The 144,179-nt window shown below is 41.5% G+C and overlaps 2 protein-coding genes and 1 pseudogene across 2 annotated transcripts; all 3 read right to left on the bottom strand.

Moving 5' to 3' along the window:
- Positions 1 to 12,003: 12,003 nt before the first annotated feature.
- Positions 12,004 to 80,036, bottom strand: SLC30A9 (solute carrier family 30 member 9). The gene is made up of 18 exons (XM_065404873.1): positions 79,940 to 80,036; positions 75,439 to 75,597; positions 70,428 to 70,490; positions 67,402 to 67,501; positions 61,993 to 62,085; positions 61,477 to 61,559; positions 59,436 to 59,494; positions 58,412 to 58,479; positions 46,390 to 46,492; positions 41,300 to 41,355; positions 38,738 to 38,873; positions 38,208 to 38,247; positions 34,727 to 34,798; positions 33,973 to 34,080; positions 31,030 to 31,195; positions 18,413 to 18,542; positions 14,325 to 14,438; positions 12,004 to 12,048 (listed from the first exon to the last, which is right to left on the bottom strand). The coding sequence occupies exons 1-18, from the start codon at positions 80,034 to 80,036 to the stop codon at positions 12,004 to 12,006; spliced, it is 1,692 nt and encodes a 563-aa protein (XP_065260945.1).
- Positions 63,504 to 65,847, bottom strand: LOC135879179 (myotubularin-related protein 6-like; annotated as a pseudogene).
- A 13,911-nt stretch (positions 80,037 to 93,947) lies between the features above and the next one.
- Positions 93,948 to 106,832, bottom strand: TMEM33 (transmembrane protein 33). Its single transcript, XM_065404767.1, has 8 exons — positions 106,751 to 106,832; positions 106,524 to 106,602; positions 104,512 to 104,606; positions 103,812 to 103,999; positions 101,166 to 101,233; positions 99,918 to 100,051; positions 95,163 to 95,246; positions 93,948 to 94,170 (listed from the first exon to the last, which is right to left on the bottom strand). Exons 2-8 carry the CDS (start codon positions 106,578 to 106,580, stop codon positions 94,041 to 94,043), a joined length of 756 nt encoding a protein of 251 aa, XP_065260839.1. The 5' UTR covers positions 106,581 to 106,602; positions 106,751 to 106,832; the 3' UTR covers positions 93,948 to 94,040.
- Between the last annotated feature and the right edge of the window lie 37,347 nt (positions 106,833 to 144,179).

The following is a 144,179-nucleotide window of genomic DNA, read 5'->3' on the forward strand; positions in this document are numbered from 1 at the left end:
ATTAAACTGGCTAAAAGTGAAAGGACAGCTATAGCTGAAGCCTTCAAAACCTAAGGCCCAAAGAGCTAAGGGCCCTGTGTGGTTATGTGTTTTCGAGAGTTCTCAGCAGTGAATGTAGTTGTATTAAAACATTAGGGATTTGAAAAAAGCAATCTGGGATAGACTGTTTCTAATGAGAAGGGCAGGAGAGAGGTGTTAGGGGCACACAGCATGGAAGAGTTTCTCTCAAAGTGGGGTGGAGTTATTTATTTTTTAAAAACAACCCATCAAAGCCCATTCAACTTGGACACACCATTTTGGTGGGCAAATAAGGGCCCCAAACTTGCAAACTCGTATTCACATCATCCCAGGTCTGTAGGATCACATTCTAAATAATTTTTTTTCATCATCATTATGAGAAAAGAGGACAAATCAAATGGTGCTTACACAAGTGAGTTTTCATGATGATTTTGCAAGGCTGGTTTAAAAGAAGTGCAAGTAATTCTAAAAGGATTTAACTCCATTATTAACACCCAACGTGGTCTAGGTGCTTTGTAAACATAAGGAAGATACAATCCCTGCCCAGAAAAGTATGTATATATACTTACCACGCACACAACACACAGACACTTACTTGTGTTTGGGTTTCACACACAGTAGAATTAGTGTGTTTAAATCCCCAGGACTGCTTGGAAAATCTCACTTCTAAATCCATATTTGCATACCTAATTAAGTGCTCTGATTTAAGTCAATGGGAGTGGCCAGGCACTGAGCATTTCTGAAAAATGGCCTTTTTTTTATGTGCCCAAATATGGATTTTGCCTAACAAGCTCCCATTTTTAAAAATCTTGGCTAGTGTATTCTCTTCCCTGCTGCCCCCAAACCCAATAACTTAAGGACTTAAGGAAGATCCTGGGAAGCAGAAGCCGGTAAGCATCAACTCGGCACCTGGGAAAGTGGTAGCGAGTCTAATTAAAAATAGATTACTACAACTCTTGTGACTTGATAGGGGTCAAACAGGCATGGTTTCTGTGAAGCAAAAATCATGCCTCTCTAATGTGTTTTTCAAAAAGTTAATTAAAAGCAGATAAAAGGGAGCATTTGCCTGGATTTTCAAAAAGCTTTTGCTAAGGTCCCTCATAAAATATTAAGGAAAATAGATGCAACTACTTACCCTGGAATAAAATTGTTAAGGAATAGGAAACAATCAGCAGCTCCTGGAGAAAGGTTAAGTCAGGGGTCTTAAGGACTAATCCAGGGAGCAGCACTGTTTAATTAAATGATTTAGGAGTGGTCACCAAGTGGAAATTCAGAGATGGCAGTTAAAACTATAGAACCTCTGAACTCATAGAATCATGTGAGGAAAAATTGTCTGGAATAGGATCTATGGATAGTTCAACAGAGGAGATCGATATTCAGAGAACAACTGAACAACAATGCTCATATTTTGCAAATAAATTATCTGACTTCCCCCCCCCCCCTCATTTTCTCTGCTTACAGAGCTGGAAAAATGTTCACAAATACACCCTGTACACACTATGAAAGTTTGCAGATCAAATATTTGCCAATAGTTTCTCACTTCTCGCCTGACTCTGTGAAGATATCTGTCCAGATTATTGAAGCAAGACAAATGTAAATAACTTACATCATGCTGCAAATGTCCAGAGTACTGTAGAGTGGTGGATCCCTGCCTCAAACAGCTTTCATTCTAATGACACATGAAAATCAGATGAAAGACTGAATGTACAGAGTGTGATGAAGTCCTTATTAAGCTTGCCCAATGCCTTGAAGCTGTATGGAAATATAGGTGCTTAGTATTTACTAAAAACGTATGTTAAGCGCTATATGTTGGTGTATCAGAAAGGAATAGAACATATCACCAAAATTATGACATATGCATTGATGATAGGTTCTTATTCAGACTACTGTGGCCAGTGGAACTCACCAAATCGTAAAGGTGTAGCAGAATGAAAAATCCAGAGAAAAAATTAAAATAAGACTAAAAATATGGGGATAATTTAGCCTTGAAAGAGAAAAATTGGTATTTAAGGGGAAGGATAGAATAAAAACTGATCAATCCTTCCTGATGGCTAGTTTATATCCATTTGTTCTTGTGTCCACATTGGTACTGAGCTTAAATAATTCCTCTCCCTCCCTGGTATTTATCCCTCTGATATATTTAGAGAGAGCAATGATATCTCCCCTCAGCCTTCTTTTGGTTAGGCTAAACAAGTCAAGCTCTTGGAGTCTCCTTTCATAAGACAGGTTTTCCATTCCTCGGATCATCCTAGTAGCCCTTCTCTGTACCTGTTCCAGTTTGAATTCATCCTTCTTAAACATGGGAGACCAGAACTGCACACAATATTCCAGATGAGATCTCACCAGTGCCTTGTATAACGGTACTAACACCTCCTTATCTCTACTGGAAATACCTCGCCTGATGCATCCCAAGTCTGCATTAGCTTTTTTCACAGCCATATCACGTTGGCGGCTCATAGCCATCCTGTGATCAACCAATACTCCGAGGTCCTTCTCCTCCTCTGTTACTTCCAAGTGATGTGTCCCCAGTTTATAACAAAAATTCTTGTTATTAATCCCTAAATGCATGACCTTGCACTTTTCACTATTAAATTTCATCCTATTACTATTACTCCAGTTTACAAGGTCATCCAGATCTTCCTGTAAGATATCCCAGGCCCTCTCTGTATTGGCAATACATCCCAGCTTTGTGTCATCTGCAAACTTTATTAGCACATTCCCACTTTTTGTGCTAAGGTCAGTAATAAAAAGATTAAATAAGATTGGTCCCAAAACCGATCCCTGAGGAACTCCACTAGTAACTCCTTCTAGCCTGACAGCTCACCTTTCAGTATGACCCATTGTAGTCTCCCCTTTAACCAGTTCCTTATCCACCTTTCAATTTTCATATTGATCCCCATCTTTTCCACCAGCAGGCACCTTTCGCACTGGATGGTCCCCCCAGCCTGGCTTTCTGTGAGTGGGAAATGCAGGCCACAGTCTCTGCAAATCCACACCAGGATCTGGGTAGAGGCATCCAGGTTGTCTGTCTGAATAGAAGCGCAGGTGGAGGAGACAGGAGCAGTGTTGGCACTGGTGATGCGGTCCTTCCTAACCATAGCGACTATATTACAACTCCCTCCCACAAACTCCCTCTCAAACTCCGTTTGCTAGCTCCCCTTGGTTGCTTAGCCCCTGGCTTTTAAGGCCTTCCCTCCTAGGTCAGCCCTACCCCCTCGTTAATCACACAGAGGAAGGGTGATCACAAGGCTGATCAAAGATGATCAAGGATGATCTAGGGAACAAAGGCTCAAGCAGTCCCCAGACACACAATCTCAACTGACCCAGTAACTGAAATAACCTGAAAGAGAAAGAAAAACACAAACAGCCAAACTCGCTCACCCCAAGGTTAGTACTCGCACCTTGTTCGTTCAGCGAGGGGGGGGGGTGGATCTCCTTCTCCCCCTCTCAAAATCCCCTGTTCGCTAGCAGATAATGGGGTTAAACACCTCCTTGATCCTTCTCAGCTTCTAGCTGGACTGTTTATCAGTTTGCTTCTTGACTTTTCTCCAACTCTCAATGGGTTTGTGCAAGTCAGTTGGGTCTCAATATTACGCCTGCTCATGCTGACCTTTTCCCCAGTATGGTAAGTATTGAAATGAAACATTAGGGTGGTAACTCTCTCCATGCTCCCAATGCACTCTAGGCCCCCTTCCTTGGCCTCCTAGCCCTGGCTCTTCTGAAGGTCCCACTCTCCCTCCATGGCACTTCAACAATTGTTTTTCCAGTAGCTTGATGCCCCTCCAGTCAGTCTCTTCATACAAGGTATCAGAAAGGGATTAAACAAAAACCCCTCTTCTTGCTCATCCTGTTACCTAGAGGGGAGAAAGCTATTAAATTCTGGGCTGCCCAAGACCCCCCCCCTTTGTTCTTCAAAGGCAGGATTAAAGAAAAAAAACATTTTAAGGAAAATCAATCAATCTCATGACTGCCAACGTAACAGATTGGAAGAAGATATTTGTCTGATGAACAGGGTTTATTAATCCTTACTCAACTAGCTGATTTCCAGGCGGATGATACCTAGCTTTTTCCTACGGGCTTGGGACAGCTGTGCTGGGGAATTAGTTTCCAGCCACTTGTCAAATAAGGATTATTGTATGGAGACAATTGAGCTCAGCCTCTGGGAACCCCCATTCACTTGCTTATATACCCAAATGCAACCTTTCTCCCCTACTAGATATTTTTGACCTAACCCTCAAATCCGGAACCAGGATATAGAGATGATTCACACTGGGAGTTCATGTCAAGGAGGGAACCAACATGGATTTGGCCCATGCAGGGAGTCTGAATGCTCTGCTTTGCGGGAGACACCTCATGGTGTTAGGGGAGGGAGAGGGCCAGGATTGAGGGAGTGGTCAGAATTGAAGAATTTACTTTCTATGAGCAAAAAGCTGCCAAATTATTGTGAGACTGAGGTCACGGACCACTTTTTAAAACTATTTTTCAAATGACAACATATTAAATATAGATAGTGTGGGTGTTCCTAAAGATTCCAGTTATTTTTAGAAGAGGTTGTGTCCAACCATTCAGACATTCTGAATCCCCAAATTACTGTAATATGCAAAATGCTACTCTGTACTCAGAACGGCCAGCAAATCTGTCCAAACCTGCTTGGTATCTGCCTGAAGCTAATGTTCTCATCTGTTTTATCTTAGAAAAGTAAATGAAAATTGCTCTGTTCAAACTAAAGCAGAACATACCATCTTTGTCATCTGTGATTTATTTAACATTTTTACTGAAGAAAATTACAGTTTCCAGAGATTTTTACAAGATACAATATGAACCAATGTTAAGCGTACAAAATAAAATACATACGCAGAGATAAATATTAATATGCCTATGCCTCTCAGTCCGCATGATTCCCAGACTTAAAGTAACTGAAATATAGCAAAATAAAAAGCATCACAAGAAAGCTTCAGAATAGCGGGGACATACATTTGTTTGAAAGATTGATGTGGTTACATGGAGAAACATAAGATACCGATTTTGAGGTTCTCAATAGCAAAATCTCTTCCAGACACATAGGTGAAGAGGTCCAAAGTGATGGCTTTCAGATTTGTTGCAGTGTTGGCAATGATTAAACAGAAATGTATTTTCATATTCAATATAGCACATTTCCACTTCAATAAACCAAATTTTTGCATAATCGCCTTTCAAACTATAGTTACATTTATTTTCTACCACACTAGGAAACATGTTTTCTTCTGCTCTAAGATTTGAAACAGTTGCTTTTATCCTAAAATAAATCTCTCTTTAATAAATCCACTTTAAATTTGGATTAGAAAATCAACTTTGTCTTAGGTCAGATGAGAGTATGGAACTATGTCTCACTATTTTAATCAAGTAGACTCTTTCCCTAACTCTACTGCCTCATAACAATTTTGTTAACAAATACTAGAAATACAGAATTTTGTCCATACGCTTTATCAGTACAAAACTTTAAATAGGGAATAAGAGCCTCTACTTGAATGGATCTTGGTGGGTTTGAGCAGTGTTAGAGAAAGAAACTGCCCTCAAAAGTGCACAGAGTGTAGCCTGGAAAACTGCCGCTGTACTTGCTACAAACAAGATTTTCCCCCCTCAACTAGGTTTTTCCTCTTCATGTTATTAAAGTAATTGTCAAATCTTTGAACGTGACACTTAGCCCTGGTCTACACTAGGGGGGAGGATCGATCTAAGTTACACAACTTCAGCTACGTGAATAACGTAGCTGAAGTCGACGTACTTAGATCGACTTACCGTGATGTCTTCACCGCGGTGAGTCGACTGCTGCCGCTCCCCCATCAACTCTGCTTGCGCCTCTCGTGGTGCTGGAGTACAGGAGTTGATGGGAGAGGGCTGGGGGTGTGTGTGTCGATTTATCGCATCTAGACTAGACACGATAAATCGATCCCCACTGGATCGATCACTGCCCGCCGATCTGGCGGGTAGTGTAGACATACCCTTAGTACAATTAATGGCTTAAAGGGATTTGCAAAAAGTTATGTACCTGGGCACTTCACTTTGTCCACAGAAGTTTAGACAACCTGAAAAGTTAAGGATTGGAATTTCTTCCAGTCATTCTATTAAATATTGGTGTGTTCACAATATAATGCAGTGATCTTTGGAACGCTATGTATTTCTTGCTAATGGGAGATAACTGCTTTTAATCTGTCCACAAGATGGTGCTTCAGTTTTGTTACTGTAAGGTGTCCTTTTTTTAAAACTTCCTTCAGTTCATTCCAAATTCCTTTTATTGGACTGGGTTACATGATTTAGGTGGCCAAATCACATAATACCAGTGTTTTATTCAGTGTTTATGCTCATAGTTAAGTGTGCTCTGAATCCATCTTGTTGAAAAATAAATCCTCAAGTTTCCTCAGTGCAGTGCCAACACTAATATCCCTTCCTACAGCTCACTGTCCTCTAGGTCTTAAACAGCTTGCCAACAGCTTTGAGAGAGGGATATTTACACACTAGGAGATTATTCCATTATACTTAGCAGTAGGACCCAGAATTTTCCTTCCCTCGCTGCTAAATAATTAAACCTGTATGAGACACCACCTTAGACAATTTGTCTTATACTACTCTACCTCAAACTTTTGAAATAATAATCTGTGCCACCTTCATTTGGTCACCTCAGTCAAGAAACAAATGGTCAGTCCCTTAGATTGGTCACCTAAGACACTTTTCACCATATAAACCTTTCCAGTGAGACTGAAAAAAGTATGTTTCACCCAATCATTATTTTAAAGAAATAAAAATGTTTCAGAACAGTCTCTCTTTCGCTTGGCATCCAGATATTAACTATATTGCATTCTGTATCCTTGTCAGATAATTTCTTATTGTCTATTTTTTCCAAACTATAATATTTACCTTATTTCTTCTCATTTTCTATTAGATCAATTTGATGTTCATTTTTTCCACTTCCCAAGTTCCACACATCCTATTTTTTCTTTGTTTCAATATTTTTTCACATTACTGCTTATCTTGATAAGTCTTCCATTCCTTTTCTTCAAACACAGTCTGTTTTACTGTAGTTTCTACAGTCCATATAACTATTCAACACAGGAGCACACTTTTCCTCAACAGCATGTTTTTTGAAAACACGATTATTCTGCTTGCAAGTCAGTCCTCGTCTCTTTCTTCTAACCCATAGTGAACTCATATTCTTTTTCCATCTATTTTAGTATGTGACACAGCCTAAACTATTAAATATCTATTTGCCTCACTAAACAGTGGGAAAATAATCTATTTAAAAAATGATGGTGCATTCCTCCCTTTCTGGAAAATCTTTCAGTATGCCTCAACATGCCCAATTACATAAATTCTTTATCATTCCAATTCACCTGTTGGTTTCTCAATACCCAGAAAGTACAAACATAGAAAACACAAAAACACAGTACATAGCAATAAAGGTACAGAATGATGTTTTCATTTTAAACTCACCTCAGCAATATAAACTTTGGGGCAATTATAGGCCATTTTTAGCTTTACCACAGGTATCAGTATTCTCCAATATTGATCATTCTATTCTGCTAGGCTTGACTGCCATAAGAATAAGTTATCACAAGAAAGATTTTTCTGTCAAACCCAAAGTCATCCCAATAAATTTCCGTGGATCCGTTTGTTGTAAAGTTGCCTCAATCCAAATTATGAATGAACAGGATAATTTAAATGAGATTTCAAATAAATGACAAACTTTCTGCCATATGCAAAGATATCATCATCCTCTATTTTGGGGACTTATGTGGATTTGATGCACCCATCACAGTACGTCTTGCCACACTTCAAAAAGGTTAGATTTATCATATTCTCTCTCAAAAACCAGAACCAAACTTGCAAGTAGGATAAAATGCCAGGAGATTCCAGACCTTCAGTTAGCAGAAAGCTAATCTAAATCACATTCCAAATGTGAATGTAGTCCACATACTTTTCTAACATATGAGAGTATTAAAGAGGTGGACAACCACTGAGAACGTCGAGGTCCTGTGACCTTAACCCTTGCGACAGAAAAAGCTGAAGAGCTTATGCTGAGCCCAGGTGGAACAGTATCAGACAACTGAGGCTTACATCATTTAGGGCTTAACAGATAGTGACCAGCATCTTGAATTAAATTCCATTGTGAACTGGGAGTCAATCTGAAGTTCAGCGCACAAGTACAATATACTCCTGCCAGTCTGCACTACTCAACTGTCAAGCGCAGCACACATACTGCACCACCTGAAGTTTCTGGATAGCCTTCAAGATTAGCCCCAAGTAGAGCTTTATTGGACTAGTCCCTAACCTTGAGATTATAACTATAGATAACCATAGTGAAGGTCCCATCTGAAGGGGAAAGGATACAATCTCATGTCCAGCATCAGAAGACAAAGTATTCTGGAAGTCTACATAGAAGTCCAAGAAAAAAAGAGGAATCTAATGAGACCTCAAAACTGTGAGCCCTCAGTGGTTAGACTCTTTCCTCAAAATATATCTTTTCTGTCAATCAGCATTACCTTAATGTTATCCAGATTGAATTATGAAATATCATGCAACTAATGAGAATGTATTTCCCACAAAATAAATGGGTAGAGTTCTCTGAATCCTGTTTTGCAAAATAAAGGCTGTAAGGGCAACAGAATCTCTAAAAATAAATATATTCCATGGCTTTAAGATACAATAGAGGAAAATTTATTGAAAAAAATCCTAGAATAAACATTTTAATTTTAGCTGAGTCCTTGCTCCATTGATTTTACCACTCTTTCAAATCAGAGATAATATTAAGGGACGTTAAGGTGTCACATCTATGGTTCATGAAGAAAACACCCAATTCCTCAGTACTTTGCAAGTTTACTTTAATCCAAAATATCCTACCACGGAAACTATCTCAAAAAGCTTCCGTCCAGAATACTGTAACGAGGCTAAACCAAATCCTGGACCCAGTTCAACCCGTTCTTTAGACCATGAAAATACTGTAGCTTAAATTTGAGTAACAGTTTTCACTAAAAAATATTAACAGCAATCTGCACATATATTTTAAATTGCTGCCACTTTAAAGTGTGATTCCCTTCTCAAAGTGACTAAAAATGGGGTACCAAGTTTATTAGGCCAATTTCTGTTATCAGTCGTGCTCAATGTAGAAGACGTTTTAACTGAATGCAAGCCATGAAAACCCATGCTGGGCTCTCAGAACCAAACTGGGGTCTTTCCTCATGCATTGCCACCAACGAAAGTGGCTTTGCAAATAAAATTAGGTTCTTAATGAGGCCTGTGCAAACCTACAGCCTCCAAAGGGATTGCAAAGATGTAACCAATTGGAACTTAGTCAATCTTGTTGAAGACAGAAGCAACAGAATCCAGCTCACTTTTTCATAGTACTGCAAAGACAATAAAAAGCAATACAATCTTATTTTTGTCACTGAAGTAGGCAGATATGAATCAGAATACATGCAGGGAGCAGCTATCATTGAAAAAGTACCATTTTTTACACAAACATTTTTCATAGTAGTATGCACCTTAAGATGATGTGCTTAAGTTTCTCTATAAACTAGATAAGGGAACATTTCAGTACATTTCTAATATTTACTAATCTTTGGGGATGTTTCAGGAACACAATATACAAACTCCCCGTATAGATTACTGACTCCCATTCATGATGGTCCAGCATACATGTCGCTTGTGATATCACATACACCACTGAAGAGTAACGGCCACAGGCAATGTTCAGATTCTTGCCCCTCCCTTCCAGGTTTTTACAATTTTTGTTTTTCTTCAGTAACAGTACTTTATAGTGCTTTATGGGAGAGAGTGGGGGAGAGAGAGAAGAGAAGATAAATAGCATTTGCATTAATCAGAGTCCAATTCCAGTGCTCTTCCAGGATGATCATATCCCAGCATGCACTCTGCTGATGACACTGAGAAGCAGACTCACGGAAAGGACTCAAAAGTAAACCATTTAGAATGTGCCAAAGTGTCCCTCATTAGTTATTTGGGAAACTACCCACAAAGGTGTAACATTTTACAAATATGTGCAATTAACTTTAAAAATATCACTTTTTATTAAACACATTTCTAATTATCAGTCTTAAGTGTATACTACAAATCTAATTAGTACTACAGTGGGAGACAGCCAGATAAAAATCAAGTCTTCCCTTAGATTAAGCACTAATAGGTTATAAACAAATGACTGATGAGAAGAGAAAGAATAGGAATTATAGGCAAGGGTACTAACAGACCCTTCATTCCCAACTATGTAACAAAGTCACCCATTACATACATTACAGTACATAAAGCCTCATCTCTAAAAACTAAACTTTGGAATGTCATTTTATTTAAAATGCACAGCATGCAGTGTTTTGCAATTGTCAAAAGGCATGCTATTTTAAATTCTCATAATTCACTGGCAAATGACATTTTACATTTAAAAAAAATACTATTACAAAGCATTTAATCAAATCCTGACATTTTGGTCTCCACTATTATTATTTGCTGCAATGCATATGATTTAATCTTAACAAATTGATTTTGATGACTTGTGTTCCCTATCAACATTTCTGCCCTCAGTATGTCAGTCACTAGACTACTCAGCAACAGAATCATCAGGATGCTCTTATTGCCACCTCTCTCCCATGAGCAATTTTCATGTTATTGAAACGTTTTAAAGTGCATAAAGGATTTTTCCTGGAGAAAGATTTATCGGTAATTATTCCATTAATATTTCAATTACTAGATTTGCATTATTTGTACTCACTTAGCCTTTATTAAAAGATTATTTCTTACAGAGTCTGCTATGACTTGGATACCTATTGCAGAAAGCCTTATTCTAGAAACCCATTTTGTAAAACACTAGAATTGCGCATTTCAAACACGTAAATTCTATGCACTCACTTTTGGGATTACTGACAGCCATGACACATTTCAGCACAATTGTTTTACTTCCCCCACACAAAAAGGTTTTTCTGAAAAACACCCAAAAAGCTATCTACAATTCAGATTCATACAAGTAGTGCCTGTGTAAATAAATTAGTATCATCTTCACATCTGTTTAATTATAAATATTTCTAGAATATGTTAAAACTTCTACACACCTCTTGCTTTTGCTAGCAAAGATCATTCGCAGAATATTGCCTCTTAAAAATATAAAAAGCCAAATGAAAAATAACAGAAAACTACTAAGTAAATCGTTCCCCATGTTATATCCTCCAACATTAGCAAGTCAAGGAAACAAAAAGGCATATGGGTGGGAAAAAATCTGAAGAGAAAAAACCTAAACACAAGGCATAGGCCAAGATAATCTATAAAAAAAAAGTTTGTTGAGGTTTCTACATCCTGCGCAGTAACTCAACGTACTCTAGGCCAAGCCCAAAGCCAACTGCATTCAAAAGACTGATCTGTTGCAACACTGGCAGAAGCAAGTTTCCAAATCATGACACTCGAGAAAAGGGCTGTTCTTTTTGGAGGGACTGATCTCAGAGAAAAAAAAGAGACCATATAGCTGGAATATAACAACTGGTTCAAGTTTGGCAGGTAGAACAAATGAAACAAAGCCTGTTCTAGCATTAAACATCTGTATCTTGCAAATACCTCCAATGACTTCTAGAAGGAAGTAGTTAAATGAGTGCAAACTGATGTGCAAGTTGACAAAAAATTGAAATGGGGAAACTATCTTCTGTGTATTTTCAGGCATTAACATTTGCCTTATAGAAACTAAAAGATTTAAGTTCCAATTCCCAAATAAATTCACCTCCAACAGTCTCATGTAGAAATTATGCTAAGTAGCTTTTGTTGAACTGATCTTCTATACAAAGTTGTTGACTCTGAATCTAAAGCTGTTCTGGAAACTGATTCAGTAACAACAGTTCAGGAAGCCTACAGCATGAAGTAAATGAGGTATGGTATTGAAGTGACTGCAGTTTCAATAGCTGTTCCATCTCTGTGCAAACTTGTTTCCAAAAGAGAGTACTCCAAGGATTTTTTCTGTCAAATCTACAATATTTCCAAATCTACATGTCGAACATCAGGATTGCGTTGCTGAAACAAAAAAACAAAATTTTATTAATAAGCATAGACAATCAAATGTACCACACTGATGCTGATGACAAGATCTGCCACAATGTTGGCAACAGGATAACAAATCCCTCATCGTGGTAACATAGCAATTGTTTTAAAATGAAGACTAACTAATACATTTAACCCATGCTTTAGGCAGGTCTAAAGAATTTGTCCACCAAGGAACATTTATCAGCGTGTACTAGAATGGTGGCAACTTCATAGCTAAATTAGTTCTAATGCTTTCAAAAGTATGAAGCAGCTCATGATTTAAAAAAGGTAATTGGTTAAAGGTAAAAATGTCCAAATAAAAAAAAATAAAAAAAGTTACATTCTACATAGAAGAGGCACTTTCCTGAATGCCAGAAATGCATGAAAAGAACTGATCTATGCTATTAAAATGACTTGTAAGACCTAATATACTGACCAAGTTTCTATTAAGGAAATATACAACTTCAGACACTGAAAATATTATGTGGTTTGCATAACAGGTGATGTTTGCTTCAAGTGACTTGCTTCACCAACATTTCTACAGGTGACTTTAAATTAGGTAAAGCTTTTTCAATAGCAACACAATTATTGAAATCCCTATATACACTGAAAATAGGATTAATGTTTTGAAATTTATTATTCTTAATTGAGCCTGCTGTTCAAAAATCTCTGAGGGCTGGCAAGCAAATCCAACTATAGTCAAAACACTGATTTTGATTTTCAATAGCACCACTCTGGGAAGATAAAACTAAAATTACTTAGAATGTTTCTCAAAAATCCTACACACACTAGAACATGCTCTTGAACAGCACCTTCTGATGAAGGGAAAAGGCAGTCACAAAGGCACAACATTTATCTGGCACACTATGGTTATGATCATGACTCTGTGCTCCCCTTGGAAAATACCATGGAATTTACTTATGTCTGTGGATATATTTGTCTGCCCAAATGCCTCACATCTTCAGACAAAGGAAATGCTTAACTACTCCAAAAGCAGGAAAATAAATTCTTCAGCAGAAAGGAAAAATATTTTTAAAAAATCATACCTTACGAAATGGATATGTTCTGTATTAGAAGTTCCCTTTGGGGCTTTTCATAAATTTGTAATATAAACAGCTTCCCCATTTATTTCATGCAGACAAATATGATTTATTTGTACATATTATTCCTTCTGCTGCTCAGTCACCAAGGGCATAAAACAGATACCCTGTCCACCTTTTCATCCTAGGAGGAACAGACAACTCTGTTCTTCCAAGCACCAGCATTTTCCCAGATTGTGAGATGTAACAGAATATAAAGCAAGAAAACCAGACTCCAAAAACAGAACCGAATGTTGAACATCTGCTGCTTCCCAGACCTCTCCAATCCACTTATACTTTCAGGAATTCCCAGCATCTGCTAAAACTAGGTGCTCACACATCAGCACATAAACTATCAATACAAAACCAGAGTCACAACACAACTGTCTGACTAGATCTTTGTCCAGCCCAATAACACCATTCTAGAATTTGAAATCAGAAAGGCAAAGGCCCTTATGATGAATCTATCCATTTATAAAGTTATGGTTTGGTATAATGGACAGACCACAAACTAAATGAAAATAAAAGCATGCCACACCTACCCACCATAACTTCTCAGGTAAGGTTTTAGTAGCCACAATGTAACAAGGATAACACGCCTTTGCTGTTACAATTGAAAGAGATCTTTAAATCCTAAACTGAAAAAAGGATGGTTGCTTGTTTGTGTGTCTATTAAAGTTGTGTCACATGGTAGAGCAGTAGTCGCAATGAGAGATATTGTTTTGCAAAGAGCAAAACAAAAAATAAGAGGTAAAGTAAGTGGAGCCCTCTTCATATGCAATTACATCACTTTTGACACAACATTAAGTGGATGGTTAAAAACCATTTAAAAGTTGCTTCTCATTACAGCTGATGTAGAGTTCAAGGGCCTATAAATGACTTGACATTTTGAGACAACTGTGCCATTTTTCAGAGAACACAAAAGGGTAATATTCCATGGGAATTGTAATCAATAAGTAGTAATGATCTTAGAAAGGCAAGTGACTTGGACAGAGACAAAACAAACCACCATACAAGCCATACATGTCAAGCAGACCCAGGGCAAGACAAATACTTGTTTTCAAGGTCAGATTTGTTCAGTGAAACTTAACTGAAGTTTGTCCCTGCTTTTCTTAAAGGTACAAAGCTAAATATCAGCAAAATAGGAGCATTCAGATTGATTAATTATTTTTACCAACTGAATATTACCTTTAGCTCCTTTTCAAGCCGGTCTACTTCAGCTCCCAGTGTGTCAATGATATTTTCTCCATGTTTAAGCATGAAGGCTTCTAATTCCTCAAGAGTTTTCACCTGCTGAATTTCCTGGCAAGAAAAGAAATTTGAGAGGTTGGAGGGGAAGGTAAAAAAACAAAACAAAAAGAAAAACAAACAACTGTCAATTTTTAAACATTTTCATGTTTCCTAATGGGCAACCATTTGCCAAGGAACTGGAAAAGGCTGGGCTTCTTTATCATTCCTGACTTTTCAGGGCAGTGAGGACGAAGGACATGAAGAATGTAAAATATAGATGAGGATGAAGATGGGCTGGCAATAAACCTGCAATATGTACATACACATTTTCACTTTTTCCTTTATTCACAAACTAGGTTTAAAGAACTGCACTTTGTCTTTCCAAAAAGTCATCTCTTCAAAAAGTTGGTAAACGTCTCTGTTTTCTCCTAACAAGACAGTGCAGCTTCTCTCTTTTTGTTCTCTCCACTCATTCTCTCTCAAAAACATAAGGCCAGAACGGACCACCTTTTGCATAACACAGGCTACAGAACTTACCCATCTTCCCTGTTTGAATTACAGCATGTCTTTTAGAAAAACATCCATTCTTGATTTAAAAATGGACACTGATGGAGAATCCACCACAACCCTTGGTAAATTGTTCAAATGGTTGTTTACTTTCACTGTTAAAAATTTACACCTTATTTCCAGTCTGAATTTGTCTACCTTCAACTTCCAGCCACTGGATCTTGCGATACTCTTGTCGGCTAGACTGAAGAGCTCATTCTCCACGTAGGTATTTATAAACTGTGATCGAGACTTAGCCATTTCTCTGTTAAGCTAAAATAGACAGACTACTCTAGGAGCTCAAACACAGAAGCCAGGTTCTCTAATCCTTTCATCATTCTTGTGACTCTTCTCTGAACCCTCTTCAATTTATCAACATCCCTTCTTGATTTATGCACACCAAAACTTGCCACACATTCCAGTAGTAGTCACACCAGTGCCAAATATAGCAGTAATATAACCTCCTTACTCTTATTGTACATTCCCGTTTATACATCCAAGGATTGCATTAGCCCAGGGGTGGGCAAACTTTTTTGGCCCGAGGGTCACATCTCGGTATGGAAATTGTATGGCGGGCCATGAATGCTCGCAAAATTGGGGTTGGGGTGTGGGAGGGGGTTCGGGCACTGGCTGGGGGTTCAGGCTCTGGGGTGGGGCCAAAAATGAGGCATTCAGGGTGCAGGAGGGGGCTTCGGCATGGGGTTGGGGTGGGGTGAGGGCTCTGGCTGGAGGTAAGGGCTCTGGGGTAGGGCTGGGGATGAGGGATTTGGGGTGCAGGAGGATGCTCCAGGCTGGGACCAAGGGGTTTGCAAGGCAAGAGGGGGATCAGGGCTGGGGCAGGGGGTTGGGGCACGGGGGAGCAAGGGCTCTGGGGTGGAGCCAGAAATGAGGAGTTCAGGGTGTGGGAGGGGGCTCCAGGCTGGGGCAGGACATGGGGGGGGGGGGGGGAGAGTGTGAAGGCTCCGGCTGGGGTGCAGGCTCTGGGATGGGGCTGGGGATGAGAAGTTTGGGGTGCAGGAGGGTGCTCCAGGCTGGGACCAAGGGGTGCAGGCTCCGGGCAGCTCCCAGAAGGAGCGGCATGTCCCCCCTCCAGCTCCCACGCGGAAGCGCGGGCAGGCAGCTTGTCATGCTGCCCCATGCGCAGGCGCCGCCCCTGTAGCTATTGGCCACAGTTCCTGGCCAATGGGAGCTGCAGGGGTGGCGCTTGGGGTGGGGGCGGCACATGGAGCCCCCTGGCTGCCCTTAAACGTAGGAACCGGAGGGGGGACATGCCGCTACTTAAGGGAGCTGCAGGGAGCCGCAGCGCGCATGCGCGGAGCAGCCGCCAACCCCGCTCCCCAGCTGGAACTCAAGGGCCGGATTAAATCGGCTGGCGGGCTGGATGTGGCCCGTGGGCCATAGTTTGCCCACCGTTGCATTAGCCCTTTTGGCCACAGCATTCCACTGGGAGCTCACATTCAGCTGATTATGCACCATGACTCCAAGTCTTTTTCAATCACTGTTTCCCAGACTAGTGTCTCCCATCCTGTAAGTATGACCTACATTGTTCCTAAGTTCACATTTGGGTGTATTAAAATACATATTTATTTGCTTGCACACAGCTTATCAAGCAATCCAGATAATTCTGTATCAGTGACCCATCCTCTTTGTTATTTACCAACCCCCCAACCTAAGTGTCATCAGTGATGATTTTATTTTCTGCCATGTCATTGATAAAAATGTTAAAGAGCACAGGGCCAAGAACCAATCCCTGAAGAAGTCCACTAGAAACATACCCACTTGAAGATAGTTCCCCATTTACAATTACATTGAGACCTATCAGACAGTTTTTAATACTTTTAATATGTACCATGTTAATTTTTTATAGTTCAAGTTTTTTAATCAAAATGCCAAGTCAACTCCCAACAGAAGTCTAAATAAATTATATCATCACTTTTACCTTTATCAACCAAACTTGTAATCTTACTCAAAGAAGTAACAAGTTAGTTTGACTGGATCTGTTTTCCATAAACCCATGTTGATTGACAATGATATTAGCCTCCTTTCATTCTTGATTAATTAAGTCCCATATCAGCTGTTCCATTATTTTGTTTGGGATCAATGTCAGATTGACAGGCCTATAATTAGCCTGGTTGTCCCATTTACCCCTTTTAAATATTGGCACATTTCTTCTAGAACTTCCACGGTGTTCCAAGACGTATTGAAAATTCATATTAATGGTCCCAGCAAGCGCCTCGGCCAGCACTTTTAAAACTCTTGGATGCAAGTTATCCGGACCTGCTGATTTAAAAATGTGTAACTTTAGTGGTAGCTGTATAATGTATCGCATCGCAGGTAGCAAAGTAAATGTAGTAATACCTAAAGATTCACTGTGCAGCCCGCAGGAAATACTCATCCTTGGCCCCCAGAAAGAGCCAAGTAAAACAGCTGTGAACTGAGGCTAGGAGAAGCCAACAGTGTACCAAACAGAAGGAAAGAGGTTAAGGAAAACAGGATGCAACGCTTTCTATAGAAGTACTAGGCAGACCTCTTCTATAGAGGGAGGAATTTTTCACCAAATAATAAAACCCAAGCTAACATATGCATAAGAACTATAGATGGTATCCCAGTACTAACATGAGTTTTTCTTGGCTATCTCATATCCAAGGACAGAGCTGGCTAGATGCTTCTTAACTTGTAATATCACAGCCATAGGCGATAAGGCTGCAGTATATTTAAGACACAAATATTGCATCACTAATATAGACCTAGCACAGTATAAGATCAACAGTACTCCTTGGATACAAAGCAAGACGACTATTTAAGTCAAGTTAAACGTTTCCTGCAATATCAATAAAAACATATGTTAGTCTCTAAAAATCAAGTGGAAGGAGAGAAATAATGTGCTCTACGATCATAAACCAGACTTGAAAGCATGCCACCTCTGGTTCTGATCTGAACCTGCTTCGTTTGCGAGACCTACAATTATCAGTTTTTGGATAAGAGATTTCCAGAGAAAATCCCAGTGTGTTGCAGAAGTGGTGTTGGCATTGTCACAGGGTGAGCTTGGCCTCGCTCCATCTCCCTGGTCTTCCTCTGAATCAGGGTAGTTCTTAGAAAAAGCATTTCAGAGTAAGGAGCTGGGAATCATACAGGAAAATCTAGACAGAACAACAACTTGTGAATGTTGGGCAATATCCTGGTTATTTAAAATTAGCCTTGTAATTTGACCTGGATAAGATTTTTTATTTTTTTTTACACTTCTTGTACTACGAAGGTTTTGTAGTGTTGCTATACACTACTGCTATTTCAGCCCAGAGGTGGAGGCTGATGGTATGATCTCTGTGTATACTTTGTATCAGTGTGTTAAATATGTAAGGCCATCTGGGATCCTTCAGGATGAGGAGCTATATAAATGCAAAACAATATACCCTATCTACTTGCAAATTTTTCTTTTAATATGCTTGATAATAGGAAAGAAAAAAATGCTGGAAGTAACAATATTGCTTTATTAAACATACTTGTAGCAGCTGTTCAATGTCTTGCTTTTCCAGGTAAGAACGAGTCACAACCCGTCCATCAAAGTCTACTTCTGCCTTGAATCTCACTTTGCTCAATCCCATGTCTGTGGCTTTAACATCATGAATTGCTCTGAAATAGATAATTTTTAGCAATGTGGAAAAATGTAAAGCAAAACAATTAGCTGATCTGAATTCTGGTATTCACTATAAATTGTCACAGTTCAAAGATTTTTTAATTATATAGGGGCACTGTTCCCTTTTGTCCCGCATTAGAGCCTCTGAATATTTTCAAATCAAACTCTCATTACTACATATTCCTATGTTTAGTACTGGTTTAAATACAGTTTAAATCTATCAAGTTTTACAAATATGACCGCTGAGCCTGCAACAGTGCATCAAGTCATTTGTGAGAGGGATAAAATGGCTGAGAACTGATTACAGGAGCATTAGAAACTGACCTGGTGGCTAGTTTATTTTTTCCCTTTGTGGTTAACAGATAACTGTAGAGACCAGAAAATTTCTTATCTGTAATTACCATTCTCTGATAAGTTAATAGATAACCACTCCTAGAGCTATGTTCAAAGTGAAAGCTCCAAGTTATCTACTACAGCAAGGGAGTTGTGTTTTTTACTTCTGGAGGGTTTCTGCACCACTGCATGCATGCAGAAACATGTCCCCCCATAGAGTCTCTTTGCTTTCCCGCAGAAAAATGGTTTTTGTGGGGAAGCAAAGAAAAGCTGCACCAGTGCTCATTCACTCCTCCCTGGAGGGGGGGAACAGGAGGTCTGGGGATGCCCGGCTGGATGGGGAGGACGACGACAATGGAGTTCCCCCTCCCCTGCATGGAGCAGCCGGGGCTGGGTCAGATCAACCCCCAGAAACGTCGGAGGGGTGGGGGTAGATGCATAGGGGTTGGGCGGACAGGGAGAGCAGCTCCCATACAGTGATCCTTCCCCCCACTTCCTGGCCCCATCACTCCTCACCTATGGGGGCAGTGGGTCACTGTACATGGAGCTGCTCACCCTGTCCGCCCAACCCCCATGCATCTGGACACGCATCCCCGCACTCAGAACCTCCCCACCCCAACCCCACCACATTGGAAGCCCCTTGCATCCAGAACCCCTCCATCAAGCCCCCCCCAACCCCTCCCAAGCTTTACCCCCTGCATTGGGAGCCCCCACACCACTGAGCCCCAACCAACTGCACACTGCCCCTCACCTCACCCCCCCACTGAGCCCTAATCACTTTCATTTGGACTCCCCTGCAGATCCAATTCCCCCCTGCACCCAGAATACCCCCAATGAGCCCCCCTATGGATCCAGATTCCTCCCCACCCCCAACCCCACTGAGCTGCCCACACCCAGATTGCGCCACACAGAACCCTGGTACTCTTGAGGGAATTCTGCACCAAAAATTAAAAATTCTGTGCCAAAAAATTAAAAATTCTGCAAATTTTATTTGTCAAAATAACACCGTAACACAACATTATAATTACACCATTTTCAATTATTTTGGTAATTTATTTCAAAATACTTGTCAGCAAATAATTGAAAATGGTGTGATTATATTGTGTTATTTTGACAAATAAAATATGCAGAATTTTAAAATATTGTGTGTAGAATTTTTAATTTTTTGACGCAGTATTCCTTCAGGAGTAGTGTTTGCTCATGTCCTGGAACTTAAGTGATCCTAGTGGCTCAATCACCAGTTCCTTTAGAGCAAGTTAGAAACTCATACATGCACGTATTTTAAAAATATGACAAACTGGTTGGGGGAAGAAAAAATGGTTACTCACCTTCTCATAACTGTTGTTCTTCGAGATGTGTTATTCACGTCCATTCCAATCAGGTGTCTGCACGTGCACAATGGCTGGAAGATTTTTCCCTTAGCAGCATCCGTCGGGTCGGCCTGGGTGCTCCCTGGAGTCACGCCTTTATGGCACCTAACATATAGCCCTGTCGACCCGCCACCCCTTCAGTTCCTTCTTAACAGCTACTCCGACAGAGGGGTAGGAGGATGGATATTGGAATGGAGATGAACAACACACCTCGAAGAACAACAGTTACGAGAAGGTGAGGAACCGTTTTTTCTTTGAGTGCTTGTTCATGTCAATTCTAATCAGGTGACTCCCAAGCAAAATTAGGAGGTGGGGTCGGAGTTGTCCACTGACTGGAGTACTGCTCTACCAAAGCCGCATCATCTCTGGCCTGCCTAGTAATTGCATAGTGTGTGGCGAAAGTGTGTACTGATGACCACGTCGCCGCCCTGCAGATTTCCTGGGTGGGGACTTGAGCCAGGAAAGCTGTTGATGAAGCTTGCGCCCTTGTAGAGTGCGCCGTTATCGGGGGCGCTGTAATTCCTGCTAGATTGTAGCACTCGGTAATGCAGGCCACAATCCATGATGAAATGCACTGTGTCAAAACAGGCTGGCCCTTCATCCTATCCGCTACTGCGACAAAGAGCTGTACCGACTTCCTGAATGGTTTTGTCCTCTCGATGTAACAGGCCAGCGCTCCGCGGACATCAAGAGTGTGTAGCCGCTGCTCCCTGCTACTCACATGAGGCTTGGGGTAGAAAACCGGGAGGAAAATGTCCTGGTTGATGTGGAACTGCGATACCACCTTCGGGAGGAAGGCCGGATAGGGCCTAAGCTGAACCTTGTCCTTAAAAAGCCATGATGTAGGGCGACTTGGACATTAGAGCCCTAAGCTCAGACACCCTCCAGGCTGAAGTTATCACCACCAGGAACGCAACATTGTAGGAAAGGTAGAGCAGGGAGCATGTTGCTAGAAGCACAAAGGGGTGCCCCATGAGCCTAGAGAGGACCAAGTTAAGGTCCCAAACAGGAACCAGTTGGCGGATGTGCGGGTACAACCTGTCGAGGCCCTTCAGGAAGCGACCAACCAGGGAGTTAGCGAAAACCGATCGGCCCTGTACCCCCGGATGGAAAGCCGAGATGGCAGCCAGATGTACTCTTATAGAAGACAAAGAGAGACCTTCCTGCTTTAGGTGGAAAAGGTAATCCAAGATCTGGGGCACTGAGGCCAGCACCGGGGGAAAGTCGCGCTGAGCTGACCAGATTGAAAAATCTCTTCCACTTGGCCAGGTACGTGGCCCTAGTGGAGGGTTTCCTACTGCCCAAGACAATCTGTCTGATTTGTTCTGAACGGGAGAGCTCGAACAGATTCAGTCATGGAGCCTCCATGCTGTGAGATGCAGCGACTGGAGGTTCGGGTGCTGGAGTCGTGATCCTGTGTGAGAAGGTCCGGGAAGAGCGGCAAGGTAATCAGGGCTCCCACGGACATGTCTAGGACAGACGTGTACCAATGCTGGCCGGGCCAGGCTGGTGCTATGAGAATGACCCGAGCCCGGTCTCTGCGGATCTTGAGCAGGACCTTGTGGACGAGCGATATGGGTGGGAAGGTGTACAGAAGCGGTCCCCCCCAGTGGAGGAGGAATGCGTCCGCTGTGGAGCCCGGACTGTGATTCTGGAAGGAGCAGAACTGCTGACACTTCCTGTTATGTCGCATGGCGAAGAGGTCGACCGGGGACAACCCCACGTCTGGAAGAGCGTAGCTGTGACGTCTGGGCGAAGGGACCACTCGTGCCTGTGAAAAGTCCTGCTGAGGCGGTCCGCCAGCTCGTTCTGGAACCCTGGAAGGTACGATGCCTGCAGATCGACTAAGTGCTCTATACAAAAGTCCCATAACCTGAGGGCTTCCTGGCACAGGGGAGAGGAGCGTGCACCCCCCTGTTGGTTGATATAGAACATCGCGGTCATATTGTCCATCATGACCGATATGCGTCGACCTGCTAGATATGGGCAGAATGACTGACATGCTAGGCGCACCGCCCTGAGCTCCCTGACATTAATATGAAGACGGCGATCTGTCTGTGACCAGAGGCCCTGAGTCCTGTGGTCCCCCAGATAAGCTCCCCACCCCAAATCTGAAGCATCCGTCACTAGCGTTGTGGGGCAGCAAAGGGGACTCCTGAGCACACCTGCTGAGCATCCGTCCACCACAGGAGCGAGTTAAGGATAGGGCGAGGCAGGGTCACGATCCTGTCCACGCTGTCCCTGGCAGGTCTGTACACTGATGCAAGCCACAACTGAAGCGGTCGAAGCCTGAGTCTGGCGTGCCGAAGCATGCACATACAGTCTGCCATGTGGCCAAGAAGAATGAGACAATTTCTCGCAGTGGTGGTGGGGAACTTCCTGAGTCCCTGGATCATGGCGTCAAGGGCCTGGAATCTCGCCCGCGGGAGGAATGCTCTGGCTTGGGTTGAGTCCAGAACCACCCCTATGAACTCTATCCTCTGATGGGGGACAGAGTCGATTTCGCCTCGTTCAGTAGCAGGCCCAGATTCTCGAAGGTGTCTCTGATGAATGCCACCTGAGCTTCCACTTGAGCCCTGGATCGGCCTTTGACCAGCCAATCGTCGAGGTATGGGAACACCTGTACCTGGTGTCTCCGCAGAAAGGTGGCGACGGACTGCCATGCACTTGGTGAAGACTCGAGAAGACTTGGGAACCTTCTCTCTCCCGTTGGTTAATCGCATCGATGACCAGCGAGTCCGGAGGCAGATGGGAGTAGAGATGCTCAAAGCCTCTGGAGGGGACAAAATACCGCCGCTCATTATGTTTGGCAGTGGGTGGCAGGGATGCCGGTGTCTGCCATAAGGTCTTCATGGTGTCCACCACCGTCTTTATGAGGAGTAACACTACCCGTGCAGGCCCCAAGGGTGCTAGGATGTCCACCATGGGATCCGTGTCCTCTATGACCTCCTCGGCTTTGATGCCCAGATCTTGGGCAGCCCTGCGTAGCAACTGCTGTAGGACTCTGTTATGCTCTAATGCAGGAGCTACGGTCATCCCTGCCAACGCTTCGTCCGGCGACGAGGAGGAGGAAGAATGTGCCGGTAGTGAAGCTCCCTGTCTGCCCCGGACGGGTCACGTGACTCCAGGGGCAGCGTTGGAGGTGGTGCCGCCAATGACAGTGCCGGGACCATAGGCGTTGTACCCAATGTCGGCGTCAGCATCAGTCTCTCTGGAGGTAGCTGCATCGACACGCTCACAGGAGCCGCCGGGCTCAGGGGGCCCGGTGCCGACATCAGCACCGGGGCCATAGGTGCCTGCATCGAGGTCGACATCGACAACGGTGCAGGCATGGGAGACGGGTGTGTCGACGTCATTAAGGCCGGTGCCGAAGTCAGAGCAGAGCATGGTGCTGGAGGCAAAGGTATCGGGACCGTAGGCACCGGGGGCGGATGCACAGCGGAAGGCGGCACAAAAGTGGCGGAGGCCACTGAAGACATCGCTAAGCGTGGACCCTGGGTTCCTCCCTGGCCCTGGTGATAAGACCAGGGAGACCAGAAGGGCCACTGAGGTGGGTTCTGCCACTGCGGAGACCACGCCTGCAGCTCCCTTCTGTCTCTGCCCGACCTCGCTCTACGGCTTCTGCTCCTACTCGAGCGATAGGAGTCCGTGGTCTTCAGACACTGAAGACCATGGAGGAGCCGATCCTCAGTGCCTCGAATGTCAAGAACTCGGGGAGCGGGAAGGCTCTCTGTCGGAGCATGTAGGTGGCGAAAGGGAGCGCCTCGACATCATAGCCGGCTTTCCCTTAGAATGCACCGGAGGACGGGGCTCCATCAGTGCTGAGGGTTCCTCCCTGGCAGGCGAGAACGGTGCCGTCAGGTGGAGGAGATCTCTAGCAGCTTCCAGTGTGGATGGGAGCTGAAGCTGCTGCATAGGCACCAGTGATCAAGGTGGGGGCGGACTCGACTGCCTCACCTGGACAGGAGTCAACATGGCCCCGGAAGGAGATGCCGAGGAGTGGCCCGCCTAGGGTCGCACTTCTTGATACTTAGCCGGAGGAGAATGGTCATCCGGCTTTTTCTTCTTTTGCGGCATCGGCGAGTGGGAGTGGTGCCTACTATCAGATGGGCCCCATGAAGAGCCATGGCGGTGCCAAGCGTCCCTGGAGGAGTCCTCCCTCGGCGCCGAAGTCGCCAGGGCACTCTGTGTCGAGGATGCCGCCGTAGGGGTCGGGTCTCTCGAGCCCGGGTCAGAGTGGGGGCGTAAGGCTGCCTCCAGGAGGATCACCTTCAGCTGCTGTTCCCTTTCTTTAAGTGTTCTCGGGCGGAACTCGCGGCAGATCTTACAACGATCTTTCTGATGGGTCTCCCCCAGGCACCGAAGACACGACGAGTGCGGGTCACTCTTCGGCATGTGCTTGGCGCAAGCCACGCAGTTCTTAAAGCCTGGGGACCGCGATATGCCACAGCGCTGCGTCCGGAGTGGGGGGAAACCCCCAACTACTAACTAGACTAACTATTAACTGGAGTACTACTAACAACTAACTAACTATATACATGGAATAGAGAAGAAAACTTGCTGAGCAAGAGCCAAGGGAAGTTCCAGCCACCGTCACTGGCGGTAAGAAGGAATTGAAGGGGTGGCGGGTTGGCAGGGCTCTATATTAGGCGCCTGCCATGAAGGCACGACTCCAGGGGGCGCCCACGCCAACCCGACGGATGCTGTTAAGGGAAAAATCTTTCAGCCATTGTGCACATGCGCGCACACACACCTGATTGGAATCAACATGAACAAGCACTTGAAGAAGAAGTAGTGATCTATGACAACTTAGGTCTTCAATGAACAGCAATTGCAGATAAGTCACCTCCTCTCCTTGACTGCTACCACTTGAAACATCTTCACTTTTGGAGAATAAAGGACAGATTCTCCCCTGTGCCAAGTTATATTTGATGCAGGAATAAGTGTCCCCCATCCATCAGGGACCTGCTTACTCGTAGATTTTCAAGCTCTCCCCCACCCCCAACATGCCTACTCTAATTTACCACAGGGGACTATGATCCCGGTAAGGCCATACACCAGATGAAAGTTGCTATTAGTTGAGCTCTGTCCTGTGCCCACATCAAGCAGACAGGCTACACAGCAAGGGTAGGAGGGAAATTTGTGAAGGAGAAGGCGCTACCGACTTTATGGCAGTTGAGAGGTCCCAGCTGGAGAAGTGCAACCATACTGCATTACCTTTGCTTCAGAAATGGAGCCAAGAATCTAAAGTTCCAGGGACACGAGGATCCAAATATTTAAAGATTTTATTATGTGGTATGCATTACTCCAGTGAAAGAAGTTGGTAGCTGAGCTCCGTATGCTCTACTCAAGGCATGCTCAAAACTAATTTTAGGAAGTTCCCATCTGAGCCTTTGTTAGGATCATAATACCAAGCTTGGTCTGCTTTCTTGATAGGAGCATTGACCCAAGCATACTGTGCACATTACAACTTGTCACAAGCTTATAACTCCATGGAAAAGTGTCCAAAACAACGTCTCTGTCTTTGTTTATACAGTGATGGAATTTTAGAATGGCACAGCCCATTTGGATGAACATGAGGTTTGGAACACGTGCACTTGTACTGACATATTAACAATGATCATAATGTACTTAGAGTCATGTAACTTCTGCGATAGACCTTACAACTCAGGCAGAAATCAGTGCTTTGCCTAATGACACAGCCCGCCCAGGAGCCCCAAAACATAAGAGAGAATGAGAGCCAGAACTGCAGTTCACATAGGTTGATTTTTGTTTGGTTTGTTATGTTTTTTGTTTTTAAAAATTATTTAAAATGTTTCGTCAGTTAAAAAAAAAAATATTTCAATAAGGTCAAATTGTCCCAAAGGAAATATTTAACTTAGATTTTCCTGACTGAAAATCGAAAATTTTGGCAAATTTAAACATTTTCCCAGGGAAAAAAAGAAGTTTTTTTACAATTAAAGTTATGTCAGAAAACAATTCACAGAAAGTTCCCAACAAGCTCTAAATATTTTACACTAATTATTTAGATCTCTCGCAAATTGGCCTTGAAACTACCAAAATCCCACTGGCAAAAGTTGTCAACAACTTTATAAGCAGTTATAAAAACAAGTCTCCCCTCACACCTGAATGCTGCCCCACTAGAAATAACTTTATTTAACAGGAAAGCTAATTTTAGAAGTGGCATACCTATGAGAAAACTGTGAAGGATGTGGGAGTTGATCTGTATTAATTTATTAATACTGAATGCGACTGGCATAGTTTACTGTACAGCTATATTAGAATGTTCATTGTGTGCTTCTGGGGGGGCTAGTTTAATAGCAAGCTTAACAGGAAAGCAACACAATGATTCCAGATAAAACACATCATGGTAAATAGATCAGGATTTACAAAACAATATCTGCACTATTAACTATGAAACTACTAATTCCAAGATCTTACCAAAGTTGCAGCTGTTTTGCTAAAGCTGAGTACTAATAGATCAAAAGGACACAAGCTGGAGCAGACAGGAGGATGTTGAATACCAGGGAATAAAGGTGATACAAACTCAAACTGGACATTTCATGAACAAATTGAATTGAAGAGAAATAATTTTTCAGCTGCGTATATACCAGTGCTGGGAGTCTGGGTAACAAGGAAGAAGAATTGGAAAGTTTCACTGATGAGAAGGAATTCGATAAAACTAGCTTTACTGAAACCTGGTGGGGCAATTCATTAACAGGAATGCTAAAATCACTGGTTATAACTTGTTCAGACGAGACAGAGTAGATAAAAGAGGCGTTTTGGGATGAGTACTCTACATTAGAGACACCATCACTGTATTATAGTTACCGATAACCCAAAAGTGCAGAATTTTGAATGCATATGGATCAACGTGCTAATTAAAGTCTGTGTCCCAGAATCAAAGTAGAGAACAGGATGAGTTATTCCTTAAACACTTGTTTAAGGTGTGGAAAGAAAAACTCTGTTATGGGAAATTTATTTGGAAGACGTATACTGGACAACTCATGCCTGTAGTACCAACATTAGAGTTTCTAAAAATGCCAGATAATTTTCTAACACAAAAGGTATTGTGCCCATGAGATAACTTTTTTGGACCTCACTGTGATGGATAAAAATTCATCACTGGACTGGAAGCTGGTGGTTGCCTAGAGACTGGTGAACATGACCTGATTACATTAAATATGGACAGAGAACAGTCCCAGCCAGAAATATATATATACTTAGTGTTTCAAAAGCGCTAATTTCCCAAAGATGAAGAAGATTATAAGCAAAACTGATGAGAACTTTTTAAAGAAGAGTTTATTATATGGCCAAAAAGCCATGATTCCACAATCAGGAAAGAGTCCACCTTTCGCTCAAGTCCATCTGGTTCAGTGGCAAAGTGAAGGACGCAATTAGAAATAAAAAACTCAATATATAACAAATGGCAAAGGGGGGAAAGAGACAGCAATCAATAGAAATCAGAAGTTATGAAGTGCAGAAAATTGATAAGGGAACCTGAAAACATCGGGGACAAACCCATGGTCGGCAGGGCTAAGGACAATGAGATTTTGAAGTATTAGGAACGTATTGATGGAGACGATAAAACTGTTGATGATACAGAAAAGGCAGAATTCAATAAATATTTTTGTTTTATATTTAGAAGAAAGCAAGTTATTGTACTCAAATCATGAGGATGTGAAAGTGCTTTCCAGGCAATTAGTAACAGAGAATTATGTTAGATAAAATCCATTAGTATAAACATTTATAAGTCAGCAGGCCCAAATGACTTGCATTCAAATTTCTCAAAAGAGTTGGCTGAAGAGATCTCTGGCCCGCTGATGTTAATTTATAATAAGACTTGGAATACCGGGCAAATTCCAGAAGACTAGAAAAGTACTAATGTTGTGTCAATATTCAAAAAGACAAATGGGGTAACACAACTATATGCTGATTTGTCTGACATTAATCCCAGGAAATATAATAAAAAAGATGATACAGGATTCTACTGATAAAGAATTAAAGGCTAAGAATATAATTAACACCAGTCAACGTGGTTTTATGAAAAATGAATCTTGTAAAAAAATACCTGATTTCATTCTCTGAGGAGATTAACAGTTTGGGTGATAAAGGTAACTGCACAGATGTACAATGCTTAGACTTTTATGAAGTGTTTGACTTAGTACCACATGACATTCTGATTAAATAAATAAGTGGTAAATAATGTTGAGGACAGGGCATTCATACAGAGTGATCTGGATTGCTTGGTCACCTGAGCCCATTCAAACAAAACACATTTTAATACAGCCCGCTGCAAAGCTATAAATCTAGGAACAAGTAACACAGACCATACCTACAGAATGGGGGTCTGTACCATGGAAAGCAGTGACTTTGAACATGACTTAGGGGTCATAGTGGACAAGCAACTCAACATGAGCTCTCAGTGTGATGCTGCGGCAAAAAGGGCTAATGCAATATTTGGATGTATAAACAGGGAGTAGCAAGTACCAGTAGGGAGGTGATTTTACCTCTGCCTATGACATTGGTGAGACTGATACTGGAATACTGCAGACAGTTGTGGTGTCAACATTTTAAAAAGGATGATGAGGGCCTCGAGTAGGTAGAGGATGCACAAAAACAATTTGAGGGCTGGAGAAAATACCTTACAGTGAGAGACTTAAAGAGCTCAACCAAGATGAAGATGGAGAGTTGGTAGCTTGATTACAGTGTATAAGCACCTTTACGGGGAGGAAAATACTGAGTACTAAAGGGCTCTTTAAACTAAAGCAAAAAAAACAATGGCTGGAAGCTGAAACCAGACAAATTCATATTAGAAATTAGGCACCTTTAAACAAACAAACAAAAACCAAAAAAACAGTGAGGGTAATTAACTACTGTACTAAGAGAAGGGGTAGATTCTCCATCTCTTGAAGTCTTCAAATTGAGACTGAATGCCTTTCTGGGAGATACATGTTAGTCAAATACATTATTTGGCTCACTGCAGGAGCCACTGGGTGAAAGTTAGTAGCCTGTGATAAATAAATAAAATAATAAATTAATGGAGATATCCTATCTCCTAGAACTGGACGGGACCTTGAAAGGTCCCCCATTGAGTCCAGCCCCCTGCCTTCACTAGCAGGACCAAGTACTGATTTTGCCCCAGATCCCTAAGTGGCCCCCTCAAGGATTGAACTCACAACCCTGGGTTTAGCAGGCCAATGCTCAAACCACTGAGCTATCCCTCCCCCCATATACAGGTAGTCAGACTAGATGATCTAATGGTCCCTTCTGGCATAGAACTCTGAGTAATTACAAGGGGGGAAAGGAGGAGGAGGAGGAAAAGAGAGAGAGAGAGAGAGAGGTGAGGCAGTTGCCAGTGAGCTGTTTGCAGAAGAATAAGCTAACAGAGACACAGACTGGCCCTGTGAAGGGTGCCTGAAGCAGTCGAGCCCTCCTAAGCTTCCGGGGGATAGTAAGTCTTGGGGAAGAAAGATATAGGTGTGGACCGTTTATTGTGTTAAAATCCTTTTTCTCCTATGCTTTGCGGTGTTCTTACGGATAAGATTAAACAATACTTTGTTTTAAGAAACCTCTCTTTTCATCATATTAACCACTAGCTACAGCTCCCAAAGGTAAGACTTAGAGGTGCTGAGCCCTGTGAGACCTGCTGAGAAATCACAATTGGCTCACAGAGACCCAGTCTAAGAGTGGGGGAAATTGCAGGATTCCATCTCAGGACAGGTAAAGCCAAGAGGTTTAATATTTAATGTGGGGAGGGTACACTCAGAGACCAGAAAGGGGTCAAAGTGCTGCTAGCTCTCTAACTGCCACACAACTGATTTTTAACTGTACTGTTAAAACATCCTCCACCACTCATATTAATGTGTGGTTAACAAATGTTTTACAGAGTTAGTACCTGACGTTTGAATTTTCAGACAGGACCTTAGACAGGGGGAGATGTGTTGTAAGTAGGGTTCCCAGATCTCTCTGACAGAGGTTTTCAACCTGTGGTCTGCACACTCCTGGGGGTCCACAGACTATGATTAAGATTTCCAATGGGGTCTTTTTAGGGAAATTTTTTAGGGGTCCACAAATGAAAAAAGGTTGAAAACCACTGCTCTGTGGTTACAGCAACCTTCACAGGGCATATTATTCAAATTTGTTGTTTGCAACCCAAATGATACAGCACTGTACGACAGGAATACTTGAAATTGAAACTGACTCATCTATTTTTGTTGACCAAAACTGACAGTAATACATAAAGATGAACACCATAAATATTCCAGCTACTGATACACAGAGAAAAAATAGCCATGGGTAAAGGATATTGAAAGCAAGGGTCAGCTTCTATTTTATTAAAAATTAAAGGGATTAAAGTACCAGAATTTTAAGATAGATACTGAAAGAGCAAGGAAATATGACTTTACAGTACGTGACTAATTTTATTTGTGTCCCTTTCCCTCAAAATTCTTGTGCCAACTGCTGTAGTTAATAGTATAGTGCACCACAAAACACATTTGAAGGTTTTATTTCAGCTAAGCTTGAATTCTCCTGTTTGTCAATTCAGTCAATAAAATTTTTAGCACAGGAAACCAAACCAAGTTTCTGTCAAAACCCTGATCCTGCCATATTCAGGCTGAAAAATCAATGCAAGAGAGGTATCTCTGCTCCTTTGTTTCCAATTACTTAATTTGGCTTAAAATGCCCTTGAACTATTTTCCCTCGGACAAATACTAGTTTCCTGCTTTTTTGATCTGCTTGATAAGAAACTTTTATATCATGAAGATCCTCATCTTACCTAACGACAGGGTCACTCTCCAGTAACTCAGTAAGTCGCTGTAATTGCTCAGGATTAATGGATCGTCCCAGCAATGCTTCTGTGTTGGTGTAGATGAGAAAAGCTGATACAGCTCCCAACAAAGTTCCCACACCTAGAGATCCCAGGCTGTCATAGTAAGGGTTGCCTACACACAGACAAAAGTTGAAATTAATTTAACAGAATACTTCTAAAAGTGTAAAAACAAAACCTTTGTAATACTGAAAAGCAGACAATACGTTATCTCTACACAGGAATTACTGTTTCTTTAGAGTATGTATTGGGAACCCTGTCTTTATTTCTGGTTAAGAAAATAAAACTGAATAAAGAAAATAGAAGATTTAAAGTAAAATGTTTCCTTTCCCAGGTCCTGGAAGCCCCATGCCCCACCCCTCCCTCCCTTATGACTTATGAATTTGTAGACTATTTTGTTAGGCGCTCAGATTCCCGGGCATGGGCATCATGCAAGTAAAAATACCATCAGCATAACCAAAATCTTGACACACTTTCTGTGCTATGTGACGAGTAAAGCCTTCAAAAGAACAAATATCAAGTTAGCAGTAAGATCCATCAGTTTGATGGAGAAGAGGGAGAAAAACATTACTCAATCTTTTTATAAAAACAGGAATCTCTCTTATTTGCCTTAAAACATGCAAGTAATACTATAAAACAGGACAGTAGCAGAAATCCATCCTGGAATGCATTACAGTACTTACATAATGGGCACGTTATACATTTATTTATATTCATTTTTCTGTCTGCAACATTATATTTAGGATACGATGTAAAAATATGCAAAGTATCACAAAACATTTTATAGAGGAGTCAAAGATGAAGTAAAGCAAATAAAGCTGTGAGGCAAGTAATTAGTGAAGACCTATAAAGAAAGGTGCCATGTTTATCCAGTTCTTACTAGGTCAATTCCAAAAAACCAACACCCTTTAACGGGCAAATAACCCTCATCTCACAGTTATCAAGTCTCTCTGATTCTTGCATGGTGGGGAAGCAAGAGCTACAATGCAGAGAATGCACACACTCCTTAACACAGCTTCGTTCTGCAGCCCTTATGTGGGGCCACAAAATCTGTTAAACAGATCATTCTGTTTTCCTCACCTACTTTGGCAGATGGGGAGTATTTGGGCTACCATATATCTTTGGGGCTAAAGTCATAACTTCAAAGCTACATCCTGGGGGACGGGAATAGGATTTCCTCCCTAAACCTTCCCTTCATGCAGAGTAAAACAGTGCACAGCCCAGTAACAAGGTTGTGCGCGGCTTCCCAGGATATGAGTTTATGTAACCAGACTAGAGAGAAAGTGATTTACATATTTGACTATGATAGATTCTCTTTTCATAAAAAGATTCAACTACAACTTGGGTTAACTTGAATCCAGTTCAAAGGAAATGACCCGTCATACAAACTTTAAAGTCTGCAAGTGGTCCACTGGCTTCAATGCAACTACTGGAGTGAGTAAGAGAGTGAATGACTCAAGCCCTCATGTCTTCAGAATAGGAAGGCCAATCCATATGATCCCTTCAATAGCATTATTAGAATTGTTTCAAGCTATAATCTCAACAATAACAGGGGTTTGAAAAAAGGCATTCAAATATCTCCTAATTTCAAGTATCTTCAACTCAATATACTTGAAATCAGATTAGAGAGTAATATACAACTGTGGAAGCTCACCACAGTAAAAGCTTCCTCCAAAAGATCTGCAAAGGGGCAGAGAGATTTTCATTAAAATATACTGCTAGAAAATCACTCATATTCATCAGTTTTGACAGATTTTAATGCAAGCTTTTTTAAAGCAATATGAAATGTAATTGAATGTCAAAGAGACAAACAGCATTATTGCAGGATGTATGCATGCAGAGTGGTGCCACCAAGATTATAAACTGAAGCTTACATAGTGCTATCATTAAGGCTACAATTAAGTCACGGGGGTGGCAGAAGTCACGGAATCCGTGACTTCTGCAACTTCCGTGACACTGGAGGCCCCCCACAGCTGACCAGCCGCCCTGTAGTGTGAAAAACTGCTGACTGAATGTGCTACTTAGGGTGTACTGAGCATGCTCACATGAACTAAAAATGCTCAGTAACATCTACTGAAGCCAGCAGTGGGGGACCCCTGTAGCAGCCTAGCCTCTGCAGGCGATCCCCACAACTGACCGGCCGACGGCAGGGACCCCTGTGTGCCCCAGCTGCCACTGCTGGTAAGGCCCCCCACCCTGCAGCTGCTCTGCCACCGCAAGCAGCCGGTCCCCTCCCCCCCCGCCACAGGCAGAAGGATCCCAGAGCTGCTCAGCGGCCGCGAGCAGCTGCCCTCCCCACAGCTCCCAGGCGCCTCTGGCCATGGCAGAGGGACCCTGGAACTGCTCAGCGGCTGCTGGAAGGGGTCCCCCCCAACTCTCCTCCCCCCCCCCCCCCCCGCTCCAGCTCCACAGGCAATGGGGACCCTGCAGCTCCCAGCTGCTGCTGGTGGGGGAGGGACAGGGTGCTGGACCCTCCTCCTTCCCCATTTTGTCAGGAATGTATTTAGTAAAAGTCATAGTCACAGGCAAGAAACCAAAAAAACACAGAAGCTGTGACCTGTCCCTGACTTTTACTAAAAATATCCATGACAAAAATCGAAGCCTTAGTTATCAAACACCAGTCAGATATCATACAATAGTGTAGTTTATAAATAACTAATCAATGGATTAAAAAATTTAAAATGGTTGACGTCAAAAGTGAAATTTTTCTTTTCTTATCAACTGACTTTGTAGAATTGGGAGATGAGGAGAGTCCCATAATCCAAAGGAAAAAGATTCATACATTTAAAGCAATTAACAAAAGGGAGTCAAAAGGTATAGTCATACCATGCATACAAAACACAAGGATATTCTCTCAAATCAAGTCAGCCTCATTTTAAGATGGAGTTTTACCTGTTAAAGAAGTCAGACCCATGCAAGTAGCAGCTAATGTCACACCCAAAACTGCTGCAGCATCCTCCAACAACACCACATTTGTACTGGGATCACGACTCAGCCTGACTGAATATTTAATAAAAATTACACTAATGTTGAAATCTTAGCTTTGTTACATCATTCACAGAGTTTTGTAAACAGTTCTAATTCTAATAATGTAAAAGATGATAAATGTATACATACATAAAAACCTATACTTTATAACTAAACTCTTCTGTAAGTGTTCATAAATACATATAACACAGTAAAAACAACAAGGAGTCCTTGTGGCACCTTAGAGACTAACAAATTTATTTGGGCATAAGCTTTCGTGGGCTAGAACCCACTTCATCAGATGCATGGAGTGAAAAATACAGGAGCAGGTATAAATACATGAAAGGATGGGGATGCAGACTAACACGGCTACCACTCTGAAGCATGTAACACAGTGTACACCAATTACAGAAACTTGTCCAGAAGATGTGTAAAACTAATGGGAAATTTATTCTGCGAAATGCAACAACTTTAGTACTCAAGTGTCTAAGTATTATTAAATAAGGCAATAGGTTTTCACCCAATTTGTAAAATATACTTGTTACTAGCATTCATAATCATAAGACTCATGTAAAACAAGAGAAACAGCTAATTATACTGTTCTTATTTGTATGCAAATTCAGGTAATAAATCCTCTTTTAAATAACGACACATACCATATTGATATAAAGAAACATACCATATTGATAAAATGACAGACCCTTTGCCCGGGAACTCCTTCGAATTTCATTTATAGCAACAAGAAGGGTAGCTGAAATAAAAGTAATATTGTTGCTGGAAATGGTTAAAGGCAAAGTGACCAACTTTCTACTATAGGAAGGGGGGGAGAAACTCTTGCTCATATCATAGCAAACTAATTACAGTGCTCCTACCAGCCATACCAGCAACAAATTTCTTTAGTAGATCAGACCCATAAAGTACAGGGATAAACAAGTTTTACACATACAGAGTACAATAACTTCTTCCTACAAATACAAAGAAAATTGTAATATTCTGAATTTCAAATGTGAGAAAGTATAAATATTTCAAGAATTCTAATCTTGTATCTACACAGCACATAATACCCCAAAACAATAGTTCTATTAAACAAAACATCAATATACTATTACATGTGATGGCCAAAAAACTTTCCTGGTGACAATCAGTATTGTGAGCAGTGGCAATTCATAAAGAGAAGCCCTACCCATGCACTCTTCTCTACATACAAGCCAACCCACTGATGAATACTACTGTGACATAATGGCAAAAGGCTTGCTACACACTCTTTCAGATTATGTGCCAGACATTCTTATATGTATTGTTCACATCCTATAAGATGAATATAGATCTAGAATACACACACACACACACACACACACACACCACGATTCATAGATTCTAGGACTAGAAGGGACCTCGAGAGGTCATCGAGTCCAGTCCCCTGCCCTCATGGCAAGACCAAATACTGTCTAGACCATCCCTGATAGATATTTATCTAACCTACTCTTAAATATCTCCAGAGATGGAGATTCCACAACCTCCCTAGGCAATTTATTCCAGTGTTTAACCACCCTGACAGTTAGGAACTTTTTCCTAATGTCGAACCTAAACCTCCCTTGCTGCAGTTTATGCCCATTGCTTCTTGTTCTATCCTTAGAGGCTAAGATGAACAAGTTTACTCCCTCCTCCTTATGACACCCTTTTAGATACCTGAAAACTGCTATCATGTCCCCTCTCAGTCTTCTCTCTTCCAAACTAAACAAACCCAATTCTTTCAGCCTTCCTTCATAGGTCATGTTCTCTAGACCTTTAATCATTCTTGTTGCTCTTCTCTGGACCCTCTCCAATTTCTCCACATCTTTCTTGAAATGCGGTGCCCAGAACTGGACACAATACTCCAGTTGAGGCCTAACCAGCGCAGAGTAGACCGGAAAAGACTCGTGCCTATGACTTCTCGTGTCTCGCTCACAACACACCTGTTAATGCATCCCAGTATCATGTTTGCTTTTTTTGCAACACTGTTGACTCATATTTACCTTGTGGTCCACTATAACCCCTAGATCCCTTTCTGCCGTACTCCTTCCTAGACAGTCTCTTCCCATTCTGTATGTGTGAAACTGATTGTTCCTTCCTAAGTGGAGCACTTTGCATTTGTCTTTATTAAACTTCATCCTGTTTACCTCAGACCATTTCTCCAATTTGTCCAGATCATTTTGAATTATGACCCTATCCTCCAAAGCAGTTGCAATCCCTCCCAGTTTGGTATCATCTGCAAACTTAATAAGTGTACTTTCTATGCCAATATCTAAGTCGTTGATGAAGATATTGAACAGAGCCGGTACCAAAACAGACCCCTGCGGAACCCCACTTGTTATACCTTTCCATCAGGATTGGGAACCATTAATAACTACCCTCTGAGTACGGTTATCCAGCCAGTTATGCACCCACCTTACAGTAGCCCCATGTAAGTTGTATTTGCCTAGTTTATTGATAAGAATATCATGCAAGACCGTATCAAATGCGTTACTAAAGTCGAGGTATACCACATCCACCGCTTCTCCCTCATCCACAAGACTCCTTATCCTATCAAAGAAAGCTATCAGATTGGTTTGACATGATTTGTTCTTTACAAATCCATGCTGGCTATTCCCTATCACTTTACCACCTTCCAAGTGTTTGCAGATGATTTCTTTAATTACTTGCTCCATTATCTTCCCTGGCACAGAAGTTAAACTAACTGGTCTGTAGTTGCCTGGGTTGTTTTTATTTCCCTTTTTATAGATGGGCACTATATTTGCCCTTTTCCAGTCTTCTGGAATCTCTGTCTCCCATGATTTTCCAAAGATAATAGCTCAAATACCTCATTAGCTCCTTGAGTATTCTAGGATGCATTTCATCAGGCCCTGGTGACTTGCAGGCATCTAACTTTTCTAAACGTGATTTTTAACTTGTTCTTTTTTTATTTTAGCTTCTAAACCTACCCCCTTCCCATTAGTATTCACTATGTTAGGCATTCCTTCAGACTTCTCGGTGAAGACCGAAACAAAGAAGTCATTAAGCATCTCTGCCATTTCCAAGTTTCCTGTTACTGTTTCTTCCTCCTCACTGAGCAGTGGGCCTACCCTGTCCTTGGTCTTCCTCTTGCTTCTAATGTATTGATAAAAAGTCTTCTTGTTTCCCTTTATTCCTGTAGCTAGTTTGAGCTCATTTTGTGCCTTTGCCTTTCTAATCTTGCCCCTGCATTCCTGTGTTGTTTGCCTATATTCATCCTTTGTAATTTGTCCTAGTTTCCATTTTTTATATGGCTCCTTTTTATTTTTTAGATCATGCAAGATCTCGTGGTTAAGCCAAGGTGATCTTTTGCCACATTTTCTATCTTTCCTACCCAGCAGAATAGCTTGCTTTTGGGCCCTTAATAATGTCCCTTTGAAAAATTGCCAACTCTCCTCAGTTGTTTTTCCCCTCAGCCTTGATTCCCATGGGACCTTACCTATCAGCTCTCTGAGCTTACTAAAATCCGCCTTCCTGAAATCCATTGTCTCTATTTTGCTGTACTCCCTTCTACCCTCCCTTAGAATTGTGAACTCTATGATTTCATGATCACTTTCACCCAAGCTGCCTTCCACTTTCAAATTCTCAACGAGTTCCTCCCTATTTGTTAAAATCAAACCTAGAACAGCTTCCCCCCAGTAGCTTTTTCAACCTTCTGAAATAAAAAGCTATCTGCAATGCAGTCCAAGAACTTATTGGATAGTCTGTGCCCCGCTGTGTTATTTTCCCAACATATATCTGGATAGTTGAAGTCCCCCATCACCACCAAATCTTGGGCTTTGGATGATTTTGTTAGTTGTTTAAAAAAAGCCTCATCCACCTCTTCCACTTGGTTAGGTGGCCTGTAGTAGACTCCTAGCATGACATCACCCTTGTTTTTTTTACCCCTTTTAGTCTAATATTAGTTTCCTTCCTTTGCCTGAAGCAGAAGATTAAATAGAACACACAAGTAAATTAAAAGCAATGAAAAAGTTTTCCTGGATATCAAACATCAATGCAATTGTGAATAACAGAGCTCAAAATTTTGCAGTTCTGTAAGCAAAAGCTTAATAAACTATCACCACAGATTGCTGAGCCTGCATTATCAGCTTAAGAATAAAGCAACACAAATATTTCATGATACTGCATACCTCCTTCAGACACCAGTGATCCTGCTAAGATACAATAAGCCTGTAAGTATAAAAAAAACCACTAGTATTTTATTCTGAATGTATACAGTTTCACATTTATATAGAACCTTTCATCCCAAAATCTCCATAAGAACTTTACATACAAGAATCACTTTACCTACAACTGTAATGCAGCCATCTCTAGGTGGCAGACAGAAGACTGAACCACCAACCAAATTATAATGCACTACCCAGTATAAGGAGAGAGAGGGAAAATTTTGGCTAAGGACACCAGGACAACCCCATATTCTTAAAAAACAGACTAAAGTATCAGTGTCAATGCAAAGCAGAGAGGAAATTGGTTTAAATAACCTCACGCAGATACACTGAGTTCCACCCTACATACTATCTCAGACGGCTTGGTTAACCCTACTAGGATTCAAACTTTTTGTTTCAGGGTGTCTAGGTATTTCAGACACTGAGGTTTCATTACATTAAACCATTCCCACCACCCATAGTTTAAAAACCCAATAGAAAAAGATTGGACTTACCCAAAGAAGAGATTCCATGGGCTGAGGATGAAGTAAACCTATGATTCCATGATACCAGGAAAGTCCTGCACCCATCATGAAAATGCCGACCCCACTAATTAGGGAGGCAATATAGCGCATATTTGTGAAGCCATACCTGTGTAAAAACAAGAAGTGGTTTAGGAAAAAATGCCCGCTTTAAAAATATATTCAGATGCTTGATGATAAATTATAAACTAGAGCTCCTGATAGCGAATTAAAACATAGTTGCTAAAATCAAATCTAATCCAAGAAAATACTGATGGAAAAGGACATCCAGTTTCTTAAAAATATATATAAAACAATGTAGATGTATTTAATTTAGATTTTTTCTAATCCCTTCTCCACACAGGCTATTTAGATTTAGTTGTATTACTTTAATATTATGTACCATGGCTATATTAATGAAATGAATTTTTTTTTATTCATTCAGGTATTTAATGAATGGGCTAATATATACACTGCCTTGCAATGCTGCTTCTAATTGAAATCTTCATGTGCAGTCAGTCTACAAATTTCATTTCCTTTAAATTAATAGCATAAAAATTAATAGTTCAGCTGACTGCAAATCCCCAATGTTTGCAGGTTTAAATATTTTTGGTAAAATTAAAATGGCATCTTAATAATACATCATTGTGTTAAATGCCACTCCTGATTAGCAGCATTGCAAAAGAGATGATGCTGCAGGTGAAGGGCATAATTTGAGGGAAAGGGGAAGACTGAGAAGGGAAGGAGACCCTGATAAAAAAAAGATCCTATTCTGAGAAGGCTGAATCTGGTAAACAAACATAAATCAGAAGCCTTAGGGCATGGCTACACTTGCAGATGTAGAGCGCTTTGAGTTAAAACAGCCTTCGTAAAGTGCAGTAGGGAAAGCGCTGCAATCTGTCCACACTGACAGCTGCAAGCGCACTGGCGTGGCCACATTAGCAGCTCTTGCAACGGCCACAGAGAGCAGTGCATTGTGATAGCTATCCCAGCATGCAAGTGGCTGCAACGCGCTTTTCAAATGGTGCTGTGGGGTGGAGTGTGACAGGGAGTGTGCTGTGTGTATGTGGGGGGAGAGAGTGGGTTTTTGGGGGGCTGAGAGCATGTCAGCATGCTGTCTTGTAAATTCAGACAGCAGCAGACCCCTCCCCCCCCCCCCCCCGCCTCTCTCTCTCTCACATACCATTCCACAGTAATGGCTGCTGTCAGAAACGGAGCTTTCAAAGGGCATATCCACATTCCTGCAGCGATTCCAAAACAATGACAAGAGCGGCCACTTGACTTACGGGGATTATGGGACGTTTCCAGAGGCTGATTAGAGTGCAGTAATGCAACACCTCATTCACACTGATGCCCAGGTGTTTCAGCCAAGGCGCACCAAGCTTTAATCTTCTCGCTGAGGTGGAGTACCAGGAGCGCTCTAGCCCTGGAGTCAGAGCGCTCTACGTGCCTTGCCAGTGTGGATGGGTAGTGAGCTAGGGCGCCCAAGGCTGCTTTAATGCGCTCTAACTCGCAAGTGTAGCCATGCCCTTAGTTGAAGCTACCTCAGATTCTTAATAGAAGAAAAGCTTGCCTGACTTTGTGAACCCAAATAAGACAGAACATTTTAACTACTATCCAGGAGGGTAACTAGATGGCCCTCAGAGGTGAAAAAACCTGAAATTTAGGTTGGAACCACAGTATATCAGAAAGACTACTTTAAAATTTACGAAGCAGTAAGAACATAACCTTAAATCCCTTATTAGTATAAAAATTAAAACTAGTGTGTTTATAGCAAGAACTTCTTGTTACCATCTCAACAAAGGGTTTCCTTCCTAAAAATAGTGTCTTTTGGGAAGAGGGAAAGGCAGTCTCACTACTATTGCCCAAATCCTGCCATCCATGCAGGAAAAAATCAGAAGTACACCTCTACCCTGATATAACGCGACCCAATATAACATGAATTCGGATATAATGTGGTAAAGCAGTGCTCCGGGGAGGCGGGGCTGCGCACTCCGGCAGTCAAAGCAAGTTCAATATAACACGGTTTCACCTATAACGCGGTAAGATTTTTTGGCTCCCGAGGACAGCGTTATATTGGGGTAGAGGTGTATGAACAGCATACTGTACAGCTATCTAGTGGAAAAGGTGGTAGGGCCCATAAAAATGTATCTTCCTAATAGCAATGAAAATGAAATACAAGTTTCGTAGCTTACAATGTCAAAACAACATGCCAGCTCATTACCATTTACAACTCTTGAAATTTGGTAGGAACCCACATTTTTCTTATTATTTCTACTGTAAAACTGGAAGTTACTCATTTCAGTTTAGAAAAAATGAAAACATTGGATATACACACAAGTACCACCATTTTACTTAAAATAATTCAAGTTGTCTGGATTAATATGGTGGAACAAAAAAGAAAAACTATGGTTCATCTCCTATTCAGAAACAACAGATCCTTTAAATAAAAACAGGGTTGCACACAAGAAATAAAAGATTTTAAGCCCATATATAATTATTGAAACGCAATTTATTTATTCCACAAGATAAATTCAATAAAGACAATGGCCTTACGGATGACTAGGGTCTGGTGTCCTTGCAGACTGACTGATGCCCAATGCTAGCAAAGCCTGCATAATGCAAAGGAAAAACACATCTGTAGGAAGTTTTAAAAACATTAAGACTAGTTCTAACTTGAAAGAATATGATTAAATAAAATTAGATCCAACTTGCTGTTTTCTTACATGTAGCATTAGAAACAAAAACACATTAGCTCAAATTATAGTAACTTCACACGAAACATCCACTCCCAGACAGGACAATGTCATCCAAAACTAACTCACCTAAATCTGGTTAGTTCTAGCTGCAAGAAGTTTAAAAGCAACAATTTAAACAGAAGTTAAGAACATGTTTAATATAATAGTATAAATATTTTTGTAGCATTCTCCACTTGGGTGTAATCAGGAAACAAAGGCTGTTTAATTTAAAAAAGAAAAATCTGTCCAAACAGAAGTTTATGCATAAACTATAGCAATTAGTATACTCATCTCCATTAGGTTTAAGGCAAACTAAAATTAAAATAGCTTACATTTACATTTCAACTTCCTAAGTATACATTTAGTTGCAACAAGTCACCAAATTGGAAAAAATAAAAATATACTGTGTGTGCCTACATCTTGAAAAAACTGACTGTCTGAGTTGATACGTTTCTGATCGTTAGTTTAGAATGGCTTCAATCTGATGGTGCAGTCTTTTATAAATCCAGGACCTGCTACTGCAAAGATTTAGGCATGTGCTTAACCTTAAGCACATGAGTAATCTTAGGCCTTGTCTACATTATGGGGATAAATCGACCTAAGTTACGAAACTCCAGCTACGTGAATAGCTTAGGTCGACTTACTGCCTGGAGGCATGGGCAACACACAGAGCCCTCTGCCCCCCCACCCAGGGGCCGCAGGGAAGTGGTGCCAGCCGCTTCTGCAGAGCGGCGCGGGGCCCCACGGCGGGCAATCCCGCAGCCCGGATCCAAAGCCCTGAGGGGCCGGATCCGGCCCGCAGGCCATAGTTTGCCCACCCCTGCACTAGCCACTCTCCCATCCAGATCCAGTAATAGAATCCAAGACACCAGATTCCCAACACTCCTCTGCTATCTAGCAACTAGCTAGGTAAGAAAGGCAAATTTGTCATACACCCATCTGGTGAATGATCCACATTGCGGATAACAGCCTTCTACTGCTATCAGTTACTCTTTTAGCAAGAGTGGTAGAGGTCTATGCAGTGGATCTGAGCATCCTGAATTCATAAATCCTGCTGATAATCCATGAAGGAGGTCAGTATTGTTCCACATGATACAATTCCTTTATTTCTGCTTGCTTTTAAAAAAACCTAGCAAATTACATTTGAAATATTACATTGAAAAGCATTAATGTTGCAAAGTCAGACAATTAAAAGATAGAAAATGCCAGAATTATGGTTACCCAGGTATCCTTGATTTGGCTCCCCTTAATATGTATGCATTATGATACAGCCTTCAATTACATTATCACATCCTTTGTTCTACTAATATTCATTGTACAAGATGGACAATGAGTGAGGCAAAAGGGTGCCTCTTGTGTTTAAGGCATTAAACTCAGCCACTAGAGAACCGGATTCTATTCCTGGCTCTTCCTATGTGATGCCGGACAAGACTTTTATAACACATACAAAGTGGCCAAATTAAGGTTGTATCTGCATCCTTAATTCTAGTATTTCCTAACTTTTGAGTGCTTAACGTTTCATCCTTAACATTCTTTTAACTTTTTTTAAAATGTAATTTTACTTTATTATTTAGACAACTAGGGGGAAGATGAACTTGAGACTTTCAGCAATAGATAGGCTGAAGAGCACAAGTTTGAGGTAGGCTGGGCATGTGATAAAAATGGGAGAATGACCAGCAAAGAAAGCATGGGAAGACAACGATAGCAACAAAGGACATGGAAGACTGACGATACTTCTCTGTTAAGAGAAGTATGAAGAGAAAAGAACTTGAACTCCAAGACCTACAAGCCCATGCCAGAAGGAGTGGCAAAGAACTGTGGGCACCTCTAACCCCATGTAAATGGGAAAAGGAGTCAAGAAGTGAAATGTGATGTGACTTAGACCAAAGGAAAAAAAAAAAAACAGGCTACGGTATGAGGAGGAAACTTCTTTGCCTTTCCCCATTAGTCAGGATCAGCAATGCTGACCTATAGAGCATTCTCTATAGGTTCTACCAAATTCATGGCTGTGAAAAATGTGCCACAGACTGTGAAATCTGATCTCCCCTGTGAAATCTGGCGCCCAGCCAGGGGCTTCTACTCTGTGCAGGGCTCCAGCTGCTAGTCCGGACTGGGGATCGGAAGGGATGAGACTTCCTCTCCCCCTGCAGGGGCTGCTCCCTGGGTGGGTCAGACCCACCTCCAGGAACCTTCCCTGGTTGCAGGAAGCTCCACAGCTCCAGCTGTCACCCCACCCACACGCGCAGCAGCTGCAGCTCCAGCTGTCAGTCCCACACTGGGGCAACAGCTTGCCAGGAAAGCCGGATATATGGTATAATCCACCCCCTCAATACCCTGCGACCCTCACTTCCATGCTGCTGCTGACATGGCGCTAACTTTAGAGCTGGGACCCAGCCAGTAGCCTTCCTCGCTGGCTGTCCAGCTCTGAAGACAGCACCCCTGCCAGCAGCAGGGGAGAATTAAGGGTGGCAATCCCAGACTCCCCTACAATAGCTTTGCGACCCCCTAACCCTGACCACCTTTTGGGTCAGGACCATCATGGCTACAACACCACGAAATTTCAGATTTAAACATCTGAAAACATGAAACTGACTAATTTTAAAACCCCAGCCTTGAAACTGACCAAAATGGACCATGAATTTGGTATGGCCCTAAGCCTGTGTGATTAGCAAAACACTTTTACAAACTAGCTGGCCAGGCCTGACTACTTCAGTTTGAAATCGGAGTTTTCCTTTTCCTAGGTCAGTGGCTCTCAACCTTTCCAGACTACTGTTATGTACCTCTTTCAGGAGTCTGATTTGTCTTGCATACCCCCAATGTACACCTAAGTTAAAAACTACTTGCTTACAAAATCAGACATAAAAATACAAAAAAAAGTGTCACAGCACACTATTATGGTAAAAATGAGAAAGAAAGCAATTTTTAAAGTATCATTCTAAAATAAATCAATTGGAATATAAATATTGTACTTATATTTCAGTGTATATAGAGCAGTATAAACAAGTCATCGTCTGTATGAAATTTTAGTTTGTATTGACTTTGCTCATGCTTTTTATGAAGCCTGTTGTAAAACTAGGCAAATATCTACATGAGTTGATGTGCCCCCTGAAGACCTCTGCCTACCCCCAGGAGTGGTTGAGAACCACTGTCCTAGGTGGACTGTCTGTCACAGCTGATGAGCCTCACCTGAGCGGATAGAGGAACAGAGAAGAGAAGCAACTTGCCCATGGCCACCCAGCAGGTCAGTGGCAGAGCCAGGAATAGAACCCAGGTCTCCTGAGTCCTACCCTGTATCTTCTCCACTGAACCACACCACCTCTCCGGATACATGGTCAATGGTATGGGAAATTATTAATTTAGAAAGGAAGAGTAATACTTCTACATATCTGAAATATAAACAAAACCTGAAACACCAGCAGAAGTATTAGTCCAAACTTCACTAATCAGAAACAAGATAGCTACAGAATCTCCAGTTTCTCTCCATTTCCAAGGTTTTAGGCTAGAGTGTCAGTATGAATTTGTTAATTAATAATTCTGCTATTAGTTCACAAATTGTGTACCAAATTATGTACATCAAAACAGGATAATATTAAGAGACAAGTTGGCTACAGCAATATAAGGAGAGACCCTTAGGCTACATCTACACTACGGGGGGGGTCCATTTAAGATACGCAAATTCGACGTATCAGATCCGACTTACCCTGTTGTGAGGACGGCGGCAAAATCGACTGCCGCGGCTCCCAGTCGACGGCGCTTACTCCCACCTCCGCTGGTGGAGTAAGCGCGTCGATTCGGGGATCGATTGTCGCGTCCTGACGAGACGCGATAATTCGATCCCCAAGAGATTGATTTCTACCCGCCGATTCAGGCGGGTACTGTAGACCTAGCCTGAGGTTCTGAATAAAAGTGCGAAGTAAAGTAATGATAATGTTGTACTCAGAACTCACATTGTTCCTGGAAGGATCACCAACCCAGGGCTATATGCCCCCATCATTCTCTGACAAGGTTATGCCTAAATCACCATGCAGTTTGACAGAAACTATTTAGTTATCCTTTCTTCTTTAAATGAATTCACTTTTATATTGCATCCAAAACATATATTCACTTATTACAAAAATCGCATGCCCATACTATAAACAAATGTACCTTTATCATGGATTAGTCATAACAGCATGTTACGGTCTCTAATATGAATGCCTTGCTTTGCAAGGCAGGAATTATTTAGTAATAAGTTAACTGACACTTGAAGGCATGTTCTCCCAGATGTGACAACAGTCTAGGTAAGTAAATTCTTAAACTGATCAGCCTTGGCACTGTTAAAATGGCTGCTGAACTTGTTGAAATCCAAAGCTATTCTTACTGAAGTGTTACCTGCTATTTTACTTTCAAATGAAAAGCATGCAAAACCACAGAAATTAATACAAAAACATCCACTAAAATGTTAAAAGAGGCAAAACCACTGCAATATGCAACAGCTTAGAGCCAGTCTGTGGCTATGCTAATTCTAAAAATGGAAATGACAAATTAACATCATTAATGTAAACTAAAAGCCAGAGAGAACTTGAAGGCTCCATTTTTGGTCTCCAGTCTCTCTCTCTCTCTCTCTCTCTCCAACTTTGTAGCGTTATTTTACAAAACATGCTCCAAGAAAGCTTCTCAGAGCAGTATTCTGACATTCCAACTTGCCTCACAAAACTAAACACAATGTGCTACTTTGCTTCTACTTGTCATGTGCCCTGTAGTTTTTCACCCTAATCAACCATCACCAGGAGACAGCCACTTGATTTCTAAATTGAGAGCAATCTTCCTATCTGCTACCAACACAACTGTTTCAAGGGTCTGCATTCCTCCTTGGAAGCTAACTACAATCACTTTAACTTAAACAGGGGCAACAGAAGCACTACTCACCTGGTTGCAAGTGTCTGCTAAAGAATGTATAGCTTCTGAAAACATGCTTGCAGAACCCGTGTAAACCCAAGCGAGTAGTTTAAAGAAAAAATTCAACCCATTTCTAAGATTGGGGAGAGAAGAAAGCTGAATTAGCAATATTATATGAAAATTAACATTCAGTATTTTAAATCATCACAGTGAAATCACAGATATTTTGTACAACCCTATGTTGCCATCAGCAAATAAGGAAACTAAATTTCACCAAAAGTCAATTTATCAGTGATTAGTACATACAGTGAATGTGTACACGTCTTCTGCAATATTTACTAGATTAAAAACATTTTCAATTAAGTGGCGTATATAGGGATGTCATAACTATAAAGGGAAGGGTAACAGCTCTCCTGTGTACAGTACTAAAATCCCTCCTGGCCAGAGACTCCAAAATCCTTTTACCTGTAAAGGGTTAAGAAGCTCGGGTAACCTGGCTGACACCTGACCCAAAGGACCAATAAGGGGACAAGATACTTTCAAATCTTGGGGGGGGGGGGGGGAAGGCTTTTGTGTGTGCTCTGTTTTAAGGGGTTGTTCGCTCTTGGGACTGAGAGGGACCAGCCATCAATCCAGGTTCTCCCCATCTTTCTAAACAAGTCTCTCATATTTCAAACTTGTAAGTAAAAAAGCCAGGCAAGGCGTCTTAGTTTTACTTTGTTTTCTCAACTTGTAAATGTACCTTTTACCAGAGTGTTTATCTTTGTTTGCTGTACTTTGAACCTAAGACAGAGGGGGGTCCTCTGAGCTCTTTAAGTTTGATTACCCTGTAAAGTTATTTTCCATACTGATTTTACAGAGATGATTTTTACCTTTTTCTTTAATTAAAAGCCTTCTTTTTAAGAACCTGATTGATTTCTCCTTGTTTTAAGATCCAAGGGGGTTTGGATCTGTATTCACCAGAAGTTGGTGAAAGGAAGGAGGGGGGAAGGGTCAATTTCTCCTTGTTTTAAGATCCAAGGGGGTTTGGATCTGTATTCACCAGGAGTTGGTGAAAGGAAGGAGGGGGGAAGGGTCAATTTCTCCTTGTTTTAAGATCCAAGGAGTTTGGATCTGTATTCACCAGGGAATTGGTGAGAGGTTTCTAAAAGCTTCCCAGGGTAGGGAATGGTGGCAGCGGACCAGAACTAAGCTGGTAGTTAAGCTTAGAAGTCCTCATGCAGGCCCCCACACTTGTACCCTAAAGTTCAAAGTGGGGATACAGCCTTGACAAGGGATATGCAGTTAGGATTTTTGGAAAACATGATTTTTTTTAAAGTAATTGCATATCATAAGCTATACTTTTGAAAGTTGCAATCTTTTTGCCCTCACCTTCAAGCCACTGCACAACTACTTCCCAATTTGTAAACATGTCAGACCTTTTAGTCCAGTGGTTTTCAAACTTTTTTTCTGGCAACCCAGCTGAAGAAAACTGTTGATGCCCGTGACCCAACTGAGCTGGGGATGAGGGGTTTGGGAGGGGCTCAGGGCTGGGGCAGAGGGTTGGGGTGCAGGAGTGAGGGCTGCGGGGTGGGACCAGGGATGAGGGGTTTGGGGTGCAGGGGGGCTCGGGGTTTGGGGGGAGCTCAGGGCTGGGACAGGGGATTGGGGCCCGGGCTTACCTCGGGCGGCTCCCAGTCAACGGCGCAGCGGGGGTGATAAGGCAGGCTTCCTGCCTGTCCTGGCACCGCAGACCATGCTGCACCCCGGAAGCAGCCAGCAGCAGGTCCAGCTCCTAGGCGGAGGCATGCAAGCAGCTCCACTCAGCTCTTGCCCACAGGCACCACCACCACCACCCCCAGCTCCCACTGGCCGGCAGCCGGTGCTCGGGGCAGGATCAGCACACAGAGCCCCGTGGCCCCCCTGCCTAGGAGCCAGACCTGCTGCTGGCCGCTTCCAGGGCGCAGCATGGTGTCAAAACAGGTAGGAACTAGCCTGCCTTAGCCGGACAGCAGCACCAACGGGACTTTTAACGGCCAGGTCGGCAGTGCTGACCAGAGCTGCCACGACCCGGTGCCTTATATTCCACGACCCAGTACTGGGTCGCAACCCGCAGTTTGAAAACCACTGTTTTAATCCATCCTTGCCACCCTTGGCACAATGGCACACGCCTCAGCAATCTCTCTTTCTTTCTCCCACTTAGATTTTTGTGCCTTCTTGTATAAAGCCCCCCTTCAATCGCAGTGTGCCAGCTGTAACCTCCCAGTCTCGTTTCACTTAAGTTCCTTCCAAGATACAAAGGAGTGGTTGGAGGAGAAAGAATCATTACATTAGGAAGAAAAAATTAAATGAACTCCTCCCCTTTGAGTGTCCCAGTGTGCTATGTCTTTCTAAACATGCTTTCTAGATTACAAGCTCTCTAGGGCAAGCACCATGTTGATATTTGTGTCTTCTATGGACCAGAGTGCAGCTCTTAATAATAAATAGTAGTATAATCATTGGCAAGTGTATTTCTAAAATATAAGTTTCTTTCTAAAACATATTATTTAATTCACCCACTAGCTATTGGAGACACTGGGGCCTGGTCTACACTACGAGTTTAGGTCGACTTTAGCCGCGTTAAATCGAATTAAGCCTGGACACGTTCACACGACGAAGCCCTTTCTTTCGACTTAAAGGGCCCTTTAAACCGGTTTCTGTACTCCACCTCCGACGAGGGGATTAGCGATAAAATCGGCCTTAGGGGGTCGGAATTGGGGTAGTGTGGATGGAATTCGACGTTATTGGCCTCCGGGAGCTATCCCACAGTGCTTCATTGTGACTGCTCTGGACAGCACTCTCAACTCAGATGCACTGGCCAGTAGACAGGAAAAGCCCCGCGAACGTTTGAATTTCATTTCCTGTTTGCTGAGCGTGGAGAGCACAGGTGACCACGCAGAGCTCATCAGCACAGGTAACCGTGATGGAGTCCCAGGATCGCAAAAGAGCTCCAGCATGGACAGAACGGGAGGTACGGGATCTGCTCGCCATATGGGGAGATGAATCAGTGCTGGCCGAACTCCGAAGCAGTAAACGAAATGGCAAAATATTAGAAAAGGTCTCCAAGGCCATGAAGGAAAGAGGCCATAACAGGGACGCACAGCAGTGCCGCGTGAAAATTAAGGAGCTAAGGCAAGCCTACCACAAAGCCAGAGAAGCAAACGGAAGGTCCAGGGCTGAGCCGCAAACATGCCGCTTCTACGCGGAGCTGCATGCCATTCTAGGGGGTGCAGCCACCACTACCCCAACCGTGTGCTATGAGTCCCTCACTGGAGAAACACACAGGGAAGAGGGTTCGGAAGAGGAGGATGGAGGAGATAGCTCACAGCCGCAAGGAAGCGGAGAAACCTGTTTCCCCAACAGCCAGGATATGTTTGTCACCCTGGACCTGGAACCAGTAACCCCCGAACTCACCGAAGACCCTGAGGGCACACAGGGGACCTCTGGTGAGTGTACCTTTGTAAATATTACACATGGTTTAAAAGCAAGCGTGTTTAATGATTAATTTGCCCTGGCAATCGCGGCCAGTACAGCTACTGGAAAAGTCTGTTAACGTGTATGGGGATGGAGCGGAAATCCTCCAGGGACATCTCCAGAAAGCTCTCCTTCATGTACTCCCAAAGCCTTTGCAAAAGGTTTCTGGGGAGGGCTGCCTTATCCCGTCCGCCATGGTAGGACACTTTACCACGCCAGGCCAGTAGCACGTAGTCTGGAATCATTGCATAACAAAGCATGGCAGCGTATGGTCCCGGTGTTTGCTGGCATGCAGACAACATCCATTCCTAATCGCTCTTTGTTATCCTCAGGAGAGTGATATCATTCACGTTCACCTGGTTGAAATGGGGCAATTTTATTAAGGGGACATTCAGAGGTGCCCATTCCTGCTCTGCTGAACAGAAATATTCCCCGCTGTTAGCCACGCGGTGGGGGGAGGGGTGAAGTGATCATCCCAGAGAATTGGGTGTGGGGGAGGGGAATTAGTTGGGTTTGTGCTGCATGTTAACCCTGAAACCGCAGCCCCTCCTTTTACATTGCAAACCCATTTTAAATGGCCAACCCAACGGGTGCTTGGTATGGGAAATGAGAGCACTACTGTTTGAAACCATTCCCACATGTTAAGAAGGTTAAAAAAGCCAAAAGACTGTGTCCTACCATGGCTGCCTGCAAGCTGAAATCTGTGGCTGGCACTGCGTGAGTGATCTCTCACACCAAACCGGCAGGCCCTCAATATAAGAGGAAAAATGCGACCTTGTAACGAAAGCACATGTGCTGTGTAATGTGAACAGCAAAATTTAACGTGAAAGAGTGTACCTATTGTTCTCTAAAATGTGTCTTTTTTAACCACCTCTCCCTTCTCCTCCACCAGCTGCAAATGTTTCTCCTTCACAGAGGCTAGTGAAGATTAGAAGGAGAAAGCGAAGGACACGTGATGACATGTTTACAGAACTACAGATGTCCTCCCACGCTGACAGAGCACAGCAGAATGCGTGGAGGCAGTCAATGACTGATTATAGAAAAGCCCAATATGAACGAGAGTAGAGGTGGCGTGCTGAATCGCGGGATGAACAGAGCAAGTTGCGGGCTGAAGATGATAGGTTGCGTCAGCTTGCAGACAGAAGGCAAGAGTCGATGCTCCGGCTGCTGGAGCATCAAACTGATATGCTCCAGCGTATGGTTGAGCTGCAGGAAAGGCAGCAGGAGCAGAGACCGCCGCTACAGCCCCTGTGTAACCAACAGCCCTCCTCCCCAAGTTCCATAGCCTCCTCACCCAGACGCCCAAGAACACGGTGGGGGGGCCTCCGGCCACCCAGTCACTCCACCCCAGATGATTTCCCGAGCAATAAGTGTTAAAGTTTTAAAGTTTTAAACTGCAGTGTGTCCTTTTCCTTCCCTCCTCCCCCACCCATCCCGGGCTACCTTTGCAATTATCCCCCTAGTTGTGTGATGAATTAATAAAGAATGCATGAATGTGAAGTAACAATGACTTTATTGCCTCTGCAAGTGGTGCTCAAAGGGGGGAGGGTAGGGGAGGGTGGGGTGGTTGGTTTACAGGGAAGTAGAGTTAACCGGGTGGGGGGGGAGGGGCGGAGGGTTCTTCAAGGAGAAACAAACAGAAGTTTCACACCGTAGCCTGGCCAGTCACAAAACTAGTTTTCAAAGCTTCTCTGGTGCGCACCGCGCCATGCTGTGCTCCTCTAACCGCCCTGGTGTCTGGCTGCGCGTAATCAGCGGCCAGGCGATTTGCCTCAACCTCCCACCCCGCCATAAATGTCTCCCCCTTACTCTCACAGATATTGTGGAGCGCACAGCAAGCAGCAATAACAATGGGGATATTCTTTTCGCTAAGGTCTGAGCGAGTCAGTAAGCTGCGCCAGCGCGCTTTTAAACGCCCAAATGCACATTCCACCACCATTCGGCACTTGCTCAGCCTGTAGTTGAACAGGTCCTGACTACTGTCCAGGCTGCCTGTGTACGGCTTCATGAGCCATGGCATTAAGGGGTAGGCTGGGTCCCCAAGGACCATGATAGGCATTTCAACATCCCCAACGGTTATTTTCTGGTCCGGGAAGAAAGTCCCTTCCTCCAGCTTTCGAAACAGAGCAGAGTGCCTGAAGACGCGAGCATCATGTACCCTTCCCGGCCAGCCCACGTTGATGTTGGTGAAACGTCCCTTGTGATCCACCAGGGCTTGCAGCAGCATTGAAAAGTACCCCTTGCGGTTTATGTACTCAGTGGCGTGGTGCTCCGGTGCCAAGATAGGGATACGGGTTCCGTCTATGGCCCCACCACAGTTTGGGAATCCCATTGCAGCAAAGCCATCCACTATGGCCTGCACGTTTCCCAGAGTCACTACCCTTGATATCACCAGGTCTCTCATTGCCCTGGCAACTTGGATCACAGCAGCCCCCACAGTAGATTTGCCCTCTCCAAATTGATTCCCGACTGACCGGTAGCTGTCTGGCGTTGCAAGCTTCCACAGGGCTATCGCCACTCGCTTCTCAACTGTGAGGGCTGCTCTCATCCTGGTATTCTGGCGCTTCAGGGCAGGGGAAAGCAAGTCACAAAGTTCCATGAAAGTGCCCTTACGCATGCGAAAGTTTCGCAGCCACTGGGAATCGTCCCACACCTGCAGCACGATGCGGTCCCACCAGTCTGTGCTTGTTTCCCGGGCCCAGAATCGGCGTTCCACGGCATCAACCTGCCCCAGGAACACCAGGATTTCCAAATTGCTGGGGCCTGTGCCTTGTGAGAGGTCTATGTCCATGTCCATTTCCTCATCACTCTCGCGGCCGCGCTGCAATCGCCTCCTCGGCTGGTCCTGGTTTTGCTTTGGCATGTCCTGGCTCTGCATATACTCCAGGACAATGCGCGTGGTGTTCATAGTGCTCATAATTGCCGCAGTGATCTGAGCGGGCTCCATGATCCCAGTGCTAGCTATGGCGTCTGGTCTGAAAAAAGGCGCGAAACTAGTATCTGACGGACCAGGGGAAGGAGGAAGGGAGGGAGGGGCGAGTGACGACATGGCGTACAGGTACAGGGAATTAAAATCAACAAAGGTGGCTGTGCATCAGGGAGAAACACAAACAACTGTCACACAGAATGGCCCCCCCCAAAGATTGAACTCAAAAGCCTGGGTTTAGCAGGCCGTTGATTTCACGGAGGGAGGGGGGAAGCAAATGAATACAGAACAAATCTATTTTTTACATCTTAAGACGACAGTGCAGCATGACTGATAGCCCTCGGCATCTTCTGGGTGCTTGGCAGCAAATACTGGGCGCTTGGCAGTTATGATGATGATGGCCTTCAGGCCTATTGCACGATCTGCTGCTCAGGGAAGACTCTGCTAATGTGCAATGATCCAACAGGGCGCTTGGCAGAAAATGACATACTACGACTGATAGCCATCATCGTCATTGTGAAGGCAGCAGAATATGACTGGGGGGATGGGGGACTGGGGGACATACGGAGTTCCAGCCACTGCTGTACGACGAGGACGGTTACCAGTCGTAATAAACCATCTACTGCCAAAAGGCAAAGGCTGGTGCAATGCAGCCCTACGGCTGCCAGCCCCACAGCTGCCAGCACCCAGATCGCCGATGAAGGCTACCAGTCATGCTGCACCGTCTACCGCCAAAAGGCAGTTAGCTGCTGCAGCTGTGTAGCAATGCAGTCCCACGTCTGCCGGCACCCAGATGACATATGGTGACGGTGAGCTGAGCTGAGCTGAGCGGGCTCCATGCTTGCCGTGGTATGTTGTCTGCACAGGTAACCCAGGTAAAAAGGCGCGAATCTATTGTCTGCCGTTGCTCTGACGGAGGGGGATGGGCCTGACGACATGTACCCAGAACCCCCCGCGACACTGTTTTGCATCATTCGGGCATTGGGATCTCAACCCAGAATTCCAATGGGCGGCGGAGACTGCGGGAACTGTGGGATAGCTACCCATAGTGCAATGCTCCGGAAGTCGACGCTAGCCTCGGTACTGTGGACACGGTCCGCCGACTAGAGCACTTAGAGCATTTTATGTGGGGACACACACAATCGGCTGTATACAACCGATTTCTATAAAACCGGCTTCTATTAATTCGACCTAATTTCGTAGTGTAGACATACCCTGTGTGAAATTCTATGCTGTGTATTATACAGTCAATCAGACTAGAGGGTCATAACAGTCCCTTCTAGTGTTACAACTTCTTAAATCACTGGTAATGAAAAATGTTCAAAATTGGAACTCTCAAAAGGACACTGCCATGTGGGCTTTTTAATCCTTTATAAACAAAAGTTAATGGAATGCTATAGTTGTGCTTTTTTAACAAACAAAAACCAAGACATTGAATATTATATTTCCTTCTACATCCATAAATCTGCCTCTTGGACATATACAGAATTGTGCATATTACTGAATATAATGATAATTTTAAGGCCTTATCTAAGGAATTCCTAAGGTGCCTATAATCTTGTTATTTAAATGATAAATAAATTTTCTTCTATAGTGCTTTTCATTCAAGGATTTCAATATGTTTTACAAACATTAATTTAGTCTCAACAGCCCATAGATTAAGGAAGTATTATTCCACATTTTACAGATGGGAAAACAGATTAATAAATAACCCAGAGTCACAGAGGAAACGTGTAGCCACAGTGAAAATAATTAAGTTCTCCTGGCTCCCAGTCCTTTGTTTAATTACAAGGCTGTTCTTCCTATCCATAGTGCAACAAAGTTTTAGCACTAATGAGCAATGCAAACAAATTGCTGTAGGAATCATGACCACATTTTCCTGACTTCTTGTAGCAATGTAATTTTTTGCACTTAAAGAAAAAAGGAGCCAATCGGTTTATCTGAAGATGTAATAAAGCTGTGGGATTCCTGCCTTCTAAGAATACACAGGAGAGTCCCACCAGGATTAATGACATTTTACTGCACTCCTCCAAATTCCAGGTTTGGGTTGTCTGTGGGAACACAATACACTTGAGGACTATGCAAAAATCTGCATCCAAATTTGAGATGTCAGAACCCAACAGAATGGCTAAACCTTTTCCTCAAATGTAAAATGCTTTGAGATCCACTTGTCAAAAGACCTACGTAAGATCTAGGTATTATTATTGTGCCGTCTGGGTTAGAAACAGTAAACATGGAGTAGGGAGATTCAGAGAGCTACTCATTAAAGAACTGCATGACAAAGCACAAGTAGACTAAGGAGCCATTGTAACCCCAAGAGCATCCTTATGCCAGAAGGAAAGGAGCTCCTTGGTATCTAACAGTGAGTTTCAGCTGACCTGACCAATTCAGTGTACCCCAACTCATCATTGTTATAATCTGTATTTCAAAGATGCCATTAGGGATGTAAAATGTTAACCGGTAAGCATGAGTCTTACTGGTTAACCCACCTTAACCATTAACAGCTGCGCCGGCCGGCGAGAGCAGCCCTGGACGCTTAATCGGTTAATCATTTAAACAAAATATTTTTAATAATTTAAACAGTTAACTTTTAAACGGTATTTACATCCCTAGATGTCATGTAATATGTCACTGGAAAACTAATAACTCATTTATCATACATACATCACGCAAGAATATTTAAACCATGCATGTCAGAGGGATCTGATCAACGGGTTTTTTCCAGACAAAGGAATGTGGTTCCAGCTGCCTGAATGTGTCTCCCATGTAAACTGAGAAAGATGTGACCAAAGAAAAAGAAAAGAACATTTGCATGCCAGGCAAACAAAGCCATCGGGAGGGCAAGTGGGGGAAAAGTAATCATTTATAGAGCCCTGCACACATACAAAATTTGTAACCGCATCCAATCCGCAAACATGGTCTGCAGATAGCTGCAGATTTGCAGGGCTGTAATCATTTAACAATCTCAAGGGGGTGGGGGGAGGAGGAAGACTGCACCCCCAGGAAATCTTCCTACCTTTTGAAACAGGGTCAATGAACTTTGAGAGAGAGACTTTTAAAGGTTTACTGGACTGTAAAGACAGCAGCAGAGAACCCTTAAGTTATCCTTCACCCGAGGAGTTAAGAAAAAACAGCATCTTGGGCTCTGTGGGGATCCTGACTAAGAGCCAGTCAGCCATTGCTGGAAAAGGAAGACTGGTGAGGAAACTACCTTAAACAAAGACTGTAGCTTATTAAGTTATGTCTTCGCCAGTAGAAAGTGATTTAATTTTTGCTTGTTTGTAACCTTTTCTATCTTTATCTCTTATACTTGAACTCATTTAAAACATCTCTTGTGATAGAATAAATTTGTTTTACTTTTCTAAATCTAAACCAGTGGTTCTCAATCAGGGGTCTGCGGCCCCCTGGGGGTCCACGAGCCCTTTCAAGGCTGAAGCCCCGCTCCCCGGTGCCCCCCCATGGGGCTGAAGCCCTGATCCCCGGTGCCCCCCACGGGGCTGAAGCCAGGAGGCGCAGGGCTGAAGCCCCGATCTCAAGCCCTGGTGCTCCCTGAGGGGCAGAAGCCCTGAGCCCATGGGCAGAGTTGGGGACATGGAGGGCATTGCCCCCCCCAAAACTGCAGCACAAGAGCAAGGCAGCTCCACACCTCCTTCTCATCTTCTCTCCCTGCCCAGGTCAGAGGCGGGAAGCGGGAGCCAGGCAGTGCAGGGCAGCTGCTGCTCTGGCTGGTGCCATGGAGCAGTGTTCCCTCCTCTCCTACTGGTGCCCCAGATTGAAGCTGCTCCTCAGCTCCCAGCTCTCATAGTGCCCTGAAAGAGCACCACATAAGAGATAAGAGCCTGTTACTCAATTATCTTCTCAGAGATTCTCTGCAGGGCTGGAGAAGGAAGGATGCATGTAGCCCTATCAACTGCCCCCGCCTGGCAGGTATCCATCCCTTCCACCCTACTGCAGACCCCTAATCTGCAGAGGGGTCCTTTTGAGGTCATGAGTGCAGGGAAGAAACAGTGCCATGATCATGGCTGTGCTCAATTCCAAGGAGGAAGGGCAAAATTTGTACATGAATCTCTGGTACAGGAAAGAAAAAGGAAGGGAGCAGAATATAGGCCACTCTTTCCCCCCGTACACACATACAGTCATGGTTATTGTACATTTATTTAACAGAGCAAACTCGAGACTCAGTAGTTAATAATAGAATCTCTTGAATGATAGAAAGGGCAATTTTCAGTGAAGTTACTTTCCTGATCCTTTTTTTCCTGAACAAAACGCAGAAGGAACTGTAAACAAATTCAGGGATATTTCCCATCAAATTGCAGCTTTTTCTTTTGGAGTTATAAATTACTATTTTCTTAATAGTTCCTGCTATTTTGCTCATTTATTACCTTCCATTGGATCTCAGGAAATAGCCACACTTTTTAGAAAAATTAAGTGAATCTGTTTAAAAGATTCACTGTGCTCCTCTAAAAAGTTTTATTCAGTCTTCACTTCCTTTTTTTGTGGGTAAACTCAGTGGAAAACTAGTGATAGTTTTCAAATCATGTTTATTTAAAGGTAGGGTTTTTGTTTGTTTCACTTAACTCAAACTCCTGACAAACACTTGAGGAAGAAATCATCTTTGTGAAAAATTCAACACTCCTCCCCTTCTACTGATGGGGTCCTTAAGAAATCTCTCCAGCAAAAGCAGAAAAGTCAAACTTTTGACATTTTTAAAGTTTACAAAAAACAAAAAACAAAAACTTATTTGAAAATACATGAAGCTCTCTTTATACATCATACAAGAGCAGGAAAGGGCACGAGCTATAAAAAGTGTTTGCCTATGCCATTCACCTTCAAGAATTTTGGTTGCTGTTTTAACCATTAATTGTCTAGCTGACCAGCTTCGAAAGACTAGCCTTTCTTTGATCAAAGAGGGAACAAGTCTTTCTGATCTCTAAATATAGAGGAATGTACTCCTAAAAGGAGCCTAACCTATGTTTGTCAAGACATGCAAATAAATCTATTAATTTCAACTAAGATCTGAGTCTACAGACTAAACTAGAGAGAGAGAGAGAAGAATTTTGCTAATTCTTACTGTCGACAGGGTGATCCATTACAGATTATGTACAGTGGAAAGTAATGTTTTTTAAAAACAAAGGATACTGCACTTACTTTGATAAGAGGGTTTTTTTTACATTTATAATACTCCACAGAATACTAAAGCTGTACTGTAGCATCTCCTAAAGGTATTTAAATCTTAATGAAACCTAACTGCTGTAGTTTGTTTTATTATATTACAGAGAAAGGGGAGTGAAACTAATGTTTTAGCTGCTTTTCAGGTTTGCTTTATTAGGTTATAAGTACCTTCAATGAGAGCTGCTGGATTCTCAGCACTTTGGAAAGTCATGCCTATTATTTAACTAAATGCCTAAATATGGACTTGGAACCTAATTTTAGGCACCCATTTTAAAAAATTTTGCCCATAATTTCTTTTAAATAAAGATTGTTTTCTGGGTCACATTGCTGCAGCAAATTTCATAGCTGCAGAATTGCGGAGAACACTAGGATCCGTAACTCAAAAATACAGACTATTTCCATTTCTAGGATATATAATTTTTTACTCTTGCATTTACAAAACATTTACTTTTCCAAACTTACATGCAAATAGCAACCATCACCACCTTTCCTGGTCCTTTGAGTAACATACCGGCTGTGCTGGAGCGTGGCTACATATAGAAATGAGAGAATGCTAAAATAAATTGCTAAACTGAACAATGAAGTAGTAATATAGCTAAATCCTGGGTTTATGAAGGGACTATCAGTAGTCTACTGTAGTGGTGTAGTCTACACCACATACACCACCTACAATATCATGTAGTACTAGAATTCCTGTTAACAATTGAGGTATAGCTCTGCATAATCCAGTAATTTATCATGGACAGCTCACTAGAGTTACAGTTTGGTCTCATGCATAACTAAGATACCTAGTTTTCGTGCAGAAATTCTCAAACTGTGGTCTGTGGAGCTCTTGATTATTCACATGATACTGACAATTCCCTTTTCAGCTCAATAGACAGTGCAGGAATAGCTGTAAAGGAGGTTAAGCAAGCACTGCAGCCTCCACCAGGGGCCACTGCAACCATAAACAGAGTGAGGAGAGGAACCAGAGTCCAACAGAAAGAAGTGTCAGGTATCACCCAGCAGGACTGGAGTTAGGAGCTCTCTCAACTAGGTTGCTTAGGGAGAGGGAAGCAAGAAAGCCAAAACAGGCTGAGAAGATTTGTTCAAACAGATGGAGGGAAAATGAAATGGAAAAAAAACAATCAATATGATTTTATGTAATTAACTTTGTGTATTGTACACATTCAGCAAGTTGCCACAGGTTTGGGGTGGAATCACAATGGGATTGTGATTAGAAATCTGGGAGAGGAGGAGATCCACAAACCAGCTCTTGCAAATGGGCCATACTATGATCATATCAGAATCCATTTAAATAGTATTTTAAAAATTTAAGATTCTATTACAATCAGAATGATATAAAACAGATACATTACAGGGCATTTATAACTTTCAACAAAATCTTGTAAGGCTGCCTATACATTTTTTCCCACATTCTTTTTCTCAGAAATATGCTGTAAGCAATCACACACACCTTACCAAAGGAATTTAAATGATCTCTTACCTTAGTATCCCCAAGAAAATCTTTGTACTCCTTTAACAGCTTTTGGTTTCTAAATAGATCTGCAATAAGACAACTCTAGTTACATGCTGCACTTAGCAGTTGAAAATAATTTCAGGATTTCAAGAATTTTTTTTCTTAGCAAACTTACCTGAGTTGTGTAACTGCATACAAATGCATTTATATTAAACAAACAGATCTAGTCAAATTTAGATTTCTTAAAGGATCTGTTTCTTAACAGAACCCAGGCATAACATTGTAAATACTTAGCATTGGAATTGAAACTGAAAAGTATCATCTTTACCAAAAAGCTGACAGGTGTCTAAGTTGACTCATAACATCTTGAAAAATAATTTAAGTTTAGGGGTGAGATTCTGTATGTCATCTCTAAGAGGTGCCATACACAATCTACAGGCCAGGGAGAAGGGAACTATGGTGGCTCTAAACCAGCTTTTCAGCCTCCCAACTCTGGGATATTCCATAGCCCCTGGCATAACACAGAGAGCCCTGGGGAGGAGAGTCTAAATAACAGTCTGTCCCAGTGCTGCCCACAATCTCCACAGCTCTTTGTGCTATGACCCTGCCCCGACACACCTCTCCTGACTACTGACATCTCATTTGCCAGAGCTTGCAAGAGGGTCCTTGGAAGGTAGCCTTACAGCTGTCTTCCACAGTTGCTGTGCTGAAGGATTCATCCCCTAGCCAGATCTAGGCTTCTAGAGACCCTTTATGCAGCTCTGGCCCTTTTACCTGGAGTAAAGGGGTCAGAGCCTATGTGAGGATCTCACCCCAGATTCTTTCCTCAGCACCCTCAACTTCAGAACCCTTTTTCCTACACTGCTGCTCTGTCACAAATATTATTATTTGTATTACCATAGCACCTAGGAGCCCTAGTCAGGGATCAGAACCCCATTCCACTAGGCACACAAAAGGAGCAAAAAGAGGTTCCTGACCCAAAGAGTTTACGATCCAAGTACAAGACAAGAGAGAAGAAACTGGTGCAGAGGGGAATACAAGGAAATAATAAGACAATATTGGTCAGCCTGATAGGCAATTCCCACTTCAAAAGGACAGTGCTCTAATACAGTAAATGTACACCTGTATAACAGCACGGTACCACTGCTATTTTATTCAATTTTGCTTTCACATTAAGATCTGGAAACTTTTGCTAGTTGTTAATCTTTCAGGCTCCAACTTTGCAATATTTGGCTCAAATCCTTAAAAACAGTTTCAATTCTTACAATCTTTACAAATAGTTGCAGACATGTACCCCTCCCTTCCATTGGGACTACACATGTATTAAGTTACAAAGGTGCTATATGTTTGCAGGATCAGGCCCTGTTTTACTTTCAGTTTTTTCAATGGTAAACTTATTTCTATGAACTACAACAGACCTCTAATTTTAAAATTGCGTAACTGGAACAATCACCTCAACTAATATTGCTTCTGCAAGAATTTTAATTGGCCAGTGCTTCCAACAAGAGAAAAATGGAATCTATTGCAAATATTGAATTGATTGAGTTTTGTTGTAACATTATGAATAAAATCTACAATTTTGTTTTAAAGGAAAGAGTGGATCATCAGAATACATCCTTTTAAAAGCATTAGACTAAAATTACAAAAGATAAGGTATCATGAATCAGTAGTTCAAATAGCATAAAACAAATAAAAGGCAAGGCTTGAACTGGTTTTGATATCTTTGTAAATTCTCACAAAGAAAAAAGCTTTGCTCAAAATCCATTCAGGTTGTTTAACAATATCTACAAATTAATCCATAAAAGCAAGGATACATTCAGTTAAGATTAACTCATTTAAACACATCACATATACCCCCTATGTGTACATTAACAATACACACATTTCTCATGGCCACACTATACCACAAAACCTTAACAAAAACATATGTATATGTTGGACACCCATACAAGGGTGAAGTGAATGATGTGTTATTCTCCCACGGGGAAGTATGAAGTTGAAGTTAACAGTGATTGATAAGGCATTTTGTAGACATTTGAAAAAAAAAAAAAAAAACCTCTACACTTACTTTCTCTGTATTCTATCTCTGCTTCAATACGCCGTTTTCTCTCTCTAGCAAGAGCCTCCGGGCTTCCCCAAACTTCTAGAGATCTGCACAAAATACAAATAATTTGGAAATCCTTTTGATTTCCACCCACTATATGTTACAAAACAAAATGCTTTGAATTTCAAGTTTTTGACTACATAACCCAAGCCTTCATTAATACCAGAGTAGCATAATGTCTTATCAATATTTCTTCTGGAAGAAATCCATCCAGATTAATCTCACATGATAAGATAGTGTAGGGGGAGAGTTAGATTTCAATTTGGATATATACAATGTGACCCTTCAATTTTGTATACTGTACCGAGTTACTACGACAATGGGCACATATAAATGCATTTAGACAGAGAAGGAAAATATTACTGCCCCTTCCATTATAAAGTTAACCTTTTAAAATTATATCTTATACCGTTCTCTCATATAACCAAAGTTAAATTACTTAAATTGCCAACTAATTTCCTTTTAAACGAATTAGCTTACTTTGCCTCTACATCTGATCTCAAAAATACAGTGAAAGCCTCAGTATCATCATGGGGACTTCGTCGTCTGATTTTCCTCAGCTGTTCTAGATCACTGTTGAAGGATGGAAACAGTTTAAAGCAACAAAAAACATGTTCATACTATACATAAAGGAGTCAATATAAAGATCAAATGTACTGATCCTTAAAAGGATTATATCATTATGTTTAAAAATCTACCCTAAATTTTTTCTTAACTTGGCAAGTTTAAAGAAATTGACAGGAAGCTGAGGGTTTTTACTTAAACACAGTCCAGTGGCAATACAAGCAGTATAAAGTGTTCTTTAAATTGCTCTTGAGGCTCATATGGCATTTGCCTGGGCTCAAACACCAAACTGTGGGCCCATATTAACACATGGGAATGTTATACCTTAGCAACTGAAAGGAGGAAATTCTTTGGATGATAAATTAACCCATACTCCCTCTTATTCCTCTCTGGTGGCTACCTACATGAAAATTAGAGGTCATGTGGCACTTTAAGAAAGCCTAAAGGATTATGCCCAATACCCAGGCTATTTCCCCCCCTTTCAGTAACACAGGTCTAAAGCTATGTAAAAACTGTGGCTGAGCAGGTATTTGCTATGTTTGGCTATCAGTTTTTTGTTTGTTTTTTTCCCCACTGTAATACACTTTATAGAATCAGAAATGTAGAGCTGGAAAGGACCTCAAGAGATCATATAAGTCCAGTCCTCCACACTGAGGCAAAACCAAGTATATCTAGACCATCCCTGACAGATAACCTGTTCTTAAAAGCCTCCAATGACAGAGATTCCACAACCTCCCTTGCTAATCTAGTCCAGTACTTAACTGCCCTTAAAGTTTTTCCTAATAACTAACCTAAATCTCCCTTGCCGCAGATTAAACCCATTACTACTTGTCCTACTTTCAGTGGACCCGGAGAATAACTGATCACCATAACCTCCAATTATTTTCTGCAGTACTACTGCATAGCCAGTTATTCCTCATTTTGCATTTGATTTTTCCTTCCAAAGTGTAGTATTTTGCTTCTATCTTTATTTAATTTTGTCTTTTTAATTTCAGACCAAATTTGTCAAGGTCCTTTTGAATTCTAATCTCCTGTCCACCAAAGTGCTTGCAACTCCTCTCAGCTTGGAGTCTTCCATAAATATTATAAGCATACTGTCCACTCCATTATTCAAGTCATGAACAAAAATACTGAATAGTGCCTGACCCAAGAGAGAGCCCTGCAGGACCCCCAATAGATACATTCTCACAGTTTGACAGCAAACCATTGATAACTACTCTTTGAGTATGGCTTTTCAACAAGTTATGCACTTCATAGTAATTCAGTTTGCTTATGAGAATGTCATGTGGGCCAATGTCAAAAAAACATTAGTAAAAATCAAGATATATCATATTGACTGCTATCCCCAAGGCCAGTAACCCTGTCAAAGGAAGAAATTAGGTTCTGGCATGATTTGTTCTTGACATATCCATATTGGCTACTACTTTTTATTCACTGCAGCAATTGTCTGCTGTGTTGCTGCCCTCTATAGTTCGAATGGAGTCATTCACAGTTAACAGAGGCTGCTCCTTCTTAAAGCACAAAGAAGTGTTAAGTGCTGGTGAAGCAGGATGGACAGATTGCAATGGTTCCTTAGTGAGGAGTTCTTCTGGTTGCCTGTTTCTCAGTTTCATTTTAGCTTCCAGTTCTTTAAAGTCTTTCTCCAGTTGTTTATTTTGTTCACTCATGGTCATGATGAAATTAAATACAGATTGCCTGGGGTTCATAGTTCAGTCAAACTGATGGTACATATTTCTCCATAACTTAAAATTGAAGGACACTGTGTTAGGCTCCAAGAGGGCAAGTTTCTGGGGAAAATCTGGATTGTATAGAGGATTTAGATACTTCTTCTGTTCGTCCAGAAGGAATGGCCATAAGGAATAAGTTTTCTCTTTTAATTTTAGTTCTTCTAGCTCTTTTTGGCAGTTTCCAAGGAAGTTTCCAAACTGGCATGAATGGACATGTTCATGGCTCTGAAGGAGAAAAGCTTCATTGTATTCAAAGGCACGTGGAAACTGCTCTGTGAGATGCCACACACCTTCTAAAAACTGAGTGAAAACTGGAGAGATTTCCTTTGGGTCACCATCCAATTGATCCCACCTGTCAGAAAATGTGTCCAAAAGAGAGCCAGTCCATCTCTATCAAAACCATGACGCCTTATATTGTTCTATAAAACAAATCCAACAAGCGAGCCAAGGGAACAAACTTGGGAAGTCCTGTCCCAGCCATCAGAGCAATGAACTAGCACAGTTGCATTTTCAACTGCTATTGCTTTGGCTAAGAAGATAGCAGCATCCAACACAGCTTTGATAGGACACAGCCAGCTAGAGTTCTCCAAACCAGACAATAAACCAGTCTATTGTTGATAGACAGAGCTTTTGTACCACTGACTTCTAAAAGTTTCTGCAGGCTGGATCTCATTACAGGAATGTTTTCAATTCCAACAAACCGGAATCTAATGTTAGCATAGTTGTCTTCATTTTCATACTCTTTACCTGCTGCTCTGTTTGCCATTGCATTAAGCTTAGGTTGAGTGTCCATGACACACATGTAGTGATGAGCAGGGTTGGCTATACTGATTGCATTCAGCATATTTTCATCCTCCAGACACCTGGCACTGAAACCTGAGAGAGGTTGCCTGCATCTGCAAATGGCAGCCTCTTTATCTCTGTGATAATATGACAACACTGGGAATCTTCCTTTGCTTCTAAATTTGGAGCTACTTATCAACCTATTCTCCTCTAGGTGCTTATAAAAGCTGATTATGTAATCATTTGTTCCAGTATCTTTCCAGGTACCAAAGTTAGGCTGACTCGTCTAATTCCCCAGGTCCTCTTTGTTCCCCTTTTTAAAGGGTAGGTACTACATTTTCCCTTCTCTAGTCCTCTGGGACCTCACACGTCCTCCATGAGTTCTCAAAGATAATTGCTAACCGTTCTGAGATTGCTTCAGGTAGTTCCTGAAGTACCCTGAGATACATTTCATCCAGCCCTGACAACTTGAATATATCTAACTTACCTAATATTAACTAACCTGTTCTTTCCCTATTCTGGCTTGTGTTCCCTTCCCCCTTTTTGTTAATATAAACTATGTTAAGATTCTGGTCACAATTAACTTTTTTAGAGAAGACTGAAGCAAAATAGGCATTCAAACCACAGCCTTCTTGGTGCAGTCCATTAGCAGATCTTTCTTCACTTAAGTAGTAGACTTATGCTTTCCTTTGTCTTTCTCTTGCTCCTAATGTATTTATAGAACCTCTCCTTATGCCTTTTGTGCCCCTTGCTAGGTGTAACTCATTTTGTTTCTTAGCCTGATTTTGCTCTGATTTCTACATGCTTGTGCTATACTTTTGTACTCACAGTTAAGAATTGGTCCATGATTCCACTTTCTATATATTCCTTTTTGATTTTCAGGTCATTAAAGAGCTCCTCATGACACCAAATTGGCCTCTTACTATTCTTCCTATCTTTCCTTCGCTTTGGGAGTTTTCTTTGTGACTGTAATATGGTCTTTTCTAGAAACTGCCAGCTTTTCTGAACTGCTTATTCCCCTTGCATTTTCTTACTATAGGACCTTACTTATTAGTTCTCTGAGTTTGTTAAAGTCTGCATTTTAAAAGTCCATTGTCCTTATTCTGCTGCTCTCACTCCTTCCTTTCCTTAGAGTCATGAACTCTATTTCATGATCACTTTCACCCAAATTGCCTTCCACCTTCAGATTCACAACTAATTCCTTCCTGTTAGTCAGAATCGAGTTTAAGATGGCTGTCCCCCTAGTTACTTCCTCCACCATCTGAATCAAGACACTCGGTTATAGAAGATGTTTATATATAAAATAGGAAATAATTTGGTTTGATCACAGTACTAACCTATGGTCCTATTATTTCTGTCCAGAACTTTCTATGTAAAAGCCAACAAATATATTTTCAAATTAATCTGCCTATAGAGAAAATAAGTTATGATAAACTGATTTCATTTAGTTAAGACCTTTGGCTGGACTAAGATACTAGGGCGATAAGTAAGACCCAGAGCAGAAATAGTTACAATTTTTAAATTCTGCTATAAAAGTCACCAAACTTTCATATTTAATAAAGAGAGAGTCAAGGCTAGTGAGGTAATATCTTTTATTCGACCAACTTTTGTTGGTGGAACGGACAAGGTTTTGAGCATTACAGTATTCTTCCTCAGGTTTGGAGAAGGTACCCTGAGTGTCAGAGCTAAAGACAAGGTGAGACATATTGTTAAGCAGAAGGGTGATCTCCTATGCATGAAACCCTTCTGCTTAACAATATGTCCCACTTTGTATTTGGCTCAAGACATTCAGGTTATGTTTTCCAGACCTGAGGAAGAGCTCTGTGATGCTTGAAACCTTGTCCTTTCCACCAACAGAAGTTGGTCCAATAAAAGATATTACCTCACCTACCTTTGTCTTTCGTATCCTGGGGCAAACACGGCAACACAAGCACCACCACTGCAAACAACTTATTTAATAAAGGTCAAACAGATTTTATAAATGAGATCACACATTTGAACTGTGTTGTTTAAGTGGATGCCAGCGATGGATGACAGACACTAAAGAGAGTTAAGTAAAGTAACAATAACCATGGTCCAGAATGATACATGTGATTAAGTCAGGATTATAGTGAAAGTTAAGTCTTAATTTGGCAAAATATAATAAGCAGATGTAAACAGATATAATTCTAAAGTACTTAAAGTTTAACATGAAGCTTCCTATGGCTTCTAAGTGGGCTTTCATATTTTAGAGATTTGCACGGTTTCTAACTACTGTTACAAGGTTGCCTGTGCCCCCTGTGAAAAGCTGGCTGTTCCAGAGACAGCATTTTCTCTTCAGTGACTAATAGGATCTGCACTTCTTGGCATGCAGAGTCAGCACTCTAGAGAAGAGGAAGGATAGCGGTGTTGGAAAGAGAACTTAAATGGATAGCGGTGTTGGAAAGAGAACTTAAATGAAGCTATAGCTATATATCTATAGAGATATCTCTATCTAGATATAGATATATATCTATAGAGATATCTCTCTCTCTCTGTCTCTCTATATCTATCTATCTATCTATAGATAGATATATAAAAAACTATTACAATGCCCCTTAGAAAGAGTTTGAATCCATCAGCCACCATGATTTCAATTAGCTTGAAGCTTAGTCATTTTCAAATGAAGCGTCAGCTCAGTCAGTCTACAATTTATTGTGTATATTGGAGCGGCGCCTAGACATTTCAATCAGGATTAGTGTCCCACGGTGCTAAGCCATTCTTCACTTCTGAAACACATATGAACAAGTCAAAAATATACAGACAATTATACTTTAACTCACTTAAACTACTGTACCTGGATTTAAGACAGAACTCATTTATTGCTCTGACACCAGTGATGAAATTATTTTGTGTGTATTTTGGTCCATACTCTCTCTTTTTAAGAACTGCTTTAACTAAAAAAAAAAAAAAAAAAAAGTATTATTAAGTGCAATTAAAAGTCATATTGAGCATGCTACAGTATAGGCCCTGAAAGACAATTTAGCCCTCCGTGAAATCATGGGAAATAGTGAATTTACCCCATTTAAATGGAGACATGTAAATTCTTCCTTCCTGCCAGGGATTCTGGGATAAAGAGGTTTAACGAGAGAAGTAAAAGAGGAAGGTACTCTGATAGAAAAATTAATTTTCTGGACAGAATGGAAATAAACATTGTTAAGAACAGAGTAATTTAACTTAATTTTGTCATTTAATATAATAAAAATTGCTATTCTGGCAACAAAAAAGCAGATATAAACATGTTCTACTCAATCAATGGTGGCCAAAGACTTAGCAAATTATTTTCTAATCTCAGTAGTTAATTATTTTGCTATTGCTACTGATCTTTTCAGAACTAAACCAGAACTGAAACAGACTGTACCCTCCGCTTTTTTATTTTTTAAATACTCCACCTCATACTTTCCAGATTTCTCTCTCCTCTAATTGCCATACTGTGCTTTGTGGACTGTAGAACAGTTAAAAGTACACATTCCTTATTTATATGTAGCATCTACCTAGGAGATTCTACTATAATCTTTTCAGAATTTGATGCACAAGCAGGAGACCATGAGAACATATACAATTTTAAATGCAAATGTATCTTACTTTCAGTTATGCCATTCTTGGCTGCTTGTCACTCAAGTACAACATCCTTCCAGTGATTTTTAATTTTAAAATCACTATTAAGTTTACTTTTGTTAATATGTTAGGCAGGTTGCCATTAAAGAATAGTTACAGTTGATGAAGGATATCAGGTGTATTAAAGGAGAACAGAGATCTTTGAAAATTTACAATTCACAGATTAAGGCCAGAAGAGACCTCTAGGATTCTAGTCTGACCTCCTCCATAACAGAGGCCAGTAATTCCTGCATCAAGCCCACAACTTTTGTTGGAGCTACACCATATCTTTCAGAAAGATATCTAGTCGTGATTTAAAGTCTTCAAGTGATTAAAAATCCACATTTCTTGCTAACTTGTTCCAATGGTTAACTATCCTCAATGTTAACGTGTGTGCCTTCTTTCTGGTCTGAATTCTGGAAGCTCTGAAGCAAAAAGTTTCAGCTGACACTGAGTAACCCACAGGCATTACAAATTTCAGCATTTATTTACAAAAATTCTGGTGTATTTATGGCATCCAGTGGGTTTTTTAATCTACAACACTGTTTTAAAGTAAATTTTCAGCATCTAATAGTATGTGCTGCATCACGATCTCTTTGGATCTAATGGACACTACCAAAGAGTTGCTTGGGCAGTGCAATGGAAGAGAACAATTGTCAAATAGAGAAAATGGCTCTTGCATGCTTTAATTTTTTTTCTTTAAACTAACCCTTGAACAAGTTTATTAACTTTAATATCTTGGGATATAGATTAGCAAAAGTTCACAAAGTATCCACTCAATATTTCAAAATAAAAGACAAATTTGAAAAATAATGTCAGTTTTAAGTTTCCACAGCAACGTAATAAAAAAAATTTTTTTTTTTAATTCTTTAAAATATAACCCACCAAACATCACACAAATTTTACGGTGAAGAGCGTCCCCTTTAAGCGTTTTCAGTGCTTTATTATTTCATTACTATTTGTAATAGTAAATATTTAGGATACAATTGTGCCTAAAGGCCTATACAGCCCCATTGACCTGAGCATCATACAAATACAAAAGAGGGAATCCTCACCCTTTTTCACTAGGAAAAAGTTGTGGGTTTGTTTGCTTTACGTAAGTTAGCTATCTCTTTATACAAAACATACCTTTCCTTAGCAACAATAGGCCCAAACTGATGAAGGTTAGAGGATGTGAACAGAACATACAAGCAAATTAACCGCTTTGTTAATTACATGTACTGTAGTTGGGGGAAGAGGGGAGAAGTGAGTGTTAATTGGGCTTAGAGTAAGGAAGTAGAAGAGGAGAGAGGAGGAACAGGCAGAGTGTCACCTGTCTAGCCAGGATCAGCAGCCTGAGTTTTGTAGGTATTGGAGCAGAGGCAAGTCTTAAAGGATTTAAAGGAATATAAAGTACAACAATTCAGATTTTATCAGGGAGTTTTTCCCCATGCATAAGGTGCTGAGTAGTTAAAAGCACAGAGATGGTTAAGGAAGAAGATGACCAGTAAGTAGCAACGACTAGGAGTACTGGTGGAGATAAGGCAGCAGTCAACATGACAATAAGTTATATCAGCTAGGTAGGCTGAAGTTAACTTATGGCAGGTCTTAAAGATAAAGACAAGGAAGCAAGTGTGAAAAGGGAACCCCTGGAAGAAGGGGGCTGACATGGTCAGAATGACAAGCCAAGGTGTTTTAGCTGCAGCATTCTTAAATGTTTTTCATCATGATAAGAGAAAGGGGAGAAAGGAGGGCTTGAGGCTAGGAGTGGGGGAAGAGATCAAAAATCTCAGTTTTGGCCACGTTGAGTTTAAGATGTTGACTGGACATCCATGAAGAGATGAAAGACAGGCTGAGATACTAGACTGGATGAAGGGAGATAAATCATAGTTCATCAGCTGATATATAGTTTTATCAGCTTAAAGTGGCAGTTAAAGCCACACTTTTGGCAGCAACACTATTTCTAATTACTCACTCCATCTCTGAGTAGTACTATTTTCAGAAGACATTCTCTAAAAGAAACAGACACCAAATGGAAAGTTGATATGTGAGTGTTTTTCCACAAATGTGTATGTAAGTAAGCCCAAGACACGAACTACCTTACACGCTTCCTACTTACTCATGGGCCTCCTAATGTTCAAAGATGATTTCCTCCAAGTCTTATAACTTCTAAAGTCGGAAAGATACCTTAAAAGGAAACACCACAGCCTAACAACTGTACCATTGCAACATAACATACATGTTTACCTTTTACTTGGATTGGCTCTTGCAATAAAAGTGGTTTTTGGTCTGCACTGCTGGTATCCCGTGCTGTAAAAAAATAAAAAACCCTCACTGCTGATACATGTAAACGATTATAATTAAATAAAATAAAAAACTATTGTTAGCAGGCCAACAGAAAATTGCATAAAGTTATATTACTATCATATGAATTAAAAATTGACCACTTTTAGCTCGTTGTACTGTATTTGTGAATACTCTCATATAATGTGAATTAGATAACGTATAAATAATAATACACATTAATTTAAACACTGAAAGTTGAAATTTGATATTCAACAAAGTTGTTAGAGTTTTCACTGTATCGTAGGCTATTCGAAAATGGTCACAAATCAAAATGTTTTCAGCTGCATCTTTATAGTTCTGGACAAACTTGATGCAAAATTTTACCCGTAAGTAGTAAGAATTGAGGTTTGCAGTTACTACCCCATTAGTAAGATAATGAAGTCTAAAACTGTATATTTTCTGTCTGCAGAAAATATCACAAATGCTTTGGTTTACAGATTAAAAACCATCTGAAGACCTGGAAACATTTTAAACAAAAGAGCTAAGATTTTGAAGAACACAGTAGCTTGTGAAAAATCAAAATCCATAGATTTTCTTGTGTCACGAATTTCTGTTGAAACTGGACAACAGAAGTATATTAGCTTGCATTTGGAATTTGAAATGTTATCAGATAGTTCAAATGCATGTCTGAATATTTATTTTGAAAATCATCATCTAAACTCACTGTATCATCAGAATAAAATCCTTATGATTCCAATAACAGCTCTAACATTGTGTTTAGTACTCTAGCACTGGATGTTTGCCACACATCTGCTGTCATTAGCAAAATTAAAACTAATTTTAGTGAAACTGAAGTAATTTGGAGTACTCAGAAGACCTTAAGGATTCTTCAAGTAGGTCTATGTTGCTTAATGAGAAGCTCCTGACTTAACATCTGATTTGAATTATTCAAAAGTCAAATATTCTTGAAGCTTTGGCTACACAACTACTCTTAAGTCAAGCATGTAGCCATTAGATATGACAGGAACTACCAAGAAGGTCTAACATGGTCTGAGTATATTATTTTGGAAAGACCGAGGTAACAGTAAGAAAAACACACAAAACAGTTTCTAATGTATTTGCACTAATCTTGCAGCAAGTGAGTTTGGAAAAGCCTAAAAATAACTCAGCCCTTTTCTTCCTGTTGAAAAGTGTTACCTGCTCTCTGGAGAGCCTGAAGAACAGCAATGTTAAAAAAAGGTTCAAAATAAATAAGGTACTCTTTGCTGTTCATTTCTCATCATACTTAAAAACAATGGGCATTGACAAACTATCATTCTTCATATGCACAGACAAGATTGTCTGGCATATTTGCTTCCGGAGTTTGCCAGAAGTCACCCTCTATTGTACAGATAAATTTTTTCTTGTTCAAAAACGTAGCTCAGTGACATTATTTAATGAAAGGTTATGCCATAAACTTTCATAGGGAAAAAATAATTACACATCAAATGTCAAGATTTATATTTGACTGTTCAGACAGCATTAAGTACCCTTTTAAAATATATTACCCTGCTCTGGAGACTTGACAAAAAACACAATGAGCCAATAAGAAAAGAATGGAGTATTAGAATTCAGAACTGCTGATCTTTGGATGGACAGAGGTTGAGATGCCCTTTAAACATTAATAAATTAATCTTCAGAATGCCCAGTCGGGTAGGAAAATATCCCATTTTTTACTTATAGGGAAATGGAGGCTCAAGAAGGTTGACAGACTTACCTAAGGACGTAATCACTAAAAACTGAGATTACTTATTTGTAACTAGAGGTTCTTGGAGATGTGTGGTCCGTATCTGTATTCCACATGTGAATACACGTGCTCCACATGCCTGAGACAGGAGATTTGTAGCAAGTAGCGTCTGTTGACCCGCACATAAGCAGTTGCTCTCCCTGTTCTCGCAATTAAAGGCATAAAGGGCAGAGTGGACCGATGCCTCTCCAGTTCCTTCTTACCGTGAATCAGACAGGATATGAAGCAGAAGGGAAGGAGGGCAGGTAGTGGAATATAAATAAGAACTACATATCTCGAAGAACCTCAATTACAGGTAAGTAACCTCCATTTCTTCAAGCACTGGTCCCTATGTATATTCCACACATGGTTGATTGGTAAGCAGTACTGAAATAAGTAGAGGGTACGAGGATGCAGTTGGTATGGATGTCTAACACTGCTGTCCCCACAGCTGCAGATGCTGAGGAAGCCTAGACCAGAGCATAATGCTTCATAAAGACATGGATGGACCTCCAGGTAGAGGTCTTACAAATATCCAGTACTTGGTACTTCTCAAAGAGATGTCATTGAGGTTCTTTGTGTACTCACAGAGTGGGCCCTCACCCCATCCAGGGGAAAAATACGTGCCAACTGATAACACAGAAATATGTATCCAGAGATCCCTGAGAGAGTTTCTGTGCCGATAACGTGCCCTCACCATTGCTCTGCTATTGTGACAAATGGTCTTCGTGTTTTCCTAACTGCTTTTGTTCTTTGCGGAGAAGAGGCCAAGATCTGTTTGCAATGGAGGAAGTGCAGCCTCTTTTCCTTGCTGGAAAGAGGAGGCTTTGGGCAGAATATCAGTAAGCTAAGAGGCTGGTTCATGTGAAACTCTAAAATAACTTTGGGGATCAATTTCAGGCAGAGATGAAGGGAGATCTTTTCTCTATGAAATATGGCATACTGTACGTTTAACACGAGTGCTCCCAGTTTGCTCACCCACATAGCCAATGTGATGGCAACCTTCATGGAGAGGTGTGACATGCAGCATGTGGCCATTGATTCAAAAGGTGATCTGGTAAGAGCTGACAGCACCAAGCTGAAGTCCCACGGTGGTGTGGGTTTCGTCACCAACAGGAAGGTCCTAATGAGACCTTTCAAGAATCGAATTGTGATTGGGTGAGTAAAGATAGAATGGCCTTCCACTGGAGGATGAAAAGCATTGACAGTTGAAAGTCCACCTGGCAGCAAACGAAAAAAAAGCTCTGACATTTTGAAGGATAGAAGATAGTCTAAAATGACAAGGACACCTGCTGATTCTGGTGATAACTGATTCCGTTGTAGCCAGGTATAGAAACACCTCCATTTAGCTAAACAGCATTTTCTAGTGGACATTTTTCTGCTGTTATTAAGGATAGTTTGGATGGCCTCAGACCATGAACATTCCAAATCTGATGACCATCCAACTACCAGGCCATGAGATTAAGAAGGTCTAGGTTGGGATGTCTGATCCTGCCCTTGTCCTGAATTAAAAGATCCAAAAAGAGTGGAACATAGCCAGGAGGATAGGATGACATTTGTAGAAGTTCCAGAAACCAAAACTGCCTGGGCTGATAGGGCCAGGGTTGTCCTCATCACACCCAGTCATGGCGAATTTTGCCGAGAACCTGAGGTAGCAGGGGGATAGTAGGAAAGGAATACCTCAGATGGTCCATCCAGCATAACACAAGGGCATCATCCCTGGAGTCTCGACCTAATGATGCTCTGGAGCATAGAGGTTGAATTTCTTGCTTGATTGTGAGGAGAATAGGTCCCAAGATGGTGTTATACACTCAGTGAAGATTTCAGTCAAGGCGGAATTGTGTATTTCCCACTCATGGTCTATGGAGAAGTACCTACTGAGATAGTCCGCCAGAGTATTCTGCACATCTGGTAGGTAAGTCACTGCCTTTATACTCAGAGGAAGAGATTTTGCTCCACCCTGTTTGTTTACATAAAAAGCCCCATCACCGACATTATTTGGACGTGGGGAGAGCTTATGAGGGAGAAAAATGTGTTGCAGGCTAGAAAAACTGCCCTCATCTCCAGCAGATTTATATGTAATCTGGCCTCCCATGGGGACCACGTACCATGCATGTGTAGTGTGATTGTCCATATGTGCTCCCCATATTATGAATGATGCATCCGTGATTAGGGTTGTGTCAGGGATGGGTGGAAGAAAGGAAACTCGCACTTGCACCTGGTCTGGTTTCATCCACCAAACGAGAGAGGCTCTGACTTTTGGTGGGATTGTTACACTGGTATTCATGTTGTCCTTGTCTGTTGAATAAACAAACTGAAGCCAGGCCTACGGGTAGCAAATGCAGAGTCTGGCAAACAGTGTTTTGTATGTACACGCAGCCATATGGCCTAGTAGGAAAAGGCAGACCCTGATTCTGGTACAAGATTTGAGGGTGACTTGATTTATCAGGCTATGAATAGCCTGAAATCAGTCTATAAGAAGGTAGGCTTTTCCTGAGGATGACTCTAGGTCACTCTGATAAAAATCTATAGTCCTTGTAGGAGTCAAAGTGGAATTTTCGCTGTTTACACAGACCCCCAGTGATGTCAGAAGGTGCAATAAGCCAAGGATCACCAACTGGACCTCCTGACTTGATCTACTCATTAGTAGCCAATCAGCTAGATACAGGAAGATGGTGCAGCCATTGTGCCTCATCTGGGCCGCCCCCACAGAGAAGACTTTCGTGAAGCGCTTTGGTGCCGTCACCAGCTTGAACGGAAGTACTCAGAAATGGTAGTGCTCCTGTCCTACCAGGAATGAGAGACATTTGGCTTAAGACTGAAAAAAAATAAGACCTTCAAGCAACTGTAGGGAAGAGTTCTCCAGTAGGAATTCCAGAGCCATCCAGTTTCACAACAGTAAAAGTTGCCTGTGGGCTTCTCCACCATATTAAATGTTACCAATGTTACATAATTTAGTACTTGAGGACATTGCCGGATTAACAGTTCTACAGGGCGAAATCCTCTATACTCAGAACACCAACAGCTTAAACAGAAGGTTTCTCACCATTTTGCCTCAAGCAGGAGGGGAAGGAATTACTACTAATCATCAGCATGTTCAATTTTTATGCCAATTCAATCTTTAGCACCAATTCATTGTATACAAATAACTAAACAGGTAAGAACCACATCCCATACATTCACGAAACAAATGTAAAGCACACAGACCTGTTCCAGGTTTGTGAACAGCTCCTTCAGGGCCTGGTACAGGGCCTTTTTTCTGACCATCAGAGGTGTAAACTCTCACTTGACTCAGTGATTGGACTGGCAGACAACTGCATGGCAGTATGTGAGAGAGACTTCCACATGTCATTGAGCCTGGCCATCCTGAGAAGAAAAAAGTTTTACACATATCAGTTTGAGAAGAAAAGAGAAAGTGTGTGTCAATAGGAGTTGCCAAGATTAGTTGTGGAAATTAGCTTTTAATAAATATTTTTGCCCATTTTACCTGTGTGCTCGAATTTCGTAAACTCTACACAGCTAAAACTAGTCCATTCACCAATTTCCCAAGCTTCTCCTGTCTTCTCCTCAAGCATTTTAACACACAAATATACTGTCATATGTTTTGCTAAATTTCTCACATATCCTAGTCCTTTGAAACACTGCACATGAGATTCTCTTAGTTATCTAACAGAAAGCTACTTTAAGATTGTCTTACTGCTCGAATAAACCCTATTTTAATCCCCTCTGCACAAAACCATCTTTATAATGACCAAAATACTTGGCAGTCAGAGAGGATATTACAGTAGAATGACAATGGCATACACTGCAAAACTATTAGCAAGATAATCCTAACAGTTGTGTCCTTTAATTCCACTCCCCAAACCCAAAAACAAATATTTTAATGGACTAAATATGTAATAGATGTCTGCAATTCAGGTGTAATATCTCAACCCACAACATATAAGCCATAATTAAAGTGTGATTTACAGTGTGATACATAAATATTACACACAAACATTTTCTCTGTGTTTGCAGAGAGACCACCTTTACCAGGCAATTGCTAGTGTTAAAAGACTGTCCCACAGAATACCAAATTTACTGAACACAGTTCTGGTCCATCAGCATTAGCAGCCAACTTCTGTTAAGCAACATAAGCAAGCAAAGCATTGACACATAAAATGCATATATCTTCTCTGCAAACATAACTTCATCCACCATTGAAATGCAACCACCTACTTAAAAAAAAAAATTAAAAAAAAAAAAAAAAAAAAAAAGTGGTGTGCTGTCTTTGGGAAATACTTATAAAATCAAGTACTGCTTATCTTACTTGCATTGCATATAACTGGACATTAAACAGAGGACTACATTATTATTACACAAGTCATCTCACAACACAATCAGAGATTGTTTGGTAAAAGCATGCACTCCATAAAAATTCCTTACAGCCTTTTACATACATTATGTTCCACTACAGCTAGAACAGATACATCTGAATATAAAGGTACTGTACACAAAATATACGTAAGTTACATTAATGTCAAAGTGATTCAGATAACAAAAGGCCTTTAAATACCATGCCAAAGTTCAATATGCTCTGCTAAACACGTCTAATAAATTAAGAAATTACAGAAACAACACTTTATGGTACTTGACAAATGCATGCTTTTAAACCCAACTGTATTTTGAATGTATCTATATTTTGGGGGACATTTCACATTCAAAGAGGAAACCTCTTGATAACGGACTAAAATAATTCAGCCATTACATTCTTGCTTCAAACTATTGTCTGTTTATTTTCAGAAACTGTCTGTGATATACACTGGAAAGTTTACTCAAGAGTACTAGGCAACTTTTATATAAAACAGCAGTACAGCATGTGTTTTGGAGAAAACAGCTATATGAAAAGAATTATATGGATTCTACAAATGCAAGAAACTAGTTAGTTCAAAGTGCTATATTTAGAGCTAGCGCTATTGACCAGGGTTGGGAGGATCACCCTAAAATGCTATGTAGACATACCCAAACAAGCTCTTCTCCCACTACCACATGATCATAAAACTGACCAGCTGCAGGTTTTTATTGCTAGTGAACTCAAAGGACAAGCAATTTCTGAAACTTCTGCCCATCATACAAGAAAATATTTATTAAAAATATTGGGTTTCCGCAAGTTGCCAATGTGGCCCTAGACATCACAACGATTAAGAACCTGATCTACAGGAAGTCGTCATGAAATTTACTCAACTACTTCCTTTTCATAGAAGTTCAGATACAAAAAAGACCTCTTAAGTCACATTAGTTTATCCCCCTTAACATTCAGTGCAGGACTGTTTCCTCCAGTTTATTATCCAGTACTTTTATTGTCCACTTTTTGCCTCATCCCACACTGATTACTTCAGTCAATTTCAACAGGGAATAGGTGGGAGAGGCTATTTAGAACATAAGAAAGGCCGTACCGGGTCAGACCAAAGGTCCATCTAGCCCAGTATCCTGTCTACCGACAGTGGCCAATGCCAGGTGCCCCAGAGGGAGTGAACCTAACAGGCAATGAACAAGTGATCTCTCTCCTGCCATCCATCTCCACCCTCTGACAGACAGAGGCTAGGGACACCATTCCTTACCCGTCCTGGCTAATAGCCATTAATGAACTTAACCACCATTAATTTATCCAGTTCTCTTTTAAACTCTGTTATAGTCCTAGCCTTCAGAACCTACTCAGGTAAGGAGTTCCACAAGTTGACTGTGCGCTGCGTGAAGAAAAACTTCCTTTTATTTGTTTTAAACCTGCTGCCTATTAATTTCATTTGATGACCCCTAGTTCTTGTATTATGGGAATAAGTAAATAACTTTTCCTTATCCACTTTCTCCACATCACTCATGATTTTATATACCTCTATCATATCCCCCCTTAGTCTCCTCTTTTCCAAGCTGAAGAGTCCTAGCCTCTTTAATCTCTCCTCATATGGGACCCATTCCAAACCCTTAATCATTTTAGTTGCCCTTTTCTGAACCTTTTCTAGTGCCAGTATATCTTTTTTGAGATGAGGAGACCACATCTGTACGCAGTATTCGAGATGAGGGCGTACCATCGATTTATATAAGGGCAATAATATATTCTCAGTCTTATTCTCTATCCCCTTTTTAATGATTCCTAACATCCTGTTTGCTTTTTTGACCGCCTCTGCACACTGCGTGGACATTTTCAGAGAACTATCCACGATGACTCCAAGATCTTTTTCCTGACTTGTTGTAGCCAAATTAGCCCCCATCATATTGTATGTATAGTTGGGGTTATTTTTTCCAATGTGCATTACTTTACATTTATCCACATTGAATTTCATTTGCCATTTTGTTGCCCAATCACTTAGTTTTGTGAGATCTTTTTGAAGTTCTTCACAGTCTGCTTTGGACTTAACTATCTTGAGCAGTTTAGGATCATCTGCAAACTTTGCCACCTCACTGTTTACCCCTTTCTCCAGATCATTTATGAATAAGTTGAATAGGATCGGTCCGAGGACTGACCCTTGGGGAACACCACTAGTTACCCCTCTCCATTCTGAGAATTTACCATTAATTCCTACCCTTTGTTCCCTGTCTTTTAACCAGTTCTCAATCCATGAAAGGACCTTCCCTTTTATCCCATGGCAGCTTAATTTACATAAGAGCCTTTGGTGAGGGACCTTGTCAAAGGCTTTCTGGAAATCTAAGTACACTATGTCCACTGGATCCCCGTTGTCCACATGTTTGTTGACCCCTTCAAAGAATTCTAATAGATCAATAAGACACGATTTCCCTTTACAGAAACCATGTTGACTATTGCTCAACAGTTTATGTTTTTCTATGTGTCGGATGATTTTATTCTTAACTATTGTTTTGACTAATTTGCCCGGTACAGACGTTAGACTTACCGGTCTGTAATTGCCGGGATCACCTCTAGAGCCCTTTTTAAATATTGGTGTTACATTAGCTAACTTCCAGTCATTGGGTACAGAAGCTGATTTAAAGGACAGGTTACAAACCTTAGTTAACAGTTCCGCAACTTCACATTTGAGTTCTTTCAGAACTCTTGGGTGAATGCCATCTAGTCCCGGTGACTTATTAATGTTAAGTTTATCAATTAATTCCAAAACCTCCTCTCGTGACACTTCAATCCGTGACAGTTCCTCAGATTTGTCACCTACAAAAGCCAGCTCAGGTTTGGGAATCTCCCTAACATCCTCAGCCGTGAAGACTGAAGCAAAGAATCCATTTAGTTTCTCCGCAATTACTTTATCGTCTTTAAGCGCTCCTTTTGTATCTCGATCATCAAGGGGCCCCACTGGTTGTTAGCAGGCTTCCTGCTTCTGATGTACTTAAAAAACATTTTGTTATTACCTTTGGAGTTTTTGGTGTAATTGAAGAGCACCAGGTTTTGGCAAATTGTGGGAATATGATGGATTATGGAGTGGGAGAGACAGAAGGTTTTAAGGGGATTTTGGAAATATAAGACTATGGGATAAGATATGGGGGGCTTTGGGGCAGCACTGTATGGGGGGGAAGTGCGGGGAGCCCAGATCACAGGGGGAGGCTGCGGTGAGGGTCTGGCAGCGTGGCCGTGTAGGAGGGATAAGGTGGGGGGGAGGCACCCTAGAAGAGCCGTGTCATCATGGGTCCGGGCAGGGTGGGCGACGCCCAGGCAGCCGGGGGAAGGGGGCTGGAGGGCCCGGCTTCCCCGCCGGCCCCCACTCACCGTGGCAGACCCGGTTGAGCTGCGCCGCCTGACACCGCAGGTACAGCCGGTAGAGGCAGCGCCATCCCCGCCTCTGGGCGACCAGAGCCGGTATCATCCTCGCCTGCTGGCCGGACTCGCGCACGCAGGGCCGGGACTCGGGCTCCGGCCGGCGCCGGCACCGCCTGGCTCCGCGAGGCAGGGAGAGGCAGGCGCTCTCATTGGAGCGCCCAGCGCCGGCCAGCCGGCGGGGGGGCGGCCCCCGAAGCGTCCAGAGCGGCGGCGGGAGAGGGAGGAGTCGCGGGACCCGGATGTAAAACGGTGCCGTCCCCGGACAGACACACGCCGCCTTCCTCGTGAACGCGCAAGCGCTAGGAGGGGCGTGCTCGCCTCGAATGCCAAGAGGCGGCTCTTGGTGCGGTTGACTAGGAAAGGTGGCGCAGTGATTAGCGCGGCCGCCTAGGAAAGGAGGTGCCAGGTTCTAATCCTGCCTGGCTAGTTTTCGCTGTTAGGTTGTGGGAAGGGCACCGGGACCACCTACTACGCGCAGCATCGTAAAATTTATTGACGAACGCGAGGGGTTTTGTTCGTAGGGTAGAAATTTACCCTGCTCTAATATACTCACATACCCCTTTACCCAGAAAAAAAGCTTAATTTGTTAGGGTTTGGAAAGGTCCAGTAACAGTTCACACCCTGTCTGCTCCTTTCGTGTGTCTGTCATCGATAACGGGGTCATGCCAGGTACATAACGTTTCCCAAGGGGGCTGCCCCACTGATGTCAATGGAACTAATCAGGTGCATAAACTTAAAGAGATGCGTGTGTGGTCAGGCTCAGAGCCCCTGTCAGTAATCGCTAATACGCAGCTGGAGTGGCTGCTTCCCTCATTTTCATTATAAATTCAGTTCTATAACTATTAAGACAATAAGGTGACTACACTTTTCTCACGATTAAAGTTACCCAGCCTTATACCCTAACATTTTTTTCAGTGGTATAGCATTGCTTTTTTGTTGCATTGTCCTCTGCTATATCCTGGTATATTACAGTCACTAGTTACAATAGGACTGACACGTTTGTTTTTGTCAATGTTAATGTAATGTAGGTTTTTCATATTTTAATATTCAAACAGTAACACTTAGTATAATTCAGAGATATACATAACCTTAAATAATTAATCTTCTGAATGGCAGGTAAGTATAATATTACCATTTTACAGTCCAAGAACCTGAAGTAGCAAGTTTATATCACATGCCTACTGCCACAGAGCAAATCAGTGCCAGAGACTGAATTCAAAGTCAGGAGTTCCTGTTACTCAGACCAATCTTTGTCTGCCAGACTATGCTGCTGCAAATAATAATAACAACAACCAACAGCAACAATTAATTAATCTATTTTGTAATGTTTGAAATCTGCTTAAATTATCATACTAAATACTGAAAATAAGTACATAGAAGTTGTATTGATTTTTTCTGCCACAGCTCCACCTTCTCCTGCTTGAAGTCTCTCTCAAAACTTACTGTTTTAAGGTTACAGCTATAGCTTTAATAAAATGAACAAATGAATATAAACAAAATTCACTTTCAGGATGCATGCACTAACCTCCCCACTGATTGCATAATCACATTGTTCTCACCCTCATCATACCCTTTTCCCTCTCTGAGTTCCCTCTCCTGCTCTTATTTTATCTTATCTTAAAATAGGCCCCATTCCTGCAAACACATGTACTTAATTTAAGCATTTAAGTAATCCCACTGAAATCAGATTATATGTTTTCATGCAAGCCTTTTGACAACTTTGAGGAAGTTCCAAAATGTCTTAGATTTTCATTTATATAACCATGCCAAATATTCTTTGGTTTACTTCTCTTGGTCTGCATCACTGTGGGGACCATGCTCATGGATCTAATCAGAAAATAAACTTGGCAATGGAGTTGGATAATTAATGTATCTGATAATCCACAACACAGTTGAACACTTAAGAGAATTACTATGCATATCCAATTTGATTTTGAATAAGGGCATGTTCACTGGCACATATCTTCTTCCACTGCCTGCAAGTGGTGTTGCCAATTTAAGTATTCCTGTAAGCATGGTGAAGGCAGACTGAACTAAGATACTTAGATGAAATAATGATATTAACACCCATCTTCCCAATAGCCCAATCATTGCTATACCAAGGTATCCCTAGTACTGCAACAGATGCTGTATCATTAAGTACCAGATGTACTGCAATGGAGTTAAACATTAAATTAGCTGTAAACTAGAGTAAACTGCAAAGAGTAAAGGTGGAATAGGTTTTCTCCACTATAATTTAGAGTGTAAACTGGTGCATTCATGTTCAGCTGACTTATTACTATGTTGGCAGAGGGTCCAGTAATAAAAATTTAAAAGGGGAAAACAAGGTTGACAAGAAAAAGTTCTCTATATTGTGGGAAAGCATTCTCCTATGTGTAAAGATATCTGAAAGAATGTGACTGGCTAGGAATTATTCAAACATTTGTAATCTCTGAAGGGTCTCACTCAAATTCCAAAGGAGAAGAAGGCAGTTTTTAAAACATTTTTTTCTGATGTGCCATTCCTGCAATGCAAAAGTTACCTCTGGACAGTCCACTCTCATTTTCCTACTGTCTCTGCTTCTTCTGTATTTGAACTCATAATTTTGGTGCAGGAAGGAAGCAAAAAAAGATGGAACATCACAGACAAGTTGGTGGCTATTGCAAGAATGGAGTTCAATCAGGTTTTGCATGATCATGGAGAAATATTCCTTTCTGCTGATGAACTCTGAGGCGTGGTGGTGGGGTAGATAATAGGATCTCATCAGTGGCCCCTATACAATGTGGAAACGCCAGGTGTTCAAAGCTGTCAGTAACCTCCTGCGCATTGCCAAGCTTTATGACAGTACCCTCTCAATAGCAACTCATCTCTCCATGACAACAGCTTTTATTTACCAACACCAAACTGGCTAGCCACTCATGAGCTTCCACATGGTGATGGCTGCACACTTCTCCATGCTGAGAGGAATTCTCATATTGATGCTCTGCTGCTGCAACTCCCGTGTGAACTCTGCATAGATATAGCTATAGTCCTAGGGTGAAATCCTGATCCCACCGAAGTCAGTGGCAAAATTCTCATTTAATTTAATAGGGCCAGGATTTCAACCATGATGCTCAACATAAATAATAGTTCTTGAATAGTTATTTTAAGCTTGTATCTCGGGATATGAAGTCAGTTTTAGATACCAAAAATTTTGTGTTCAAGTCATACCTTGACCAGAGAGCAAACTGATTATTGTAAAAGATCATTGCAAATGTCTTCTCCAATATGAGATAAGAAAGTGAAAGTTGGACCCATTACACCACCATCAGAGGTCTTCAGTTCTTTGATGCTACTAAAGCATTACAATGTTCTAGGTCATTACTTCAAACTACCTTTTGTGTAAGATGTTAAAAATCTGGGTTGCATATTAAGGAATACAGAAGTTTCTATTACATTGCGAACTATGCTTGGGAAAGGACCGCCAAGGATAGCAGGGCTTGACTCCATGTTAAAATGGAAAACCAAGGACCAGATCCACAAAGGAATTTAAGTATTGCAACATAGAGTGTCGCAGGGCCTAACTTTTAGATGCCTAGAAAATCACAGGAACAACACTACTATTCACAAAACCTGAATTAGGAATCTAAGATCCCTATACAATGAATGTGGAGAGATAAGTGCCTTAAAATGCAGTCAATAAAAGCCAACATGTTAGGTGGGACTAGCCAATGGGAAATGTTGACAACAGTGGTGTATGCTAAGCCCCGCCCCCTTATGGAAACAGGTGCCAAAGTCTGGGCTGTAGGGAGGCACCTTTCTCTGCATAGTGATCCGTTAATAGGGAACCCATCTCCTGGAGTCAGGCGGCTTACGCACCTAGGTAGTTTCTTGCAAGAATAAGTTAGGTGCCTCCCTCACTCCACACAAAATGGCCACAAAAGGACTTGATGGTGTCCATCTTATAACTTTTAGTCCGGTGGTCAGAGCATTCACCAGGGATGTCTGGGGTTTAAACAGCTTTGTAGCTCTGGGCCAAAGATCTGTAGTTACAGAAATCTTGTCCACTAAGGGCCTGATCCAAATACATTGGAGTCAGTGGAAAGACTTTTCTTGATTTCAATGTGTGTCAAATTAGACCTTAATTGAACTGCCTCTTTGACCATAACAGCAAGAGGGGATCGTGGCAGGGAGTGTAGTACAATGGATGTTTTCCTTATGCTACCTGTCAAAGTCCTAGATGCCACAATAGATTTCATCCTCTCTCTGTGCTTTGGAGGCATTATGAGAATTACGAGAATGAGGAGTGTGCCCTTTATTAAGATAATAACAGAGTAAAGTAAAAAGATTTTCAAGACAGAAAAAAAATTAAATACAAACCCAAGACAGGCTGTTAAACTGCTGGGTTATAGGTAGTATAAAATTTAATACCAGCAAAAAACACACATGCAGACAGATGTAGAGAGAGACCCATGCACATATCCAAATATGGTATTTTCCCTAAATTGCTAATATACAAAAGTAACAGATAGAAACAGGGAAAGTAAAAACTTCAAAAGCCAGTCAAGTGGCTCAGCCAAGCAGCAGCAATGGCGGATGAGCTAGAACTCTGTACTCACACACTGCAGCATCCTCCACCATGGTAGGCTGGGCCAAGTAACCCCCCACGGCCACAATCTGTTTTCATTTTAAACAGATCAAGATCAGTCTCTCTCAGTTTTGTACAAAGTGAAAGTCACCAAAAATATTATTCCAATGGCACTTTTCAGCTAAAAGACTTTAAGGCTATCCAGAGGATTCAGGTAATGTCATAAACAAGAGCGGAGTTTGCTTGGGTTGTGTAATCACAGAAAGCCCAAGGAGCTCCTTAGCTCTTATTATTAACATTATATAGACTTTTTTTTAAGTTGCTGTTTCTCTTTCTGCCTTTTCCTTCTTGCTCTTCCCCCTCCTTCATTCCTCCTTTGTGTCCTATTCCTTCTTTCAACTTTCTCTTCCCCTTTTTGCAAACTGCTAGATTGCTTTAATTGCAATGCAATTGGAGCAACTGAAGTCATAGAGTCATAGACTTTAAGGTCAGAAGAGACCAATAGTCTAGTCTGACCTCCTGCACAACGCAGGGCGCAGAATCTCACCCACCCAATCCCGCAACAAACCCCTAACCTATGTCTGAGCCACTGAAGTCCTCAAATCATGGTTTAAAGACTTCAAGGTGCAGAGAATCCTCCAGCAAGTGACCTGCGCCCCATGCTGCAGTGAAAGGCAAAAAAACCCCAGGGCCTCTGCCAATCTGCCCTGGAGGAAAATTCCTTCCCAACCCCAAATATGGCAATCAGCTAAACCCTGAGCATGTGGGCAAGACTCACCAGCCAGACACGCAGGAAAGAATTCTCTGTAGTAACTCAGATTACACCCCATCTAACATCCCATCACAGGTCATTGGGCATATTTACCGCTAGTAGTCAGAGATCAATTAATTGCCAAAATTAAGCTATCCCATTATACCATCCCCTCCATAAACTCATCAAGCTTAGTCTTGAAGCCAGATATGTCTTTTGCCCCCACTACTCCCCTTGGAAGGCTGTTCCAGAACTTCACTCCTCTGATGGTTAGAAACCTTCGTTTAATTTCAAGTCTAAACTTCCTGATGGCCAGAAGTCAATGCCAATTTATACTAGTTAATGATCTGGTCCTATGTCTTTATTATCATTTATGATTTTTAACTTAATTACTCAGTGGAGTGATCTCACGATCTGCTGGTGAGAGCTTTGCCTATGCACTTTTATGTAGACTGTGTTGCATACAGAAGCAATGTGCTGAAATTCACCAGAATGAACACAACGTTCTCCAGTGGTTGGGCACTAGTTAACCCCTGTTTATTTCAAAATAGTCCTTTGCTGAAGTTTTCTTTAATAATGCTGTCCCCAAACCCTTCATAAGATAACTAATTATCTCACTCACTCTCAGGTTGTATGTAAACATGAAGTGAGTTGTGTTTGGGTTTTATCCCAAAGAATTATCTTGCTATCTCTTCCCCAGATCCTTTGATCGGTACTGCACACTAGCAATGTGATCATATGTCACATGTTACAATAGAAAAGAATCAACTTGCCTGGGGGCAGAGATTGAGTGGCAGCCAAAAATCGTTTGGCAGCCCACCGTAAATCTGCTAAGGCTGGCTCTTGTCCCAACGCAGGGCCTAGATCTATTCACATGAATAAAATAAGCAGGATCTGGTCCATAGTAACATTATTTAACATCAGATTTGGTTGATATATTTGTTATGGGGCAGATTTTGATCTCAGTTACATTGGTGTAAATTCAAAGCAACTTTACTAATTTCAGCAGTGTTACCCCAGATTTAAACCCATGGAAACAGTTATCAGTATTTGGCCTTATTTCATTACTGTGCAATAATCACCAAAAAGCAACCTCTTTACAGACTTACAGAACAGAACCTTGATCCTGCAAACTTAACTTGAAATCAATAGGACTACTCACGACAGTAAGGTTAAGCATGTGCATAAGTGTGTGCAGGATTGGGGCCTAAATCTTTAGCTGAGATAAATCAGCATAGCTTCAAGCTGATGATCCAGCCTTAAGTCTTTATTGACATTTGAGATTTTGAACTTAGTTCTTCCTTTCCACCATTAAATAAAACAATACTGGGAACTGATGTAATGTATCTTGCACTGTTTGGTAAACAAGAGGACATTTTATATGTAAAGTTTCCAACTAGTAACTCAACTACACTCAAAAGAAAGCTGAGTTCTAGTACTAAGTGTTCCTTTGCAACAAAACATTGTAAGATTGCTTTGAATCTAGGAAAAAAATTATTACACGATTTGATTTTGACATCAAATAATACCACAGATGTGACAATATAGAAGGAGAGAGCAATTTAATTTGTGTTGAAATAAATACTAGACATACAAAGCACATACAGTGAAAAAGGGTCACAATAAATTACAAGTGGAGACATTTTGCTCATTCATTGAAGAAAGCCCTTGATATTTCCAATTTCATACCATCAAATTTATCATTCTTGCTGATTTAAGCAGAACACAAAACAAATATGGATCCCAGTGCTTACTTTCACAGGTACTGGCATGGATAATTTACTACGGTGATCCAATTTGGAAATCAGTAGGGACCAGTAAATCGCTGCATAAAAGAAAGAGCGAATGAGGTCTTTTTTCCTTAGTGTCAGCAGGCTGTGATTATTATGTTTATTAGATTTTCTTGAAAGGGCTTCAGATTTTCTCAAATATGCAGGAGAATGTTATTTCCCCTCTGAGCCCTACATTAGCATTTGTGTGCCTCAGTCCTTGAATACAGGAAAACAATGAATTTTTCAATTTATTTTAGAAATTTATACAGAGTGGATAGCATAGATGGTGGGAGCAATGAAACTCTCTTACCTGTACAATATTTGCAATTAAAAATGGATCCAGCTTTTGCAGAAAAGTTACTAAGGAATGCTGGCATGCGCTATAAAAGAAGCTTTTGAAGCTTTATTTCATTACATTGATATTGTATTTATGAAATAGCAAATGATTATTCAAGGTCCTGTTCTTAAAAAGAAAACTTTTTAGATTGTAAGCTTTTCGGGGTAGGGACTGTCTCTGCCTGTGTTTTTGGGAAGTGTCTAGCAGTTAGGATACTATTGCAATATAATATTTCCACAATAGTTGTACTCTCTCCACAAATATTGTACACCCCTTTGTTCAAAATGAGCCAGTATAGATGATTACAGTAAAACAGCATGGTCTCATACTCTCACATACCAGTATTCATGGAATCAGATTCTCTGATGCACTTTGATTCTACTGGAAATAGCGAAGAGGGAGAGATGTCAGGGAGGCAGTTATGATTCCATTTTTCCAGCCAGCTCTATGCCAGCCATAGCCCCAGGGGGATTTAGAACAAGCTGCTCTAAATTCCACCAGTTTGCAGATGGTCTCAAAGTCACTCTATGCTATGGCCACTTCTCCCTTACTTTCTACATCAGCTCTGTGGGCATAGGAGTAGTCATAGGAGCTGGCTACACTTGCTCACTGACTGCTGAGGAATTGGAGTTTCTGCTTCCTTTGTGCTACTTTCAAACAGGATCAAGATAACGTGAACTAGGCGCCCTTTAGTTCACACCAGCAGTGTCCACACGGGGTGGAAAGATGGTTTCAGCACAGCATGCCAATCTGTGATTGGCAGCACCCTGTGTCCAAACTGGAGAAGTGCACAGACAAGCCCTAAATCTCAGGTTTAGGCACCTAAATCTCATTTTTAGGCTCCACTGTGATCCACAAAATTCCTGCCAAACACTGTAGGTGCACTACTCACTCGGCACATGCATTTTTAGGATAAAAGTTCCCTAGGCGCCTATGTTTCTGCTTCTGAGCACACACACACTGCTCCCTCACTCTGGGCATTTGGATGCCTATCTCCCGCCTATGCCCCAGAGCAATCCACAAATCAAGGGGAAATACTGTAGGCAGCAGATGAATGTCTAATTCACATGCAGAGCACAATCCAGTCAGTAGGCATGCTCAAAGGCTGCCTACCAGATTGGGTCCCATTCAAAATATAGATGGTGTGGGGGTGCCTATCATCTAACTTTTAGTCCATTGCTTTTAGTCCAAGAGCACTCACTTGGGATGTGGGACACACAGGTTCAATTCCCCTCTCTGCCTGAGAGGGAGCAGGATTTTAACAGAGGTCCAGCACCTCTCACATGGGCGGTGGGTACCATAGGCAGGGGAAGACTGTGCCTCCCCAAAACAGCCTGGCGTGGCCTCGCCCATGCTCCACCCCCAGGTCCCCTCCTGCCTGCTTCCAGTTCCCTCCCTTCCCGGTGTGGCCAAGAGGCTGGCAGGGGCAGGCAGGTTGGGGCTGGTGAGTGTCACGGAGTGTGGGGGGACTCAGGGCCCTGCACCCCCGGCTCCCTGCGATTCACCATGACTCTCAGCCAGCCAGTAAAGCAGAAGGTTTATTTAGACGACGGGAATACAGTCCGAGACGGGTCTTGCAGGCACAGACAACAGGATACCCCTCAGTTAGGTCCATCTTGGGGTCCTCGGGCACCCCAGCCCCCCTCCAGAGGTCAGAGCCCTCCCTGCCTCCAGCCACCTCACCAGCCAGCTTCCCAGACTCTGCCTTCAGCGACCCCTCCCACAGCCTTTGTTCAGTTTCCCGGGCAAAGGTGTCACCTCGCCCCAGCCCCCTCCTGGGTTCTCATGTTACAGGCTCAGGTATTTTCAGTCAGTCTCCCATCCCCCAATGCAGACTATCCCAGCCACACTCCCCTGTCAGCACTCACAGACCGCAGTAGGAACAGTCCCAGTTCGTCACAGTGAGCACAAGACCCGGGGCTGGGGCTGGGGCATGCTGCCTGTCCGTCCGCCCAGCCCTGGGGGCATTGAGACCACACCGCCTGCCCAGCACTCCCCAACATAGGGGCTGGGGGTGATCCACCTTGTGGATCCAAGCCTTAATGTATTTTTTGGAACAGGAACAGAACTATCATTTCTGTTACTGAACGGAAGTATGCTCCACAAGCCTGGGACTCAAGAGACCTGGCTTCAATTCCCTGTTCCATCACAGATTTCCTATGGGACCTTGAGCAAGTCACTTAATCTCTCTCTTCCTCAGTTGCCCATCTGTAAGAGGGGAATAGTACTTCCCTACTTCATAGGGTGTTGTGCATTAAAGATTGTGAGACATTCAGATACTAAGTAATGGGGACGATATAAGTACCTAATAAGCAATTATATATACATATGCATGTTATCACAAAATACCTTTAGCATCTCAAAAACAATATGAAGTACGGGTTTAGGACAGAAATTGAAAAATACATGGTGACTGAAAATAGAATATTCTTAAAGAACAGAATTTAAAATATCTTAATTTATAGTGCTCCCCTTTATACACAGCAGGGTATTTTTTCATTTCTAATGAAGTGACAATACATATACAGCTGAAAGTACAAAGAGGAATACAAGTAGAAGAAATCTGGATAGAGATGAGGAAGAAGACAGGTGTGTGTGTGTGTGTGTGTGTGTGTGTGTATAAGATACCTATTATTTTGTTTTTTAAAAAATCTGACATTGCTCATTTCCCAACTGTATGTCAGAGATTTCTCCAAATTGGTCATGTAGCTTTAGTTTATGTTTATCTAAAGAGGACTGAAAGAAAGGTAATCTGATGTTCCTCAACCAGTTCTCTCCTCTGTATGCAGCCATATGAATTTATTGTGAAAAGCTAAATCATACAAAACTCCATCTGGTTTCAGAAGAGGTACTTAGGTTAGCACAACCTATTTGGTCAGCCTAAAAACCTTTCATTGGAATTAGATGTGAAATTTGTTATGGGTAATCATGATTGGAACCTGAGTTTCACACGCTAGTTGCAAAACTTCATTCTGATGTCACAGTCACGTGTGATAGGCTCACCTACTCCGTGATGTGAAACCTATACTCATGGGTTCAGCAGGCAAACTATGATAGCCCTGGCACATGATGTGCGCAACTTAGTTATAATTTAGAAAAACGTTCACACACACAGGTAATGGTGGAAACAGGTAGTGAAGGGACAAGGAAGAAGCTGGGAGGGGGGGGGGTGTTTGTTTTTTTTACTTTCAACAAAAATTTCCAACCTTATTTTTGTGATGGTGGGAAAACACTGTTTGTTAGATAATAGGTATTATGAGGATTGACAAAGGATCAAGAACGCTTGCTGGAAAGTGTTGGCTTGTAGTTTGCAAGCAAAATAAGGGGTCAAAACTATTCCCACTACTTAGCTGTCCTGTAAGTACTGTGAAGCATTGACTAGCTAGGTTGTTCAAGCTAAGGGCAGAACTATATCTGCAGTTTTGTCCAGCCATATCTCTGTGCTCTCTGCTAAATCTGGGTAATATTGTGACAGAGTAATAAGGAAACCTTCCACAAAGCATGGGGTATTAGTCAAACTAAATCCTAGGTATGGAAAGTTTCATAATCAATTTCTAATAGTTTAAAAAAAAAATTGTGAGTAAAGTAGAACTAAACCAACCCAGTTAAATCTTGAAAGAAAGAATCATACCTTCCTCAGGCCTGCTAGTTCTGCTCTTTCTAGCCATTTCATCTGCTTTAAGTCTGCTATGAATAGAGAACTTGCTCACTTATTCACCCAGCTACTCTCCCACATGTTCAGAGTATGGTACAGGTGCTGTAATAAACAGGCCTAATTGTCCACTGTTTTACTCCAGTTTTACACCAGCATAACGCCATTGAAATCAAGTGAGTCACACCCATGTAAAAATGAAGTGGTGAATCAGGCACAATGTCACTAGCATATGGTCCCCTAGCTGGTTCAGAATCTGACAACAGAAAACAATGTGAGATGAAGGTTTCAATGAACTTATGCAAATTAAATACCAAGGATCTGAAAACGCTTACACCTCAGGGGAGGGATAGCTCAGTGGTTTGAGCCTTGGCCTGCTAAACCCAGGGGTGTGAGTTCAATCCTTGAGGGGGCCATTTAGGGATCTGGGGCAAAAATCTGTCTGGGGATTGGTCCTGCTTTGAGCAGGGGGGTTGGACTAGATGACCTGAGGTCCCTTCCAACCCTGATATTCTATGATTCCACCAATAGAAGATGGTCCCATAAAAGATATTACCTCACCTACCTTGCGTCTCTTGTAGTCTGGGACCAACGCAGCTACACCACCACTGCAAAGGACTTTATTCACCTTTCCACTTACTCAAATGTACATCAGGAGTTATTCCTCTTAAGTCAGTGGTGTAAATGAGACAAATCATGCCTCACATATGTGCATGGCATTTAAGAATGATAAACGTGTTAACTTTTCAACAATGTCCTAGACACATCATGCTGCCATACAAAGATAGCTAGGCTCAAGAGCAGATTTACATTTCTGTTCTTCTGGTTACAAGTTTTTGGGTCCAAAAGATGCACTGCAATTTAAATTTAAAAGAAAAACTAACATTTTTCTTGAAAGCTGCCCTCCAGGGTTGTGAACACCAGTGCTAACGCTTAAAAACTTGCTTTCTTAGAATAAGTAAAAAGGTGGTTCCAAAATAAAGGTGGATGTAAGGAGGTGTCCGGGCTCTGATCTGTGTAGCATTTAGGTTAGATTCAAGTGTGGCAATGGGACTAGGTAGAGAAAAGCGCACACACACACAAAAATTGCACTCTCTGCTCAACTTCAGGACTCGTCTCAGAATATTGCAGTTACTTTACACAGAGGAAATAAACTCGAAAAGCCATCTACTAGCAAACTATTTTTTAACATTCATTTTATTGCTGTAGAAATTTTAGTTTTTATAAAAACACTCAGATCACAGGACACAGATATTGAGGCTGGTTGCAAGTCTGAGCAGCTGTACCAGAGTATAGCATGCAGTTGCTTCTGCACAATGTGTAATAGTTCCATAAATAGCTAATTATGCTCAAAAAGCCAAGGTCAGAGCAATCAAGTAAAATTATTCACAACATCATTTTTATCAGTACCTGGAGGTTGAGCAAAAATGTACAATGCATGGCTCCTGACAGAAACTAATGACTGACAAGCCTAAATTACATCAGCAACATACGTAAGGAAACTAGATAATTACAAGGAAATATTTTGACTTAAGGAGCAAGAGTTTTCCAAATATTTAGTATAAGGTCTGATCTGATCATGCAATAAAGGACACTGAATTATAAAGGAGACGCTCAATGAATAAAATTTAACTTCTATGCAACTAAAGTATCAATTGTATACTGTGCCTACTCGCCCAAACATCTTAGCCTGTTTCCTTAAAATTTGGGTAAATTCAGACAAATGTAATTCCTGGAAAAAAGAATACCTTTACAATAATGAGGTATGCTGGGTGAATGTGTAATCAGCACTCAATTTCACATGCATTTCTGAAGTCAAGATATTTAGTAGTGTTATTATAGGAACAGATTGACTTACGCCAAATTTTCTCTACAGTAATTTGTTTCAATAGATGTCTGACCAGGTGCAATCCTTTACGTAAATTCTCCATCTCAGTGAGGTTCTTAGAAACTGGGAAAATAATTCATATAGGACTAGCTACAGATTAATCTGTATTTTCTAAAAAGTATCCATGCCTGAATTGTTGCAGTCTCACCTTATTTAGGCACAAAAGCACTTGTATTTGCAATAATAATTTTTTGCACTATTACATTACACAATGACTTGAGGTGGGTAGAAGTTTAAACACTGCACCTTCGTTTTATACAGAAGCCTACTGGTCAGTGACTTCACTATAGTGACAAAGACATTCATCATATAGAAACACAAGCTCACTGTTCAGAGAGTTTGATATGGGCAGATCTTTAAGAATTCTCCCAAATGCAGGATGTGAAAGTATGAGGGCATTAGGTGATTTACTGGCGTGTTCACTTTTACATGACATTAAAAAACAGACTCGCCTCCAGAAAACTGTCACATCAACCACCACAGTTCATGAGATTTTTAATCCATTTGATTACCTCCTAAATGGGCCATGTTTGCATTCATGAACCGACTACGTGAATTTAAACAAATTAAGTGTACTGAGTATATTTGGAGTGCAGAAAAGAATACTGTCCAAAATGTACTGCATATGTCCGTATGCCAATTGCTATCTGTAACAGACTACAAGTTATTCTGTGGTAACATCTTATAGTAGCTATGCATACAGCTAGGATTGACTAAAATTCTTAAATATATATCTGCTTTCAGTAGGTCTATTTTATGGGGGGGGGGGGGGGGGGAAGGTACAATTCTCTGTTAACCATTTGGTTTTTTGCATGTTTAACATTCTGTATGACTGGTATTTTTTCCTTAAAATAATTTTGGCTAAGACGCAAACAGATACTTTCACCAATTAGCAATACAGCATAGTAATATTTTCTTGGAAACTTAGGACAACTTAGAAACTTTGTGAGACAATGCACTGAATATCTCAGAGGGAAATGTATAGACAATTTTATACAAACTAGAGTGAGATCAGTGTAAAAACTGGAATTTATAACCATTAGCAGAAATGCCAGCTGCTCATAATGTTCACAATATATACATACACACATTTCTGAAAGTTAATTATGCAACTGTTGGTGCTAGTCTGCTTATAAAGGAAATGCTATTGAGGCACAGTCTTCTTACAAAAAGAGGGCATGAAGGCTTCATTATTAGGTGTTCAACAACAATCCTCAGCTCTGTGAAAAGAGTCCTGAAAATAATAATAAAAAAAATCAGAAATATATTTACATCACAGCTGTGTTGATCAGCAGTTATTAAACCTCAAAACAGTCTTCAATTCAATTATTCAAGAATCTCATATTAGATCCCAAAAGTAGCTAGAAAGCATCTGAGAACAACTTAGTGTAATACTTTTATATGAGCAATAAATGTTCAGTGTGGACCTGAGAATTCTTGCTCCTGAAATTCTTCAGGTTTTTAATCACTTTTGCAAGCTACTTCAAACTTAAAAGGCAGCCTCAGACAAAAAGGGAGCACCATGAAAGAAAGGTGATAGTTTTTACAAGGGGAGAGAGGTGGTGGTGGTGGTGTAGAAGGTGCAAGCAACAGAGCAAAGAGACACCAAGAAAGGAAGAGAGACAAACCCATGTTCTAGAACCCCTTCCCCTCCTCCAGGAAGAAAGAGTGCATGGCAACACTCTCACAACAGAAACAATTCAGAATATCCCATAAATTACAGCGAAATCCCAGTTCATCTCTTCAGGGCACATATAATTAAGCAAATGAATCAAATATAATGCTGCACTGCTTTAAAGGGTTTTTTAAGATGTCAAGGATTGAAATGCTTTCCCGGATTTCTGTTGAAAGACATCAATAGTAAAATGGAATGATTGATTTCTTGTAGTATACTGTACTTTTGAGGCTTTGGTTCTCAAACTAGTCTGTGGCAACAAAACCTGTCCTGGAACTGAGGAGCTTCACTTCACAAAAAGCTTATCTAAAAACAGTCATGAGAAAACTTTTCACAGTATATTACTTGTGCAACTACAATTTAGTGAGGGAGAAGAGCAACCACCCATTTATGGTGCTGTTTGGAAATGTAATTTTGAATCAGGGTTTTTTTTTAGTTTTTTTTTTAAGCCCAGTTACATATGAATTACATTTCTAGCATGTAACATTTTAGCATACTATTGTACATAAGTTTTAATACATTATTAATTCTCAAATCAATGTAATGCTTACCGGCAATATGGATTTCTACGGGAGGAATAACGCAATGTAAGAAATCTATAGTAAATGAAAGGCTGAAGCAAACTTCCCTGGCCACTGAAAGGAAAGGAAAAAAATTGTTCTGAGTTTTGTCATCACAAACTCAGTATGTTTTGCAATTAGAAATAAGGCAACTACGTATATTTTATATGCTGAGGATAGTCAGATGATCACATTTGTTTGAGAATCCAGATTTGACAAACAAAAAGCAATAAGATATCTAGAAACACCAGCATATTCATATCCACTAAGGCTGAAAGTTATAAAATAAAAAGCAACAACTGCATGCTACACCATAATTGAAATTTTAAAAACACAACGAAAGAAACGCAGTATTACTGCTCTCATATTAAAATTACCATTTATAAAGTGCTTTATGTGCCCAATTTTGAAGATGTGACAAACACAGAAGTGGATGCAAATGCCTGTGTAGTTTGAACAGGAAATTCCATGTATGTGCTTGCAAACTGGTATTCAACTGGCCAGGTACATGCATAAATACTTGATTTGTATGTCCAATTATGGTAATTGCTTGAGACACTAAGCATGGCATTTTGAATCCTTTCCACAGAAGCTATTCTTCACAATACCCCTGCATGCTGTCAAAATGCATATTAAGGCTTAAAAGTCAATACTATATACACAAGATACTACATATACTTAATGGGGTTTGGCAGTGGCTGTTCTGGGACAACACAAGTTTACTACATTTTACAAACTTTGCATCAACTTGTTCATCACTAAATTCTTTGCTACAGTATTTCATACAAGACATGCTACATGTTTACACTGCAATAAAACATTCAAGGCTGGCCCACATCAGTGGACTTGGGCTTGTGGGGCTCAGGCTGCAAACTTGCTGTGTAGATGTCCAAGCCCAGAAGTCCACACAGCAAGTTTACAGGCCCAGGCCAGCCATGGGGGTTTTATTGCTGTGTAGACATACCCCCTGGGTTTTATGTAGTGGTAAGAAAAGGAGCATCCTGATTTAATTTCATTGGATGGAAAATATAATCTGCCACACGTGTAGCTCAATATCAATGCAGTCTGATTTGTGAAAAGCTCGCTCATATATTGTTACATTAAGAGCTCTGAAAATAGCGAACTATAGGCAAGACTATTTTTCAGTAAACTGGATTTCTTCAAACATTTAAAAGGCATCTTTATCCCATGGACTATGGAAATTTGAAGTGTAAAATAAATTGAGCTACAGTGGGAGAAAAAAAACATGCATTAAAAAAAGGGGGGGGGTTGTGCGTGTGTGTGCACACTTTATACTGATTTTAAGAGGTCCAAAAGGAGATGAGATGTTTTTAAATGTTACTTTTAGACCAGATCTCAAATGGTTTTTAAAATAATTTCAGCATCTGAAAATAGGGTTTCCTAATCAGTTAGACAAACACTATGTTGTATGACTGTGACTAAAGACACCAACTGCTTATCTCCGTACCATGTCCAAGAAAAGCTATATTAAGCACATTCCCTTCCTTTTTGCTTACGAGTTAGCTAGGCTCATCATGTTCTACACCAAGACCAGCTTGCCTAAGATATATCTTCTCCAGCAAAAGCCACATTCCCCTCTTGAATTTAAGTCTAACTTTCTACAACTACAGCATAATATTTTGAGTAATAGCAATCTTCGGAGGTAGCTATCCTTCAAAAATAATAATAAAATAATAATAATAAAATGGTAGCACAGTTTATTTTCCTGTACATTTTATAGAACAGAGTTCTTTAATAGGTCATTCTTTGGCTCACAAAGCATCAAGGAACACACAATGGAAAAGGATCTACACAGACCATTTGCAACACTAAAGGTAGTCATGAGTTCTCATTTGACTTCATAAGTGTCCTCAGCCTGCCACACTGAGGAATGAGATTTGATAGATACAATTCTTCAGAGGACATCTCAGAAAGTCCAATATGCCCTTCCTAAAGGATTAAATCTCATCTTTATGAGGTAATTCCTCAAACTGGATGGTTGATGTAGCCAGAGGAACAACAAAAATCTAAGTTATATGTACATGAAGAATGGGTTGGAAGAAATCCTTCCAGATTTTCCACCTGTGTACTAGGAAATATATACGTCCATGAAGATCCTTCCCTCCCCCCCTCCCCCACCTTTCTGCTAGAACCTGGTGATGAATGGAAAATGCATTTTCTGTGTACAGGCTGAGGGGGAGTCCTTGATTTGATATCTATGACAAATTTAGTCACATTTCACCAAAGCTAAGCATGCTGCCAAAATTTAAAACAAAAAAACAAAACAAAACAAAAAAAAATGTATATGGTTGCTCAGAGACTGTTTCCCTCCGATAGTAAAATAGGAGAGGCATGGAATGGATGCTAAAGTGCTAGCTTTTAACTTCTACCTGCTTAGCTAAACACTCCTATAAATATTTCACATCCTAAAGATCATGAAACTATGCACTGATTGTTTACACTGTGGGATCACTGGTTTTGACTTTGGGTTTCGTTTAAAAAATACAAACAAAGATTTACTTGATCTTAGTGCATCTGCCTTGTATCTTGAGACAACTTTAAATTTGCTGACTGAAGAATTTATTGGACTCTTGATTTAGTCACTTGTTACAAGTCATTGCCCAGCATTGTGCACCCACATGCTATGAACTGATTAAGGTTGTGACGTTGCACTCCATATGATTTTATAAAAATATGCTAATGCGTGTGAATATAATGTAACTGGAATATGCTTCATGCAAAAGGTCTCTTGTAAGGTATCATTACAAAGCTTATAATCTACTGAGTGTGTTCATCCTATTTGTATGAATGTATCATTCTTGCATCTGAAACTAGAATTACAGTATGAAATAGAACTCTGAGGTCCTATTGTAATTATGCAAAGTCTGGGCCATTAATGGTGGTTTGAAATGTTGATGGCTCCCATCAACTAGGACAATTGGTTGTAAATGGCTCGGTTTACTTGCAAGCCTTCCTGAGAGTCAGGCCAGGAAGAATGAAGGCTTGGGGTCTCACAGGACATGTGACCATGTAACCTGGTACTGGAATCCATCTAAAACCTGGGGCTTTTCCATTTAGAAGGAGGGGTGGGGACCCAGAGAGACAAAAGATTCCCGCCTTGTGCCAAAGCTATATAAGGGGGTGGAATAGAACAAAGGAGGTTCCAGTCATGAGAAATCCCCTAGCTACGACCTGAGCTAGAACAAGGACTGTACCGGGGGAAAGGATTGGGCCCAGACTAGGAAGGAGTCCAGTCTGTGAAAGAAGCTTATTGGAACATCTCTGAGGGTGAGATTTCATCTGTAATCAGTTTCTTAATGTATTAGGCTTAGACTTGCGTATTTTGCTTGGTAACTTACTTTGTTCTGTCTGTTATTACTTGGAACCACTTAAATCCTACTTTTTATACTTAATAAAATCACTTTTTGCTTATTAATTAACCCAGAGTAAGTAATTAATACCTGGGGGGAGCAAACAGCTGTGCATATCTCGCTATCAGTGTTATAGAGGGCGGACAATTTATGAGTTTACCCTGTATAAACTTTATATAGAGTAAAACGGATTTATTTGGGGTTTGAATTCCATTGGGAGCTGGGTGTCTGGGTGCTATAGACAGGAGCACTTTTTAAGCTGTTTTCAGTTAAGTCTGCAGCTTTGGGGCACGCGGTTCAAACCCTGGGTCTGTGTTGGAGCAGACTGGTGTGTCTGGCTCGACAAGGCAGGGTTCTGGAGGCCCAAGCTGGCAGAAAAAACGGGCTCAGAGGTAGTCTCAGCACATCAGGTAACAGTCCCAAGGGGGTTTCTGTGATCGAACCCATCACAAAGGTATCACAGTTTATCACCAATAATGTCCCCATTAAAATGAATTGCATGCTATGAGCTCCAAAGCCAAAACAACACAGATCATTACTATTTGTATTACAGTAGTACCTTCAGGCCACACATTGTGTTAGGAACTACACAAACGAGGAATAAATGATAGTCCCTGCTACAAAAAGAGGTTAAGGGACAGCCTAGGGCTCTAGTCTCAGAACGACCAGTGTGTGGATAGACCTCTATGCCTGCATGGAGCCTCATTGAAGTCAACTTTAATGGATAGGCTTGTAGCCTCTATACTGAAGTTAATGGGGCTCTACAGAGATGCAGGGAGATCACTGAAGGATCAGGACCACATGGAGATAGACCTTCAATCATAAATCATCAAGACCTTCAATCATAAATTCTTCAGACTGGGGCCATGACTGCTTCTGGTCACATTTCCTAGCACAGTGAGGTCCCGATCCTATTTAGACTTTTGAGTGCTCTACTTAAATAAAAGCACCAGTTGTTTGTTTTTAAAAGCTAAAATCCCAGCTACCTTACCACTGGCATGTGTTCCATTACATTGACCAAAGTTATTCAACTCTACCCAATAAATTAGTGTACGGTCAAATCTCAGTTGCTGTTACTCAAACAAAAAACACACATAAAAACAGACACACACCAGGCATTTCAAGTCTATTTCTGTGATCACTGATAAAATGGCAAAAATTCACTTTGATTTAGCAGAATGAAATTAAGTAATCTGTCAGATTTTTATCTAGAAGAAATTAAACGTATCTGTCTCTATGAACAAGCTCAGGGACAGATCCTGCAATGAGCTTTACACCTGTACCCATGTAGAACTAACTGCAAGATTGAGGCCTTGGGTAGGAAATGTTCAAGTATGGAAGTCAATATATTAGAAAATGTTTCTGTAATTCTTACCTAAGAAGCATAAAAACTGTAGCTGGCATCAGGAAAATTTCATTGCAAGCAATGAATTTTAGAATATTTTGTTGATTAGCATTTAGTTTCTCTAAAAGACTTCTCAGGAAAGGCAGACTATTCAAACCTCTTGCCTTTAGAAAGGGAAAACAATAGTTAGAGTCAGTTAGATTGTCCAGTTCTGTTCTTGCTCTAGTTTTAACTCAAACACTCAAATGACTGTCAGCCATACTAATTTCAGGAACTTTTGAGACCCTACCTAGTTACTTGAAAACTAATAAGATTCTGGGATCCTCTACAGGATACTTCAAATATAGGGCTTTTGTAGAAAAGAGAAGCATTGCAGAAAAATACCCCACATTTACATACTTCCCAAACAGTTAATCCTAACACTTTCTATGAAAGGAAAGTAAGCATCTTCCACTTTCCAGCATTATCCACAAGACATATGGAGAAAATATGTGATTTTGGGAAAAGTAAAAATCCAGTTTTACCCTTTTTCACTTTAGTTACAGATGCCATAGCAATGGCCAATAGCTTTATTCTGATTACTAGAACGAAATATGTACCAGTAGCATATGGAAAATTTAATTTAAAAGAAAAAAAAGATTCTAAAGGACAGTGTGTGTATTATATAAATAAAACAACATAGTGAGGATTTGGGGCTGAGAAGCAGCTTCTTTAAATATTGTTTTGTTTTCCAACTTCATTTTAAGCACTTTGCTGTTTCACCTACTGAAACAGCACTTGTCTAAGTGCAGCTAGAAGGGGGTCCAGATGCAACCCACCATAATCTGTTGCAATGCAGTCAGATATCTCAAGTATTTCTGCATAGTAGGCAAATGTGGAAGTCATTTGCTTCCATATGGATAGTAACTGGAGAGAAAAAGAGAGCACAAAGCTTAAATAGGATTAACATATTCTAAAGTACTGGTATTTAATCAACACAAGCTGGCTAGCAAGATGAGCACCTCAAACTAAGAAGAGGCTTGTCTACAAACATTGTGTCTGTGTGTCAGGAGGTTAGACCATCCATCTATATTTATTATGCAAAAATTAACTTGATTGGTTCTCAACTTTACCATATTGTGACCCCACATTGGAACACAAAAGCGTTTCAAGACCACTCTCCCAACTAGCCATAAAGAAAGAGAGGATAATCGCAACCCTTTGAAATGTGTTTACAACCTCTAGATACAAGCCATTTTACACCAAAAAGTACTGAGCAATATATTGCACCATACTTACATCAATAACCTTCTTTGTATATGTGGCAGCATGAAGCAATGAGAACAGCAGAACTGGGAAAATACTCACTGAAGCAAGAAATAAGGAAAATTATAGGCCAGAAAGTATTTTAATACATTTATTCTGTATGATGAATATCATGTCAGCATATCTACATAATACAGTTGTTATAGCATGAAGTATAGCATTATCCTTAGCAAGAAGTTTTCAAAATCAGTGACAGTAGTACAGAGCTCAGAGATATGTATATGTATAACAGTTCTCTCTGTAGCTATGTTTCCTTTTGAAAAAATAATATTAAAAAGAGGAGGGGTGCATAATCCGCTAGCAGCCTCTTTCGTGATGTTCTGAAAAGACTTAGCGGAACTAGGTGTAACTGTGAGACAGACATCACACACAGCTGTATTACTGGTGACCCAAACATTTCTTGATTTGTTTTGTTTCCATCAAGGATTTTGGGCAAGTCACTTAATCGCCTCATACCTTGGCTCTCCATCTGCAAAGTGGGAATAATAATCCTTCCTTTCTTTCACCCTTTCTTGTCTATCTAGATCGTAAACTTTGTCTAGCATAATGCGGTTTTGCTCTCAGCTGAGACTTCAAGGCACTACAGTAATAGAAAAAAGTTATCAGCCAAAGTCAGCAAATGGAGTTTACATTTTCCTTCCCGAGATGAGTCAATGGAATGAATTTGGGAAGATATCAAGTGCACTGTCACCACAACTTTTTATGATCAACCTTTACAACAGATACTGAAATGTAACAGGTGTAAGGGGCATAAACTAAATTCCACAAAGCTCTCTTGTTCCTAATACTTGAGACAGATTACTACTGCCTGGCATTTCTATTCTCTAGAAGTGAACTTGAATGTAGAAGTAGAGCAAAATACATTCCAGACCCACTTTCTGGTATTATGTCATGTCACAGTGTGCGTTCAAAACTTCATTCTGAAGCCAAGGTCACAGAACTGCAAATTAAAGTCCTTTGTGTAACTGATCAAGTGTCTGGCGCTGAAGTGAAGGAAAGGGCGCTTATCTTGGTGTGAACTGACTGCTCAGACTGACGAGTCTGAAGTGTTAACAGAAGATGGACAGAGTGCACACAGATTAAACAAGGTGTTAAAGATAGTTATTCAAAAGCTAGTCTGTACTGTCAAAGTATCACAATCCTAACGTATACTACTTAATGATCAGGATTCCTCCCCCCCCCCCCCCCTAAAAAATGTTTACTCTGGTATATACTTGACTCTATGAGCTACTACAGTATTAACTGGCAACAGTGAAAGCATGAAATCCCTAAAGAATGGTTTACAATGCTGTTTTAGACAAAGAATGGCAGCACACTTCTTATTAACATACTATACTTCACGACGGCAGTCAGATGTCTCTGCTGCCAGGCACATCTTAGTACAGTGAAACAATAAATAAAATAGGTAAACCTGAAGAAGGAAGATAACCACTTACTAAATTCCTGTTGCTTGTCATCAAGCTGAAAGGTACTATTTCAACAGCTAAAATTCTCATTAATACAGTGAAAATAAACGTATCTAAGGAGAAGCCTCAATAGCTCTTATCAATAGTTTAGAAGTGAGGTACCAAATCAGATATAATTCACATGTAGCCCATGGTGGTAGTGACAGAGATCTTACCATCCGATGACTGTTCATTGGATTACATGAAATGAGTTTGTTATATCACTGCCATAGTTCCTGAGTCTCCGCAAAAAGAAAAACAAAAAAACCCCCACAATTGCCTGGAAGCAGAGACTGAAATGTACTTTCACCATAAGAGTGGTCCCTCCAGGTAAGGGCCACATGCCATGTGGGAGAGATTTGCTATACTGACTACCCTTAAGGCTAAGTTTTTGTCTCAGATATTTTTAGTAAAAGTCAGGAACAGGTCACAGGCAATAAACAAAAATTCACAGAAGCCCGTGACCTGTCCCTGACTTTCACTAAAAATATCCCTGACAAAATGGGGAGGCGGGTTCAGCACCCACTGCTGCTGGGGCTCTGGGGTCCCCCACTGCTGCAGTGAATGGGGGCTGAGCAGCTCGGGGAGGGGGGGGTGCTGTCCTTAGCAACAGGGAGCTCCAGGGGGTTCCCCACCACTTGCGACTAGTGGGAACTCCAGGGTCCCTGCAGCCTGCGGGGGCTGGGCTGCTGCAGGGTCAACTTGCTCCAGCAGCTAGGAGCTCAGGGGGCTCTTCCTCCCCTCCCCCCCCCCCACGGCTTGGCAGCTGCAGGGGGTCCCCATGACCACCGGGAAACTGCACAGGGTCCCCACCACCACCTTCCCCCGTGGCTGGGCAGCTGCAGGGGATTCTCCCACCAGGGCAGGCACTGGGACCTGCGGGGGGTCCGGCTGGGAGTTCCAGCCCTGGGGCAGAATGTCACATAGGTCAATAGAAGTCATGGATTTCGTGACTTCCAGGACCTCCGTGACATAATCATAGCCTTAACTATGCTGTATGTTCTATGGATAGCAGCCGCACTTTGGTTTTAAATCAATTTCTCCAATCACAATGAAGGCTGCTGTGGAAGAGAATTAAGTGTCACAATCCTCACACATGGAGTAATGTTTAAGGTAGTAATAATAATAATAATAATAATAATAATATGTGAAAGAGTACTTAGATAAAGGATACTTGTAACAGGATAAGAATTAACGAAGATGAGAGAATACATAAGGTAGTGGCAGCTGTCCTCCAACAAAGCCTGAGCCAGGAATGTCCTGCTTAGCTGAAAATGTGGTAACCTTTGGTGTAGTCGAAGAGCACTGGTAAGCGCATTTGCTAGCAAGGCACGTTGATAAAAGCTAGCTGCTTCATGCAACCTGTAAATTATCAGAGGAGAGGTTACCATACAAACCATCCTCCCTTGAGGATTGCATCATGACTGCACAATACTTGAAGCTATTTCTACTATTACAGCCAAGACAACGATCAGTATTAATTTGTTTTTTTTTTCTTTTAAAAGTCATTTTTATTTACGTACCATTGCTGATGTGCATAGCACTCAACATTACAGAACTACTGAAAGCATTATTTCATAGGAATACAGGGGGAAAAAGCAGTCTTCCTAGTCAGTTCCAAGGAAACAAAATTAAAGATTTTTTTAAGAAAGAAGTTAGATACTTTATTAAAATTATTTTTAACAACTTAAATTCTCAAACTGTTCTATTGAAGTGAGAGTAAAAGTTAAAACCTAGACAAGCTAAAACAAATAATCTGCACACATTTCTTTACGACCTATGTAATTTTTGGGAAATTGAAAGCTTGCATAAGCATAAGATAAAACTTAGTTATTTTGTAACATTCGAACAACTGAAAATAGTACAATACATACCCTAGAAGGGGCAGAACAAATAAAGCTGAACAGTAGACTGTGAACAAACGGGAAAGCCACATTGCTGTGTCCAACTTGTTAGTCATCAGAAATTGCTATATTGAAAAGAAAAAAAACAAACAAAACCCCCACAAGTTAGTGTCTAAACATTTAGTTATATCCAAGCCGGACATTCTTCCCTATTTTCAGTAATGCATAGTTTATCAGGAGACTTCATTTATATGCCAATACCAAATGAGCTGCGACTAGCCTATAGAGTCTATTTTGCTACTTATATTGTAACTCAGTATAGAGCCAGTCTTGCAATAAGATCTGATCATATGAATTCCTTAGCCCAATTGACTCTCCCAGGTCTCTGTATGGATGCAAGCATCCACTTTCTTGGCTATGACTGAAGTCTACACTTCCCATCTCTAGGGCCAGGTGCTCGGCCCAGGACTCTAAAGGTAGAAATAAGGGGAAGGACCTTTCTATTCTGGGACCTGTTGGGGCTGGTCTAAATTATACCAGCAGGGACAGTCTCCTAAGAAGCATTTGACTGAGCAGAGATCGCTGGATCATTGCCATTTTGCGCTCTATCTGCACACCTTCCCACCCTAAACGTGCTCACTGTGCCAAAAGTGCTGTAAACAGGTAGTGTGAAACCAACTTTATGCCACTCTGGGATTCCTATACATCAGAGGAAACCCCAAATGCCCCATTTAGGGCAGCCTTCCAGTTGGAAAAGCCCAGGGCAAAGATCTGGCCTGAATACCTCTAAAGAAGTTTGAAGATTAGTTCCCATCTCCACGCACTTGTTTTATTTTGGACATACTGTAGCTAATGCAGATATGAGCTGGGACCATTAACTGTGAAATAATTACTAAATATTTAAAAGTTACAGGTGTCTTTATTTTATGATCTGTTCACTTATTTGTATGTAATGGTTGCAATATACGTGTAAGATTGTATGTTAATTAAGAGATTTCAAAAAAGCATTTACAATGTGGTTTGTGATAAGAATTCTGTGTTTCAATTTCAAGTTACATTTTAATGAAGAGTTCATTCAAATTGAGATATTCCCCTGCAATGTCATGAACTGAAACAGAGTGACAGAGTGCATGTGAACCAGAAAGTGAAACTTACTTATTTTTCCTCTTAAAACTGATTGAAGCTTACAAAGTGAACAATTAAAACAAATGGTCAAATTAGATATTCATTTTTCTTTTTCACCAATATGAAGTTTTAGTAATACATGTAGTGTGCATTTGGGTCATGTGTGCATCTGCTGTCTTGGGGCTGTCAATGATGTTGCTGGAATGGCAATTTAAAACTATATAAGAGGACATTAACACAATGAGATGGAAAAGGGATACTGTAAGAAAGAAGTTCACCCAAAGCCAAGACTAAACAGCTTGTCCACAGTAGGAAATAAGGCATGTTTTTACAACCTTAATGGGGACAGCACAAGTTATAGTTTTGAACATGTTAGTAGGTCAAGGTGAACTCTAGGAGATAATTTGAACCTTCACCAACTAACACATGTTCAAAACTACAGCTTGCCCTGTCTATCACAGGATTTTCAAACATGCTAGCTATCACATTTTAAACACCTCCCTAGTTGTTTCTTAGCAGGGACAAGCCCTCACTGACTGGCAGAGGCCTCAGGGATTCTGGTATATTGGAATATGATGGTTATGGAAAGCTTAGAAACAATTAGCACAACGGCTGGGGAGAGCAAGAGACGGAAGCAGAACTGCCCGAAGACGGTGGTGGAGGGAGGATGTGAAAGAAAGGAAAGTGCTGAGGTTAAGGAATACGCCCAGCAGCTCAAAAAGAGGCATACTTGAAAACAGAGAGGGAGTCTTTGTCCGTACAGCGCCGGGCACTGTGGGGCCCTGGGGCACTAGAACCAGTTATACCCCAAGTGGGGGCAGATCTGGGGGGAGAATTCAGCTCGACACTGGAGGGCACGGAAGGGACGGTCCGCCCGCCCGCCCGCCCGGGACAGGGCCGCCGGGGCCTTTCCTTACCACCGCTCCGCCGCCGGCGCCACCCTGCATGGGCCCGTTCTGCGCTGTATCCGCCATGGCCGGCCGCTCGGGACAAGCTCTGCGGGGAGAGAAAAGAGCATGAGCCGGGCATGGAGCCGCGTGGCCCCGGGCACGGCCCCGCCGCTCCCCTGCGCCGCGCCCAGCCCCTCGGCGGAAGGAGCACCAGGGGCCTGGCCCCGGCGCGCTCCGGGGCAGGGGGCACCTACCAGGCTGACCCGACACCGAAAGCACCCGGCAGGCACAGGAGCGACAACCTGACAGGCGAGGCGGGCCCGACCCGGATGCAGCAGAGAGTCAGTTCCAGGTTCGGCGCTGGGGCATGCTGGGTAACGTAGGCCGCGCCGGGAGGGCCGCCCCCTACTGCTCTTTGACGCTGACGGAGCCGCCCCGCCCAGCGAGCCGCGAGCAGTGCGCTAAGCAACCCTTGTTGGCCAAGGGGCTTCTTCAACGGGCTCTGATGCCCGCCGACCTCGTGACGCACCTCCCCCCCCCACGGGCCCAGAACGTATCATTGCCCGTAACAGTCAGTGACATCATGCTGGCGGCCTCGCTGCCTCTCTGTGACCTCGCAGCGATCACCTCTCCCCAGTGACATCACATTGATAACCTCACCTCCACCCCGTGACATCCCAATGATCGCCTCACCCCAGTGATGTCACATCAATCCCTTCAGCTCTGCCACATGACATCACCACAATTTCTTCACCTCCAACCTGATATCACATTGATCACTTTGTATCAGTGACATCTCATCAATCACCTCTCCACCCCATGGCATTACATCAGTCACCTCACATAACATCACAGTAATTGCCTCGTCTCCATCCAAATGACATCACATCAATCACCTCACCTTCCCCATGACATCACAGGGATCACCCTGTCCCAGTGATATCACCTCCACCCAGTCATATCACATCAATTGCCTCACCTCAATGTGGTAACATCACATCATCTCATGGAGCAGGGTAACGTATGATTATATACCAACACAGCATGGTGACATTTGCACCATCTTGCACTGATCTGGTGACAGAGTGACATCATCTAAGCCCACATCAACACCTCATGCCACCATAAAAGGATGACATGTAACCTCATGCTGATGCAATGCAGTGACATTATACAATCACACACCAAAGAAGTGTAATGGCAACATAAAACTTTATACATATACAGTATGACAGCACTTTGCCTATGCCAGCTTGGCATGGTGGCGTTAATGCATCATTTCATGACAATGTGGTGCAGTGACAATACCTCATAGATGTGACAGATGTGATGCTTTAGAAGCATGGAATATGCAAAGACTATTGCATCAATTTATAATGTTATCTGTATCTTTATGGGCTGGCTCAATGAGTGAGTCAAAAGATGTTTCCTGTAGGAACTAAAGTCACTGGGGGGGATAATTAATTTAAATCCCTAATGCAGGTAACAAGTCTGTGGAATTTCCTCCCCCTGGGGAAATAGCATATACTGGATTGACCTAGTTCAAAAGATATGGCAAACAAAGAACTGCAAACTATATAGAGAAATAGCCCTGATTTGGGAGAAGGGACACACTCAATCCAGGAGTTGATATAAAACTTGTGCCATACATATGATTTTAAAATGAATTAATTAATTACCTCACAACAGAACTGATATTTAATTTAAAGTTAAGAATCCTTGCACTTTAAAACTGGAGAACTTAAATACAGGTTTGTTGTAATCTTTTTAATTTCATCTGAGGCAGAAAATGTTAACCTTTGAAAGGGTTACTCCAGAGATACAGGTTACACACCCTCCTGCCTCTAGATTTATTAATTAAGGGACCAAACAGGCACGGATAGGTGCAACAAATAATTTATTAAACAAGGACCCCCAAAATAACCATAACAAGTATATAAAACCACTCAGTTGTTAACTGAACAATAGGCTTTAAGCCCAGAACCCCAAAAACCAATACACACTATGGGTGGGGAAAAGAAGAGGATAAAAGGGACTAACACATCACCATTCTTCACAATAGATACGGACACCAGAGAAGATGATCAGGATCACAGGACACCAGCAAGGATTCAGGAACGAAGGACACCACAAAGACATCAGGACACACCAGGATCAGGCACAGGTAAGCTACTCTTCTATCTTCTCTTGACACAATGTTTCTATTCTTGACACGATGTCTTGGCTGTGAGCAAGCACAGACACTGGGCTGCCACTATGGTAGACAGCAACTGGTACCAGGTGATCAAGCCTTATATACCCTGCTGATTACCAAGTCACCTGACCTCCACTTTCCCGCCACACAAGAAAAGAGCGCCAAACCTTTCAACAAGAAAGGGGCTCAATATGGAGAGTAAACAACAACTTGTAAGAAACAAAATGGTGAAAGCAAAAATTTCCTTACAGAACCACCTCCTACGTCTATAGTCTGAGGGCTTTATTCATCCCTATGTAAATCTGGATTAACTCCATTAAAGTCAGTTTCTAGTCAAGGAGAACAAACTCAGGTCCTCACCGTCTGGCACCTTTGCATTTCACTTTTCATCTTCTGACATGATTTGAACTTTTGTGGTTTCTCTCAACGATGTGTATGAGGTTCCCCCTCCCGGTGACAGAGATTTTGGGAAACAAAAATCCATCCATCTGCTCAGATTTCTAATATCTCAAGATACTTAAAGTTACTCTTTATTAGCAAAAAGGCATATTTAGGTGACTAAATATATTGGAATCAACATCAGCTAATCAGAGTAATTTCTGATTTATGATAATTAACTCTGAGGATTGATTGGAAAAGATTCAGTAAACCAGGAGAGTGTGCAGTGAAATACCTAGATAGGCAGGGAGTAAAAGAACATTGGCAGCTAATAACAGTTATAAGTAAGGCCTAGAGCCGATTAACAAACTTAAATTGAAAATGTAGGACCAAATTCTTCACTATTTGTACCTTGTGTAGTCACTTGCACTTTTGGTAGTGTTTTACACTCATTTTTCACAGGTGTAAATGATTACCCAGGGCGCAAGACAATGCAGAATCAGAACTGTAAATATGGCCATAAGATGTTGCACAAGGGTTTTTGTATTCAGTAAAACCAAACATAACCAACAAAAATGTGTATTATGTTAAGCTGGAAATTTCTACTATATATCCTGAGCCAAAAAGAAAAACTGATGTGAAATTGGAATTAAGATTGTGGGTTTAGATCAGTAATTTAAGGATAAAAAACATTCCAAGACTACTGTAATTATCCCCTTAAAAAACATTAAAAATCTAGGAAATTCAGAGTTTAGATTGAAACTTAAAAGAAATCCAATCATGTTCAGGTATGAAAATGCACAGTTAAGGCAACTATACACCTTAACTCTGCCCTATAGTGATATCATGAGAAAAAAACCTAATCTATCTTTACAAATCATTTTTATCTGATCTGATCTGAAACCACAAACACTAAGGCCCAGATTCACAAAGGCACTTAGGTGCCTAACTCCCATTGAAGTCAATGGGAGTTAGGCACCTAAATACATTTGTGAATGTCGGTCTAGAATACCTTAATCAGAATCATATGATTATTACCTGTCATTGATAGCTCAGGAATGACTGAATGCACACAAAGTACTCACCTTCAGTATCTGTTGCTCATACAGACTATACACTCTCCCTTTATTACAAAGAATATTACAGATTTAGCTTAGTCCCATACAAATCTGATGTTATTTCATTGTTTATTACCAGACTGTAATGACTTTGGAAAGGACAAACCTTGACATTTACATTATGGAAAACTGTGTGAAAGAAATTAATCCCACATAACTTCAAAATATCACACATTTGGGCCGTGATAAGTTGAGAGCAATTCTCAAGTGGTGTTTCTCTTGTCTTGGGTTCATTTTAATTTTTCTGCGGTATTTTCCCTTTTTTCTTTTTTTTTTTTGTGTGCTTCCATAAATTTATATCTATATCAGTCGTTGCTTTTCATTTGATGAGAGTCTCTTCTCTTGAGTTTTCTGGACAACAATACTGTCCCTTTTAATCTGAGGGGGGGAAAACAAAGTGGTAGCTTAAGTGGTAGCTGCCTCAACTATTGGTTTTCCCCCTTTCCTGTTTCCTCTCTGCTATAATGTCATGGACTGCGCCACAAAGGAGGAGCAGGAATTGATTCCTATGTTATTACCGATTCGGCTCTCTACTGTTACAAGAGGATTCTACTATCCCATCAAGCTATCAATTTTCTCTCTTCTGCCTCTATCAGTTGTTTGGTAGAATCTCATAATAATAAGTGAGGAGTTATTTATCTCATTGGGAATCCATTCCCATTCCTGGTAGGTGGGAGCAGGACACCCTTGGCACAGTAAATTATACAGAGATGGCATATTTCCTTTGAAATTTTAACTAACACATTTCCTTTTGTTTCCCCTCAAGATATGGTGTGACTATAAGCCTATCAGGCTAGGAGAAAGCAGTGAGAATAAGAACACCCGATCTTCCTTCTGTGATGGGGTATACAAACCCCACACAGGACAACAAGGGGTCGAGGACTGCACTGGGCTCAGCCAGTTCCGACCCACCACACCTGTAAGGCATGCACAGGCTGGAAGAGTGGCTTTAGAAGGGAGCAGAACAGGTCCCTTTGGTCAGACTAGGGAAGAGAACAAACCTTCAACCCTCAGCTTCTGAGGAAAGGGCTGACTGAAGGCAGGAACTTCCCAGACAACCACTGCCTGAAGGCCCCTCCCTGTGGGGAGAGAGGATCAGATTCTGATACACACTGAGAGGAAGTCATTCTCCTCTATCTCTTACTAACTCCATTTATTTGTGTTAATTCCCCTTGATTTTTGTTTATGGACTACCCTGGAAGGGGAGAGACTTTGAAGTGACCAGGCCAGAGACCAAGTCACAGGAAGAGACAGAGCAGCCAATGGCAGTAGACCCCAGCAGAGAGAGTGCTGCTACGCCATGCCCAGCCATGAGGAGGTGCCAGCGATGAGTCGACTCCTTCACACATTTTCTTATGTTATAAAAATGTGGACACATCAGGCAAATTTTGAGCTGTGGCTTCTAATTTTTCAGTTGCAAAAATGCATACACCCATTTCCAGCATCCCAATTAGCACTTACAAAAACCCATTTGTGTGCATAAATGTGGGTTTAGCTCACACATATAATGAAATAATAATACTTTGCATTTATTTAGTATCTTTAATCTGAGGCTCACAACAATGCTGTGAGTTGGTACAGCCTGGAGAATGCCAGTCAGAAAAGTTAATAATTTGCCCAAGGACATACGAGTCAGTGGCAGGACTGGGAATATAACCTAGGGTTCCTGACTCCCAGTTCTCTTCTTTAAACCCAAATCACTACTGCTTCCATACAGAGTCATCTGCAAAATTGCATATGCAAATTTAGAAGCCACTTTGGGTATGTCTACACAGCAGTATAAACCTAGGGTTAGTGGGACTTGAGTCAATTGAGCCATATCAGGAAACCCTGGGCTTGAGTGTCTACATTGCATTTTAACCCTAGGTTAAGGATTTTCTGACCCACGCTTGCACCTAGGGCTCTAGTGTCCACACTACAGTGCACAGACCCAAGTCAAAATAACCCTATCCCAGATTGCCTAGCACCTCCCCTATCCCCCACAGTGCTTACACTGTAGCCCAGTGTTTCTCAAACTTTTTGCACTGGTGTTCCCTTTTGGACTTAAAAAAAAATCATGATCCCCCTACTAGAAAAAATTGCAACCATCTATGTTAAGCTCGGGACTCAGGCTTCAGCCCCATCGGGTGTGGGGCTCCGGACTTCAGTCCCACACCAAGCAGGGCTGAAACATGTGAATTAGCTTTGTGGGGCCCCCTGTAGCATGGGGCCCCAGGCAATTGCCCTGCTTCCTACTTCCTAGTGCCAGCCCTGCTTGCAACTCCCTAAACCCATCCCATGACCACCCTAAGAGTCACGAGCCCCAGATTGAGAAACATTGCTCTAGCCCTACAAATGTGTTGCACTGTGGGAAAACTCTACTGCCCACACAGTTTCCTACCTGTGATAATGGTACTGATGGGGCTCAGGTGCCCGTAAGGAGCACATGAGTACACAAACTGCATAATCAACTTCTTCGGTGGCTGTCTCAATAGAATGACTGCAGTTTGAGAAGGCTTTATATTGAACTATCATCTAATCTGAAAAGTGGGCTCTCCACCTTTACGTTGAGTCACGTGGGCAGGAAAATGCCTATGTGCAGCTGTTCTAATTAGGATAATTAGGACATTAGTCTCCAGGGCTGTCAAACTATTAAAATGAAACTTTGCAATTATTAATTTTGACACTGGGATGTTCAATGAAGGTGTTTTTGTTGATTTTTTGTTGTTGTCTGTTTGTTTTGAAGTTTGACGTAAAATGTGGGTTTCAGAGGAAGAACGCACACACACACCCCAGCCTGGCTGCTGGCAGCTGCAGAGAGGTGAAATGCATCCCTAGGGCTTGGGGTGCAGTTTGTTCCAGCGCCCCTTGGGGATCCCTTATCCCTGCCACTGCTGCACCCCAGGAGGCAGGGTTAAGGGATCCCCAGGAGGCTGTGGGGAAGCTTTAGGCCTGGCTTCCACTCACCACCCTCGCAGTACATGCTGCCTTGGTGCCTCTGCACATGCAGCCCCAGGGGGTGGCGGAGTTTGGAAGCAAGAGCCAAAGAGCGGAGCAGGACCAAGTGGCTGCCTTGCAGGGAGGGTTAACTGCAGAACCCTCGGCTCTGCATGGCTGGGGGAGGGAATGACCCCTAACATCCTGACAGCTGGAAGCCGCCTCCCACCTGTCAACTTTGCTTCCTGCTCCAGGCCAGCTCCAGGCAGCAGCAAGGAGGAGCCGGAGCAAGAAGGGGGAGCAGGCTCAGCCAGGCAGTAATGGCACTTCCTACCGCTGCACTGGCTGCCTACAGTGCTGCTCTTCTGCGGCTGAGAACGAGTCTGTGGGGGACTTCTAGGACCCAAGTCAAGTCGAGGCTGTGTGCACACAGGAAAGCAATAGGGCTCAGATCCTAGGTCCCACCTTAACACAGCCTCAGACCCTCCAGCCCTGCAAGGTCCTCGGACCCTAGGTCTGAGCCCTAGATTAGCACAGTTGGCATGTGGATGCAAGGGGGGTTAGGTTTGAGCCCATGCTCAAGCCTGGGTTTACCTTGCTGTGTAGACACACCCTTTGAGGTCCAGTGAAAACAGATCATTTTATGGTTAGTTAACTTTTAAAAACACATACATATTTTTACTGTGAGAGGAGCATTACAGACATTGTAGAAACATTTTATAAATCCATTGTTATAATAATTAATCTTACACATCCACAATAAAATATATTTATTATATATAACAATTATTTAACCCCCTCCTTTTTCTCGGCAAAGGACCTTGCAGGTTCCATGCCTGTCAGGAACTCAGCTGGCTCAGGGTGTGGTTGCCAAGCAACTCAATGAGCTGGCTGTTCCCAATAAACCCTCACTAAGTAATAGTGCTCCCTGATTGGACAGAAGGAACAACAGCTCACCATTTAAGCCTTGTAGCAACAGCAGCACAGCTGCTGCTCTATGTGTCCCACATCCATAGCTGCATCAGTCCTGCTTCCTGTACCAGCTCTTGCTCCAGCCCATGCCTGCTCCTGCTCCAGCCCTAGTCCCTGCCTTCTTCAGAACTCCTGGTTCTAAATCACTTAGGGTGACCAGATGTCCCGATGTTATAGAGACAGTCCCGATTTTTGGGTCTTTTTCTTATATAGGCTCCTATTACCCCCCACCCCCTGTCCTGATTTTTCACACTTGCTGTCTGGTCACCCTAAAATCACTGGCTTGTTTCCTGACCACTACTCAGATTCTGCTCCAATCACTAGGCCAGACTCCTGTTCCAACCACTGGGTTGTACTGCCTACATTCTGGTGTGTGTGACAGTGTCTTTGTCACCTTTGAACTTCTGCAACTCACTCTACCTAGGGCTGAAGGTAAATGCCAGATGGAAACTACAAATTGTACAGCAGACCGCTACCTGCTTAGTGAGGAACAAAGGATGGCGTGAACACATCATACCAGTGCTCTCTGACCTCATCTTGCTCTCTATTTATTTGTCTTGTAGATTTAGGACAAGGACCTCACACTCAAGGCCCTTAATGTCTAGGACTAGGCTGTCTCAAGGATTACCCACCCATCCAGGACTATCCAAGAAGGCAACCCTACATGGGAATGTTACAGTTTGTCATGCCCAAATTAAGATTCTTATTCTGGGTGCAGGGGTCAGAGCATTTTTGGTAGTGGAAAATATGGTCACAGCACATTAGATGGAGCCTAAGCTTGTGTTCAGATCTATACACAAAATCCGTTTCTTCAATAAGTTCTTCCACCACAAAAGGTATCTCCTTCCATGGAGTTCTGAGTTTAAAAGAAGAAAAGAAAATATCTGGAATGCAGAGTGTGCATATTGGCTTTTCTAAATTAGAGCTGATTATATTAGACCCCAAAATGGCACTGCACAACTATAAAGATCAAATGCAACCAGATCATTTTTCAATCAGATCATTTTTTAAATCACAGTCACATCAGGCATTATCCAAAAGACTGGTTTCAGAGTAGCAGCCGTGTTAGTCTGTATCCGCAAAAAGAACAGGAGTACTTGTGGCACCTTAGAGACTAACAAATTTATTAGAGCATAAGCTTTCGTGGGCTACAACCCACTTCTTCGGATGCATATAGAGTGAAACATATATTGAGGAGATATATATACACACACATACAGAGAGCATGAACAGGTGGGAGTTGTCTTACCAACTCTGAGAGGCCAATTAAGTAAGAGAAAAAAAACTTTTGAAGTGATAATCAAGATGGCTCAGTACAGACAGTTTGATAAGAAGCAAGTGTGAAAATACTTACAAGGGGAGATAGATTCAATGTTTGTAATGGCTCAGCCATTCCCAGTCTTTATTTAATCCTGTGTTGATTGTGTCTAGTTTGCATATCAATTCCAGCTCAGCAGTCTCTCGTTGGAGTCTGTTTTTGAAGTTTTTCTGTTTTAAGATAGCCACCCGCAGGTCTGTCATAGAATGGCCAGACAGGTTAAAGTGTTCTCCCACTGGTTTTTGAGTATTATGATTCCTGATGTCAGATTTGTGTCCATTAATTCTTTTGCGTAGAGACTGTCCGGTTTGGCCAATGTACATGGCAGAGGGGCATTGCTGGCACATGATGGCATATATCACATTGGTAGATGTGCAGGTGAACGAGCCCCTGATGGTATGGCTGATGTGATTAGGCCCTATGATGATGTCACTTGAATAGATATGTGGACAGAGTTGGCATCGGGCTTTGTTGCAAGGATAGGTTCCTGGGTCAGTGTTTTTGTTCAGTGATGTGTGGTTGCTGGTGAGTATTTGCTTTAGGTTGGGGGGTTGTCTGTAAGCGAGGACAGGTCTGTCTCCCAAGATCTGTGAGAGTAAAGGATCATCTTTCAGGATAGGTTGTAGATCTCTGATGATGCGCTGGAGAGGTTTTAGTTGGGGGCTGAAGGTGACAGCTAGTGGTGTTCTGTTATTTTCTTTGTTGGCCCTGTCTTGTAGGAGGTGACTTCTGGGTACTCGTCTGGCTCTGTCAATCTGTTTTTTCACTTCAGCAGGTGGGTATTGTAGTTTTAAGAATGCTTGATAGAGATCTTGTAGGTGCTTGTCTCTATCTGAGGGATTGGAGCAAATGCGGTTATATCTTAGAGCTTGGCTGTAGACAATGGATCGTGTGGTGTGTCCTGGATGGAAGCTAGAGGCATGTAGGTAAGTGTAGCGGTCAGTAGGTTTCCGGTATAGGGTGGTATTTATGTGACCATCGCTTATTAGCACAGTAGTGTCCAGGAAATGGACCGCTTGTGTGGATTGATCTAGGCTGAGGTTGATGGTGGGATGGAAATTATTGAAATCATGGTGGAATTCCTCAAGGGCTTCTTTTCCATGGGTCCAGATGATGAAGATGTCATCAATGTAGCGCAAGTAGAGTAGGGGCGTTAGGGGACGAGAGCTAAGGAAGCGTTGTTCTAAGTCAGCCATAAAAATGTTGGCATACTGTGGGGCCATGCGGGTACCCATAGCAGTGCCGCTGACTTGAAGGTATATATTGTCCCCAAATGTGAAATAGTTGTGGGTGAGGACAAAGTCACAGAGTTCAGCCACCAGGTTAGATTCAGAGGAGAGCCAAATCTTAGGAAACTTGCAGAAATGGGGCTGGTAGGCCATGTGGAGGTCAAAGGTAAAGGTGATAACTAGAATGACATCTTTAAAGAGAAATTTCAATACAACTGCAGCAATTATAATTTTATTATTAAAAATGATAGGAAATTAAATGTGCGGAGTACATTGTGGAAAGAGAAATCATTACACATCAATAAATATGTAAAATACAGTCACTGTACTAAAATATCTAGGTGATGACTGTAAAGCAGCATTAACTGCCACTGTACAGAAATCCCCATGCTGATCAGATATCATGCTTCACGCAGCAGCAGATCCATCAATTATATTTCATGCGCCTGTCACTGCCCCTCCCCCCAAAGCCACAATTTCTTATGTGCAGAGAATCAGTGGAGGGGAATTCATGAAGTTGCAGGTAGTGGGGACAGTGTCACAGAGATAGCATGCCTCTTCTATGCAGCTAGAGAGAGTCTGCTCAGCATCCATTCATGTAAACGGAGAGGATGATCCAGTCACTGTTATTAAATTGTTTGGCTAGCGTGATTAAATATGTTTTGTTATGCTGAAAAAAATTAGTATGTTCCTGATCACTTCAGGCCCACTGAAGCCTGAAGACATCACTTCAGCTGCACAAGCAAGAGTTACTGTATCTTAAGGCTGAATTCTTGTCACTATATTCATGCAAGTGCTGAATAAAATAATAAAATATTCTTTTATGATAGCAAGATGAAATCAGATGCAGGTCACATCTTCAACTGTCTCCATCCCACTGAATGACTATTTTTTGGAACACACCATTGGTGACAATATAGATAATGCTTGGTAAACCATTTTTAATATGATTTTAGAGTCCTTATTGCAGTTTATTTGTTATATTCAATCATTTAACACTGAGTGATCTGGAGGAATTTTCTGACAACTATAGAGTTGTCAATTATAAGGAAATAGTGTGTTGGGCACAGTGTTTTCCAGTATTTGTTTAGGAACACTGGGATCTTGAACATAACATAGTGGTAATTTTTATTCCAAATATCTGTGAATAATGTCTTCCCCATAATGCCATTGCTTCCTTACTATATTGTATTGTCTTAGAATTTATACCTCTAAAGAAATAATACTGTAACTTTGCACCTAGTGCCTTTCAGCCAAAGATCTGAACTAGGACTGTCAAGCGATTAAAATAATTAACTACTTGATTAATCACACTGTTAAACAATAATAGAATGCCATTTATTTAAATATTTTTGGATGTTTTCTACATTTTCAAATATATTGATTTCAATTACAACACAAAATACAAAGTGTACAGTGCTCACTTTATATTTAATTTTTATTACAAGTATTTGCACTGTAAAAAAACAAAAGAAATAGTATTATTCAATTCAATTCAAGTACTGTAGTGCAATTTCTTTGTCATGAAAGTTGAAGTTACAAATGTAGAATTATGTACAAAAAATAATTGCATTCAAAAATAAAACAATGTAAAATTTTAGAGCCTGCAAGTCCACTCAGTCCTACTTCTTGTTCAGCCAATCACTCAGACAAACAAGTTTGTTTATATTTGCAGGAGATAATGATGTCCGCTTCTTGTTTACAATGTGAGAACAGGCGTTCTCATGGCACTGTTGTAGCCAGTGTCGCAAGATATTTATGTGCCAGATGCACTAAAGATTCATATGTCCCTTCACACTTCAACCACCATTCCAAAGGACATGCGTCCATGCTGATAACGGGTTCTGCTCGATAACCATCCAAAGCAGTGCAGACCGAAGCAAGTTCATTTTCATCATCTGAGTCAGATTCCATCAGCAGAAGGTTGATTTTCTTTTTTGGTGGTTCAGGTTCTATAGTATCCTCATCAGAGTGTTGCTCTTTTAAAACTCTGAAAGCATGCTCTACGCCTCGTCCCTCTCAGATTTTCGAAGGCACTTCAGATACTTAAACCTTGGGTCGAGTGCTGTAGCTATCTTTAGAAATTTCACATTGGTACCTTCTTTGTGTTTTGTGAAATCTGCGATGAATGTTTTCTTAAAATGAATAACATGAAATATATGGCAGAATGCAGGTAAAACAGAGCAGGAGAAATACAATTCTCCCCGAAGGAGTTCAGTCACAAATTTAATTAACACATTATTTTTTTAACAAGCGTCATCAGTATGGAAGCATGTCCTCTGGAATGGTGGCTGAAGCATGAAGGGGTATAAAAATGTTTAGCATATCTGGCACGTAAATACCTTGCAATGCCGGCTACAAAAGTGCCATGCAAATGCCTGTTCTCACTTTCTGGTGACATTGTAAATAAGAAGAGGGCAGCATTATCTCCTGTAAATGTCAGCAAACTTGTTTGTCTTAGCGATTGGCTGCACAAGAAGTAGGACTGAGTGGACTTGTAGGCTCTGAAGTTTTACATTGTTTTGTTTTTGGGTACAGCTATGTAACAAAAAAAATCTACATTTGTAGGTTGTACTTTGACGACAAAGAGATTGCACTACAGTATTTGTATAAGGTGAATTGAAAAATACTATTTCTTTTATCATTTTACAATGCAAATATTTGTAATAAAAAATAATATACACTTTGATTTCAATTACAACCCAGAATACAATATATATGAAAATGTAGTAAAACCTTCAAAATATTTAATAATTTTCAATTGGTATTCTACAGTGCGATTAAAACTGCGATTAATCATGATTCATTTTTTTAATCATGATTATATATTTTTTTAGTTAATCACGTGAGTGAAGTGCAGTTAATCGACGGCCCTAGTCTGAACGCATTTAATAATGGAGAGTAAATATTTTTACAGATTGAGAAACTGACTCACACAGAGGTTGAGACTTGTCCAAGTTCACCCAGTGAGTCAGTTGAGTCTCCGCCCCCCCTCTCGCCCCGCCATGTGTTGTAGTCACTAGGCCATATGAACTTAAACAGATAAGTTTGATAAATTTTATGTTTTGTCTTATGTGAAAAAAGTTTTCAGACACATGCATCCCAAACTGATATTCCTAGTGAGTTTGTTATATCTTTGGAAATAGGATGTTTTGAGCATATATGCAATAATTCAGGTATCCTCAACATAGGGGCAGGTAACTAACTACCTATCTGGTGGTTATACTCCTGGTACCCCGATAGATATACTCCTACCTACTTGTAAATTAGCTGCTTGAATCAGGGGACACGTTAATATTTGTGTTAACCGTGGGAACGTCTACACTGCAAATGCAAAAAGACTACTGGCAACGAGTCTCAGAGCCCAGGTCAACTGACTCGGGCTCAAGGGGTTCACACTATGTGACTAAAAATAAAAGTGTAGAAGTTTGGGCTCAGGTTGTAGCTTGAGCTCGGAGACCTTCTCCCACGATCTGGGTTTCAGAGCCTGGGCTCCAGCCCAAGCCTCAACATCTACACTGCTATTTCTCGCCCCATAGCTCTGAGATTCGCTGCCACAAGTCTTTTTTTTTTTTTTTTTTTTTTTTGCAGTGCAGATGTTCCCTGAGGTTCCTCTTAGTTGTCTCAGTATGAGCTCTCCATCTAGAATTTCTACTTTTCCAAGTCACCCCCTTTTCCAAGCCTTCTCAAACCCTTCCTTTTGGCTGTGACATACAGCACAGGTAACATCTTCCACTGAAGAACAGCAAGTTCTGAGATACGACACCTTCTCCCTTGATTTTCTCTGGTCAAGCTCTTTTCCACCCCCATCATCCATAGTGTTGCTTTTCCCTCCAACCAGGGAGACAACATGAAATATTTTTTTCTGATACTATAACTAATGTCATTCCTTGGTTAGCCACTGATGTGTACTCAAAGAGCGGGGCTGTTGACGCCTTCCAGTGGAAACCAAGTAAGTGACCTCATGATGTGCCAGGTCATCCTGGACTCCTGGAGCTCTGTATATTTAACTACACACTGTTGCTGTGCCACTAGGCTGACAGGGATTTTGCCTTGTTTCCTTCAAATACCTATGCATGTGCTTAATTTCAAGAATGTGAATAATCCCATTTACTTCAGTCAGAACCTTAGATTATAAACGTTCTAGGGAAAAGATTGTCTCTTATTCTGTTGGTACAGATAAAATAAATAAATAATAAAAAAATATTTTATTTCAGCACAATAAATAATAACAATAAAGGAAAGAGCGACAAGGCTTGCATAATAGTAGAGTTACCTAACTTTATGCACCATTTATTGATTAGTTACCTCAAAACATTTCACTGGTAACCACTGTATTAAAATAATTCTTGTGCTAAAGTTCAAAGCAATATGGAAGTCTAACACAGAAACAAAAGTGAATATCACTAAAAATGAATAATGAACATTATTTGTGACAAAAATAGCGGTTAGTAAAAGCATATAATATTTCGCAGGGCTTTTTCAGTGTTATTGACATTGTAATTTTTCTGGCATTTACAGTGCTATAATTGCATGATAGCTTGAAGGAATTTTGTGGTATTTCTCAAAGAACAGCAGAGTTTACCAGAAATACTTTTCCCCCCAAAACTGTTAAGAGGACTTTCATGCTTTTTAATCTATTCTTTTGAAAATGGAAAGCACATGCCATGTAATCATGACTTCCTGGGATTCTGAAAGACCAATAAAAGAGGCACATTGATACCCAGTGAATAGAAAGACAGTTATTGCATTTTGGATTTGATCTGTTCTGGGTGTTCTTTATACTCAAATCATAATTTTAAAAGGTTGTTTTCATGAAACCTTGCACATTCCTAGTTATCAGAAATCTAATTTCTTCCCACTGTGTTGATCAGTGTGAGTAAAAAATTAAGTTTTTTCCTATCCTATAATTCGTTATATATGTTAGATGTATCATAATGTCATCAAGCTCTCTGATTTGAAAAATAGTAGAAACTGATGTAAAGTATGAGTATGTTGTGTAAGAATGGGGATGGCTCTTCCATTCCATTGGTTTCTAAAAACTTTTTTTAGTAATGTTATCAACTGAGATCACTATGAGTAAAGTTATTAAAAGATATTATCAAAATGTGTCTTTTTTTTAAAGGAAGAATAAAATTCTTAAGACTATTAGAAGAAAGCTTGGTAGTGCAGCGGTTAATCCCCCATAACCTCTCACCTCTGGAGACCTAGGTTGAAATCTTTTTTTAGGATCACAAGTAAAAATCAATTTACTGTCCTTATCATTGTTCCCTGCAGATGTCTGTCCAAGTCACAAGCCGCCACACAATTCATTGTGTTTGTCAATCTAAAGAAATAAAAGCTGCTTGAAAGGGCAATAGGATGTTTTCTAGCTTGTGGAGTAACCTGGGCCAAAGTCACAACTAGTCTGTGCCTCAGTTTTTCCAACTGAAAATTGGGATAATAAAACAAACCTTTGTAAAGTGCTATGAAAGCCTCAGATTGAAGAGACTGACGGCAAAGATCTTGGTCCTGCTCTGGTCCTTTGTGCCATTCTGGCACTGTAAAGGGGCTGTAGAACCAGCTTATTCAGAATAGATGGTATAAAGTCAGGGCAGGTCTTCACTACAGGAGGGGGTCGATTTAAGATACGCAAATTCAGCTACGCGAATAGCGTAGCTGAATTCGATGTATCGCAGCCGACTTACCCCGCTGTAAGGACGGCGGCAAAATCGACCTCCGCGGCTTCCCGTCGACGGCGCTTACTCCCACCTCCGCTGGTGGAGTAAGAGCGTCGATTCGGGGATCGATTGTCGCGTCCCGACGAGACGCGATAATTCGATCCCCGAGAGGTCGATTTCTACCCGCCGATTCAGGTGGGTAGTGTAGACCTAGCCTCAGATATGTTGTAGAACTGAAGTAGTGACTCCACGCCACCACTGCTTATAGAACCATAGAGAGTGTGGTCAGGAAGCCTCTGTGTTCTGTCTATTCCAGACTACCTAAGGCTGTGGGCAGCTGAGCATATAGGCAGCCTTTGGGTTGTTCTTATTTATGCTAGAGCCAAACTGGCTCTTGACCAGCACTAGGATTAAGGAGTTGCAAAGGTGGAATAAAGCAATCATTCTGACTCTCACACCTCAGAACTTGTACTGAGCATAGCTTGGCCTTTTCAACAACAGGACTCTATATGCAGGCTTATTTATTATTCATCATTTTTATTTGCATTGTTGTTGTAGCCATGTTGGTCCCAGGATATTAGAGACACAAGGTGGGTGAGGAAATATCTTCTATTGGACCAACTTCTGTTGGTGAAAGACAAAAGCTTTTTAGCTACACACAGCTCTTCTTCATGGCAAAAAGAGCTCCATATAGCTTGAAAGCTTGTCCATTTCACCAACAGAAATTGGTCCAATAAGAGATATGATCCCACCCACCTTGTCTCTCCATTATTTGTATAGTTCACTTGATGGGGGCTCAATTCTAGTCTCTCTGAAGATTAAACTGCTGTTGTCTTCAATAGAAATTTCACCAGCATAAAATCTCCAAGATCAGGACCCAGGATACATTATTATTGTTATTAATCATTTATGCTACAGGAGCTACCACAGGTCCCAATCAGGATGAGGGCAGCTTTGTACTTTGTTCTTTAGCTGAATCTATAGCCCAAGGAAATTCAGTTCCTACTTTAAACCTTGGCTTCTGAGAGGTATTTGGTTGAATTTTAGGCAAAATTCTGATATTTGGCTTGGCCAAATCAGTTTTCAAAGACATATTCAAAGTTGGACAAGTAGGAGAAGACCCTCCTCCATCCTCACTGTGCCTGTAAGAAGGCTGCCTCAGTCACTATTGCTCCCATTCATGGCCATTTCCTGTCAGGTTCTCTCACTGTTGTTCTTGTCTAATCCCCTACCTTGTGACAGTCCTCTTCTTCCCACTGTCTTTCTTACTGTTGTTCTTTCCCATTCCCTCCCTGGTTTCAGGACAGCATCCAAGTTAGGAGTGAACTCAAACACCCTGTAGGTTTCTAGGGAGGTTACTTCTCTCCTTGCTTGATGCAATCTGTAAGTTAAAACAAACATTTTTATACTATCCACAAACTTTGTTTACAAGAGGCAAATAGGATTGTGATGGTCCCAACTTTCTTAAGATGTTGCAATGTACATAGGCATATAACCACATTATATAGCAGGCCTTGATTGCTAAAGGAGATGAAGCACACAAAGAAAAGCAGGGCTCAGGAATACAAATACAATGGGAAGAGCATTAATTGTACATGAAACTTTTAAGTACATGGACACATCCCACCACACAGATACCAGAACCAGGATGGGCACTGCTAGAGTAATATACTATAGCAAGTGTGCTCAGCATGGGCTCATCCTGACCAACATAATCTTCAGGCAAACCGACAAATATAAAAGTTGGGGGGTGCCTCCGAGATCAGAGCACTTGCACTTGATTGACTATGTCATTATACAGCAGAGACATCAGACAGCATAGAGATCACCACAGCAATGCGAGGAGAAAACGGCTGAACTGAGCACTGGATGATCAGAACCATTTTCAGTTTATACATTGTTGCCTCTCAATGAAACAGTGCTGAACAGTTTAAACCCAAACTGAATTTAGTAAGGTTGAAACATCCATTTCATCAAGAAATACTGAGGGAAAACATATAGGTAAAAATTGGTAGCATTACATCATCACTCAATAACACACTTGAAAAGTGGAATATATTCAAATCAGCCACCCTTTTTGCAAACTCTAGGTTAAAATCAAAGGCAGCATAAGGATTGAGTTGATGAAAATGATGAGGAAATCAAAAAGATCCTCAAGGAAAAGAACAGTGTATTTATGTCCAGGCAAAATGACAAAGAATCAACATAAAAGAAAGACAAATTCAAATACCTGCAAGCCAAGGCTCAAATATGACTTTGTGTTCTACAGGATAACTGGTGGAAAAAGAAAGCAGAAGAAATACAGCATTATGTCCATACAAACAACACCAAGTTGTTTTATTACTCTCTGAATAACTCCATTTATGGCCCATGAAAATTGGGACCAGCTCCACTAAAGAATTCAGATGGAGCTGCCTTAATAAAGAACAAAAGAGGCATCTCTCTAAGATGGGTGTAGCACTTTACTGAGTTACTCAGCCATCCCTCTTCTGTCAACCCACAGGCTAGAGGAACTAATCTAGCATCCCACACAGGAAGAAATTGCCCAATTAACTACTGCTGAGGAAGGCCAAAAAGCTATCAGACAAATGAAGGCAAGTAAATCACTGGGCAAAGACAGCATACCAGCTGAAATCTGTAACTTGCAGGCTACAAAACTGTCCACTATCTATGCAAAATTATCAAGGATATCTATCAATCTGACAAAATTCCTCAGGATTTCAAAGACGCAATCATAGTTACGCTATACAAAAATAAAGGCAACAAATCTGACTGTGGCCATTACCAGGGTATCTCCTTAGTGGTAAAATCCTTGCTCATACTTTGCTCAATTGACTTGTCAAAACAGTCTGAAAGAAGATTCTGCCAGAGGCCCACTCCCAGTGTGGATTTAGCTCAGGTTGGAGCACCATAGACATTGTTTTTGTTTTTGAGACAGATTCAAGAAAAACACAATGAACAAAACATGGAATTATATTCTGTCGTAACTGATCTAAAATATGCATTCAACATATATGCAGAAATAGTCTCTAGAAAATTCTAGGAAACTATGATGGCTCCACCAAATTCATTAACATCACATGTCAATTCCATCAAGCCATGACTGGTCAAGTACTCTCACATGGTGGCTGCTGTGAAATTACCCAAGGTACAATCTGGAGTGTTGAACAACTGTGTGGTCTCAATTCTTCAGCCTGGGGTGCCTTTTACACTGCTTTGCTGTGAGAACAATCACACACAGCCGCCAGCGTATAAATTACTCCCAGCTATACAGTATGAGTGCTATAGCCAGCCACTCTGGAATTACACTTTGGAGCGACACGAGTAAATTCCCAGTCCCAGACTTTCCCTAAGAAATGTGTATCTTGTACTGCCCAGCCCTCTCCTGGACAACACAAGCTCATATAAAGCCTGTCATTTTATTAATAGAAAATGATATGCACAAATCTTGTTATCTCAAATGAAATTGTCCCAAACACTTAAATCCAAGCACACTGGTTTAGGTAAAACAATAAAACAAGTTTATTTAACTACAGAAAGATAGATTTAAAGTGATTACAAGGAATGAGGCATAAAAGTCAGAATTTACAAAGAAATAAAAGGTAAAATGCAACTAACAAGCTAAGAGAATTCAAAGCAAAAGTCTCTCTCACCACATGCTTCAGCAGTCTTACTGGCCGGATTCCTTTCAGAATCTTACTGGCCCAATCCCTTCCTTCCAAACCTGTTTCTTTGTTCCTCAGGAGTTGTGACTGCTGTGGGTAGAGAGAAAGGGAGGAATATCTTGGGGCATCTGCTTCCCATTCTTATACCTTTTTCTCTTCTTTGAGAATCATCTCCAACTGGGGTTCAGGAGACAGGAAGTCTGTGGGGACAGGAACCTACAGTTGTTTCTTTGCCAAGACGTAATTTTCTTGCTTACCCCCTTTTTCCTGCCAAGAGTGGCCACTTAACCAGGTGATAGTCCATTTGATTTAGTTGACCTGGCTGAGGCATCATTTGGCCTTTTCTCTCTGAGGAACTGGTTTGTGGCTGCTTCCCCAGATTTTGGAATATATCTTAGTAACATCATACAGTAGACTCTTATAACTTTACATAAAATGTTGCCACACATATTTTACCAGAAAAATAAAGATCAGCAAATCATGAGTTTTCAAATGGCACCTCACAAGGCACACTTTTGTACAAAATGTATTATAGTCTTGGAAAAGGGGTGAACTTAGGGGTGCAGATTGTCACAGCCACCCTGAACCATTCCCCGTATCTAACAGAGTGAAACAAGGCTTCATGCTTTCACTGGTTCTCTTTGGTAGCCACTCTGAATTATCAGGGAGTAGCTGTGTTAGTCTGTATCCACAAAAACAATAAGGAGTCCGGTGGCACCTTAATGACTAACGGATTTATTTGGGCATAAGCTTTCGTGGGCAAAAAAAATCACTTCTTCAGATGCATGGAGCCATGCATCTGAAGAAGTGAGGTTTTTTATCCACTCTGAATTATGCAACTGACAGTTTTCAAGCCCTGAAGAAGAGCTCTGTGTAGCTTGAAAGCTTGTCTCTTTGACCAGTAGAAGTTGTCCAATAAAAGATATTACCTCATCCACCTTGTCTCTCTGATCTTCAAAAGGCCATCTGCATAAACTGATGGAAAACTCTACAATCTCTGAAGGCTTACTGCAAAGACAAAAGTTCTCGAAGAACTCATATATGAAGCCCTGTGATTATGTTGTACTTAGTCATAGTGAAAATGACCTACAGCTTATCCTTGACAGGTTCTCAGGGACAACTAAACAGTTTGGAGTCACCATCAGCTTGGAAAAAAATAAGTCTTCTTTCAACCACTACCACTGACCCAAACATCACCACTGATGTTACAAAGTCACTCTAGCATGACAAAGCATCAAACATTAACATCCTTGAAAGAGGATGAAGAAGGCACATTGAGGCAATGATTACACTGGTCTACAATTTTTGAGAAGTCGTCTGCTTCAGAGATAAAATGTGCTATTTATTATGTATTTTGATGTGCTGAATTCAAATATGACAATTAAAACAACCGATTGGCTACTGTTTCTAAGATATTTAAGTTTTTACATTTTATGTCTATGTATATTGTGTAGCTAGTGGAGTTTTAATCATAAATTGTAAACCTAGGTCTTTTCATGTGTTTATGGTTGCTTTACAGGATAATATTTCACCTGTCCTGTTTATGTAACACTTTAAAAATCAGCAATAAAATTTATTATGAAACAAAAGGCAAAAAACTATTATGTACATAGTTTAGTCCTATTCAGTGTCTACTCGGCGCTTCTTGGCTTGTCTCTTGTATTCATTAAATGGAGCATCTCTTGTCACTGTCCAGCAATAGTCTGCAAGCATTGATGGGCTCCATTTGCCCTGATAGCGTTTCTCCATTGTTGCAATGTCCTGGTGAAATCGCTCGCCGTGCTCGTCGCTCACTGCTCCGCAGTTCTGTGGAAAAAAAATCTAGATGAGAGTGCAAAAAATGTATCTTTAGTGACATGTTGCAACCAAGGCTTTTGTATGCCTCGAGGAGGTTTTCCACCAACAACCTGTAGTTGTCTGCCTTGTTGTTCTCGAGAAAATTTATTGCCACTAACTGGAAGGCTTTCCATGCTGTCTTTTCCTTGCCACGCAGTGCATGGTCAAATGCATCATCTCGAAGAAGTTCACAAATCTGAGGACCAACAAAGACCCCTTCCTTTATCTTAGCTTCACTTAACCTTGGAAATTTTCCACGGAGGTACTTGAAAGCTGCTTGTGTTTTGTCAATGGCCTTGACAAAGTTCTTCGTCAGACCCAGCTTGATGTGTAAGGGTGGTAACAAAATCTTCCTTGATTCAACAAGTGGTGGATGCTGAACACTTTTCCTCCCAGGCTCCAATGACTGTCGGAGTGGCCAATCTTTCTTGATGTAGTGGGAATCTCTTGCACGACTATCCCATTCGCAGAGAAAACAGCAGTACTTTGTGTATCCAGTCTGCAGACCAAGCAAGAGAGCAACAACCTTCAAATCGCCACAAAGCTGCCACTGATGTTGGTCATAGTTTATGCACCTCAAAAGTTGTTTCATGTTGTCATAGGTTTCCTTCATATGGACTGCATGACCAACTGGAATTGATGGCAAAACATTGCCATTATGCAGTAAAACAGCTTTAAGACTCGTCTTCGATGCATCAGTGAACAGTCTCCACTCATCTGGATCGTGAACGATGTTGAGGGCTGCCATCACACCATCGATGTTGTTGCAGGCTACAAGATCACCTTCCATGAAGAAGAATGGGACAAGATCCTTTTGACGGTCACGGAACATGGAAAAACCCTAACATCACCTGCCAGGAGATTCCACTGCTGTAGTCTGGAGCCCAACAGCTCTGTCTTACTCTGGGGTAGTTCCAAATCCCTGACAAGGTCATTCAGTTCACCTTGTGTTATGAGGTGTGGTTCAGAGGAGGAGGATGGGAGAAAATGTGGGTCCTGTGACATTGATGGTTCAGGACCAGAAGTTTCATCCTCTTCCTCTTCCTCGTCTGACTCAAGTGAGAATGATTCTGGTGCATCAGGAACCGGCAGTCCTTCTCCGTGGGGTACTGGGCGTATAGCTGATGGAATGTTTGGATAATGCACAGTCCACTTTTTCTTCTTTGACACACCTTTCCCAACTGGAGGCACCATGCAGAAGTAACAATTGCTGGTATGATCTGGTGGCTCTCTCCAAATCATTGGCACTGCAAAAGGCATAGATTTCCTTTTCCTGTTCAACCACTGGCAAAGATTTGTTGCACAAGCGTTGCAGCATATGTGTGGGGCCCACCTCTTGTCCCGATCTCCAATTTTGCAGCCAAAATAAAGGTGATAGGCTTTCTTAACCATAGTAGTTATACTGCACTTTTGTGATGCAAAAGTCACTTCACCACAAACATAGCAGAAGTTATCTGCACTGTTCACACAAGTACGAGGCATCTCTGCTCACTTTGGCTAAACAGAAATGTGTCCCTTTGCAAAATCAAACACTGACAAATAAGAGAGCACGACACTGTATGATTTCTAGAGCTGATATAGGGCAATTTGTTCAGCAGAGTGATGTAAGCTTCGTTATGATTGCATCATCCATGACTTCTAGGAATAACATGATGCAATTCATATCATGTATGACGCAATACCAGCTTCAGATTGCATCATTCATTGTTTTGCCTAAAAAGCAAGTACTGTCCAAACCCAGTCATAGATTTATTCATAGATCCAGTCAAAGATGTATTTTAGTCATTTCTAGTTTAAATTGAGATCCCTTCCCTTTATAACTCACTTATCCTCCGCCATTCCCAAGTCAAGGGTCGTATATACTGACCCAATAGCATATCTTGAAAACTAGAGCCAATCAACAATTTTAAGCATCATTTTTGTTCTCAGTGACCCAGAATTAGTAAAGTTTGACTACATTTATTTCAGAAGCATTTTGGCTGTAGAGCAGTGTTATCAAAACTTAGCTTGGACGGGTCATATTATCAAAATGGTTGATGATAGATTCCCCAAAAAATTCCTCCTGAATTTCAGAAAGCGCAAGGACGGTCAATGTAAATGCTTCAAAAACAACCTTAATCAGAATCTCAACTCATGCAGCATAAATATTGATAATTTTGAAGATATGGTCAAGGACAGACCTGAATGGAGAGCAACTATCAATAAAGGTTGTAAACACTTTGGCAAAGACAGATGAGAAAAACTGATTGAAAAATTGGCCACGCATCATTCCAAGTCTACACATTCCTATGCGACATCTGTTCAGGACATTGCCCATCACAGATTGGACTATACAGCTACAAGAGAACACACGAGATGCCCTGGATGCGACAGCCAGCCAACCCCCATGCATACAAAGCCAGAACTCTGAAATGAGAAGGTGTCCTTGCAGGCGGACCTAATTCAGATTCCAACCTTTCAAAGTGAAGTAGCTAGTGGTTCTTATATTTCCTCTGTTTCACTGGTTTCAATACGCTGTCTTTCTTGGTTGTACTGCCCCAAGCATATACTGCGCCATTTGTAATGATTTATTAGCTAAGAAATAAAGCATGACGTGTGAGTATGGATACCATGAGATAATCACAGCCCTAGGGTGAGATTACACTAGACACAACCAAATCCTCCCTAGGGGTGTGATTATCTCTTGACAACCCTACCTTCTGAAAATGTCTTCCCACTTCATGTGATTTATTTATTTAACAATTCGAGGTAAAGTAATCAGACAGACTATGGTTTTAGTCCCCTGTACCTACATTCCCTATATTCTAAGCAGATAGATATTTCCCCCTGTACTAAGGAAAGCCTTTAGATTTGGGTCTTAAATCTGAAGGTCGGAAAATCTGGTCGTTTCCTCCTTTACACAAACGAAACGCCGATTGAAATCAATAGAAGCAGAGTAATGAGAGAAAGATCAGGGCCAGTGGCTATTCCTTTAAATACAAATACATAAAAATCCCTAAAGCTCTTGTTGCAGATTCGTTAAAAGGGATCTGAACTCTTTAAAAAGCCCTAAGCCGTCATGTTCTGTGTCCCTTTCTGTTTCAAAATGAATCTATAACTCAACGCTGAATGTTCATAGACACCTTGGGTGAGTAAAACGGCATTTATTTCAGGGGATTTTAGTACGCAGATTTGGCTAAATACAAATGTTGATTTAGCAGACTCCTGCCATTGATGTTTGATCGTTTATCTTTATCTGAGCTTCCCCCGCACACATCAGATTCCAGTCTTCCGGAGTCTGGTGCAATCTTTTTAAAGACCTATCTCACAGCGGTAGCTGTGTTGACACTATTTCTCAGCTATTTTGGGTATACACATAACTACAATTAAAAAATAAGATAGAACCCTCCCGTTTCACTTCTGGACTGTGCTTCCGTATTGCCTTTCTCTTCCTTACTACCGCTATTTTGTCCAATGTTCCCTAAATCTTATTTTCACCAAAAACAAACAAACAAACAAACAAACAAAAAGATCACCCACTGATGAGTTCCGTCTGGGGAAATGGGGCGGTATAAAGGAAGCAATTGATTGAACATAGTTTTGTCTGAGCGTCTGTTTTGGAGACCCTTGATGCATTCGGATCAGAATTGAAAGATGGGTCTCCAAAAGCAGCTCCTTTTTTAAGTATCGTAACCGGATTTTGTCGTAAGCATCAGCTAGAGGAGACTGATGTTTGCGATGTCCTGGCCACTGCAAGGAGAACGCTCTCCGACACCGACACATTTGTTCTGATTTCAGTATCGTAGCCAGGATGGGTTCTGTCTGGGTTCTGTCTGTCCGTCTATGCTTCTGACAAATATATATGTGAGCATTTATAAGTGCCTGATGTTAAAGACTTCCTGTGGCCACAATTGTGACGGAACCCTACACAAATGTGTTGAGAGAGAGAAATGAACCGTTTCGCTTTTCTTACTTTAATAACTACGGCGTTTGTGATTATTTTTGTGGACAGCTTTCCAGCTCATGTTCTCTAGTAATCAGCATCCTCACGCCCTCTCGCCAATGTCCTATGTTTTATATGAATGTGCATCTATCTACAGACTCATTAAGAGAATGGTATTTTTTTTCAAACTATCAAATACATTGAACAATAATAAATAATAAAGACATTTTCCATTTTTAGACCTGGCAAGTGCGTTTCCTGATTCAACCACAAGAGGGCACCTTGGACCTCTCTTCTCTTCCGTAATTGATGGCGGCAGCAGCGAAAGATAATTAGTTTTATGTATATAATATTTGATCATGAAAATATTCTTTGCCTTATACTAGCAAAGGGAACCTGTAATATATGTTAAAATAGTTAATTTTTTATTATCTGTTCGAATTGTTTTACCCATCCTACCCCCAAATTATTGTACCATCAACTGAAAATGTAGGCAATGCAATGTTAAATCTAATTTTTCTGTGCAAAACCTAATTAGCCATTTTAAAAAAGGTTAACGCCAGCGCCTCAGACGCTTTTTGTTTAATAATCCTATTACTGATGGCTCATCATGTATAAAATGGTGCAGGAGGATGCAAAATTTCCACTTGTTTATAAGTGTATCTCGGAGAAATGTATAAAATAATCTACAGCAGAGGAGACAGGTCAGTGCGGAATGGAAAGCAGTCACCTAAAACGTAAGTAGGCACCTTTCCTTCGGCTCTTACTGCCATTGTACATGGAGAATATGAATGTTATATCTGGCTACAGATTTGTTTCCAAATACCCGCAATATTTCCCCCCACATTTGTATTCTAGAGGAACTCTTGCTTGATTTTTTTCCCTTCTCTTCAGCGCGAGCCTCTTTCCCTTGGAGAATAGATCCCTTGGAGGACTCCTGGTAGTTCTGGTACTTTTGGGGAGATGGTGCCTGTACTGAAGAGCCCCATCCCCCCGCCCCCCAAGAAAAGTGATTCTTTCACTCCGGCCACTGCAATGTCCTGCCAAAAGAAACAGAACAAGGGGGATTTAGCTTTTCGATCCCTTCGATCTTTGCCCAGCTCCCCGGGTATCCAGCAAAGAAATCTCAGCCAGGTAGCAGGCACCTGCCTCTATTTCTTCCAAGCTCCAAATATCAGTCCTCCTTTAAAACCCGAAATACTGGGCGCTGCGGGGGGGGGGGAAGGGGGGAGAGAGAAATAATTTTAAATCCTCAATCCAGCCTTGTCTATTTCTCTTTGTATTTAATTATCCGTCAATATCCTGAGTCATAAAAGTTCGGATATAAAAGAGTGTATAAAAGTGAGTGAAAGAAAAGGTAAGTCGTCATGGCATTACTTCTGCCGCTTTTAATAGGCAACCAACTAGAATTGTGGCTTTACTTTATATATACAATATGTGGACTAGCCCTCTCTGTGAGTTAGTAACTGGATCTTCAGTGGCAATGGTGCTTTTCCTACTCCATAGACTTATAATCGTTTACTTAAAACTCTGATCAAGAGCCCCCACGAATGACAGTAGACAAAACACTAGGAAGATGTCTTGTTTAACTGGAATACTTGGCAGGGTAAACAACTGAAGCGCGAGTCCGGGAAAGCGGGGAACATTTATGAACAATAAATATTTGTGAATTGTGAAAGATGTTATTTTTAGTAACCGGGGCTCGGTGCGATCTATGCTTTGCTTACTAGAGATCCAGCATAAAAAAAAGTGGTGGGGAACTAAAACGTCTCTTGATGCTTTGGGTAAGAATCTAAAGGGACGGCGGATTCTTTAGTAGTAGCTTCCTCTGACAGGTCATCTGGAAGGCGCGTTTATTTATTTAGCGGGGAAAAGGAAATATTGCTGAAAATAACGCCACAGACAATGGTTTGTAGCGGAAAAGAAAACTCGGTTCTAGAGCTCTCGGCGCTGGTCAGAATCTCCGGCGTCCAATAGCTTTCAGCCGAGCGAGCGGTTTCTCAATGAACATGCATTGTCTCCAGTATTCCACGGCGCTTATTGAAATAGAAGTAATGACTGGGGGGGGGGGGGTTAAGTCAAAGTTGCCCTAGTCTCGGAAACACCTCCAGCTCCCCAGCTATCTAGCACTAAGCACTGCCAAAGGAGCTCCTTGACTTGTGCACAGAGATCGCAGCTGACAATCTTTGTTTTAAACCCCTGCTGATGTTGTTGCGCCAAATCCTCCCACATCAGACAAAATATCTGCATTTTCACCCAAACGAGAGCAATTACTAAGGAAACGGGCCCCTCTCGCATCGCCTTTTCCTTCTGGTCCATTTGAAAACGGATCCATCAGCGGGTACCAGGCGTTTAAGAGAGAATTTCTTAAAGGGCATGTGGGACGGAAACAAAAGGCTGCCATTCACAAGAGAAGTCAAAGGCACTAAATAGGGACATCAAAAGGCTCCCAAAATAGGAATTCGGATCCAATCGAAAAATAAAAGAACCTGATTTCTTTTCTTATCTGAAACACACGGATGAAAAGCCCTAAAGCAAACAGCCAAAGAAAGCGATTTTTTTTTCAAACAGTAAGAAAAGGGAAGAAGGAAAAATAAAGAAACAATCTCATGAATCCATTTCCTTGGACTTTAAATGAGATGAATGAAAACATAATATCAACAGCTTCCACAAGACAAACCTCATTAGACTAATGTCTTTCATCGCGTCAGTTTTGTGCCTTACACTATTCCCGGGATAGAGCGGCGATTATTAGGTATAAAACTAAAGTAATATGGGACAAACACCCTCTCTCTGGGTACATAGATCCAACCATCGATTTAGCTAATCTCTGGCTATAGAGATAGGTTATATTTCAGGATTTGGGTTTTTAAATGGATCACTATGAAAATCGTATGTTTCAAGTATTCCATAGTGATCCATTAAAAAAACCAAGTCCTGAAATATAACCTGTATCTATATACTCACAGCATTTCATATTGACTTATTATTTTTAAACAAATAAGTCCTGAAGTTGTAAAGAGTATATACAACAAATGCGCTTCCCTTACATCTGCTCGAATTTCTGTCTACACCAGGTGTGTGTGTGAGTGTGGTTATAGAGATGGAAGGAAGATACATCTAATTCGATCGTAATTTAAAACTGATTTAAAATATTATTTAAAACGAAAGAGAGTGCACATGCTGCTCCTAGTCATGCGCTTCCCTTTTGCACAGGGGTAACGCATGTCATTCCGTGTTCTCCCTCCCCCCCCCCCCCTCCAAAGAACAAAACATTCCTTACGAAGCAAAGATTTTCTCGGGTGATTTTGTTCCTTGAATTGGATATTTTTAGACATCTCTTTGTGCAGCCTTTGAAATGATACACAACAGACACATTCCCAGCTCATAGCCAGGCGCCTTCCTTCTACAGAGTGGGAATAATTCTGCGCGCAATGTGTGACACATATTCGAAGGCTAATTGGCATGGAATTATACGGATTCAACATTGCTACGCAAACCCAGTGACTTTCCTGCTTTTGAAGCCAGAACAAACTAATAGATTAAAGATCAAAGAATGGCTAAGGGGGTTAACTCTATGCCGAGCCTACAATCCCGATCCTGCTTCTACTCGCAATGATTTAAGTGGGCGCAGGATCTCTCTGTTTAAAGCTTCTCTTCCCTAGGGGGCTGAAGTCCCGAGCGATCGGGAAAGTTTGACACAGCGGCAGCCTTTGGTTTGGCTCGTCCCCCTCCCCCGTCCTTTCCATAGCCTCCTGCCCGGATAAAGCCCTTCTTGACAAGGCTCCAGGGCAGAGACTTCCCTTTGGTCTCAGTGTGTGTTCTGTAAAGTTGTGACAGATTATTAGTAAAGGGAGGGGTTTCACAGTTTGATGAAGATATAACACACTCTGGACCATCCATCCTCCAGGCCCATTCATCAGGGGAAAAGACAGAGAGAGAGAGAGAGAGAGAGAAACTTTCTCCCTCTTCCCTTCTCCAAAGCAATTCATCACTGGAGTTGAATTGGGAGTTTTGTCTTCAGCTAAATTCTCCCCCCCTGGACCTCTGCTAGGAGCCTCGCGGCAGCACCTCTAGGTTTATGTCACATTCCCATCTCTGGGCTCCCCGAGCAGCAGGACAAAGGATCTGAAGAAGAGGGCCACAAACGAGGAGAAAGGGCTCGAACCTGGTGTTTCCATCACTACACAATACCGCTTTCTTTAGTAAGGTGCTTGGTTCCACCCAGTGCAGTCACATAGAGAGACTGGGGGCTCGCGGCTGGGCCGGAGCATGCCCCAAACTCCTGCCCTGCTTCATTCGACCAGGGAACTTTCAGTCACACTCACTGAGCAAGGAAGGACTTGGAGGGGTGGGAGTGGGGGAGAAGTTTCCCCAGAGCTCCGTGAAGCTGGTTTCTTCCTGATAACCGCTGGGAGGAATAGAAAGGTGCCTGTCCTCCAAGTTAAAATCTTGTCCAATTGTGTCTTGAAAAGACGGGAGGCAATATGTTTATCTGGCACATAAACGACGCCATATAAACATTTGTATCGCCTTTATAAGGGAAGAGCAGAGATTCTTGGAGACTACTTATGTGGGAGTGGGTAGATTAGATAGATAGATAGATAGATAGATCGCCTTACTTCGATCTAAACTTTAACTACAGAATAACTGAAAAGATTGTAATGGACGAGGAGCTCCTAGGGCAGTCTTTTGTTTGGAAAGGAGTGATACTCATTGTTTGTCATCGCGGAGAAAGAGAGGAAATTAATTGCAACCAATTAATAATTAATCCAATTTAAACAGCTTTATTATCTCCCCAGAACGAGGGGGATTTGTCAGATAACCCCCCGAAGACCAAATGTCAAGTTTAACCAAATAGTTATTGCTTTATCAAACAGCGTCTGCAAATAAATTAATCAAAAGCAAATATGTCCTTTGTGCGGCTCATTTGCCGGTAATGGATGGAGATGAAGATTTGCCGATATTATTGTCTGTCATTCAGTCTAACAAAGTGAACATTTATTGCATATATATTAAAAATTATCCCTTAATCGAGCAGGGCTGGGGCTGAAGTTATTGGAGTCTCCACAGAGGTGAGGTCCCCTTGGATAGAAGCGGGGAGGGCCTCTTCCTCTCCTTTCCCTGCGATTCCCTTTAGAACGTGTTTCAAAATTGCTTTAATCCACCGCTAAATTGAGCCGTTTTACTAACTGTCCACAACACCCTAAACAGTCTGAGGAGCTAATGGACGGGATGTTAGAAAAATAGTGGACGTAAGGCACATCAGAGGCGATACATTAGCCCAGGAGTGATGGCCCGGGACCTAGCAATGGGAAACAACTCCTCTTTGTGTCCCTCTTGGTTACATCATTTTCTAATTAGGCATAAAATTGTCTTCATACACTGGTATCGCTGGCTTCATAAACATAACCATTATGGTTCATAAGGATCCCATTGTGGGGAGCCCTTCTCAAAATAGAAAAGGATTTGGAGAGGCCCGGAGAAAAAAACATCCCCTTTGTTTTCTCTTTTGAGAAGATGGATGGGCGATGTCACGCAGCTGATTACTTTAGACTATTAAATTGTCAGAAAGGAAGAATTTCCCTAATAATAAGGGTTTATGGGGAATTATAGAGTTGGGTTCAGGGGGAGACAGATCGGAGACTAACAAGGAAAAACCGAAAGGGGGGGGATTATGCTCTAAAAGTAAAACTGCTGGGGAGGGGAAACTGCCTGTGTAAATCATTATTTAGTAAAATAAAAGGAATTAATCTAGGAAAACGTAATTTTAGTGCTAGAGCTTCCTTTGGTAAAATGATTTTTCAATAAGGATTTCTCTCTCTCCCCCCTCTTTTTTGGGGGGTGCTGTCGGGGGAACCTGAAGCACTTGCACGTCAAAGGCTTTTTTAAAACAGCAAATTCTCCCATTTGTCCCTGTACAAGGGCCAACTGTGTCTCTGAATTCTGCTGTCTCCGCAAAGCAAAAGCAGACTGGGCAGTTACCCCGGCCATGAATGGCAGGGCCGAGCAAAGCCTTAGCTCCAGGACGTAAAGCCAATTCAGTCCGCGCCCTGTTGGGAGCACGGCGCTAACTGGATGGAGATGGATGGAGCTGCTGCGAGCCCCCGACGCGGTGTCAGACCTGGGACAATTACTGTCTCCAAGCGGATGGACAGACTGACCTCGGCGCACTGGCCCACTGGCGGCCCTGATGAGCTTATCTGCAATTTGCTGGATTTAGTTTACAATAACCCGACTTGACATAAATAACTCCCATGCTGTGGCTACGCCTGCGTGACCTCCTGAACTAGTGCGAAAACACTGCTGTATTGAGCCAGGAGACAGGTTTTTAAGCTATTAAAATATAAATAAATTTCGAGCTACTTCCCAGGCCAGTTCTGCCCAAAGATTGTGGTACAGGCTCTTTATTTCATCCGTGCCCAAGCGGACGGGGAGCTTCGATTTCTCCTGGGTTAATTTTTTAACCGCCACCACCACTTTCCTAATTCTGTCCTCCTCTCGCTTCCCTTTCGCATGGCATGAACCCACCGGCTACTCTGCGAAAGGCCAAAGCACGGGCCGAATATTTAAAATGTGAGCCTTGATTTAAAGCATCCCAACGTCCACGCTTTTAAACAGGATTGCAGAAGAAGGGCCTCAGAGCAGATGGGATAAGCAGACTGACATGGAGTTTATAGACGATTCCACTCCTGCACACTCACGTCTCCAAATACAACAAACCGGGCGCTCAGACGCTACGCTGCTGAAGGCCACATAAGTGTTCTGAGAGCTCACCTAAAATTCGGCCTGAAGACATAGCTTCTACTCACCCCCGGGGGTTTAGTTGCACATAAGGGATATAGCGACTGGTCCAAAGCCCACCAAAGACAAGGAGCGATTTTTCATTCACTTCAGTGGGCTTTGAATCAAGCCCATCACCCCGTGCGAGTCCGTTTCTACAGTCCCTACTCAAGCTACTGTCCCAGTGAATGACAAATCTGCAGTCTTCCCTGGAACGGCCCGGAAGGTATTTGTGAATAAGGCCCTAAAGATATGGCCCAGATGGAATAAGGGCTGCAGGGTGCGGCTCCTCTTGAGAGACCTACATCTGGAACAGCAGATAGACAACTTCACCACTTCCTCAACCTCACTGGAGTATTTGTTCGATTTGAAGAGTCCCTGTAGGAGGAGGATTTGAGATCAATGTAGATCAGATGCGGCTCTACACAATTATATACGTGTAAGCAGATACAGAACCGTTTCTCACATTTCATTTTATTAACTTGATGCAATATAACAGCTATGGAAGAAGACCTGCAGGCCTCACAATGGAGAAGCGAGTGGGACCTTCACACTACACTGTAAAAAGCACGTCTCTCATAGACACCTTTGTTCGTGTCCTTTCTGAAAGCATGGAGTTTAACCAGAGCGAGTTTGGAGACCTTAACCCAATATCTCGTAACACATCTGAATGCTGTTATCTGAGTGACAACAGTATGGTACAATGGCTTCAACAGCACAACCGTTTACTGCCCGTGCTCAGTAGTCAAATGTGAAATTAAATAATTTTCCAAAGGAAAAAGGTAAACAAATAGTTTGTCCACACTATAGACCAACTACTTACAGCATTTCATTGTCAAGTGAAAAATATTGAATGACTGAAATGCTGAAATACACACAAACATCTACCTGTATCTCTGTAGATAGTATTTATTTTTTAAATGTGTAAACGAACAAATAGCATACCCAAACACACCAGAAGAAGCCCTTGAAAACAGAATTGTAATGGGAAACTAGTGCGTCACTATTTTGAGCTGTTGCAACACCAACTAAAGAAACACTGCATTTTTCATTCAGTAAGAATGTTGTAATCAGTTTCCATTTTGTAGCCTCTTAGCTACAATTGCTGATCCCATGATTTGGCTATTTTAGCCCTATTCCTTTGCCTACTAAAATACGGGAATGGAGTTCAGGCTTCTCACACAACGTTTGTTGAAACAAGATCTTTGTTTCTGTCCTTTGGGAAACTCGGCGCCTAACTATAGGAAGGGAAGGTGGGGAGGGGCACCAAGAGTGAATGGTAAGGAAGAAAAGAGGCTTCCCCTGAAAAGTCCCCTCCGAGTCCTTGTAAAGCGGATCTGGTGTTATCCATTTAACGTGGCATATGGAAATCTTTCCGCGAATCTACAATTAAAGGAGCTCCCCTTTATTCTTTTATTCTCCTGTTAACTTTTGTGTTAAATGTTAACAACCTGGCCCTAGCTATTATGGCGCTATTACCAAGTGAATGTTGACTCCAACCCGGACTTCTTTTCTGTCTATTCTGAGGCTGCCCTCCCACGCAGATTTATGTATTTTTGATATTAAATTCTTTCTCTCATTAAGGCCGCTCTCTTGTTGACTTTTATTGACCCTCGGCCCCTATCCCCATACTTTTCCATATTTAATACTGAAACATTTTTCCAGTGCCCTCCCCTCTTTGTTACCTCCCGGTTGACTGTTGTCCCTAATGGCATGTGCTGTTTGCTCTGTTGTTGAACTTGGTAGGGTCACATAGTCTTGTGCTGTGATATTCTCTGCATTTCCAACCTTGCTATTCTGATGAGGTGCCTTGTATAACAAGCCTTTTTTCCCCTAGCTACCAACTTCCTAATTACTTAAACAAACACCTTCCCTAATGATCCCCTAGGCTTCCTAATCCCTTTCGGGTTTTGTTTAGCTGAACTGCTAATGCTCTGCCTGTCCTACAGGCAGCTTGGCCTTTCTGACCTGAGACATCGCAGCTCTTCTCCTTGGAGCGGGTTGCCTTGTCCAGCTCCTCCTGGGCCAAAGGCCAGGCTCATGGGAGCATTGCATGCCACCAGCTGCTTGAGGTGACACTGAGTTACAAAGGAGAACCGCAAAGGAAACCAGCTCACACAGGCAAATGAATGTGTTCATTTATCTCTCCTAATTCAACACTTTGCTTCATGCCTCGGCCATACAACTTGGCGGATGGAGAGAATATGTAAAGGAATAAATGTCCTTCCCAAGAAAGATTGGCTCACTTCTTGTGGCCGGTCTGTTCAGTATCATTATGTGACCAATTTCCAGAATTGAAGTTGCCTGGTGTTTTGATTCTTCCCTGCCTGTGCATTTGTGCCCTGGAGGTCCCTTCAAAATGGATACTAATTGTTGGGGCTGCACACTGCTGGCTGCTAAAATGCCCCAGGGCTCCAAGGACCTGCTCCTCAATGGCTTAATTGACAAGGACTTGTCTGTATTTAGGAGCAGCTGGTCCAAAGCATTGGCACATCAGTGCAATCTTAACACAGCATCCCTAGCCTGGAGGAGTATGAGGGTAAACGTGGTTAAAATGAAGGAAGATTTATAGTCGGCCCCCTTGGGTAATAGGACAGAAGACAGCTACCAAGATTTTGCCCTAGTAGGGGTTTCATTCATCAGCTTCCCAGCCTTGGTAACATGTCTAGGAGCCACGTTCCAGCTATTATTAATAATAGGAGGTGGCCATTTAGAACAATTAGGCAGGTGACAATATTCCACAATAATGCAGAGCCCTAAACAGGACAGGGGAGCCACAGACGAACAAATCTGTCACTGAACAACACTGGGATTCTGCACTGTAGCTCAAGTATCAGGGGGTAGCCGTGTTAGTCTGTAGCTACAAAAACAACAAGGAGTGTAGCTGCTTCCCTTTGGTTTTAGTGTGATCCAAGAGGCACTGAGCTCTCATTTATATAGGAAGTTTGCAGCCTGGAGTTAAATGTATTACCAACTAAATTATAACAGGCATAATTTTACAATGCTCCTATGAGAAAGGGGTATTTTGTGGAGAATGCGCTTCAAGCCTGTTTAGGGCGCAGCTTTCTATAAGGAACTGTCTGCTTTAAAACGTAGACCATTACATTTAAGTCATGTTTTAGTTTTAAAACGGAATTGCGATTAGGAGTCCGACGTATTTCATTTCAGAGCTATAGCGCCGCAGATCTTTTCTTTTGCTCCTTTAAACCCCTTTAACTTGCACAATTCTTCTTCACCCGATTTAAATATTTTATTTCTAAACGCGACCTGCTATTTTGTCATAGAGAGTTATTCAGCTTTTTACAAAGGAGGTTTATGACATGGTTTAAAATTAAAGTGGTTGTTTTTATTGCAATGTGTGGGAAATACTTTTATGTTCACACAGTTCGCCCTGTGAATAGGGATAATAGGTTTGGGATCTTCATTGAAATTTGAAGTTTTTAAACAGAAATTCCCTAACTTTTGCTCGTTTTCTCAACTTTTTTTGCAGGAACAATGCCAACATTGAAGCCCTCGGTTGGAGTCTGCACAGTTGGAGATCTTTGGTGCCATTTTAGACATCTTTGGATTTCATCAATCAAACTGACTGCAATTTTCCATAAAAACCCTGAATTTGGGTCAGAAAGTGGGCAAAGCAGATAAAGATCATTCGGCTGTCTTATGAGATGATAAATAGATATCCATTCAGCCCAACAATGCAAGAAGTGCAGTTTTGTAATTCACTTCCTTGGTTTTGAATGCAGTGAGTCGAAACAATTTATACATGTTTTCCCATGGTTTAGAAGATGTCTTTACATACTTGTCAATAGTAACTTGACCTTTTTCCCCACTGAGTTACCAAGTGGTATGTGTTTGTTTGCTTGTTTTCCCCAAAGAACAGAAAAGGTTTGTTTTTTTTAGAGACAAAATCAATAGATTATTTCTTCTTATCCTAAAACTAAGCAGATGGTAGTAGCCCATATCAAGCTTAACTGTGTTCTGTTGGTGATTTGCCGTGTGCTACTTTCGATACATGTGGTCCAAGTTGGGCTTCACACAAACCTGTTGGACTTGCTCAGAGTGTATTCTTGAACTTGACGAAGGGCCTTTTGAATAAGGCGAATGAAGAGACGCCCTAAAAGAAATCAAAGCAGATAAAGAAGCCTCAACGGGTCTTACCAGTCTGCCTCAGACCCTGGGGGGGGGGGGGGGGAAGAGGGGGGCTGCTTGAAATCTTATCTGAAAGTGATCTATGAATGAAAAAAAAAAACAGTTTCCATTCTTTTTTCTCACAGTAAAACAAATTATTTTAATCCTAGCTGAGATGCTGCCTGCCACATGGCTCATGCTCTGTTTAGCCCGTATTCTCTTTCTACTCTTGACTCTGCTGCCCCAAACTGCTGTTTGGTTTTAACACGTTTTCGGACATTATGTTTCGCCAGATTCCTGGCCTGAACATTTCTGGAGGGAAACATCTTGCATGGGAATGTAGTATGACTGGTGCAGTCCAATTTGCCGTTTAGTAAACACAGGTGTGCATTGTGTACAGACATGTGCCATTACATAGTTATGCGATGTATATTAATATGCATAAACATCTTTAATACTTATAGTAATAAAATAGCCCTCGCATAGAGCCATGGATCTTAAGGTGCTTTACGAAGGAAGTTAAGTATAATTAATCTCATTCTACGGACGGAAACACGGAATGGTTAAGTAACGCTTCCAAGGTTAGAAAGGAAGTCAGTGGCAGAGCGGGGAATGGAATCCATGCCTCTTGACTCCCAGTCTCAGGTCCTATATAGAGGAGCAATCTATATTACCTGAGTTGATCAAATACATTCAGCTAAGCAGTGGATTCTTTTGAGCATTCCAGAGAAGAGCAACAGGAATGATTTAAGGTCTAGAAAACATGACCTATGAGGGAAGATTGAAAGAAAATGGGTTTGTTTAGTCTGGAGAAGAGAAGACTGAGAGGGGACATGATAACAGATTTCAAGTACATAAAAGGTTGTTACAAGGAGGAGGGAAGTAAATTGTTCTCCTTAACCTCCGAGGATAGGACAAGAAGCAATGGGCTTCAATTGCAGCAAGGGCGGTTTGGGTCAGACATTAGGAAAAACTTCCGAACGGTCAAGGTGGTTAAGCACTGGAATAAATTGCCTAGGGAGGTTGTGGAATCTCCATCATTGGAGACTTTTAAGAGCAGGTTAGACAAATACCTGTCAGGGATGGTCTCTACTTAGTCCTGCCATGAGTGCAGGGGACTGGACTAGATGACCTCTGGAGGTCCCTTCCAATCCTATGATTCCATCCACCTAACCTCTGTACTTAGCTAGTTATATACTAGTTATATATACACACTTTCCCCCTACAACTAGGAAACAAAGGGAATACTCCTGCTGGCGGAGGGGAGGAGTAATGAGTCTTTTTCAGCTTTAATTCTTATAACTCGGTGATTTTCTGTTAACTGCTCTTGTGCACTAAAAGCTATAAGAAACACATCTTATAAACATAAATAAAGTGCAATCTAATATAGATATAGCATAAAATTGACCTATTCCAGCAGCCAAGACTCCTATTTAAGTCAATGAGAGTTTTGTAGGAGCAAGGACTGAAGGATTATTCCAATATGACCTGGAAAAAAAACGTATGTACTTTTATTGGTTCAGAACGATGCAGGATAGTGACTTCTCTTACTGGTTAATTATTA

Source organism: Emys orbicularis, chromosome 5 (genome assembly GCF_028017835.1).
Source record: "Emys orbicularis isolate rEmyOrb1 chromosome 5, rEmyOrb1.hap1, whole genome shotgun sequence".
NCBI classification, from domain to species: domain Eukaryota; kingdom Metazoa; phylum Chordata; order Testudines; family Emydidae; genus Emys; species Emys orbicularis.

Excerpts from the sequence above, each read along its gene's own strand:
- SLC30A9 (XM_065404873.1), bottom strand. The coding sequence starts at position 80,036 with ATGATACCGGCTCTGGTCGCCCAGAGGCGGGGATGGCGCTGCCTCTAC. Across the intron at positions 41,356-46,389 it reads TAGCAGACACTTGCAACCAG|GCTTTGCTAGCATTGGGCAT; the intron begins GTGAGTAGTGCT and ends TGCATTATGCAG. Across the intron at positions 18,543-31,029 it reads GAGAGTGACCCTGTCGTTAG|AGCAATTCATGATGTTAAAG; the intron begins GTAAGATGAGGA and ends TATCTATTTCAG.
- TMEM33 (XM_065404767.1), bottom strand. The coding sequence starts at position 106,580 with ATGGCGGATACAGCGCAGAACGGGCCCATGCAGGGTGGCGCCGGCGGC. Across the intron at positions 101,234-103,811 it reads TAATTCTTATCCTGTTACAA|TGAGTATTTTCCCAGTTCTG; the intron begins GTATCCTTTATC and ends TTCTTGCTTCAG. Across the intron at positions 94,171-95,162 it reads CGTAGAAATCCATATTGCCG|GACTCTTTTCACAGAGCTGA; the intron begins GTAAGCATTACA and ends TATTATTTTCAG.